At 43.9% G+C, this 125,832-nt stretch overlaps 1 protein-coding gene and 1 pseudogene across 2 annotated transcripts; one reads left to right on the forward strand and one right to left on the reverse strand.

The window, feature by feature from the left end:
- Window positions 1–395: 395 nt before the first annotated feature.
- Window positions 396–64,063, forward strand: DESI2 (desumoylating isopeptidase 2). Of its 2 annotated transcripts, none has more exons than XM_003893678.4 (5): window positions 396–990; window positions 41,041–41,113; window positions 43,688–43,781; window positions 46,318–46,459; window positions 60,611–64,063. In XM_003893678.4, exons 1-5 carry the CDS (start codon window positions 949–951, stop codon window positions 60,842–60,844), a joined length of 585 nt encoding a protein of 194 aa, XP_003893727.1. In that variant the 5' UTR covers window positions 396–948; the 3' UTR covers window positions 60,845–64,063. The 2 variants fall into 2 exon arrangements, with proteins under 2 accessions (XP_003893727.1, XP_009194382.1); XM_009196118.4 differs by lacking the exon at window positions 396–990 and adding an exon at window positions 1,260–1,673.
- On the reverse strand, window positions 48,759–49,849 carry LOC116271705 (annotated as a pseudogene).
- Window positions 64,064–125,832: the final 61,769 nt, after the last annotated feature.

The raw sequence follows: 125,832 nt of genomic DNA on the forward strand, positions 1-125,832 counted from the left end.
TGCATACTACGTCCCAGGATTGTGCTAAGCTATGGTTACTGGACCCTTCTCATCTCAGCAGGATAGTTTCACAAAACGTAAATTCCACACTGAGGATTAACTGGATGCACGTTACACCTCATCCCACACCAGTAACTCGTCTTCCTCTGTTTCCCCACCCCCTCCCCTTGCCAAAGAAAAAGTGAGGAGGGATTTGGAAAACTTAGGGTCATCACTCTGGTCTTTTGCCACATTTCGTTGGCCTCATCGAGCTCAACGCGACATGAACTACTAACAGCAGCAGCACCGGCGATGAGAGGGTGAATGAAGGTAGAAGACTTCACCGCCCGCGGACCGCAAGGCATCGGCCGCAGCTCCAAAGCACTGCATGCTGGGAGCAGTAGTCTCCCAGGGAGGCCTGGTCTGGTAGGACCGCGGCCCCCGCGGCATGCAGGGAGTTGTAGTCGAAGGACTGTTGAGACTCCGCCTCTGCGCTTATAGTAGCGAGGGGAATCCTCACTGCATGCTGGGAACTGTAGTGTTCCTGTGGCCCCGTGCCTCCAGAACGCGGAGGCGCCGAAGCTGCCGCCATTTTAGGTCCCGAGGTGCGGCGGCCAGGAAGCAGAGCGCAGGCGGGCTCAGTCCCGGCGCCGGGCCGGCCCCGCCCCCGGGGCGCCTGGCGCCCGCCCCTTGCTCAAGCCCCGCCTTTCCCCACGTGTCTGCCGCCTAGGGGAGGTGCCTCATCCGGAGCGGGCCGCCAACGGTCCGGCCCCGTCCGCACAGAGGCTCCTGTCGGCGGCGCCCGGGAGCGGCTCGGCTGCCCGATGCTTCCGCCCCGGCTGCCGCGGGCCGGGCTGTACGCTTAGTGCCCGGCTCGGGCCCCCTGAAGCGCCCGCGGGGGTGAGAGCGGCCTCCGGCCCCGCGGAGACGGAGCGGCTTGAGGACGAGGCGGCGGCCGCGGGGAGGAGGATGGGGGCTAACCAGTTAGTGGTGCTCAACGTGTACGACATGGTGAGTGCGGCCCCTGGCGGCCCCGAGCCCTGGCCCAGGCCGGCTTCCTCTCGCCGGTCGGGCTCGGACCCCGGCCCCAGGCGCTTCCTGCCTCGCGTCTCCGCCTCCAGCCTAGTTCTCGGGGAAAGCCGGGGGTAAAGGAGGGAGTGTTGTTCATTTTTAATCCTCGCAGTCGTCGACGCTCCGGTGAACCCAGTCAGCCCGAGGCTTTTGGCCGGTGCTCAGGTGGGCTGGAACCTCTCCCATCCGCCCAGCTTGGCCGCGACCCTGGCTCTGGGCCCGACCCCTTGGCCCACGAGCAGTGTCCTTTCGGCAAAGCTTCCGTTGCGTGTCCAACCCCACTTGCCGGCCCCCGGGGCTGCCCCGGGACCCCCGTCCCGACCACCTGCGCTCCCAGCTCCTCTGCTTCTGCCGAGCGGTGCATCTCTCTCCGTGGCTTAGTCTTCAAAAACTCCCAAGCCCCTCCAAGTCCAGAAAGTCACAGCTTTCGGGTGCCTGTGCACCCGATCTCTTCAAAGGTGAACAGGAGCCAACACACCCTTGCCTTGTGTGTTCAGGGCAACCTCGTTAAAATATGAATGAGGCTAACATTTCTCAAGAAAATAGCCCAGCTGAATGATTCAGAGATCCTGGTGGTGCTCCTTTCCTACACCCTGAAGACCACTTTCCCGGTGATGCAACAGGTGACGTGACCACAGGAGAGGGAAGGGAAGAAGTTGTTTGTTGTGTCATGTAACTTTGGAGTCTGGCAGGCACGAGCCAGACTGGTTTGCCTGATTTTTGCAGTTGAAATGCCCCCAGAAAAAGCACCCGGTGGAGAGTTGTTGCAGTTAGATGGATGCTTGGGTGTGTTTGCTTGCTTTGGGTTGATGGGTTTTTGTTCTGTCGAATGGATTACCTCTGACTGCAATGCTTAAAATTCCTTGTAAGTTGACTGACAAATGAAAAATTGCCCATCGTGATTTTTGTTGGCTTAAAGATGCGGGAGAGCAGAAGGACTACAGGCCAGGAGTCTTACACAGTTCTAAACTTTGTATTCCCTTGTATTATTTATAAGTTTCTACATTTACAGTGTTATATCTTGGGTAGAAAGGGATTCCTCAGGCCATATCTGGGAATTGTGTCAGAAGGGTGTAGGAACTGCCTGCCACTTGAGATGAGTCCTCTGTTGAATTCTGATGTGAGCTTGGAGATGAAAGGAGATGAGTTCACATGCCGAGAAAAGTGGAACAGCAGAGAAAAAGTTGAAGAGGAGAATAAGCCAAACAAAAGATCCTAGAAAACCATGGCACTTTGTAAATTCTTTGGCCTGTGTCGCTGTTGAGAAATAATTCTCTAGACTTAAACTTTTTGTGTTCAGCTGAACGCCTTTATTTTTCAAGGTTCTTACCGCCCTTGTACTTTTTCTGTGCACCACTCCCCCCCCCATCTGAGTATGGTTTGTTTTTTATTCATGAAGGCTATTACCGTCTTTCAGAATATATTCTGCTCTTGAGAGCACAGTGTGCCTTTTCTCCTAGATTATTAAACAAACCCGTTTATAAATTAGGATACAATGGCCAGAAGCCATGGTTTCAGAGCCTAGAAGAATTTGTGAGAATAGAGGAAGAGAGTTTTACCTTTTATATGAAAATGAAAATGCATTTTTTGGCATATAGTGGGCTTTACACTTTAGGCATTCTGTGATACAGGAAAATCTTTGCTAATTGTGGTCGATTGGGAAAAGCTAGAGGTGGTATTCAGTATTTTCAAAGGGAGGACTGTTCTGGACGATGTTAAAATATTGACTAATTAACAAGATCTTATTCTTCACATCAAGTTTGTAAAATAGGTAGTTACAGAATGAAGCAGACGGGGAAGAGAGTAAGTGATCTGCCCAAACAACTAAAAATATAATCTAGAATTTGTCAACCAAAATCTGATTCACTATCTTCTAATTCCTGCATTTATGTCTTTATATTGCTTATGAACAGGAGATGAAGCATATGAATGTTTATCGGAATGATAAATAGTTGAATTATTAGACTTTTAATAAACTTGATCTTGCATGTTTTTTTGAGGGCTTTGAGTGTTTTACGTCACTAATTCAGCAACCTACCGTTACTTACTATTTTTGACGTGGTAGAAGCCACAAGGATGAGTTAACTGTCCTTTCTTCTTTAAGGAATTTAGAGTATTGTAGAGGAGATACACAACAGTGGTAACAATTCAAGACAGAATAGCACGGTTTTGATAAGAGCAGACAAGGATGTAAAGGAGGAGACTATATGTGGTTGCAGCATCAGGGAATGCTGAAAAATCAAAGGTATGAAACTTGAAGAATGGGTAGCATCCACAAGGGCAGAGAACAGTTGGCATGAACCAAATGGCAGGACTAGGGAAAGCACAGGTGGGATTTGGGAAGTAGCAGCTGGTCCAGTATAGCTAGAGTAGAGCGTAAATGAAAGGAGACAAAACAGAAAGTGTGATTAGAACTTCATTAGTCCGATGAGTTGTGGGCTTGGGTGAAGGACTGAGGGGCTCCTTGAGCCAGCAGAATCATTTATGGTTTTCACGGAGGGAAACAGTGTGATCAGTTGTTTTAGAATGAAGACTAACGGATTGAGATGCGAATTTTGGTCTATTATACTAATTTTTCTCAAGTCAGTTTTGGTTTTTGAAACATTTTTGCTTGATACCAAGGGTAAATTCCTTTTATCCTTGGTAATTCTTCCTATTCCTCAGAGATGCCTTGGATGAGGATAGCTGTTACCTGTATAGGCCTAGTACATCAGCTGTCTGCTTCAAACTCTGTAAATAGGAAAATCAACCTTTGGGATGCCCTTATAATCACGGCTATAGGGACCTCTTGCCATGTGTCCTTGTGTGTCTTTGTTAGGTCGCCCGTTCCAGCTCTGATTGTGTTTGTCCTGTTCTCTAGACTGGGCTGCTGCGGATCATTTCTTTTCTTCTGTAACTCTGCCGTGTGCACGAAAATAATTCTATTGGGGTCACCAGTATTAACTTCCTTCTCGTGGAAGAATACCGTGATCCTCAGAAGTTTACTTAATCATGCACAGTGTTCCTAAATTATTGCTTGCTGCCTTCTCGGTGATTATGTTCCCCTGTGTACTTTAGAGTAATCTACCACCAATAAAAACGTGCTGGAGCTACTTTCCGAGTCGTGGGAATGAGCTTGTTCACATATTCCTAATTGACTGGCACACATAGCAAAGCAGGTGACTCAGATTAGTTTCAAATACTGAGACGAATCTCTGGTGTAGTCATTTTAGCAGTCTTTATTTTTCATAGATCCAGATTTTGTGCTTTTCAGGTTATCTTGACTACTAATGAATTTTTATAAAATAAAAATCTGCAGGTATTTGATAATGTTTGCAAATTCATTGTGTTAACAAGTTTCTACCAATTTATTATTTATTTTATTTATTTGTTTTCTCACTCTGTCACCCGGGCTGGAGTGCAGTGGCGTGATCTCAGCTCACTGCAACCTCTGCCTCCCGGGTTCAAGTGATTCTCCCGCCTCAGCCTGCCAAGTAGCTGGGATTACAGGCACCTGCCCTCATGCCCGGCTAATTTTTGTATTTTTGTAGAGATGGGTTTCACCATGTTGGCCAGGCTTTTCTCAAATTCCTGTCCTCAAGTGATCCGTCCGCCTCAGCCTCCCAAAGTTCTGGGATTATAGGCATGAGCCACTGTGCCCGGCCTGTACCAGTTTTATTATAAAGTAGTACCTATACATCTTCAAAGTCTTTAAAGAATAGAAAAGAACCACTTTGTAGGACTCTTCAAATAAGGACATTTTTGTCTAGACTCCGTTCTTTTGGTGCCTGTCTCCATTAGACTCCTCCAACAGAGTGTAAGGTCAGGCTGGTGTGATAGATCTGACTTCTCATACATCTGCAGATCTAATTCAGACTTTCTGAACAAGTTCCAGAATCACACATCCCACCTAAATGATTCCTTCATATCTCAAATCAACATGTCCAGGAACAAACTTCTTCGAACCTTTTCCCCTACCCACACCACACAGTCTTCCCTCTTGCCCCATGCCACTGCCCAAAAAGCCACCACTTTTGTTGTAGTTTCCCAAACCGGAAACCTGGGAGTAAACTTAAATTCCTCTTTATTATAAACCCTTCACGGTCAGTCAGCAGGCCCCGTCTCTTTGTTTTAGTTTGGTTGATTCTGTCTGAAAGCAACAGAGAGCTTGAGAGTCAGTGGCTTAAGCTGGAAGGATACTTAAGTCCAGAGATAAACAGGCCCTGGATTAGTTCACCAGCTCAGCTGTGCCATCAAGAACCAGGACTTTCCATCCTTTTACTCTGCCATCCTCAGCACGTTGGCTGTTGCCCTTGGTTCGTCCTCTCCTAGTTGTAAAGTAACTGCCATAGCACCAAATGTGGTATCCTCAGTCAGCAGTATATGAAGGAAGATGGAAGAAGATAGGGTCATTTTTTACATGCACCTCTGTTCTTTTAATAGAAAGGAAAAACTTAACCAGAGCCACACTCCTTCCCCCAAGAGATTATCTAGAACTGGCTCGTGTGCAACTGTGATGAAGCTGAGTAAGTGGGTATCTGGTGTTTCTTTTTTTTTTTTTTTTTTTTTTTTTTTTTGAGAAGGAGTCTTGCTCTGTCGCCCAGGCTGGAGTGTAGTGGCGCGATCTCGGCACACTGCAAGCTCCACCTGCCAGGCTCATGCCATTCTCGCGCCTCAGCCTCCTGAGTAGCTGGGACTACAGGCGCCCGCCACCGGGCCCAGCTAATTTTTTTGTATTTTTAGTAGAGACGAGGTTTCACTGTGTTAGTCAGGATGGTCTCGATCTCCTGACGTCATGATCCGCCCACCTCGGCCTCCCAAAGTGCTGGGATTACAGGTGTGAGCCACCGCGCCCAGTCCTGATACCTGGTGTTTCTGACCTTTATGCTGAGTTGTGGGTGAGGAAGGCAAAAAGTTGGAAATGGCAATTTGATGGGAACCTGTGATGCCTGACACATATTTTACTTTCTGGATATTGTTTAAATTGGTTACTTTATCCCCATTTCCACTAATGCTTCTCAAGTTCAGGCCCTCATCTCTATTCATATAATAGCCTCCTTACTAGTTTCAATCTCTAGTATTACTTCCTTTTAATCCTCCCTCCATTCTGTTACCAAAGTAAGCGTTCTGAAACATAACCAGGATAAAGTGTAATGCACTTTCTGATGTGGCCCCTGGCTGACAGTTCCAGGTCCACTTCCGTCTTCTACTTAACAGCCTTTATTCTCACACAGTGAAATTGTTTAGCTATCCAAACAGGCTATGTCACATCCCCGTATCTTTATGCATGCCCGTCCTTTTGTCTGGAGTGGCCTTGTCCAACATTGATCACCTGCAACCTGCTTGCTCCTTCTGGCTATAGCTTGGTCTTTATTCCTCAGACTTGAGTGAACTACTGTGCCCTAGTTGTACTTTGTGCATGTCTCCATTGCTGTGTATATTATCCTGTGCATCCCACCAGACTGTAGGTTCTCTGATAGCGTCATACTATTACCAGTGTCTAGAACAGGGCCTGTCACTAGACAGTGTTCTAGAAATATCTGCTGAATGAGTAGTGGGGCTTTAGCCAGTTTTTATTAGGAGAGGTGCTAGTACTTAAATGGCATGAAAAGATCATGTGATCCTCCTCTTCGTGCCAAATACCTATTTCTGGGTGATTTTCCTTTCCTTGTACCTCTACTTAAGTGCATTGCTAGATTTTAGCTTTGATTGTTGGACTAGGGTGCCCAAATGAAGGGGAGGGGAGGATTATAGGAATGGGACAGAAAAAAATCAAATATTTTTCTTTGATCAAACTTAAAACACTATGGGACTAGCCTGAGGAAATGTTTTTAATAAGTTTATTTCTTGAAGTTGGATCTTAATTACTCTTTGGAAGATAATATTTCCGAAAACATTGTCAGTTCCTGAATTTTAACATAAATTAACTAGTTAATAGGAATAATAGGAGCTGGTCGTCCTTTTTTTTTTTTTTTTTTTTAAACAGTAAGGAATTTACCTGAATTTACTTGTGTCAATATGCTTCTTGGGCAAATAGTGACCCGTGAGTCTAGCTAAGCAAAAAGGACAATTGTACATCTGCCCTCCTGCATTATTTATGGCCTTGTCCTCTTTTCTTTTTGGGGGTGAGGGGGGTGGGGGAAGCTAGTATGTATGAGAAAAGAATTCAGTTTCCATACATACGTACATTTGTTTTTTATTGCTGCAATAACAAGTTGCCAATAACATAGTGGTTTAAAACAACACAAATTTATCATCTCACACTTCTGTAAATCAGAAGACCAGGTGGGTTAGCCCAGTTCCTCTGCTGTAGGCTTCACAAGCCCAAAATCAAGGTGTTAGGCTCTGGGGGCAAATCTGCTTCCAAGCTCATTCAGATTGTTAACAGAATTCAGTTGCTTATATTTGTAGGTCTGAGGTCCCATTCCTTACTGCTGTCAGCTGGGATCCTCTCTCAGTTGCTTCAAGTGTCATCCAATCCTCCATCTTCAGACCAGCAATGGTGTGTGGAATCCTTATGCTTCAAATACCTCTAACTTCACTTTCCTCCACATCTGTCCTACCTCCAGCCACAGAAAGTTTTCTGTTTTTAAGAGCCCAGGTAATTGAGACCTACCCAGATATTCCAGGATAATTTCCTGATATTGAGGTCCATAATTTCAATGACATCTGCAAAGTCTCTTTGCTATGTAACATGTTCACAGGTTCTGGGAACATTTTGGGGAGTCATTCTGCTACAATGCCATCTATGAAAGGTGTTTTATAAACCCAAAAATGTTCAATTAAAAATTGTTTCATCATAGCAGCCACTCAACTTGGCATAGAATAAATATTGACCTAGTAACTTAAAATGGAAAAGTTGAAGTATTTGAAAAATACAACTCAGATGCCAGTAGGGTCCAAGCATATTAGTGACTAAAACCCCTTCAGACTTGCAGTGGCTTGCAGTGGCATGCTGTAGTGTATATTAGTTCCATGGCCACATTTATAACGGTGGATCAAATTAACATTTGAAACTTGTAAATCTGATGCTTTAAAAATACGAGAGAGCCAACTATTTAGATGAATTCTTTGTTTTATGGATTTTTCTTTTTTTTTTTCTTTCTTTTTTTTTTTTTTTTTTTTTGAGACGGGGTCTCGCTTTATCGCCCAGGTTGGAGTGCAGCAGTGCCATCTTTGCTCACTGCAACCTCTGCCTCCCGGGTTCAAGCAATTCTCCTGCCTCAGCCTCCAGAGTAGCTGGGACTACAGGTGTGCGCCACCATGCCCAGCTAAGTTTTTTTTGTATTTTTAGTAGAGACAGGGTTTCACTATGTTGGCCACACTGGTCTCAATCTCTTGACCTCGTGATCCGCCTGCCTCGGCCTCCCAAAGTGCTGGGATTATAGGCGTGAGTGACCACGCCCAGTCAGATTTTTCTTAAGATGGGATGTACTTACCCTTTCCATTTGTTGGCTATCAAATTCTCTACAAGATTATTTGAATTCCAAAGCAACATTGTGCAGATGTCAGCCAGTTGGTTAATAAAATGTAAAGTGAGAACTGCCAAAATAATCTTAAACTATAAGAAAGGCAAAAATAATAATAAAAGGACAATGGGATGCATGAAAATAATTTTGTTTTAGTTTATCTGGAATGTATTTTGGTATAGATGTGACAGTAACTTAAAAACAATAAATTAAAAATCAACTAATTGGCCCCACATTATTTGAAATAAAAGTCTTTCCTCTCTAAATTGTGATGTCATCCTTAATCATAATACTAAATTCTTAGCCATGCAGAATTGTTGATTCTAGCCTTATTACCACACTATTTTAATTATTATACTTTCACATCATATTTGGAATCTGATTAGGCAAGTTTCCCTTTATTATTATTCCAAAGTTTTATTGGCCTTCATTTCCTTTTCTAGGAGTACTTTGTAAGGCTCTCTGAAAAAATTCCATAGGTTTTCATTTTGTTTTAATTGTGTTAAAATACACATAACATAAAATTTACCTTTTTAACTATACAAGCTACTGTGTTAGGTGTATTCACATTGTTGTACAACCAGTCTTCAGAACTTTTTTATCTTGCAAAACTGAGACCCTATACCCATTAACAACTCCACATTTCTCCCTCCCCTCAGTCCCTGGTAATCATCATTATGCTTCTGTGTCTGTGCATTTGACAAGATACCTCAGTTAAGTGAAATAATACAGTATTTGTTTTGTGACTAGCTTATTTCACTTAGCATGGTCCTCAGGGTTTATGTTGCAGCATGTATCAGAATTTCCTCCCTTTTTAAGGCTGATATTCCACTGTGTATGTATATACCACAAAAAAGCTAATTTCAGTGTCATTAGACACAGGTTACTTCCACCCTTTGGCTGTTATGAATAATGGTGTGTGAACATGGGTTTATAAAAGTAAAAATGTCTATTGAAGTCCTGCTTTCAGTTTTTTTGGATATATACCCAGAAGTCCATAGATTTTTTTAATTAGGCTTGCACTAAACTTATAAATTAACTTGGGAAGAACTAACATCTTTTCTATCATATTCTTCCCCCCACCCCCATTGATGAAAACTGGATTTTTCTTTTTGTTTTTTGAAATTTTTATCCAGAAAATAGCTAAATAATGCCAAACCCATCTATCTGAACTGTCTATTAAACAGAATAAAGCTAATAAATAAGTAAAATATATGAGATAGTAAGTGGTGATAAGTGCTAAAGAGGAAGTGAAGAAAGGGAGGGACGGTGTAAGTCAGGATGATGTAGTTACTGGTTACTGCAGTTTCAAAGAGTGGTCAAGAAAGGCCTTACCAAGAAGGCGTTCCTGAAAGGTGAAGTATACCATGTAGAAAGGAGAAAGTGTTCCAGACAGAGGGTAAGCAAGTATAAAGGCTGTAAGTTAGGCCACATGCCACGTGTTAAGTAAATGTACAGCGAGAAATGAGAAGCTTTTAAGGAATTGCTGATTTAAGTTCTCAAGTAGATTCAGGAGGATCATTGAAAATAGAACAAGCAGTACTACCAGAAAGGAAAAAATCTGGGATTAGGATAGATTCCACAAAAATGAAAAACATCATTTCCTAATTTGTAACTAGAAAGGGAGTTCGATTGGGAACTAAAGAGAAAATAAGATTTAGAAAGAAATTCAAGTAGAAGCGTCAAAAGGATCAAGTGATAAGCAAAACTTTTTAAAAGTTAGGACCATTCAACCAAAGCCTGTTTTAACTTGCAATTTTTTTTTTTTTTAAATACAGAGTCTCGCTCTGTCGCCCACGCTGGCACCGTCTTGGCTCAGTGCAAGCTCCGCCTCCCAGGTTCACACCATTCTCCTGCCTCAGCCTCCTGAGTAGCCGTGACTACAGGCGCCCACCACTCCCAGCTAATTTTTTGTATTTTTAGTAGAGATGGGGGTTCACCATGTTAGCCAGGATGGTCTCGATCTCCTGACCTTGTGATCCGCCCGCCTCAGCCTCCCAAAGTGCTGGGATTACAGGTGTGAGCCGCTGCGCCTGGCTGCAAATTTTAAGAATAAAGTAAAAAATCCTACAGATACACAAAGGCAAAAAAGTTACACAGGAACAAAAATCAGGCTAGTTTCAGACTACTCTTTGATTATACCAAAGGCTGAATAATAAAGTGGAGCATTATCTACAGAGTATTAAAAGGGAAAAGATTTATGTCTGAATACTATAGCTTCTCCAATTGTCATTCATGTACAAAAGGACATAGACAATATGTAGATACCTTTCTGGGGGTTAAAAAATTATTCAAGAACTTAACAATGGGGTGGTTACAGTGTAAAAGGACAGGCCATGGCCATCAATACTCATTTAACATAGCTAAATCTTATAACTGTGGTTAAAAACAGGGCCAGTATCCAGAATTACTCTTTGAAGAGAACAAGCATGTTGATTTTTTAAAATTAAGTTTTCAGATTATATTGAACAAACCTTGGATGAGGGAGAAGAGGTAAAATCTTGTAGCAGCCCTATATCGGAGGAGGTGTGTTATAAATATAATTCTTGTTTTAGAAAATTATATTTGAGTGTATGTGTAAATATTTTTCATAATGACGTATTATTGGGAGAAAAATCAAACCTAGAGGGAAAAGAGCAAAGAAGACATAATCCATATGGTGTAATAAAAAAAAAAAGAAGTTAAATATGAAATGAAGACAAGGCTAGGCACTGTGGCTCAGGCCTGTAATCCCAGCGCTTTGGGAGGCTGAGGCGGGTGGTAGTGAGACCTTATCTCTACAAAAAATAAGTAAATAAATTAGCCAGGTCCACACCTGTGATTCCAGCTACTCAAGGGACTGAGGTGGGAGGATTGCCTCAGCCCAGAAGGTTGAGACTGCAGTAAGCCGTGATTGTGCCACTGCACTCCGGTCTGGGCGACAGAGCAAGACCCTGTCTCAAAAATAAATACAAGTAGGACCAAGCATATAAGTTATGAAATGACCATAAATAAATTAAAATCCCCTGTTAAGCTTGGTAAGTGTATTTATAAGTGTCCTTTGCCTTACAGAAATTTTGTTATATGAGGTCAAAACTGTGGGTCTTTTATAACCTTTCATCTTCCAGTCATTCCCTAGAAAGATTTTTCCTTGCAAAAAATGATAGAAATAATCTACATGTTTGTTCCCAAGGGGAATGCCAGTTATCCCAATGCTGTTTATTGAATAATCCATGCTTCCCTATGTTAATTTCTGGCACATACTGTGTTTATGCTGTACTGAATTATCATGGATACTGAGGTGTAGTTGAAGACTGTACTATTCATTTCTGCCTTTTCCTGTACCGTTGTTAGATGTTGAATTGTACTAGTCTCTTCCAGCAGGTTTTGATATCAGTAATGCAAGTTTCTCTTATTCTCTTTCAGAATTTATGTTACTCACACATTCATTTTTAAGTAAAATTTAGAAGCAATTTGTTAACCTCAGTGAAATTTTAAGTGTAGTGACCTTACATTTATGAACAATTTGGGGGGAAGAATTGATACATTTACAATATTGAATTTTCCCATAATAATACCTTTTTTTTTTTTAGTGTTTTCAGTATGCCACTATACTAAGCCATTTCCTTATATTAGTGTCCCTTTTTAAGTTGCTGAAACTGAGGCCTAGTTGAAAAGCATGCTCAGAGTCATGCCATAGTGGTAGAGCACAGTCTTGAACAAGAGCTCTTAACACTAAAATCTGTGCTCCTAACCGTTATGCTGTATTTCTTTTCCCATATCTCATCCCCTCCATAACCCAGAAATGTGCTGATTCTCTTTTTGTTTGTCCTCATCTTACACCCCTCCCTGAACTAACTTCTGCACTCTGTGGCACTCATGGATGTACAGTGATCTAAAAACTGCCCTACCTCCTAAATCTTTTCTGCGAATGTTTCTGTGATAGTTAATGTTGTGTGTCAGCTTGAGTAGACCATGGTACCCAGTTTTAGTCAGACACGCTCCTAAGGTGTTTTTTCAGATGTAACAATTAATTTTATAGATTTTGAGTAAAGAAATTACCCTCCAAAATATGGATGGGCTTCATCCAGTCAAAGGCCTTAAAAGAAAAACTAAGTTCCCCAAGGAAGAACGAATTTTGGCTCCAGACAAGCTGCAATATCAACTCTTCCCTGAATCTGCATCCTACAGGCCTGCTCTGAAGATTTCAGATCTACCAAGCCCCACAGTCTTGTGAGCCAGCTCCTTAAAATAATCACTTCTTTGCTCCCCTCTTCATCTAGGCTATTCTGCAGTCTACTGTTAGTGTGACTCCCTCTGTCATACTTGTCTCCCTAGTTAAAATCGGCTCACCGTCCACACCTCGGCAGCTGAATGAACAGGGCTAGAGAAAAACAACCATACTGACAGATCTCCCTTTAAAAATTGTGACCACAAACCCCAAGAGGGCTCTAAATACTGTCTAGCAGTGCTTCCTTATTTCTCTGGTCAGTTGACATTCCCACTCTCCAAGACAACTACAGTACGTCACACTTTCTCCCCATTCCCTGCTCTCAGCTTATTTTCAGAGATTACCTCACAGCCTATTTCACTGAAGAGAAAAAAAAAAAAAAGGCAATTTTCTCATCCTTCCACTACCACTGTTTTACCATATGTAGTCTGCCTTCTCTCTGATCATATGGAATGAATTGTCCATGTCTCTATCTGAGATGAAACCTTCCACTGTGTCCTAGACCCCATCCTCTCACCTATCTATACAAGGACTTCTCTTTCAGAATCGTCACCACTCTCTTCTGCCTCATCAATTTTTTTTACTTTCTACTCTATCACTCCAATCAGTGAATGAATATGCTATATTTTATAGTCCTCATTCAAACTGAGTAGAATTAGTGATATACTTTAATATTTATCTCTGTTAACCATCAACCATATTGTATCATGTTCTCAAGCTGAAGGTTTGTCTTTTTAAATGACCTTCTCTAGAAATATATTACTTTTAAGTCTAACAAGTGAACAAGAACTGTTTTATTCAATCTCATTCATTCTGACCTGTTGCTCTTTTATCTGTGAGTATCAAACAATAATACAGCAATCAAGATTTTTTAACTTTCCCACTCTGTGGTGACTATGAGGGCAGACACAGTGTCTATATTAGTTCCTTTTTATGCTACTGATAAAGACGTAACTGAAACTGGGAACAAAAAGAGGTTTAATTGGACTTACAGTTCCATATGGCTGGGGAGGCCTCAGAATCATGGCGGGAAGCAAAAGGCTCTTGTTACGTGGCAGCAGCAAGAAAAATGAGAAAGAAGCAAAAGTGGAAATGCCTGATAAATCCATCAGATCTTGTGAGACTTACTCACCATCACGAGAATAGCACAGGAAGGACTGGCCCCATGATTCAATTACCTCCCCCTGGGTCCCTCCGACAACGTGTAGGAATTCTGGGAGATACAATACAAGTTGAGATTTGGTTGGGGACACAGCCAAACCATATCATTCCACCCCTGGTCCTTCCAAATCTCATGTCCTCACATTTCAAAACCAATCATACCTTTCTAACAGTTCCCTGAAGTCTTAACTCATTTCAGCATTAACCCAAAAGTCCACAGTCCTCAGATGAGACAAGGCAGGTCCCTTCCTATGAACCTGTAAAATCAAAAGCAAGCTAGCTACTTCCTAGATATAATGGGGATACAGGTATTGAATAAATACAACCATTCCAAATGGGAGAAATTGGCCAAAACAGAGGGGTTAAAGGGCCCGTGCAAGTCGGAAATCCAGTAGGGCAGACAAATTTTAAAGCTCCAAAATTATATGCTTTGACTCCAGGTCTCACATCCAGGTCACGCTGATGAAAGAGGTGGTTTAAAATGACTCGATCCCTACAATGATGCTATGTGCCAGGCATTATTACTATTCCCATTTTAGAGAGGCACAGAGAAGTTAACTCACTTTCCCAAGGTCACACAGCTAAAAAGAGCGTACAATACAAATCCATGCATCCTGATTCCATGTTATACCACAAACTGCATTACACTGCCTCTTGCTATAACGGAAGCAGGCTTGACCAAGGAGGAAAAGGTCAAGTACAGCCTCTTGCTGCCCCCTCCTCAGTCCTAACCTTTCTTCAGTCCTGACTCTTACTCTGAACTAGTGCAGTGGTTTAGGGCTCTCACCTGTCACCTGACAGGCTAGGGAGATCCATTAGGATAGCATAGAGAAACAGGCCTCCAGAGGTGAACAGCCAGTGAGAGGGCTGAAAGACAAGCCATTGCTGGTGCTGAAGCATAGTCACTCATTATGTCATCTGGGGTAAATTACTTGGCTGAACATCCCTGACATAATTTACATATTTTACATGGCATGGACTATTTCATTATGAAAGAAAAAGCTGAAAGTACATTTTAGAGTGACATCTGCAAAATGAGTTATTGACTGTATGTATACATTTGTTGTTTTAACACTTATCAAATTGTGATTATTTACATATTTAATGAGTTCCTTATGGACAAGGACTGTGAATTAATCATCTTTGTATTCCCACTGTTTAGCAAAGTTCTGCACACAACGCAAGAAGTATACCTATGTTTCGTTCAATCAAAGTTGCTTTGTTTATAGATTTGCTGGTATGTTCTCTTTTTAAAATGAGATTTAAACTGACATACAATTTAGGGGGGTCTTTCCAGAAGAGTGTTGCTCAATTTCTATCTTGGATTCAGTGCATGAGTACCAACAAGACTTCATAAGGTAGTTTGACAGTGTAAACTTACATCAAAGACAGTTTCATATGAGATGGCTTTGTAGTAATTAGCCCGCCATCTCCACTAGTCACAGTTGATATGGGGCTTTTTAAAAACTCAAAAATTGAAATGTCTTCTTTTCACTGAGCACGCTTTTTTGAGAAATAAGTCAGACACTTGCTTCAATTCACTCAGCCTCTAACGTGAACACTGATTCTAGTTTTTGAGGAGAAGTGGTCATTCTTTATACTTATTCCGATTATTTAATACTATCTTTTATAGAAGTCAGGCCCAGGCCCTAAGTGGTTATATTAAGTGTTTTAAGTTACAGACAAAAGAGATGGCATTTGTCAATATTGCTTTCAAGCAAGAAGCATAAAATTTTATTAAACTGATGAGGCAAATCATTGACAAAAATGAAGTTTAATGGACGTTCTCTATCTGAAGAATAACATGACAGTAATATAGCACAATCCATTTCTGTAAACAATACTTTAAAATAATGAATGGAAATATTTAGGCCAATTTTTTGCATTGAGGCAAGATTGAGCTCAAAAGCAATTGTACTTATTTGTGTATTTATTGCCTTCCCCCATATTTTAAGAGGATAATTTTTCTACAATTTTTTTTATCTTCCCTTTTATCATATTAATACTTTAGAATGCTTTTTAAAAATATTTTAAAAGGAAAGGCCCTTTTTTGTGCGACAGGGTCTTACTTTGACACCCGGTCTAGAGTGCAGTGGCATAGTTATGGCTTACTGCAGGCTTTGACCTCCCAGGCTCCAACCAACCTCCCACCTCAGCCCCCTCAGTAGCTGGGACTATGCACCACCACACCTGGCTAATTGTTCAATTTTTTTGTAGAGATAGCGTCTCACTGTGTGGCCCACGCTGGTCTTGAACTCCTGGGCTTAAGTGATTCTTCCACCTGGGCCTCCTAAAGTGCTGGGATTACAGGCGTGAGCCACCGTGCCTGGCCAGAAAACTTGTTTTTATTAAACTTGTACATTTTACTTTCTTCTTTTCAGAATCTTAATAACAAAACCTTTTTATTCTTGCTTAAAAAAAGAAACTAGACTGGCCGGTTGCAGTGGCTCACACCTATAATCCCAGCACTTTGGGAGGCTGAGGTGGGTGGATCCCCTGAGGTCAGGAGTTCGAGACTAGCCTGACCAACATGGAGAAACTCCATCTGTACTAAAAATACAAAATTAGCTGGGCGTGGTGGCATATGCCTGTAATCCCAGCTACTTGGGAGGCTGAGGCAGGAGAACTGCTTGAACCCGGGAGGCAGAGATTGTGGTGAGCCGAGATCACGACATTACACTCCAGTCTGAGCAACAAGAGTGAAACGCCATCTCAAAAAAAAAAAAAAAGAAACTAGACTTCAGTGACACTGGATGGTGTCAGAGGAGGTAAGTGTGTATTAGTGGTCACTCCTTGGCCACCTTCTGTGTAATTACCATCTCCATGGACTTAAGGAAGTACAGGGCTGTAAGGTCCTAGCACCAAAGTGAGATGTGGTTCTCCAGCCCTCTGCTCATGTCCTTCACTAATATATAGGCGTCCTTTAAAACTACTGTCTTACTTAAAGAAGCTTTTTACTGAGACCTGTACTTCTCAAGAATATAAATAATTCTTTTTTTTTTGGATACGGAGTTTCGCTCTTGTTGCCTAGGCTGGAGTGCAATGGCACAGTCTCGGCTCACTACAGCCTCTGCCTCCTGGGTTCAAGTGATTCTCCTGTCCCAGCCTCACAAGTAGCTGGGATTACAGGCACATGCCACCACACCCAGCTAATTTTTGTATTTTTAGTAGAGATGGGATTTCAGCATATTGTTCAAGCTGGTCTCGAACTCCTGACCTCGAGTGATCTGCCTGCCTCAGCCTCCCAAAGTGCTGGGATTACAGGCATGTACCACCACGCGCGGCAGAATATAAATAATTCTTGTAGGAGTCTTTAAGTGGAATCAAATTAACTCCACCATTGTTTGCTATTCATTTTGGTGAGTCACTACTCTTGGTAATTTGACATCAACTCCCAAACATTCTTGAAAATTTTGAGACTGCACAGATAACCAGAACTCATCTGCCTATTTACACGTGCATACAATCTTCCCCAATATGTAGAATAAAAATTTGAGGGAAGGATCGTGTTGCCAATAAATACATGTTTTGGCTACGACTAACACTCATCATAATCTTTACTATGGGACAAGCAGTCTTCTCAGTACTTTATACATACTGATTTATTTATTCCTCACAACAGTCCTCTGAGGTAGATTGTATTTGTTATCCCTATTTTGTAAGTAAGGACATCAAGGGACAGAGAGGTAACTGTCTTTCCCAAAGCCATACAACTAGCAAATAGTGGACTTCAACCAAGACATTCTGGCTCCAGGATTCTGAATTAGAATCAAACACTTTTTGAGACAGATTGAGTACCTTAAAAAGTTATCAAATACATGTGAACAAACCAAAGCAAAGCACGTAAGTCTCCCAACTCAGTCTAATTGCCCTCTTCACTACAGTCCAAATGCTTCAATTTGTGTTAGTTATAATACTTGGATAATCTTTTTTAAATTCAAGTAGTAATCTCTGAGATTAATGAAAATATAATAGAAGAAATGCCCTTGGGATCTAAACTGGAACTAGAGGGACGTTGTGGGCTTTCTGATTTGACCCTAAGGGAAAGAGATCCTTGGATTAAACTGACCAAATGATATCTTCGGTATAAATGGTTTCCATAGGTGGGTGACATAGGGATTTTGTGGCAACTCTTCTATTGTTTCGTGGTTTAAGAGATACTATTTTGTGGTAGCATCTGGCTGCTTTACTGTTTTCCTTTGGTGTGTTAGGAAGGGTTTGAGAAGAATTAAACTGTAAACTAACTTTCAAATGAAAATGTGTGATTGTTCATGTAATTTCTGAGGGATGATCTAGTTGTCAGCCATGGGCACTGGGTAAGCTTGAATATATAACCTCCTTAAGTACATGTGCTTCTAATGTTCTGTGCCATTCCTCCCTTATACAGCACCACTTTTGTGTGCTAACCTTTCTCTGCAAGGCCGGCCCCCAGTGTCATTATATGTAACTCTTCATCCCACCTTCCGCAACTGCCTGAGAGCAATAGTTCTGTAACTATAATAGTCTGCTGAATGTTAATACTAACTGTACTCTTATACTTGAACCAAGCTCTGGAAATAAAAGTGGTCTTTCCCCAGTTCAAATAAAAAGCCAATTTCTAGGGCTTTATTTGGATTAAAATGCCCTAGATTATCCCTTTTTCCCAAGTATGTGTTTTTAAACTTTTGGCATCTGCTACTATTGAGACAACAAAATCAATGAAGGCTTATCCAGCAGAAATCTTGCTAACATCCAGTTATATCTAGTTCACCAGCTTGTTTTGTTTGTGTTTTATGGATACATGTTCTTGGCTATGATTTTGTTTTGCATATTTATAATATTTTCTGTTAGAAAAATAGCTTCTAGTTTGTAAAATGAGGTTAAACATATCAATATTATATGGTATTCTACAAAAGCATGAATTTCTTCATAGCAATTTTGAGAAGTTCTCTTGACCTGTGTAGGGAGGTTTTTACTGAAGAGATGCTATGTGACATAAGTTTTGACAGTAGTAAAATAATTTTTAAACGTAATGACAAAAGATAAAACCAAATTACGTAATTTGGATGTTTGTCCCCTCCAAATCTCATATTGAAATGTGACCTCCAGGCCAGGTGCAGTGGCTCATGCCTGTAATACCCAACACTTTGGGAGTCTGAGGTAGGAGGATCTCTTGAGGCCAGGAGTTTGAGATCAGCCTGGGCAACATAGCAAGACCCCATCTCTATTAAAAAAAAAAAGAAGAAGCAGCAGCAGAAATGTTGGAGGTGATCCTAGTGGGAGGTATTAGAATCATGGGGCAGATCCCTCATGAATGACTTAGAGCCATCCCTTTGGTGATGAGTGAGTTCTCACTCAGTTCATGGGAGATCTGGTTATTTAAAAGAGCCGGGACCTCCCCACTTGTCTATGTCTCTTGCTCCTTCTCTCCATGTGACGTGCCTGCTGTCCCTTTGTTTTCCACCATGATTGGAAGCTTCCCGAGACCCTCGCCGAAAACAGATGCTGGAGCCATGCTTCTGCAGCCTGCAGAACTGTGAGGCAATTAAACCTTTATAAATTATGCAGTCTCAGGTATTCCTTTATAGCAGCACAGAAACAGACTAACACACCAAGTTAGAGAATAGTTAAGAAACACTACTATTGGTTTCAAAAATTAATAGCAGTTGGCCAGGCGTGGTGGTGAGCACCTATAATCCTAGCACTTTGGGAGGCCAAGGCGGGCGGATCACGAGGTCAGGTGTCCGAGACCAGCCTGGACAACATGGTGAAATCCCATCTCTACTAAAAATACAAAATTAGCTGGGCATGGTGGCACATGCCTGTAATCACAGCTACTTGGGAGGCTGAGACAGGAGAATTGCTTCAACTTGGGAAGCGGAGGTTGCAGTGAGCTGAGATCGTGCCATTGCACTCCAGCCTGGGTGACAGAACGAGACTCCGTCTCAAAAAAAAATAGTAATAATAAAATAATAGCAGTTACTTCAGCATGAATAACTGCCAACAGTAAATCATTATTGTAGGAGAGTAGGATAGTGTCACAACTGAAATCATTCAGTAAAAGACTCAGTTCTCATATGCTTTTTTGTTTTGTTTTTTTTTACAGTTATCTCACTAAACATTCACTTAAAATAGACATCATCCATATTGTCTGCATAGCTTTGGCAGGACTTTGAGGCAGAAGGACTTGGTAAGGCATACTGACCTTGAATTAAATTTGCATCTTCCACAGGCAGGCTGCCCAGTTTGTAAAGATCGAGCCTTCCAGGCGTGTTCTCTAATAATAGATCTAGGAAGCCCTAACAGGAGAAGCAGCATTTGGAGGGCATCTCTTTCTCTAACCAACTCTCCCTGGAAGGGCCTAGCCCTCTTTTCCTCTGAATCTATTAAGAAAAAGAGTCACACCAAAGAAAAACATCTAATTTATTCTCTTCATAATGTATATTCTAAACATTTATTCAGAAATGTGCTACTGTTCATGTATGAAGTGGCTGACCAAAATACATATTTAGAATTGTTTTCTTCTGCTCTTGATATATTCCTTTTTTATATCTTGTTTTCCTTGTGACTAAAAGCAGATGTTTTTAGAAGGCAGCTGGCTAGAATTAGGAATGCAGCCTTAATTTAAGAAGTAACCTATTTAAAGGTTTTTGGGCATAGAGAGTTCAAGAAACTAATTGGACTGTCTTGTGTTATTAGAAAATGTTTTATGGTAGCTAGTATTTTTTTTCACTTTTTTTCCATTGAGAGTTCCATTCCCATAATTTATATATTTCACTCATAGTAAAGTTTATTGGACCATGTCTAATAATAAAAACAGGGAAATGGAAACTTTTTGTGAATTTCTTGGTTCACATTTTGCTAACAGAGGAAAAACTTTGTTATAATGCCGAATTGTTATTTTTTAAGGAGCAAAGTATGTTCTGTATCTAAAGGAATATTTATTCTTGGGGGCTCAAGGTGTGTATAGAAGAGTTTTTGTTTAGGTTTGCCAACTAGAGAATGGTGTACTCTTCTGCCATTTGGTACAAGTTAGTAGATTTACTTTTTTTTGAGACGGAGTCTTGCTCTGTCGCCCAGGCTGGAGTGCAGTGGTGTGATCTCGGCTCACTGCAACCTCCACCTCCCAGGTTCAGGCAATTCTTCTGCCTCAGCCTCCCGAGTAGCTGGGACTACAGGCGCCCACCACCACGCCAGACTAATTTTGTTTTGTAATTTTAATAGAGACAGGGTTTCACCATATTGGTCAGGCTGGTCTCAAACTCCTGACCTCAGGTGATCCATCTGCCTCTGCTCCCAAAGTAGCTACAGGCGTGAGTCACTGCGCCCGGCTGATTTACTTTACTTCTGTTCATAAGTCTTTTTTTTTTTTTAACAGCCTTATTGAGCTACCGTTCATATACTGGATGAATTATATAAAATGTATACCCATTTAAAGTGTACAATTCAATGAATTTTAGTATATTCACAGGTATGAAGCCATCATTACCACAATCAATTTTAGGATATTTTCATCACCCTAGGAAGAAGCCCATACCCATTAGCAGTCACTTCCCTTATCTTCCCAAACTCCCAGTCATGGAACCACTAATCTACTTTCCGTCTGTGTAGCTTATTTTCAGCATTTCATGTAAATTGAATAATGTAATATGTGGTCTTATGTGATTGACTTCTTTCACCTGGCATAATGTTTTCAAGGTTCATTCCTGTGGTGGCATGCATCAGATACTTCATTCCTTTTTATTGAGAAATAATACTGCATTTTATGGATAATACCACATTTTATTTATCCAGTAATCAATTGATAAACATGTAGTTGTTTCTACTTTTTGGCTATTATAAGTAATGCTGCCATGAACATTAATTGCAAGTTTTTATGTGGCTGTATATTTTCATTTCTCTTGGGCATATGCCTAGGAATAAAATTGCTAGGTCATATGGTAACGTTAGGTTTAACTTTTGGAGGAACTGCCAGACTGTTTTCCAGGGCAGCTGTCCCATGATACATTCCCACCAGTAATGTGTTAGAGTTCTAATTTCTCCACATCCTAACACTTGTTATTATCTGTCTTTTTGATTATAGTCATCTGAGTGGGTATGACATGATAGATAATGGTGGTTTTAATTTGCGTATCTTCTTAGAAGAAATACTTTTTTTAAGATCCTTTGCCCATTTTTTAGTTGGGTTATGTGTCTTGTTAAGTTCTTATATGTATTCTACATGTAAGTCCCTTGTCAGGTATATGACTTGCCAAAATTTTCTCCCAGGCTATGGTTTGCCTTTTTCACTTTCTTGATAGTGTTCTTCAAAGCACTAAAGTTTTAAATTCTGCTAACTTTCACTTTATCAATTTTTTTCTTTTGTTGCTTTTGCTTTTGGTGTCATATCTATGAAGCCATTGCCTAATCCAAGATCATGAAGATATGCTTATCTTTTCTTCCAAGAGTTTATAATTTAAGCTCTTGCATTTAGGTCTTTGATCCATTAAATTAATTTTTATATATGGCATGAGGTAGAAGACCAGCTTCATTCATTTGCATGTGGATATCCAGTTGTCTCAGTTCTATTTGTTGAAAAGACTATTTTCCCACTGAATTGTCTTGGCACCGTCGTTAAAGATCAATTGGCCATAAATGTAGGGACTTATTTCTGAACTCTGAATTCTGTTTCATTGATCTATATGTCTGTCTTTATGCCAGTAGTACACTGTCTTGATTACTGTGGCTCTGTGCTAAATGTTGAAATCAGGAAGTCTGAGTCCTATAACTTTTTCAAGATTGTTTTAGCTATTCTAGGTCCCTTGAATTTCCATATGAATGTTTAAATTTGTCAATTTCTGCAAAAAATGGCAGCTGGGATTTTGACAAGAATGGCAGTGAATCTTCAGGTCAACTTGGAGAATATTACCATCCTAACAATATTAAGTCTTCCAGTTCACGAGCATGGAATGTCTTTCCTTTTATTTAGGTCTTCTTTAATTTCTTTCAATAATGTTTTGTAGTTTTCAGATACAAGTTATGAACTTCTTAAATGTATCCATAAGTTTATTTTTTATGTAACTGTTGTAAATGGAATTGTTTTCTTAATTTCTTTTTCTGATTGCTTATTGCTAGTGTATAGAAATACAATCGATTTTTTTTTTTTTGAGAGGGAGTCTCTGTCACCCGGGCTGGAGTGCAGTGGCGCAATCTCAGCTGACTGCAAGCTCCGCCTCCCGGGTTCAGGCCATTCTCCTGCCTCAACCTGAGCAGCTGGGACTACAGGTGCCTGCCACCACGCCCGGCTAACTTTTTGTATTTTCAGTAGAGACAGGGTTTCACCGTCGATCTCCTGACCTCGTGATCTGCCCGCCTCGGCCTCCTAAAGTGCTGGGATTACAGGCGTGAGCCACCGTGCCTTTCCTACAATCAATTTTTATATGTTGATCTTGTACCCTGCAGTGTTTTTTAATTTATTTATTAGTTTTAATAATTTTTTGGTGGATTCCTTATGGTTTTCCTGTATACAATATCATATTATCTGCAGAATGAGGTAATTTTACTTCTTTTTTTCCAGTTTGAATACCTTTAATTTTTTCTTCTTCAGTAATTGCCCTGGCTGGAATATCCAGCACAGTGTGTAATAGAAGTGGCAAGAGCAGACACTCTTGTTTTTTATTTTAAAGGGAAAAGCATTCAATCTTTCACCATTAAGTATGATATTAGCTGTGAGGTTTTTCATACATATTCTTTATCAGGTTAGGGAAATTTCCATCTGATGAATAGATTTTTTTTTTTTTTTTTTTTGAGACGGAGTCTCGCTCAGTCGCCCAGGCTGGAGTGCAGTGACGCGATCTCAGCTCACTGCAAGCTCCGCCTCCTGGGTTCACGCCATTCTCCTACCTCAGCCTCCCAAGTAGCTGGGACTACAGGCACCGCCACCTCGCCCAGCTAATTTTTTTTTGCGTTTTTAGTAGAGACGGGGTTTCACCGTGTTAGCCAGGATGGTCTCGATCTCCTGACCTCGTGATCCGCCCGCCTCAGCCTCCCAAAGTGCTGGGATTACAGGCTTGAGCCACCATAGATTTAAAAAATGTATAATATACAATGTATATTTTATATATGTTGTATAAAACATATATATATCATGAAAGGGTATTGAATTTTGTCAAATGCTTTTGTCTAGTGGGATGATCATGAGGATTTGTCCTTTATATGGTATATTACATTCATTTTTTTTTTTTTTTTTTTTAAGATTAAGCCCACCTTCCATTCCAAGGATAAATCCCACTGGGTCATGTTATATAATCCTTGAGTCTGTTTTCATAATAGATATTAGTCTCTGTTTCTTGTGATGTCTTTTTTTTGGTGTCAGGTTTATCTGGCCTCACAGAATGAGTTGGGAAGTGTTCCCCTTTCTTCTATATTTTGGAAGAGGTTCTGAAGACTTGGTATTGATTCTTGTTTAATTTAGTAGAATTTGCCAGCGAAGTCACCTGATCCTGGGCTTTTCTTTGTGGGTAGTTTTTAAATTACTAGTTCATTCTTTTCTCATTAGAGGTTGTTTAGATTTTCTTTTTTTTTTTTTTTTTTTTTTTGAGACGGAGTCTCGCTCTGTCGCCCAGGCTGGAGTGCAGTGGCCGGATCTCAGCTCACTGCAAGCTCCGCCTCCCGGGTTTTTACGCCATTCTCCTGCGGTTGTTTAGATTTTCTGTATCTTCTTGAGTCAGTTTTGGTAGCTTGTGAATTTGTCCATTTCACCTGTTATATAATTTGTTGGCATGCAGTTCTTAGTCTTCCTTGTAATCCTTTTCATTTCCATTAGGTCGGTAGAGATGTCTCTTCATAGATTTCTAACCAGTAAATAGATCACTACTTGAACTTTGCAAAGAAATTAACTCTTCAACTTTTGTGGGGCCTTTCCAAGGATAGAAAATACAAGGAAACATGAAAAACAAAGAACTACTGAGTTCATCATTATTACTGCTAACAATGAATAAGCAACATCAACATTAATTTTTACTTTGCACAGAGTATTGAAACAGAGCCTTCAAAAATTAACGATAATGAGTCTGGGCACAGTACTGGGCATGGCTCACACCTGTAATCCCAGGACTTGTGGAGGCCAAGCTGGAAGGATTGCTTGAGGCCAGGAGTTCAAGACAAGCTTGGGCAACATAGCGAGACCCTGCATCCACAAAAATAAAAGCTAAAAAATTAGCCTGGCCTGGCAGTTTCTCAGGAGGCTGAGTTAGGAGGATTGCTTCAGCCCAGGGGTTTGAGGAGGCAGTGAGCTATGATACTACCACTGCATTCCAGCTTAGGCGCCAGAGCAAGACCCCTCTCTAAAAAACAATAGCAATAATGATGATGGTGTTATGAGTGAGGGGTGGACTTACACTGTTTAATACTGTCCAAAGGAATATATCTCTAGGTTTAAAAATCATTTTCCTAGCAACTTATGGGCTTTGTATAATCTTGAGCAGAAACACTTGACCTGATTATTCAACTTTCCATCTGAGAGTGGAGGTAGTACCACTTGCAAAGCAAGCAGATACTCATTTTCATTGTACTGTCTCAGCATTTCTTTAGAAACTTTATTTAGGCCACATCTCATTATAGTGAATTCCAAACTACTGACCAAATTTTTGAATGGAATATTTCCCTTGCTTTTAAGTTTCCTTTTACAGTTTTCCCCTTTACAAAATGTGTCAAAAAATACCTTTATTTTTTAGAATGTAAAATCTTGAATACAAGGAAATTTCAGAGTGAAGAAGTATAGTATTCAGGCAACATATAGGAGTTCTGAGCATGGAATTCCCAAGCATAGAAGAAATTATTTTCATTTGTGAAAAGGCAGAGAGTAAAAGATTTCTAAGTTTAGGATGCCCACTCTGATAAATTCATTCTCATCCTAATTCTTTACCAAAAGTCAACATGTGGGTATGATTTTTTTTTTTCATGAAAATCTTTCCCATTTTTTAATAAAACATTTGGGTTCTTATTATGGAAATTTACAATAAATCACTTTCAGAAGGCTATTTACTGCTGAACAGAAGAGATTGTTAAAATTAAATGATATTGAACGTAAAATGGAAATGTTCAATTTACTAAGCATTTAAAACCTTTTGATTATTGTAGCCAAGCCATTATGTATACATTTCTTTTTGGAAAATATTCTATATTTTGGAAAAGAAGCTATGCTGCAAAAAGAGAATCGGCCACTTTAAAATAGAGCTGCCTGCATCCGGAACAAAAACCTTTTGGCGCCGTCATTAAGGAAATCAGCAGTGTACAGACCAAATTATTGGTTTCAAACTGTATAAACAATGGGATTTCTCAATTGGAAAAGGCAATTTAAGTCCTAGAAGTTGGCTGCCAAGGAAACCACTACTTGGAAAAAGCCTAACAAAATTTTTATGTGAACTAGCATGATACCTTCCAGTATGTTCCACTCTTTCTCTCTCTCTCTCTCTCTTTTTTTTTTTTTCTTGAGACAGGGTTTCACTCACTTGCCCAGGCTGGAGCACAGTGGCACAATCACAGCTCACTGAAGCCTCGACCTCCTGGGCTCAGGTAATCAATCCTGCCATGTCAGCCTTCTGGGTAGGTGCAACTACAGGCACACACCACCACTCCCAGCTAATTTTTTGTTTTTTGTAGAAATGGGGTTTCACCATGTTGCCCAGGCTGGTGTTTTTCTGTGAAAAGGGGAAGAAAGGAGGAGGATAGCAAGAAACTTAGAAACACATCTCTGTTGTAAGGAGGCAAGAACTAGATTATTCTCTTTAGTTCCCCCCAATTTTTTATTGTGAAAATTTTTAAACTTTCCCAAAAAGTTTAAGGAAGAGTACAATCTGTATATACCCTTCATTCAGATGTACCCGTTTTTACCGTTTTGCTACATTTGCTTTCTCTCACACCCGTCCTACACTCTCTCACACATAGATCACATAGAAAGTAAGTCACAAACGTAGCAATTCATCCCTAACTACTTTAGTATGTATTTCCCAAGAAGACATTTTCTGGCTTGGCGCAGTGGCTCATGCCTGTAATCCCAGCACTTTGGGAGGCCAAGGAGGGCGGATCACTTGAGACCAGGGGTTTGAGACCAGCCTGGCCAACATGCCAAAACCCCATCTCTACTAAAAATACAAAAATTACCCAGGTATGTCAGCACAAGCCTGTAATCCCCCTTGCATGGCTGAGGCACAAGAATCACTCCAACCTGGGAGGCAGAGGTTGCAGTGAGCCCAGATCACGCCACTGCACTCCAGCCTGGGTGACAGAGTGAGACTCTCTATCTCAAAAAAAAAAAAGACATTTTCTACCTAATCATAGTACTGTTATCACACCCAAGAAGTTTTTAATTGATGTAATATTATTGAATATATAGTCTATATTCATGTTTTCCCCACTTGTTCCAATAATGGTTCTTTTTAGCCTGTTTTTGTTTTTGTTTTTTACAAGAAATCCAGGATCCAATCAAAATTCATTCACTTCATTTAATCGCCGTAAGAGTAGCCCACCCTTCCTCTGCCTTCTTTTGACTTTGCTGTCACTGATACTTTTTTAAAAACGAAGCGTTGGCTGGGCACAGTGGCTCATGTCTGTAATCCCAACACTTTGGGAGGCCAAGGCAGGTGGGTTGCTTGAGCCTAGGAGTTCGAGACCAGCCTGGACCACATGATGAAACCCTGTCTCTACAAAAAGTATCTGGGCATGGTGGCATGTGCGAGTCCTAGCTACTCGGGAAACTGAGGTGGGAGAATGGCTTGAGCCCTGCCTGCAGTGAACCGAGATCAGGCCACTGCACTCCAGCCTGGGCAACAGAGCCAAACGCTGTCTCAAAAGAATGAAAAAATAAAAAAATAAAAAACAGGCCAGTTTTCTTGTAGAATGTCTCATAGTCCAGACTTACCTGATTTTTCCTTATGGTTGTCTTCTGGTTTAACACATTTGACAGGAAAACCAACAAAGCAAATGTAGCTTTTGTATTTCATCACATCCAAAGGCACATAATATCAATTGGTTCAACTATTAATGATGCTCAGTTTAATCACTGAGTATTGATAAGGTGATATACAACGTATTTTTCCATTGCAAAGGTATCTTTTTTCTTTGTTATTTAGGAAAAATGGTGGGGGTTGGCAAGTGACATTAGTGCCAAAAGGGAGAAATGGTGGGGGAGGAGGAGGTGACACTTCAAGACAGTGTGTGTATCATTCTTAAACAGCCTTTCTTCTAATGGTGTTATCATCCATGACTCAACTGACTCAACTGGTGGCAACAAAATGGTGATTGCCTAATTTTGCCCTTTCGTCTACTTGTATTAGCTGGCTTTCTTCCATTAAAACAAGAGCTTTCCTCCTTTTACTTTTTTTTTTTTAAGCATTACCATGGACTCTGAGAGTGTCTTTTTATTCAATATTCTATAGTCCATTATGATGATCATTTTTGATGTTCACCTCTTCCCAAAGTTGACTAATGAAAACTGCTTTTAGGCCAGCTTCTCTATAATTTTGACATGTGTCCATCATTCTTTGAGCAATTCTCACCTTACACATTTTTGCCCTAACTTGGAATCAACCATTTCTCCAGAGTCCTGATTCCTTTTAGGAAGAGAAACCAAGATCTGGACAGTATGTTCATTGCTTCTACTTCAGTGTGCCTCCTGTTACAATCCAGTAACACGGGCTTCTTCCATTTCCTCTTCCGTGTTTTGTATCTCCCTCTACTACATTGACAACTCTGGTTCCCGCCATCAGCATATGTACTCATTTGTTCTGTACTAGAGTATAGCAGTCCCCAACCTTTTTGGCATCGGGGACTAGTTTCGTGGAAGACAATTTTGCCGTGGACCTGGGGCGGGGGAGGGAGAATGGTTTCAAGATGAACTGTTCCGCCTCAGATGATCAAGCATTTGTTAGATTCTCATAAGGAACGCACAACCTAGATCTCTTGCATCCGCAACTGCACACCTCTTGCTACATACACATCCTGTAGTACATACAAACAGTTTTGGAATTACACCAGTACCACTATAAACAACACATCTCAGTTTGAGATTTCTTTGCACTTCATTTTGTCCTTAGAATATATCTCAGTAAGGGTATGTAGACAGATTACTATATTCAGAAGTTAATTTCTTTTTTATTTTCTGTGTGGTTATCAATTTGATACACAACTAGGTTCATTTGTTTTTGTTTGACTTCAGTTTTGAGATGTACTTCTGTGTCCAGAATTGGTTCTGTCCAGTGGGTTCTTGGTCTCGCTGACTTCAAGAATGAAGCCACAGACCCTTGCAGTGAATGTTAAGTTCTTAAAGATGGTGTGTCCGGAGTTTGTTCCTTCAGATGTTCAGATATGTCTGGAGTTTCTTCCTTCTGGTGGGTTTGTGGTCTCACTGACTTCAGGAATGAAGCTGCAGACCCTTGTGGTGAGCATTACAGTTCATAAAGGTAGTGCGGACACAAAGAGTGAGCAGCAGCAAGATTTATTGTGAAGAGCGAAAGAACAAAGCTTCCATAGCGTGGAAGGGGACACGAACAGGTTGCCGCTGCTGGCTTGGGTGGCCAGCTTTTATTCCCTTATTTGGCCCCGCCCACATCCCACTGATTGGTCCATTTTACAGAGCACTGATTGATCCATTTTACTGAGTGCTGATTGGTGTGTTTACAGACCTTTAGCTAGACACAGAGCCCCGATTGGTGTGTTTTTTACAGAGTGCTGATTGGTGCATTTACAAACCTTTAGCTAGACACAGAGTGCTGATTGGTGTATTTACAAACCTTCAGCTAGACACAGAGCGCTGATTGGTGCATGTTTAGAGTGCACAGATTGGTGCGTTTACAAACCTTTAGCTAGACACAGCGCTGATTGGTGCGTTTTTACAGAGTGCAGATTGGTGCGTTTACAAACCTTTAGCTAGACACAGAGCGCTGATATGTGCGTTTTTACAAAGTGCTGATTGGTGCATTTACAGTCCTCTAGCTAGACAGAAAAGTTCTCCAAGTGCTCACTTGACCCAGGAAGTCCAGCTGGCCTCACCTCTCACTCCCCCCTCTAAACAGGACACCCCAACTACTGTTGGGAATTAGGCAATGACCGCTCTAGCTACTTCTTGCTTGATAGGGTCGAAGAAGGGGTCCTGCAGTTGTGTCCTCCAGAGGGGAACTCTTTAGGCCAGTGAAAGGGCCAGCAGGTTGGTCCAGGGGTCCTCAGTAGAAGTTGTTAGTTGAGCTCATTTGGGGTTCCATTTGTAAGACCATCTGTAGCTTGATGGCCTCGATCCTAGGGGAAACAAATTTAACAAGGAGGTTAAAAATACAGGGCCTGAAGGCGAGTAATAGCAAGATGGCTGTCCCAGGACCTAGAAAGGGGAAAAGCCATGTCGCCCAACTCCAGAGGTTGGTATAAGAGTTTGAAAGGCATTGTCTAATTTCAGAAGCCTTTTCCTGTAAACGCCAGGCAGCATCTCATACTATCCCTGACTGGTTAGTGCAGAAACAACAGTCTTCCCCTAAGAAGGTGCAGAGTCCTCCTTTCTCAGCAGTGTGAAGGTCTAGGCCTCGGCGGTTTTGGAGAGTCCCTGCTGCCAAAGGGTCTATTTGGGATTGTAGAGTAAGGATAGATTGTATTATTTCTTGCAAACTGTCTGAGAGGCAGATATAGATTGAAGTTCCACATAAGAAGAATATGCCTTGGCTGGGTAGACGGAAATTTACCCTGGCTTTTAAAGGAATAGGGTACACTTTTTTCTTTACTACTTCAATCTCTTTCTCTCTCTTTGACTCCTTCTTTGTCTCCTCCTCTCTCTCCTTCTCTCTTTGACTTTCTGTCTCTGTCTCCTCCTCTCTCTTTCTGCCTCTTTCTCTCTTTCCTTTCTGCTGGTCTTTCCCTGCCTCTGCCAGCCGCTTATGGTGCTGTTGTCCTCTCTCCTTCCCCTTTTGATGGCTTCGGCAATGTAAGACTGCCACCTCCTTGGGTTTTGCACTGCGTGCAATAACTCCATAATTTCCTTGTGGTATTTAATGGGGGTTCCCCCAGAGATGAGGAACTCTGTTTCTTTCCATATTGCAGCATGGGCATGTAGGATTAGATAAGCATACTTGCTATCTGTATACACATTTATTATTTTTCCCTTTCCCAGTTCTAAGTCTCGGGTAAGTGCCACTGGTTCTGCTAACTGGGCACTGGTCCCTGGAGGAGGAGGCTTACTTTCAAGTACGGTTACATCACTAACTATGGCAGAACCTGCCCTTCGTATCCCATTCTCCACAAATGAACTACTATCAGTATATAGGTTAAGGTCAGGATTAGCTAAGGGGACTTCTGAGAGATCATCTCGGGTGGCATGAGTCTGGACTATAATTTGTTGGCAGTCATGCTCGATTGGTTCTCCATCCTCTGGGAGAAGAGTGGCAGGGTTGAGGGCCACTCACGTACGTACTTGAAGCACCAGTCCCTCAAGGAGTAGTGCCTGGTATCTAGGCGGTTGTCCGATAGCCATAAACTTCCTGTGGCCCCTAGTATGCCATTTATATCATGAGTAGTCCAGACAGCGAGATCCTTTCCTCATAATATTTTGATGGCCTCCAACACTAAGACAGCCACCGCCACAACTACCCATAAACAGTGAGGCCAGCCTTTTGCTACTACATCAGTTTTCTTTCTTACATATGCCACTGGTTGTGGGGTTGTCTCAGGAGTCTCAGTAAGGACTCCAAGAGCTATCCCTGCTCTCTCTGTGACGTATAAAGAGAAGTTTTGTCCTGTGGGAAGGTTTAAAGCTGGAGCTTGTACTAGGGCCTGCTTTAAGGTTTTGAAGGCTGTTTCTGCCTCTGGTTCCCATTCTACTAGATGAGTATTTGCCCTCTGGGTCTCCTTGATTATAACATAGAGGGGCCTGGCTATCTTGCTGTATCCAGGGATCCAAAGTCGGCAAAAGCCAGTGATTCCAAGGAACCCCCGCAGCTTAATGTCTTAGAGTGATGATAAGCCAGTATAGGCTGTATTCATTCCTTGCTGAGGGACCTGGTCCCTATGGCTAAGATTAGGCCCAGATATTTGACCTGCTATAGGCAAAGCTGGGCCTTCAACCTAGATGCCTTGTACCCTTGATTAGCTAGAAAGTTCAAGAGATCTAGAGTAGCCTGCTGGCATGAGGTTTCCGAATTGGTAGCCTAAAGTAAATCATTCACATACTGAAGGACGAGGGTGTCTGGACTTGAGAAGTGGCCTAGATCTTGGGCCAGTGCCTGACCAAACAGATTAGGGCTATCCCTTAACCGTCGGGGCGAGACCGACCACGTAAGTTGGGATGTGTGGTCTGTGGGATCCTCAAAGGCAAAGAGAAACCGGGAGACAGAGTGCAGGGGAATACAGAAGAAGGCATCCTTGAGGTCCAGAACAGTGAACCATTCTGCTTCCTCTGGTATTTGAGAGAGCACGGTATCGGGGTTGGGTACAACTGAATATAGAGGAATTACTGCCTCGATGAGTCTAAGATCTTGCACGAGTCTCCACTGACCGTTCGGTTTTGGTACTCCTAGAATTGGGGTGTTGCAGGGACTGTTGCATTTCCTTACCAAGCCTTGAGCTTTTAAATGTTTAACAATATCCTGTAATCCTTTATGAGCTTCAGGCCTTAAGGGATATTGCCTTTGATAAGGAAAAGTGGTGGGGTCTTTTAGCCTGATTTGGACTGGGCGGGCATTTTTTGCCCTTCCAAATTGTCCTTCTAATGCCCAGACTTCAGGGTCGATTCCCTCCTCAAGTAGGGGACAACAAATGGGTAACTTGTTCCCCATATTCGTGTAGGTAATAGCTCCAGCCTTGGCTAATATATCCCTCCCTAATAAGGGTGTGGGACTTTCAGGCATCACAAGAAAGGCATGTGAAAAGAGCAAAGTCTCCCAGTTACAACTGAGGAGGGGGGAGAAATACCGGGTTACAGGCTGTCCCAGGATTCCTCGGATGGTAACGGACCTTGAGGACAGTCATCCAGGACAGGAGCTTAACACTGAGAAGGCAGCACCAGTGTCCAGGAGGAAGTCAATTTCCTGGCCCTCAATGCTTAAACGTACCCGGGGCTCAGTGAGGGTGGTGGCATGAGCTGGCGCTTGCCCCGGGCATCCTCCATCCTGTTGTTGGATCATCTGGTTGGGGGCTTCTGGCCCAGGGAACCATTGTACTCTGGGGCAGTGCACCTTCCAGTGATTGCCTTGGCATAGTGGACATGGGCAGGGGGGCAGCTTGTTTCTCGTTGGACAATCTCTTTTAAAGTGTCCTTGTAAACCACACTGATAACAAACCCTACCAGGTGATTGGCCTGCGCCATTTTCTGTCCTCTCTGAACCACCAAGGTTTGTTTGTCTGAGGGCCATGACTAAGGCTGTGGCCTTTCTCTGATCTCGCTTTTCCTTTTCACCTGTTCTTCTTGGTCCCTGTTATAGAACACCGAGGTTGCCAGGTTTAATAATGCCTCCAGATTTTGTTCAGGGCCCAGGGCCCAGGGCCCAGGGCTCGCTTTTGGAGCTTTCTCCTGAAATCTGCAGCTGACTGGGAAATAAACTTATCTTTTAGGATCAGTCGACCCTCTAGTGAGTTGGGTGACAGGGGAGTATATTTTCTTAAGGCCTTTCATAACTGCTTAAGAAAGGCAGAAGGAGTTTCTTCTTTTCCTGAGTTATGGTGGATATCATTGAATAATCCATGGGCTTTTTTCTAATTCTCCTTAGTCCTTCTAGAACACAGGTCAACAGATGTTTGCAACTCCAGTCTCCGTGATCTGAGTCGAGGTCCCAGTGGGGATCCATACTGGAGACGGCTAGCTGTCTGGTAGGGAATTTGTCCCTTTCTTCAGCTGTCATTCTATCATTTACTTGACTAAGATACAAGGTATCTCCAAACTCCCGGGCTGCCACTAAAGCCGCATTCTTTTCCTTAAAGGCCAGGGTTTGATCTAACAGTAGCATGACATCTCTCCAAATGAGATAGAAGGTTTGCCCTAGACCCTGTAGGACATCTGTGTACCTGTCAGGGTCATCTGAAAACTTCCCCAGGTCTGCCTTGATCTGCTTTAAATCAGAGAGGGAGAAGGGGACATGTACCTGAGTTGGGCCAAATTCCCCTCCCCTTACAGCTTGAAGGGGACATAACCGATAGCCTGGGGGTTTCTGTGGTCCTTTGGAGATTTCTTTGCTTGTTTCCTTCTGGGTAGGGGAGATTAGAGGAGGCTTATCGTTAATAGAAAGGGGAGCTATAGGGAAGCTAGGATATGGAGGTAAGCTGAGAAGTCCTCCTGTGGGATGTAAACTGCAAGCTTTGCATAGTTGTAGATTCTCCTTCAGTGAAAAGAAAGCTTGGACATAAGGTATTTCACTCCATTTACCTTCCGTCTTACAGAAAAGGTCAAGCTGCAGGATAGTGTTGTAACTTATACTTCCCTCAGGTGGCCATTTTTCCCCATCAGAGAGAGAATACTGGGGGCAGGCCATAGTGCAGAAAAAGATGAGCTGCCTCTTTTTCAGGGTTTGTGGGTCAAATTGGTCCCAGTGGCTTAGGATGCCTTTCAAGGGTGAGCCTGCTGATGCCTGAGTGTTTGCCATCTAAAACCACCTGCGGTTTTGGTTTGTTTCTCCCCCTGCCCAAGAACCTGCAACGGTCCCTGGACCCTGCTGATCAGAATAGTTGCACTCACTGACGCAGCAACAGAAACACTAGTTTTCCTCCTAGACCACAAGGAGGACCAAGGAATGTTGGATTTCGTAGCCCTTACCGACGCATTCTCGAAAACCTGCACCCTTGCCCGGCCTCCCAGACCACAAAGAGGACCGAGAAAAATCGGATTTAGTGACCCTTACCGATGCAGTCTCGAAAACCTGTCAGAGTCCTAAGCATTCTCCTGTTAGTATTGGGACATTACCTGTGTCCTATAAAGATGTTATGCCCCAAAAATGAAGTGGAGGGCCATACCCTGAGGGAGGGGGGATCTCCAGAGTTGGAAGAGTGATGCCTTTTGTCCTCACTTATATGAATAGGAAGGATATAATTTCTGAGGCTCCCCATATCCTAGCTTCAGGAATAGCTTTTGTTAGGCCTGCTTGTCTGAGGACGGATCCTGAAATTCCAGATAGTGCCCCACCCCAGTGGGGCTTTGGGCAAAAATTATGTCTGTCTTATTGGTGAGCCCGGGTGCTTAAAGAAGGTAACAGAGTCCTGAAGTTTATACTAGAAATCATTCTTATAGGAGAAACTAGAAAAGCACCAGAGACAGGGAGTGGTTTTTAGAAGCAGGACTAGCCTCGGAGAAGAGAGGTGAGAGAAAGTTTGTCTGACAAGCATTAGGACCCAGGAGGCAAGGGTCAGCATGGATAGGATAGATGGCCGAGTCTTGCGTGGGTGACATGACTTAGTTCTGCTCACGGCCGCAGGATCAACCAACTTGTCAGACCCCAAAGCTGAATGGCTTTCCTCTCTGTCGACCCTCAGCTCAGCCCAGAAGTACAGGAAAAGCGGAAGCTGGTTCCAGGTAAACCAGTGCTTCCAACTCCAAAGAGTCAGGGGTTGTTAGAGAGCCCTTTCCCAGAAAGCCTGACACCCATGTCTTTAGTCCGGCGGCCGTGCTAGTCGCTTTTAACTGGCCCGGTATTTAGCCCCCAAATTCTAAGGAAAAATAGAATAGCAAGCGAAAGGGGTCCAGTAGTACTCACTGCTTGGTGATTGTCCCTTCATGGTCACCAAAATGTGTCCAGAATTGGTTCCTTCTGGTGGGTTCTTGATCTCACTGACTTCAAGAACGAAGCCACGGACCCTCATGGTGTTACAGTTCTTAAAGATGGTGTGTCTGGAGTTTGTTCCTTCAGATGTTCAGATGTGTCCGGAGTTTATTCCTTCTGGTGGGTTCATAGTCTCGCTGACTTCAGGAATGAAGCCGCAGACCCTCATGGTGAGTGTTACAGCTCATAAAGGTAGTGCGGACCCAAAGAGTGAGCGGCAGCAAGATTTATTGTGAAGAGTGAAAGAACAAAGCTTCTACAGCGTGGAAGGGGACCTGAGCAGGTTGCCCCTCCTGGTTCGGGTGGCCAGCTTTTATTCCCTTATTTGGCCCCACCTACATCCCACTGATTGGTCCATTTTACAGAGTGCTGATTGGTGCATCTGCAAACCTTTAACTAGACACAGAGCGCTGATTGGTGCATTTACAATCCTCTAGCTAGACAGAAAAGTTCTCCAAGTGCCCACTCGACCCAAGAGGTCCAGCTGGCTTCACTTCTCACTTCTTTTTCTAAGTCTAACTTTGTGAAAAACATTTACGTGGTTCAAATGTCAAAATTATATATAAAAAGATATCTTAGGAAGTCTGTCTCCCTTTCATCCACCTTTGGTAGGTAACTATTTTCATGATTTTCTGGTTTTTTCTTCTTTTTCTTTTTTGAAAAAAAAAAAAGATATTTGCATATGACAGGGATCTTACACAAACTTTTTCTGTAAATAACCAGATAGTAAATATCTTGGTTATCTATCGCACTCAACTCCGCATAAAAGCCACATAGACAGTTTGCAAACAAGTGAGCGCGGCTGTGTTCCAATAAAATGTTATTTGCAAAGATAGGAGGTGGGCCAGATTTGGCCTGCAGGAGTTGTTTGCTGGCTGTAAGGTGTAGATACAGACATTCTCATACCAAAAAATTTTAAAAAGCATAGTAAGGCAAACTCTTTTTTTTTTTTTTTTCTTTTAAGACGGAGTCTTGCTCTGTTGCCCAGGCTGGAGTGCAGTGGCATGATCTCGGCTCACTGCAAGCTCCACCTTCTGGGTTCACGCCATTCTCCTGCCTCAGCCTCCCAAGTAGCTGGGACTACAGGCACCCGCCACCATGCCTGACTAATTTTTTTGTATTTTTAGTAGAGACGGGGTTTCACCGTGTTAGCCAGGATGGTCTCGATCTCTTGACCTCGTGATCTGCCCACCTCGGCCACCCAAAGTGCTGGGATTACAGGCGTGAGCCACCGCACCTGGCCAACAAACTCTTTTCAAGACTATTGTGATAGGTAGAGAGGCCATGGCAATGGGATTTTGCAGTGGAGTAGAGAGACTGTGTTCAACTCCAAACACAGTGTGGGCAAATGGGAATTTGCAGCCAGGGGGCAGAGTGGAGGGTCAGTGGATGGAAAATTTCTAAGAGGAAACATTAGGGGTTGGGGGGTTCTGGCTAAACCAACCTAACACAATTCTTTGTGAAGACATGCCAGGGTAATCTGACATCACCGGGGGATGGTGGAGGATGAGGAACCTGACCAGATATGGAGGTGATCAGATAGCAAGGGTTGGGGGTTCTTGCTGAACTGAATTAGCAAGATTCTTTGCTAAAACCTGATTTTACAAGTAAGTGTACAGATGGGCCTAGGAGAAGATTCAAGAGTCTAAGTCTTTGCCATATATTATTTTGCAACTTGCTTTTGTTTCCCTAACAAATATATCCTGGAAATTACTTCCTCTTCCTCTTAGTTCTTCAAGAGCATCACCCCTTCCCCTACACTTTTTGAATTTTTTTTAGAGACAGGGTCTCTGTTGCCCTGGCTGGAGTGCAGTGTGATCATAGCTCACTGCAACCTCGAACTCCTGGGCTCAGTTCTCCCACCTCAGCCTCCCGAGTAGCTAGGACCACAGGTACCTGGCTAATTTCTTTCTTTCTTTCTTTCTTTCTTTCTTTCTTTTTTTTTTAAGAGATTGGGTCTCCCTGTGTTGCCCAGGGGGGTCTTGAACTCCTGGCCTCAAGCTGTCCTCCTGCCTCAACCTCCTAAAGTACTGGGATTACAGGTGTAAGCCACCACACTGAGCCCTTCCCCCTCTTTTTATGGCTGAAGAATATTCCATTATATAGATATATCATAGTTTAGGTAACTAGGACCCTATAAATGAACATTTAGGTTGTTGTCAACATTTTACTAACATAAATAATACTGCAGTTAATAGTCTTATGCTTATGATTTTTTATATGTGCAACCTATTCTCTTACTGTAGTATAAAAATTCAAATAAAAACCTGTTAAACTAAGATAATAGCATTTTACTTTAAAGTAACATTTTTAATTATAAAATAATACTCTTTAACAAATGTAGAAAAACAATCCTGAATGTATGGAGTTAAAACTGAAAAGTATTGCATTATAGTCCTCCTCTCCCCCAAATTGTTAACTGTTTGATCTGTGTGCTTCAAACCTTTCTTTTGTTGCAATTGGTGGTAGTTTTATTTTGTCATCCCATACTTAATATGTAAGTATAGCCTCAGGCTTATTTTTCAAAAATGTGATCATGCTACACATATTATGACTTGATCCTTTTATGTGGTTTTTAAATATCTATCGAGTTACCTCATTCTTTTTTCTTTTTTAAAAATTAAACTCAGCTAATTTTCCCAAGTCAACCTTATTGTTTTTTTTGATTGATAGTTTATAATATACGAATGTATCATAATTAGCCATTTCTCTATTGATATTTAGACTTCAGTGTTTCAGTATTGTAGACAACTACAGTTAATGTCCTAGGACATGTCTTTGCGTATATGCTAGTGTTTCTATAGAATAGATTCCGGAAGGTGAAATGGTTAAGTCACTGTCGTTGATTTACACTTGTGCAATGTCTTCTTCACACCCTTCCCAACACCCAGTATTAGCAGTATTTTTAGTATTTGCCAATCTGATAGATAAAAGAAGGGTGGTACCTCATTGTTTTAATTAGTGTTTTTCTGTTTGCTACTGAGATTGTTAGTTCAGGTTTATTGGCCACTAATTTTTTTTTTTTTAATGGAGCTTTTATTTAGAAGTATACTCATATCTGAACTTTTGCTGCCCAGACTCTAGGATCACATAGATTTGGGTAAATGTTTTGAAGAATCCTTACTGTATGTAATCTTACTACTCTCCTTCCAAAATCAAATTGATTCACATAAAAAAAAGTATCCTTCATTTTCTAACTTGTCATCCAAATTCTGTCTCTCCAAATCAGGAACTCAAAAAATTCACATCGAGAGGGATACTTATATTCTCATATGAATCTTTGTTATATCCACACAGATTCTCTCTTCTTATGTATTATTTATCTTTTTATCTTGTTTTTATGTAGTTTTATAAAATAAAAAGTTGTACATTGTTTTTGTTTGTTTGTTTGAGACGGAGTCTGGCTCTCTGGCCCAGGCTGGAGTGCAGTGGCCAGATCTCAGCTCACTGCGAGCTCCGCCTCCCGGGTTCACGCCATTCTCCTGCCTCAGCCTCCCGAGTAGCTGGGACTACAGGTGCCCGCCATCTCGCCCAGCTAGTTTTTTGTATTTTTTTAGTAGAGACGAGGTTTCACCGTATTAGCCAGGATGGTCTCGATCTCCTGACCTCGTGATCCGCCCGTCTCGGCCTCCCAAAGTGCTGGGATTACAGGCTTGAGCCACCGCGCCCGGCCAAGTTGTACATTTTTATGTTGAATATCTGTTGATGTTTTCCTCTATAAATTCTAGGATTTTGCTTTACTTGGGTTGTCTTTTCCCACCTAAAATTTTTTAAACTCTATTTCCTTCTATCCCTATATAGTTATTTTTAGACACACTGGAATTTTTAGATACGTGAAATTTATTTTTGTGCATGATGCATTTTGGCAACATGTTTTTAATAATTCACGCTTTGTCATTAATTTTAAATATCTCCTTTATCATATATCAAATTATTATATATACAAGGGTCTGTACCAGGATCTGTTCCTGCAACAGTGCCATATTGTTTTAATGAATATTTCAGTTTCTAGATGGGAAAATTCCTTGTTCTTTTTCATATATTTATTTATTATTGCTTAATTCTTCTTCCAGGTACATTTTATTTTTATCCACCTCTGCCCCAGGTACATTTTAGAAAAAAAAAAAACTGACTTGTTCATTTATGCTTCTTCCAGCAATGCATGAGAATGTGTGTAGGTCTGGGAAAGACTGGCTAGGGGTCTGGAGCCAAGGTTAAGACTTGAATAAACCTAGAACAATTAAAGATAAATTATCTGTCCCCTAACCTGGGAGAAATCCAATAGGTTTGTAATACTTTTGAGCGTTACCTAAGTGTTCATTTAGTGAGCTCTTAACTCATTTACCTTTTTCTCAGTTTAACCCCCTCTACTTCACCTTTTTAACCCCTTTCACAGTCATTTCCTGTAATTTCTTTTTTTTTTTTTTTCGAGACAGAGTTTCACTCTTTTTGCCCGGGCTGGAGTGCAATGGCATGATCTTGGCTCACCGCAACCTCCACCTCCCGGGTTCAAGCGATTCTCCTGCCTCAGCCTCCCAAGTAGCTGGGATTACAGGCATGTGCCACCACGCCCGGCTAATTTTATATTTTTTAGTAGCGACAGGGTTTCTCCATGTTGGCCAGGCTGGTCTTGAACTCCTGACCTCAGGTGGTCCACCTGCCTCAGCCTCCCAAAGTGCTGGGATTACAGGTGTGAGCCACTGCACCCGGCCATTTCCTGTAATTTGTTATCATATTACCTATGTATATGCTCTTCCCTCTTCCTGGCATTTCTGTCCATCCCCATGGGCCCCATGGCCCAGTTTTCTTACTGGGAAATCTGATTTGTTCCTAAAGACTCAGTTCAGATACTACCTTTTCTAGGAGGTTTTTGTTCATGCTAATGGTAAGAAGTAAGAATGTTGTTTTAACCTTTGTGCATTATTTATTCCTGTATTATTACCATTATCAAACTTTGGGCTGAATCAGGACACATGATACATGCCGTAAATGTTTGTTGAAAAAGAATTAAATATTTCTGCTTTCAGGGAGCTCGCCAAAGAATAAGAAGAAAAGCTTAGGATAGGAGAAAAATAGATATGAAAGCACACTGTGTGTGTGTGTGTGTGTGTGTGTGTGTGTGTGTAAGTCACTAACAGGAGAGCTCTTATATAATATCCCCCCACCGCCGCCCTGCAAACTGATCAAACTTTTAATTGTATTGCTTGCCCTATAAGGCTTAGATAATGTGCTTATACTCAAATTGCAACAATCATTTTGACCCAGGAAGGCATTCCAGATGTGATACAGGCAAAGGCACAGAGATAGGACCAACTGGATCTTTATCATGGGAGTTTCAGAGTGTACGATTTGGGGAGTAGTCACTTCTGTAGTGTGGAGTTGAGTTGTAAATGAACAGGTATTCTGAAACTTTTCTTTCTTTTTTTCTTAGTATTGGATGAACGAATATACCTCATCCATTGGAATTGGAGTTTTTCATTCAGGAATTGAAGTCTATGGCAGAGGTACGTGTACACACAGTCTAAATATACTCTCTGAAGATTTTGTACTTTAAAGGAGTTGCAAAACCATAACTATAGGTCTTTCTCTTTTTTTAACCACTTCCATATGTTATTACAGAAAGTAGAAGAAAATCTCCCCATATTCGTTTATACTGCATTTTGGAAAAATGCCCAAAATAGAATGTATTTGGGGAGAAAGGACTCAAAATACAAGAGTATACATTCACTTCATTCACTTTATCTTTTATTCTAAATACTATGTTTTAAAAAATATTTTCCTTTTGTGATTGTCATAAAGTGAGTTTGTTTTGTTCTCATATATATTGGACCTCCTAAGAAACCTTGCACTTCGAAAATAGCATGATAAAAACAATAATTTTGGTTGGAAAGGTTGGTGATAGAAAGTGTCAGACTTGAAATACCAATTTCCTGAGGGAATTTCAGTAATAAATTTGGTTTGTAGACCTATAAGTCTATAAAATCTATAAGTTTTTGAAGTCTAAAAACATTGCTGAACAAATCCGGCCATGATTACATCTAATCATGCCCTTTGTCACTAACTCAGCCCTCTTCATTCTTGTTATTATCCTTTATTAGGATAAACATGTCAGGAGTCACTCAAACCAAGCAGCTATGTGTTCAACAGTTTTTTTTCTTCTGTTCTAATTCCTACTCTTGATGCAAGATAATCTACCCCTGATCAAGTTGTAACTAATAGTAATGGTCTGCGTAAGACAGATCACATTGCTGATTCATTTCATCTATCATTTTGAATTATAAACTAACCCTATAGCAGAAATGCCTTTGTTCGCTTCAGCTAGGCAGTCTTTGTGACCTCTTAGAATATATCATTGCACTTTACTCAGGGTTATCCCTGAACACTATACACCAGTTTTAACCAATATAAAGAAGAGACTCATTTACTTAAATGTGTCAGTGTGGTGGTTATACTCTTTTTTATATTCCATTTTACCTGTTTCCAGGTGCAGTTTAGCATATTAAATGTTTGCTATACAAATCTGCCATTTAAAGCTCTATTTTACTTGAAAGTCTACATCTACCAAATAATCCCAAGAAATACTGAGGGGCACTTGCTGAAAGTTTCATGCTTGGGAGTATTGCTGTGGGTGAGATCATAGTCTGTGGGGTTACTCTTTTGGTTGATTTGGCTTTTGCCACATTTGCACGTGTATTTCGTGAATTTGTATGATGTGTTACCATTTTTAAAATGCCACAAATTTGGGACCACATGATCATGGTGGGTTAGATAAGGGCAGGTGGCACCTTCTCCATTTTTCAGCTGAAGAAACTGAGGCCCAAACCTGCTGAAAGTCATAATGCTAATAATTAACTAAAACTTGAACCCAAATATTCCTGTATGCTAGTCCATGGCTCTGTTATCTGCCTAATGATTGCTCCCCTTCATAAAATAATTTAGTAATAATTAGAAACATGTTTCAAAACATGTTCATGTAAATTTAGTAAAGCTAGAATCAAATATTAATATATTTCTGAAAATTAGTGATTGCTTTTTATAAAAGAATGGATCTATGACTTTCCTTGTTATAATTGAGAAAGTTAAGAATCCAAATATAATCTTACCCTTTCCAACGTGATAATCTACAATATTTTGTAAAATTTTGTCACTAAAAATCTTTAAAAATTGTATTTCAAAATAGCCACTTTATTTCTCAAACTACATTGTTGCTTTTTTTGGACAGGTCTGAATTAAAAGTAAATTTAGTATCTGCCTGTTCTTTCCTGTGCTTTGTTCTAAGACCTTTTACGGTTATATTTTTAAAGTGATGAAGTTGATTTAAACATGGTTTGGAATTATTTAAATTTGTCTACTAAGACTTAGCCACTAAAATATCTAAGTGAGATAACAGAAAATTATAGGAATTTTTTTATCTAAAATTATTCTCCATTTTGTTCTCCAGAGTTTGTATCTGATGTACAGTTTGTATTGGATGTACAGTCAAAAAATAGTTTATCCTAGCTAAAAGACTTGCTGTGGAGATTGGATAGGAGGGTGGGTAGGTATATGTGTTAATTTGGCAGTTTATTTTTTTCTTAAATGAAGAGAATTGAGTAGTGTTTTAGGTTTAGTAATGTTCCACCCTACTCAAAGGTAAACCAAGAGTCTTTATCCCAGAAACCATGAAACTCACAGTTACTAGACAGTTTCTCCAGTAAGATATGTGTTTGAAATTAGATCACTTTAATTTAGAAAGTGGCAAAACACTGAACTGACCACTTACCTAGATTGGCATGATAGAGACACGCAGAGAGAACTGTATTTACCTTTGTGTGTTAGTCACACTCTTTTTGCCATTACAAGAAAGGGAAATATGGCAGTCAAGAATATCTTTGAGTGTCTTCTGTTATTTGAGTTTTGGGTCTTTTGTGACAACTGTTTATACGAGTAATAGCTAAGTGAGATATTTGTGAAAGCATTTTATAAACTGAAAAATATTTAGATGGTGTCACTGTTGTCCTCAGTTATTAAAGCTAATTCAGCATTCTGGTTAAATTTTATGTGATACATACTAAAAATCATGAGTTTTCTCTTTTCAGAATTTGCTTATGGTGGCCATCCTTACCCCTTTTCTGGAATATTTGAAATTTCCCCAGGAAATGCTTCTGAACTAGGAGAAACATTTAAATTTAAGTAAGTAGGGAGGATAATTTTTATTACACTGTCGTAGGTGCCATAGCTTGTTTTCAGGTAAACAGAATTCATTCTGTAAATCAAAACAAACCCAAGAAGTTAAAAATGTCTCTTTAACTTTGTTTAAATTGCTGACATTTTATATAACTCAGGTTTGCCACAGGAAATCCACTTCTTTTCCTTTTTTTTTTTTTTTTTTTTTGAGATGGAGTCTCACTCTGTCTCCCAGGCTGGAGAGAAGTGGTGTGATCTCGGCTCACTGCAGCCTCCGCCTTCTAGGTTCAAGCAGTTCTCCTGCCTCAGGCTCCCAAGTAGCTGGGATTACAGGCGTGCGCCACGACGCCCGGCTGATTTTTCTATTTTTAGTAGAGACGGAGTTTCACCATGTTGGCCAGGCTCGTCTTGAACCCCGTCCTCAGGTGATCCACCTGCCTCGGCCTCCCAAAGTGCTGGGATTACAGGCGTGAGCCACCGTGCCCAGCCCAGGAAACTCCTTTCTAATGATTTCTTCCCCTCAATCTCCTGTTTGAAAGGAGAAAACATTTTATTGTGACCTACCTAGCAAATTAAAAATGTCTTTATTGTCCCAATGCAAGGGACACTTTATACGTTTGAAATAACTAAACAGTTGATTAGCGTAGAATCCGTTGTTAAGGTACATGTATTACTTGTAATGATAAACCTAAAATATATGGATATAAGTGTTCACTGGAGTCTTATGAGTAATAAAAAGCAGTGAGAATATAATTTTTTTAATTTATACTTTAAGTTCTAGGGTACATGTGCACAACGTGCAGGTTTGTTACATAGGTATCCATGTGACATGTTGGTGTGCTAAACCCATCATCTCATCGTTTACATTAGGTATTTCTCCTAGTGCGATCCCTCCCCCAGGCCCCCACCCTACGACAGGCACCAGTGTGTGATGTTCCTCACCCTGTGTCCAAGTGTTCTCATTGTTTGGTTCCCACCTATGAGTGAGAACACGGTGTTTGGTTTTCTGTCCTTGTGATAGTTTGCTGAGAATGAGAATATAAATGTTAATAATCAAATTTTCATTCCTTAATTGAGGTTTGTATTTAAAGTGATATTTAGGGCCGGGCTCAGTGGCTCACGCTTGTAATCCCAGCACTTTGGGAGGCCAAGGCGGGCGGATCACCTGAGGTCAAGAGTTCGAGATCAGCCAGGGCAACATGGTGAAACCCTGTCTCTACTAAAAATTCAAAATTAGTCGGGCGTGATGGCATGCGCTTGTAATCCCAGGTACTTGGGAGGCTGAGGCAGGAGAATCGCTTGAACCTGGGAGGCGGAGGATGCGGTGAGCCAAGATTGCACCACTGCACTCCAGCCTGGGCAACAAGAGTAAATGTCCATCTCACCAAAAAAAAAAAAAAAGTGATATTTAGAATGTTAGTTTCAAGGAGCTTTAAACTTCTGGGCCTATAATAGATGGCTTGCCAAGTGAAAAACAGACAGTGAAATGGGGTTCCAACATTAAACTTCAGTAGAGAGCTACACATTAAGCCCTCTACTAACTTCATAGTTCTCTTAGCCTATCACTGAATTGAAAGATTTCCGCACAGAAGTGCTATGATACCATCCTGAATCCACTGCTTTGGGCTCTTTTGGCAAGACTACTTGATAAAAGGATTTTCTAAGTATTTTCAGGTTTCTTGGATGCTTAACTTATCTGACTAAAATTCCACTTTCTCTTGGATAATGTCTGTCGCCTTTCCAAGGTAGTAGTTTGGAGTCCTTTTTATTTTTGTTTGTTTAGAGATGGAGTCTTGCTCTGTCACCCTGGCTGGAGTGCAGTGGTACAATCTCGGTTCACTGCAACCTCTGCCTCCTGCATTCAAGCGATTCTCCCACCTCAGCCTCCCGAGTAGCTGGGATTACAGGCACCTGCCATTGTGCCTGACTAATTTTTGTATTTTTGTAGAGACGGGGTTTCACCATGTTGGCCAGGCTGGTCTCGAACTCCTGACCTCAGGTGATCTGCCCACCTTGGCCTCCTGAAGTGCTGATATTACAGGCGTGAGCCACCATACCCGGCCAGGGTCCTTGTTTTTAGAAAACATCTAGTCAGGTTTGACAGTTTGTCTCATTGCGGCACAGTAACAGATAAAAGTTTGTTTCTAGGCAAGATGATGTCCAGCCCTTCAATGGCAAGTGAGATTATGCAGGAATATTTGCAGCAGGGATCTGGTTCTCTAACAATATAACTACTGATAGTTGTGAAAATAACTGTAATATTACATTTTACGCAGGGACATATATTTCATAAAGAAAATGACTTGTGCTTTTGTAGTATTCATAGGTAATATACTTAAGAATTTATTGCAGAAAAGTAGAAACTAAAATAGCACTTTTAAAGTATCTTGTTTCACTTTTAGTCTTGTTATATTAACCCTGATTTGTTATGTCAATCATAATATTCCTGCAAATAAGCAAGTATTTAAACATGCTTTTTATAAATATTTGACACAACTACGTCCTTATTTTTCTTTCTCTTTTTTTCTTTTTGTTCTTTAAGAGAAGCTGTTGTTTTAGGGAGCACGGACTTCCTAGAAGATGATATAGAAAAAATTGTAGAAGAACTGGGAAAAGAATACAAAGGCAATGCTTATCATTTAATGCATAAAAACTGCAATCATTTTTCTTCAGCTTTATCAGAGGTAAACTAAATTTTATCCTAAAAGTTCTTCAAATAAATATTTGCTGTCCCACTATACTTGATATCCCACTATGTTCGAACTTGATTCGTTTCTTTTCTGATTTTTTGTGTTGTATGAAATACGGTATTGTATTTCAATCTTGTATGAATGACCTTTCCAGAGTTGGTAACTTGAGAGTCTTCACAGTTTTAAATGGTAATTCTATTCATTACTTTGCAGTGAGTAGAGAGTAAGTACAAATAATGGTCTCTTCTTATTTTATTACAGCCTGAAACTTACGCTTTAAAAAAGTAAATGCCTAGAGACTTCTGCTGCTTAGTCGCTAAGGTTTCTCTTTTGCTGAATTTTTTTTCTGGCTCTTATTAATAAGTAATTCATGTCTTCCATCTTGAAATTTTCTTCTGCTAACATAACACATAGGCACTTACTTCCCTTCTCAATTCTTGAATCCCAAGCAGAAGATCAAAACTAGGTCAAAATTAAAGAACCATAAAAAGAAAATGGAGGAAAGAAATTAAAAAGATTGTAAAATAAAGTCTAGAGAATTGGCACTTGAAACAGCTTCCCAGCTTTCTGATTCTTAGCAGATGGTTGCAGTGGCAGCATCTAGGTACCACAGAAATTGTGAAGGGTGTAAAGGAGAAAACGAGCTGCTATTTCAGTGACCTCCTCTGCAGAAATGCTTAGTTCCTTGGCCCTTTTTACTTCCCTCATGGCTTCTACAATACAGCTTTCAAACAACTCTAACAGTCTGTTACCATGCTACTCAAAGTGTGTTTTGTGGACCAGCAGCATCAGCATCTCCTAGAAATTTGTGAGATATGTGTTACCTCTGCCCCACCAGAGATACACTGAATGCAAATCTGCATTTTAACAAGATCCCAAAATTACTCATATGAACCTAAAAGCTCGAGAAACACCTCTAGTCTAGTGGATGCATCAGTACCATTGAAGTGACCTAGTCAGTTTTCAGACAAGTGGGGAGGTAGTTCTCAGCTTTCTTGACCCCAGACATTACATTTGTATGGAATGCATTCAAAGATCCACTGAGTGCTAAAATTGGTGAAGAAATAGACAGCATCCTAATCTACTCATTTTTCAGACAAGGAAACTGACCCCAATTGGGAAAATGACTTACTAAAGATTGTCATGGAGAATTCAGATTAGACCTGACTTCTTACTCCAGTGCTTATTATACTTTATCATTACTTCCTCTGGTTCTAATTTATTCTGTCCTTCAAAAACATTCAGAACTTTATTGAGCATCTATACCACCACATCAGCCCTGGTCTAACCCCAAAACCATTTTGCATTTGGGGCCCAAAGAGCAATTCTAGATGTCCCTGGAGCCGTCTTTTAGGCCACAGTTTTTATGCCTTTCCCCATATGAGTGCTGATTTTTTTTTTTTTTTTTTTGAGACGGAGTTTTATTCTTTATTGTCCAGGCTGGAGTGCAGTGGCACCATCTTGGCTCAGCACAACCTCTGCCTCCCAGGTTCAAGCGATTCTCCTGCCTCAGCCTCCCGAGTAGCTGGGACTACAGGCATGTGCCACCATGCCCGGCTAAGTTTGTATTTTTAGTAGAGATGGGGTTTCTCCATGTTGGTTAGGCTGGTCTCGAACTCCCAACCCCAAGTGATCTGCCCACCTCAGCCTCCCAAAGTGCTGGAATTACAGGCATGAACCACCATGCATGGCCTAGTGCTGAATTGTTAAACTGGGAGACCCAGAAGTTAAGTGACTTGACCAAGGTTACCTCACCTGTTAGTGGCAGTGCTGGAACTAGAATTCTGGACAGTGAGGGATAAGGAGCTATTTTAGTAAAATAAGGTATATATTCCATTAAATGGAAATATCAGCTCTTGCCTATTGTGAAATGTACAAGTTACCTTTGGAATTTGAAATGATGGATGCAACTCCCATATTATGAAGCCAAGTAAATGGATATTGGGCACTCTGACGAAGTTCAGCGAAACTGGTATGCTTTTCTCTTTGACAACATAGTGTGGGGATGTATGTTGTATAACCAGTTGCAAATAAGCACAATCATCACTGTATTAATGGTTGTTGATATATGTACTCTTAATATTGTTCGTAAAAATTCTAAGAATTATTTAACACCATAATGTTATCAGTTCCGATGCTTCCTCTACAGAAGGGATTAGCAAACTACTGTAGCCTGGCCTTCAAACCAACACCAGCATGTCATCTGTCCTTGTACAGCCTGCAGGCTAAGATGGTTTTTACATTCTTTTTAAGGATTGAAAAAAGCCAAAAGAGTACTATATGGTGACATGTATAAATTATGTAAAGTTCAAACTTCAGTATTCATAAAGTTCTTTTTTTTTTTTTTAAATCAGAATATGTATTGCATGACTAACCATTGAAATTCCTAAGATGAACTGGATGCGGCAGCAGCCGCCCTCTTGGGTTTAGGTGGTGTTCCTTCATGGAAACCATGCCTGTATCTGCTGTATACAGTTTTTAGGTGCCTCATTCGACCAGTCCTGGTGGTATTTCGTCTTAACCTTGGCACTGCAGTTATACTTTCTCTTGCACTTGGCGGGGTAGCCACATTTGCCACAGGCCAACTTCTGAGGGTGGTAGGCCTTAGAGCCACAGCGGTGGCACATGTGCATCTTATTGTGACACTTTCCAAATGATGATGTTGCCTTCGTCACCTTGCTTCTGCGGCTGAGACCAGAGAGATTCATTAAGTTTTATTAGAACACAGCCATGCTTATTTGTTTACCTGTTTTCTTGACTGCTTTCCGGCTGCAGTGGCAGCATTGAGTAGTTGCAGCAAAGATTTATGGCCTATAAAGCCCAAAATACTTACTGTTTGACCCTTCACGGAAAAAGTTTGCCAGCCTCTACTCTGCAAGATAGGTCTCTTCGAATTGGGTGCGAATTGGCTTAAACATTGAGGAAAGTTATCTTACAACACAAGTCCAGAATAAGGCAGGCTACATTCCAATGTGGTCAGTGTCTCAACTGTGAGTGTCATAGGGATGTAAGGTATTTATTCATTTCTCTAAACCGCCATCCTTGGGATGTTGGCCCTACCCCCGGGCCAGCTCCCTTTGTGGGTTTTAGATAGAGGTAACAATTTTAGCACAACATCCAGAGGGAGACTATGTCTCTCTCCCTTTGGAAACAGGGAAACTCTTTCTGGAATTCCCTTTTCCCTAACCTTCCAAAAGCATCCATGTTTTACAGCCAGAATTGTGTCAGATGCCTAATTATGAACCAGGCACTAGCAAAAGGACTGGCATTACCATTCCTAAATGCTACTCGTCTAATCTAAATGTCTTTTTAAAATTAATATTTTCGGCCAGGCGTGGTGGCTCAGACCTGTAATCCCAGCACTTTGGGAGGCCAAGGTGGGGGGATCACAAGGTCAAGAGATCAAGACCATCCTGGCCAACATGGTGAAACCTTGTCTCTAACTAAAACTACAAAAATTAGCTGGGCATGATGGCAGGTGCTTGTAATCCCAGCTACCCAGAAGGCTGAGGCAGGAGAATTGCTTGAGCCCAGGAGGCAGAGGTTGCAGTGAGCAGAGATGGTGCCGTTGCACTTCAGGCTGGGCAACAAGAGCAAAACTCCATCTCAAATAAATAAAATTAATATTTTCAGTAGAAAATTCAAAACATATAAAAGTAGAATAATATAGTGAGCCCCTATATAACTGTCACTTAGATACCACTCCGGCCCCAAATTGTTTTGAAACAAATCCCAGATTTCATTTAGAGACAGGGTCTTGCTATTGCCCAGGCTGGAGTGCAGTGGTGTGATCATAGTTCATTGCAGCTTGGAACTCAGGCTTAAGTGAGTCCTCCTGCCTCAGCCTCCCAACTAGCTGGAGCTACAGGCACATGCCACTATGTACAGCCAGTTTTTGTATTTTTTGTGAAGATGGGGTTGCATGATATTGCCTAGGCTGCTTTGGAACTCCTGGACTCAAGCAATCCTCCCACCTCAGCCTCCCGAAGTCCTGGGATTATCTGCATGAGCCACCGCACCTGGCCTAATTTCAAGTATCAATATTTCACTCTGCATCTCTAAAAGATAAAGATTCTTTATAACATAACCACATTATGTCATCACTCCTAAAATTAACTCCTAAAATTATGTTATCACTCCACAGATTAACATTATTTCTTAATATTATCCAAATAAACAATGTTCAGATTTCCCCAGTTGTCATAATTTTTTAATGGTTAGTTTGAATCCAGATCTAAACAAAAGTTCATATAGCTGGTCACCCTGAGATAATTCCCCATAGAAAAGGCAAGATAGCTGGGCACAGTGGCTCACACCTGTAATCCCAGCACTTTGGGAGGCTGAGGCGGGTAGCTTGCTTGAGCACACAGGTTCAAGACCAGCTTGGGCAACATGGCAAAACCCCATCTCTACAGAAAATACAAAAATTAGCCAGGCATGGTGGTGTGCGCCTTGTAGTCCCAGCTGCTTGGGAGGCTGAGGTGAGAGGATGGCTTAAGCCCAGGAGGCAGAGGTTGCAGTGAACCAAGATGGCACCACTGCACTTCAGCCTGGGTGACAAAGCAGGATAGATGCTTGATTTTTTTTCCCCCTTTACTTGTTTTCAAAAAACAAGTTGGTTCCTGTATAGAAGAGTTAACTAACATAGGCCTAAAACTGCTGTCCTTAGAAAGGCCTACCTGCAGGATTGGCCCTAAGTTGGCATCTGGGAGCTTGGACTTCTGTAAGGTTTTTATTCCTAGAACTGAGAAGAGTGACTCCCTTTGCCTAACCTGTTGGTACAACTAATTTGGTTTATGTTAAAAACCTGCTTTCCCTGTGGGACTCTGGGATTTTGGCAGAGGACGCCTACATGACCAGCACCCAATAAAAGTCTTGGGTACCAAGTCTGTAATGAACTTCCCTGGTAGCCATTTCACATATGTCACAAACCATTGCTGGGGGATTAAGCGTGCACATCCTACCTGACTCTACTAGGAGAAGATCCTTCAAGCTTGTGCCTGCATTCCTCTGGACTTTGCCCTATGTATATTTTCCCTTTGCTGATTTTGTTTTGTATATTTTTGTTGTAATAAGTCATAGTCATGAGTATGCTATGCTGATCCCTGAGTCCTAGCAAATCACCAAACCTGGGGGCGGTTGTGGAGACCTTTGACTCACAGAAATGTAACAAAAGGACTGGCCAGGCACGGTGGCTCACGCCTGTAATCCCAGCACTTTGGGAGGTTGAGACGGGCGGATCACTTGAGGTCAGGAGTTCGAGACCAGCCTGGCCAATATGGTGAAACCCCGTCTCTACCAAAAATATAAAAAATTAGCCTGGTGTGGTGAGTGCATGCCTGTAATCCTAGCTACTCAGGAGGCGGAGGTTGCATTGAGCCGAGATCGTGCCACTGCACTCCAGCCTGGGTGACAGAGCGAGATTCTGTCTCAAAAAAAAGGACTGAGGAAAGAAAGGCTGAAATGGGTGGAGGCTGGAAAACCTTTGATGTCTGGATGGCTGTGGAGTTCTCCATGATCTGAAACAGCAGCTGAGCTGTTGCCTGTGAGAGGTAAAAGTTACCTGTGGAGTTTGAAATGACAGATCCAACTCCAGGAGAACTGACTCACCAGATCACCTGGCTACTTTGGGCCATGCTGGTTACGGTGAGGAGAAAAAGGAAGTATAGCCCAGGTAACGTAATACCTTCAGTTTTTGTTCTCTCCTCCAGGAAGAAAGAAAAAAGGCCCAAAAATTCCCAAAGACAAGCTTTGGTTGGGCCAAAAATGTTAAACATTGATGGCATGCTTCCCTCACAAGTAGGAGGAAAAAAGGTTGAATCAGTTCTCAGGGCTGGAGCAAAGTAGCAAAGTAAAAAAGGGCAGGGGACATACTTCAGTAGTTAGCCTACCTGCACGCCCTCAACCCCATTCCAACTAGGGTCTCCTCCGCAACTGTAATATTAAAACTTTTGCTAAATTTACTGCAAGGGGTTGAATACATCTACAGTGAGGAAGGTGTCGGGCCAGGGTGGGACGGCGGAGGGCAGTTAATGGCCTTGTATTTTACAGTTATTACATCTGTGGATATATGATAGTAGTTTATATAAAATGTTTTATGCTTATAATGTCACAGATGGTAGAAGGATTAGCTCAATAAGGCAATGCTGCAAAGAAAAAGTTAATGGGACACAACTTCCTTGCTTTTTGCTGCTGTAGGATAGATGGAAATTTAAATCCTTTGTTGAAAGCAAAATATGTCTCACAGCTGATATTTACTATGATCGTTCCCCATTGGAGCCTCTGGAAAAAGACAAACACTTTTAAGAGTTTTTAAAGCAGTTTTTTTGTTTTGTTTTGTTTCTGACGGAGTCTCGCTCTGTCGCCCAGGCTGGAGTGCAGTGGCGCGATCTCCGCTCACTGCAAGCTCCACCTCCCGGGTTCACGCCATTCTCCTGCCTCAGCCTCCCGAGTAGCTGGGACTACAGGCGCCGCCACCTCGCCCAGCTAATTTTTTGTATTTTCAGTAGAGACGGGGTTTCACTGTGTTAGCCAGGATGGTCTCGATCTCCTGACCTCGTGATCCACCCGCCTCGGCCTCCCAAAGTGCTGGGATTACAGGCGTGAGCAGTTTTTTGTTTGTTTTTTTTTTTTTTTTTTTTGAGACGGAGTCTCGCTCTGTCGCCCAGGCTGGAGTGCAGTGGCCGGATCTCAGCTCACTGCAAGCTCCGCCTCCCGGGTTCCCGCCATTCTCCGGCCTCAGCCTCCCGAGTAGCTGGGACTACAGGCGCCCGCCACCTCACCCGGCTAGTTTTTGTATTTTTTAGTAGAGACGGGGTTTCACCGTGTTAGCCAGGATGGTCTCGATCTCCTGACCTCGTGATCCGCCCGTCTCGGCCTCCCAAAGTGCTGGGATTACAGGCTTGAGCCACCGCGCCCGGCCGCGTGAGCAGTTTTTAATTGCAAGTGAGCTCATAGAAAATCAGATGTCTGACCCTAGAGGCTGGTGATTTTCTAGCCTGATGTGCATAATTTTGAGTGGGTCTTAGAAAGCACTTAGGAAAGCTTTGCTTTTTGCTTGGCCTTGGAAACATGACTGGCCCTTCAGCATCTCAGCTTTACTGCTGCCAAAGAAGAGTCTCTGGCATATTTTGGAATCCTGAATTCATAGATCCTAATTGCTTGGACTTGACACTTGAGCTAAAACTTGACATTATCTCCTACACACTACTTCAGTCTTAGCACAAGCTGTGTTAAACTGAAAGAGATACAGGCTCAGGGAACAAGACTTCTACTTGGGGATCAAGGCAGATTTAGGATACCACTCTGTGGGGCTCTTCACTATAAAAGCATGGATGTTGACGGAACTGTGGGGATTATCACAGGTGTCCATGGGAACCGGCTTCTCTGGTGGTACCATACGAAGTCGAACTGCTCATCTGTTCTGTATTTCTGATACAGGGACTGATTGCATTCCCAACTTGTGATTATTGACAAAAGCTGCATGTTGAGGGGAAAGCATATCACTAGGACTGTGACCCCTGTGTCTACCCATCTTACTCTCCACCTCTCTCGGGAAAGTTTCACTGTGTTTACTTGGGACTTCCTGGACAGGCTGCAGTTTGCAACAGCGGACTTACAGTCTGCTGCTACTCTGCTACCTTTCTACTGGTGCACACACCTTAGTAAGGCAGTTTGATTCCTAAATGCAGCTGTCTCCAGAAATGGAATGATGCTATAGGCCACTTAATGAATGATCAGGATGAAAGCGGTGAGTGGCTCTCTCAAACCATTTTGAAATATTTTGAAAATTCAAGATTTAATTCTGTCCAGTTCTGAAACATATGTCTTTCTGGTTATGTTATATAAAAATATTTTCCAGCGAGGCGCAGTGGCTCATGCCTGTAATCCCAACACTTTGGGAGGCTCAGACAGGTGGATCACGAGGTCAAGAGATCAAGATCATCCTGGCCAACATGGTGAAACCCCATGTCTACTAAAAATACAAAAATTAGCTGGGCGTGGTGGTGCGGGTCTGTAGTCCCAGCTACTCGGGAGGCTGAGGCAGGAGAATTCCTTGAACACGGGAGGTGGAGGTTGCAGGGAGCCAAGATTGTGCCACTGCACTCCAGCCTAGCAACAGAGCGAGACCCTGTCTCGAAAAAGAAAAAAAATCCTGTGAAAACTTTTGTCCCCCTTTAATACATCCCTTCCAGACAAAAGGTCTGGATGAGAGTAGAGGACAGTTTTGTAAATGTGAAACTATGACTGCTAAATGGGACATACTGATTTTGTAATAATAACAAAAAACAAACACTGGCACCTAGGGAATCTCAAAGGAGGCAGACTGATGATCTTTGTTTTTCAATACTGCCTTTCCCCTCTTCCTAAAGAAAAACTTCCCATGCTACCTTTTTAAGATGCTGCAAGCACTTTGAATTCAAACAGCCTGCTGAGCCTGTGCTCAAACCTATGAGAGCAGGGAGTGGCCTCAGCGCCTGCATTTCCCACACAGAACACCTCCAGATGTCATCCACAGTCGTCAGGCTGATAACCTGAAGTCATGAACCAACATGGAACTGACTGTCTTCAGGTAGTCCCTCTGAAACAGAGACTCAAACTAATTTTTCAGGCTGGAGTGGAAACCTGTTTTCCTCTAAACTTTACCCCATGCACCTTTTCCCTGCGAATTTTGTTTCATATCCTTTCACTGTGATAAGTCATACCTGTGAATACAGCAATATGCTATGTCCTGTGAGTCCTCTAAAATCATCAAATCTGGAGGTGGAAAAACTGGGTCTTGGGGATCCCTGACACACTTCCCTAGTATTCTCTAACTGGTTTTAGCATCGTGAATATCTCCTCCCCAGATGTAAAAGTATTTTATGTTTCAGATCAGTGTAATGACTGCTTTTGTCCCATCTTTGATACATGGGAGCCTCTTCAAGTTGGCTCATAAGTCTTTTGATTTGTCCCTAATAATCTTCTACAGCCTTTTGTTTTCTGGTATGTCAAGATATTCCAGGCTCATCTACATATTTTCTACCTCAGAACTGTTTCCTTCTAATAGCAAATATTTAGAAACTTTAATCTGGGCATTAGGTTGCTCACTACTACTGAACTGATAATTGTTTCTAGCTCCCCATCCCCACCAGTAGATGAAACTAGGACTTTTTTTGCAGGTTCATAGTGACGTTTCTACTACACATTTGGGCTACAGCGTTTTTACTTAACCTCATCAATGATATAGCTACATTTTGTCTATCCCTTGTCAAAAATCTAAATTCTCAGCAACAAGAAACATAATTGCTGATTTGTTTTACTCCTCTATACCTAAAACAGCTGTAGAATAATAGTGTTACCATAACCGCCACCAATAGGAGTACTAGAAAGTTAAGGTTTTTTGTCGTTCTTTCATCTTTAGATTGTGGCTTGATACAGTAAAAGTCATGTGTTTTACAGTTAATTGGAATTTATTTCTATGGGGTTATGATATTTAGCTGAGGAGATTTCCAAGCAAAGTGTAGAAGATGCAGCCTGCCTTGTTGCTTATAGTAAAATGTGAAAAGAACAATAGAGGGAAGAACTATTAAAGCACAAAAAGGAATCAACATTTAATGATTTAGGAAATTTTTCAGCCTATCCAGATTGCAAAAGATGCTGAAATTAGGAGCTTCACTATTAGGAAAGGATGCTACAGAGAAAGCCAAGGGTATGACTAGACCCCTTTTTTTTTTTTTTTTCCTTTAACTGTTGAAGAAATTAAATATGTGACTCGTGGATCCTCTAAACCATCTCAACAGAAACCAAGAATGAAGATGGGATTATTCAGGAAAGATCCGTGGAGGAACATCTTTTCTAATGGAGTCAGTCCCATGACATACGCAAGAGACCCACAGTGTTTTGAGAATGCTCTATTGGCAGAAACACTGCCAGCTTGGACTGAAAGAGACGGGGCGGGGGGGGGGCGGTAAAATTAAAGAAGGTGCTTGGACTGTCAAAATTCTACAAGCAGGTAATTGGCTGGAGAAAAAGGATGACTCAAAGGATAGAATCTCCAGATGGCAGAACCAAGGGCCATAGAAGATTATTCCCAGGCCTTGAAACCTAATGGACGTTCCCTTGTTGGATTCTAAAATTGGGACTAGTGACTCCTTTCTTCCTTCCGTTTTCTCCCTTTTGGAATGGGAATGTCTATACATTTTATTCTCTGCCTGTTCCACTATTATATTTTGGGAGCATCCTATATACACTTTTCTCCATTTTGCCTTTTTCACTAATAGTGTATCCTGGAGTGCATTCTGTGGCAGTATATAGAAATATTCCTCACTTCTTTCTTTAGCTGAATAGTCTTCCTTGTGTGGATGTACCATAATTTATTCAACCTATTAATGGCACTTGGTTATTTTTAGTCTTTTGCTGTTATAAAAAGTATTGTAATGAATAACCCTGTACATCTTTTTATTTTTGCCACTGTATCTGTACACTTGATTTTCTAGAAGAGGGACTGCTGGATTGGAGCTTAAATGCAAAATTCATTTTGCTATATAAACCAAATACTATTTGATCACTAGTCACCTAAGAAATACATTTTGCATTGTGACCCAGTTTCCACACACACAGGCACATAACTAAGATGTGTCATGGTTACCTTGCTACCTACAATCTGTTTTGCTTTAAAAATTCAGGTAGCGATACTCAATGACCTACTAATGGGTCATGACTCAAGGTTTTAAAAACATTGGCTTGGCCCGGCATGGTGGCTCACGCCTGTAATCCTGGCACTTTGGGAGGCAGAAGCAGGCTGATCACCTGAGGTCAGGAGTTTGAGACCCGCCCAGCCAACATGGTGAAACCCTGTCTCTACTAAAAATAAAATTAGCCAAGTGTGGTGGTGCATGCCTATGATCCCAGCTACTCAGGAGGCTGAGGCTGGAGAATCGCTTGAACTGGGAAGCAGGGGTTGCAGCGAGTCCAGAGCGTACCACTGCACTCCAGCCTGAGTAACAGACTAAGACTACATCTCAAAAAAAAAAAAAAAATTGGCTTGACCAAGGATTGGTACACTTTTATTTGAAAGAGCCAGGTAATATTTTAGGCTTGTGGACTATTCATGGTCCCAACTCTGCCTCTGCCATTGTAGCCTAAGAGGCATAGGCAATACATAAACAAATAGACACAGCTATGTTTCAGTAAAACTTTATCTACAAAACCAGGTGGCTACAGATAGGACTCTGTTTTAGGCTAATCAAGCCACACCCTCAGGGGTTGGAATGAAGTCAGCTTCACCTGTAGCACTTGGATATATGGAGGAGGGTAGATTACTGAATGAAATTAGGACTCGGGAAGGAGAATGAGGGAAATGGCTGTTGAATAGGCAACAGTCACTATCACTTTAGATAGTCTTAGTCACGACTTACATGATTAACCTCTAAATATGCAGATAACCCTAAATATGTCCCAGTGCTTTTTTTTTTTTTTGGTGAGACAAAGTCTTGCTCTGTCACCCAGGCTGGAGTGCAGTGGCATGATCTTGGCTCACTGCAACCTCTGCCTCCTGGGTTCAAGCAATTCTCCTGCCTCATCCTCCTGAGTAGCTGTGATTACAGGTGTGGGCCACCACACCTGGCTGATTTTTGTATTTTTAGTAGAGACGAGGTTTCACTATGTTGGCCAGGCTGGTCTCGAACTGCTGACCTCAAGTGATCCACCTACCTCCGCCTTCCAAAGTGCTGGGGTTACAGGTGTAAGATACCACTTCACCTGCCCGGCCTGTTTGGCAGCATTTTTAAGAGCAGATGTAGTTGATATACACATTTTTGTTTTTGAGATGGAATCTCACTGTGTCATCCAGGCTGTAGTGCAGTGGCACAGTCTTGGCTCTCTGCAGCTTCAACCTCCTGGGCCCAAGTAATCCCCCTGCCCTAGCCTCCCAAGTAGCTGAGGCTACAGGCACACACCACCACACCCAGTGAGAATGTGTGTGTGTGTATAAACAAGGTCTTACTATGTTGCCCAGGCTGGTCTTGAACTCCTGGCCTCAAGTAATCCTCCTGCGGTGGACTTCCAAAGTACAGAGATTACAGGCATGAGCCACCGTGCCTGGCCTCATGTACACATTCTTCAATTTATTGATTTTATTTTTTTCTGTTGTTTTGAGATGGAGTCTTGCTCTGTCGCCCAGGCTGGAGTGCAGTGGCGTGATCTCGGCTCACTGCAAGCTCTGCCTCCCGGGTTCATGCCATTCTCCTGCCTCAGCCTCCTGAATAGCTGGGACCACAGGCGCCTGCCACCATGCGCGGCTAATTTTTTGTATTTTTAGTAGAGACGGGGTTTCACCGTGTTAGCCAGGATGGTCTCGATCTCCTGACCTGGTGATCCGCCCGTCTCGGCCTCCCAAAGTGCTGAGATTACAGGCTTGAGCCACCGCACCCGGCCTACTTTTTGTATTTTTAGTAGAGACGGGGTTTCACCATGTTAGCCAGGATGGTCTCGATCTCCTGACCTCGTGATCTGCCCTTCTCGGCCTCCCAAAGTGCTGGGATTACAGGCGTGAGCCACTGCACCTGGCCCAAATATTTTTAAGTGTCTCCCTGTCTGTACTCCCAGGCAGTGTGATAGGTGCTTGGTAATCAAAAGTGGTTAGCACATACTACCTTCCCTCAAGTGAGACCATCTCACTTTCCCTGTAGTTAAGACAGAGACATACTATTTAAAATAAATGTAATAACCATTAAGAGTTAGGACTAAACTTTTAGGAGAAAAGGTACACGTTGTATAATTATAGGTGCCAGCTTATTAAATTTTAGCTAATTTTTAGACATCAGGTTCTTTGAAACCTCTTTCCAAAGTTATTACCTACAATATGCAGATATCTAAGATGGTACTCTGAGATCACATGATCATAATCTTGGGTATAATTGGAGGCAAAAACAACAAAGTGGCAGTGGGGCATGAATGGAAGCCCAGTCCATTGTCTGCACAAGAGGAAGAGGATAATAAAGAATAAAGTTAGGGGCATAGAATAGACCCAGTTCTTACTATTTGAAATAGGAGTGGGGGAAGGGTTCAGGAGTCCTAAGGAAAGTGTAAGGGCGGGAAGTGGGAAATACAGACACAGATCAGTCAGCGGGGAGGGTTCCTCCTGGCACCGGTTTCTGCCCCTGCTAGTGTCTTCAGACTGAAGCGTGGCCAGGCTTCCATGCCTTGTCTGACTCCAGGCCTGCTTCCGCAGAGGAGTCACGGAGCCAGGTCTTCATTTGGGAAAACGTGTGTGTGTGTGTCTCTCTCGGAGTCTCACTCTGTTGCCTAGGCTGGAGTGCAGTGGTGTGATCTCAGCTCACTGCAACCTCTGCCTCCCAGGTTCAGGCGATTCTCCTGCCCCAGCCTCCCGAGTAGCTGGGAATACTGGTGTGCACCACCATGCCCTGCTCATTTTTTGTATTTTTAGTAGAGACGGGGTTTCATCATACTGGCCAGTCTGGTCTCGAACTCCTGATCTCGTAATCCGCCAGCCTCAGCCTCCCAAAGTCCTGGGATTACAGGCGTGAGCCACTGCACCTGGCCCATACTCTTTTTTTTTTTTCCTTTTGAGACACTATCACCCAGTCTGTTTTTTCTGGACCAGGATGAGCTCCTTGAAACAAGTGAGTCAGGGAGAGAAGTAAAGGGGTAAAATGTAGACCAGGAAAAATGGAGTGATAGACACTGGAGGAAAGGGGAAAGTCGAAAAGAATCTGTGAAAAAGGAGAATTCACAAATAGGAAAACATCCAAGATTGACTCTTCCAATTGCCTGGGGCTTCTGTTACTCTAATAATACACTGTATTAACAAGCGTCTTCTATGTGTTCAAAGTGCTTTTCAGTGTGTCTCACAGCAGTTGCAGAGATCAAAGAAAGGAGCCAAGTGAAATTAGTTCGATTTCAGATATGAAAAGTAAGCAACTCGACAAGGTTCTTTAGAAAGGAAGGAATGGAGCCAACAGTAGGGACCCTAGGTCCTGAGTCAAGCTGCTTGTTATCAAAAGCCTGGAGTAACACCACTGAAGGCTACTCTGCAGTGGCTTCTCTGTAAGCCACCTCCTTCCTCCCACCCTCCACTCCCTGGCAGTGGACCAGGTAATCTTAACCTCTCTTACCTAATACAGAACTCTTTCTCTTCTGTAGATTCTCTGTGGGAAAGAGATTCCTCGCTGGATCAATCGACTTGCCTACTTCAGCTCCTGTATACCCTTTCTACAGAGTTGCCTCCCGAAGGAGTGGCTCACGCCCGCAGCCCTGCAGTCTAGTGTCAGCCAAGAGCTCCAGGATGAACTGGAGGAAGCAGAGGATGCTGCCGCATCCGCTTCCGTGGCAAGCGCTGCAGCAGGCTCCAGACCCGGGCGCCACACTAAACTATAAATGTCTCCAAAGTCACACATTCAGAACTGTCTCTGGCAGTCGAATATCACTAGAGAAAAGTCAATAGAGAAGCATCCTTTGGATATTTTGTATGCAAAGATGGCTCTCCCCCAAATCCCAGTTTTTCAGCTCAGGATTATATTTGTAATAAAAAAAAAAAAAATCACTTGGCGCAGGAGGGAGAACTTTGTAAGAAGCTGCCCTCTGTTTTTTTTACCCACTCGTCAATCTGGATTTACTTCTTCTGTTTTATACAAGCTCTGTTAAGTTATGTTTACAGTATTTTGTATCGCTGTTTACAAATCTTGCATGGACTCCTGCCACGTGAAAGAGAAAATCTTCGTGTCTTCAAAAATTAGGCAGGTAATCTTTGTATACTTCTGACAATTGCCAGATCTATGGCATAAATAATAGGCACACAAAAAGGTACTTAAACAGTTATAGTCACCATCACCTGCTTAAGAATGGTCTTTTAGATTTGTGTTTGTTTTGTTCAAGTTGTTGGCACCAGGATGCAGAGAACCAGACTGGCCTGAGGTGAAGGAGCACACAGCCCTGAGGGCTTGGAACCCTGGGTCCAGTTCCTCTTCACACCCCCTTCCACTCTGAGTAGCACATCTCCCCAGGTGCCCATGGAACACCTGCTTTCATCCCAACTATCCGTCCACCTAGGCGGGGTGATGTGTTCTTACGTCTCTGACTTTGATGCCACTCATTCTATCGTTTAGATGTTTTTCATTCAAGATATTCTTGGTAGTAACTGACAAATGTGTTGCACATGCATTGGGGGAGGGGCTTCATTTTTATTTTAATACACACGTGTTTCCTCCTTGCACAGGATTTTGATGGCGTAGAAATATCCTAAGTGATAGCCTTCCAAGTTAGCAGTGAGTTGACATTCAACTGCTTTTAACTATTCAGGCTACCTTTTATACTAAACCTTGAAAACTAGAATCTAAAGTCCACCCCAAAAAGGTAGTTCTTTGATATTTTATACTCTTTATGTACTATATCAGAAAGAGTATGTTGGCGTTTGTCATGGGAGTCATTTCACGTCATAATAGAATGCCTAGTCTCATTGACCGATCGTTAAAAAAATCATATTTGTGTGTCTTAAGATTCATATTTATATGTTCTCTCAAATGTATGTCTCTTACGTAACATACTCTAAGAATGAAATTGTCACCACAGATAAATCCTTGTTAGCAAGGAATCTGTCTGCTCCAGTCTACTCCTAGTTTGACCCTTGGATGTAAGAACCAAGTCATTACATGTCAAATTCAATTTTTCTGCCTTAAGAATGAATGTCCTACGTAAAATATTGGATGCAGTGTAAAATTATCCAAGGCAGTGACTTCAGCTTTATATATATAAAATATAGTTTTAAAGTTATTGACATTTATTTAAACTTTTAGATTGGATTGTTTGCTATTGCTCTGTGTGAGGATACATAATCTTTCAGTAAACTATATTTTTAACTTTTCCATAAGCTGATTTTGATTCATTTTATTAATGTAAGCACACCCTGTTCATAGGGAAAATAAACCTTGGGTTATAAGCATTGGCCTGAGGACAATGAAGCCACTTAACCTGATTTATACTTTCGACTGCTCTGTTTCCAGAGAGGAAAGCCTTTACAAATCACTCTGAGTTCTTTAGGGGGCAGAACGCTTGTTTCAAGAGGTGTGACAGAAGAAAGGAATATATGAGCGTAATGAGATGTCGACTTGGTTCAGGTCTAAAATTGAGATACGGGCAAAACACTAAGGCGCTAGCAGTGACTTGTTCACTAAAAAGAGTCCTATCCCCAAAACCCAGCTTAGTGCAAAGCCTTGGATACAGTTTGCTTGTAATATTTTTAATAATGTGAGGAGTACAGTTTTTTTCTAATTCATTCAAGTACATATGATTGAAACCTGGGCTACTGACACACACAGTAGCCATTAGTCAGACACTTCTTGGTGAATATCAGCAACATCCCATCCGTGCTTAACCAGAATCCAGCGAGTCAGCACACAAGTGATTTTATTATTGTGTCGTATTTACTTTCATCTGCAGCATTTGGAGTTTAAAAATAATGCAAAGGGTTCTAGTAAAAATAGTGTCCTAAGGCCAATTACCATACTAACAATCAGCAGATAAAATTCTGGACATGAGACTCCTTATAATCTAATTATACCTGAGGTTGAGAAATGAATGTCTTCCTTTAGAAAATTTCATTCAAGTCAGGTTCTTCTCTACAGTTCAAAATTGAGAATGGATTTAATGAACTAGCATTTAGCCAGCTTTTTCTTGCCCTTGGAGAAAAAGAATCATTCTCAACCTGATCTCTGTTAAGAAAAATCCTAGATGAACAATCTGGTCATGAATATACATATGGTACGGAGTCTCTCTGTTGTAACCAGGTGGACATACTTCTCATGGTGGGGTGGACAGTAATACATGTTAGAGGGTCAGAAGCTTCTGGTTTCTGCTGTTTGTTTTAAATACCCTTGGGGTTTTTTTTCACCCTTACAAGGGGAGCATCAGCTTTGGAAAGTGTAACTGTTGGAGTATAGAAGGCAGTGGTGTATGATCTTAGCCTCTTCCTGATGCCTGAATCCAGCCAGCTGTTGCTCTGACCCACAGCAATAGAGCAAGTTACCCATCACCAGCATTTGTACAGAGCAGGGAATTCTGGTTTTAGTCCATTGGTAGCATTGTGTGTATGAGGAGATTCAGCACCACAGACAGCTAGCTGCAGGACTCGATATCCATGGCTTCTTTCCATCACAAAACGGGTAGAAACACATTCACTGCTTCAGGTTCTAATCTGTGTGTCTCCTTATGACTCCATTTCTGTAGGATACTCTGTAACTTTGATATATGCTGTATTTTCTTTAAAAGATTTAGATTTTTGTTCAGCAAGCTAGCCATACAACCATTGTATCTCTTCCTCATCAGTATGGTTTTAGAGCACAGCTCAGTTATTAGGCTTTCATTGTCTACTCTTTCAATACATGTACATCTTTACTGTTTGAAAGGTGTTACAGCTGTCGAAGAATCCTTATGGACCTGAAGATAATTTCTTGTGAAGTTGAATGCAAGTGTACTGTCATTCATAGTGTTTATATCACAATACCAGGAATCTTCACTTTTGCTACCTTGATATAGCATTGGGCTATCATGTTACAACATTGAAATACATTGATTTATTAAAAAAAATACTTTTATAAGAAATGTTTTATAGTGCTTTCTGACTTTCGGATTACAACTGTTGTGTATTTGTGTTGGGCGGGGTGGGGAGGTATATTTTTAAAACCCAAGGCTCCCATGTGCTCAGCAGGAGCATGACAGCCAGCCCCCTCCATCCTGTCTTCCTCTCACAGGCACATGCACCTGTATTCACCTGCATTCCTCTTGTGCGCAGATCTGTGGGCCAGTGCCTTAGCTGTCGGAGAGCATAGCCACACCTGCTCACAGGTAGGAGTGCCAGCCCTGGCTTCTGGGAAATGGAGGCAGAAGGGCAAGCTAGAATGGACTCCTTCCCCGAAGTGCAGGGGACAGACCTGCAGAGGAATAGCCCCGACACATGCACACACACTCCCTTGTCTTGAAGCAGCAAAGCAAGCAGGAGCCTGAGTGAATGAGCTCCTCATTTCCCACGGACCTGTCCTCCAATGCTTGGCACCTCCAACCTGCCCCTTCCCCTTTCTCCTCCACTGGCCTTTCTGCACACTGTGGAGTCATAGTTTCCTCTACTAATTCAAAAATTTCTCTTGAATCAACTATTGTTAAATAAATGAATACCAGCCTTTTGTGACCCGTCAATGCCTGTCCGCTCTGCTAAGCAAGAATGATCTATGTACAACTTACTTGTTCTGGCCTCCAGAGCAATAAGCAAAGGGGAGCTCTTCCCCCAGGCTAACACAGGTTCCTAATACTCTCACAAGGAGGTTACAAATTCAAATCTGGTAAAGCAACTTCAGGATCTTGCTTGGAGAAAGAATGCCAAGTATCTGGAGGACAGTGGTCTTTTGTTGTGTATTTTTCATTACCTGCTCCTGAAGTTCTCCTAATCACCCAGATATTGACCTTGTTCTATAATAACTTTGCAGAAGTCAGTGCTAATAAAGATTAACAGCTTCTGGCTATACTTTCAGGAATTAAATCAGTGGCAGAGAGCTACTTACTTACTTACTGAGTCAAAGCCCAGAGCATTGCTGAGGCCTCTCATACCTGCCCCTCGGTCATTCCTTCCTGTCAAAGCCAACAGGGGACGTAAAGAGCCTCCGCTCACCATACTCGGAAGCATTCATCCTGCTGGGAGTAGATGAGCCCCTCTGTATTCTGGAACCCTGTCGTGATCTGGGAAGGTGTCACAGTCCCATGCTGGTGAGGACTGGTGTAGAATCCCCATCTATGAGCGCCTCCCTGACACCTGACCCCCTCCCTTAGGAACAGTTGCCTAGTTCTAAGCAAGCCACTGGCTACCAGACTGTTTCCTTCACACCCCAGACTTCTAGGTGACCTGTGGGATTTATACCTGGGCAGCCTTCAGGTACATGTGAAGCCCCACCCATGAGGCTGTCTTCGCAGCCTTGTAAATATGTAGACTTGGGAGTGAAGTTCCCAAAGCCGCTACACCAGGCTCCTCAAAGTGGAGTGGAGTGAATGAGGCCTGCATTGCTCCACTGGAAGAAGAAGATGCATTTGATAGGGAAGTGAAGAACCAATCAGACTAAGAAAAGCAGTTGGGTCTACCTAGCGCTCTCAGTCTACGTGGCCAGTGCATATCCACTTCAGCGGGGCCGGGATTTTCAGATCAAAACACCAGAAGAAGATGTATGGGAGCCAGGCCACAAGACTCAGGCATAAACAAAGACTGAGCAAAACTCTCAAGCCTTCCTCTCCCTCTGCCAGGATCGGTGAGTAGGTGCCACAGAAATACCCTGGCATTACCCCCTGGCAAGCAGTTAATGATCCACAGAAGGTCACGTTGTGGGTTTTGATGACGAAACAAAAAAAATGAAAATCTTTACCTCTGCTTTGTGCTTGGACCCATGCTGAGTACTACACACATTATTTCATTTAATTCTCACAACAGCCTATGACATCATTCCTGCTTTACACAAAGACAGTTGCCCAAGACCACACAGATGGCATAGGGAAGGCCCATATTTGAACTCAGCCAATTCTAAAGCATCTCTTCTTTCCATGCAAGCACATACTTCTCTGAAATGACGAATCTGCCCACCCCGGGCCTGCTAAATGAGAATCGGCATTTTAGCAAAATCCCCAGGGGATTCACGAGTACGTTCATGTTTAAGAAGCACTGCTGCATTTCATAAGACTCGGTTCTGCGTGGTTCCTGGATGAGTTAATGTCAGGCAACCTGAACATGTGGGTATCTGAAGGACCTGCTAGGTGACTCCCCTCCAAAACTCAGTAGAGGTGCAGTAAGACTTCCTAGATTTTTACTGGGTTTGACTCAAGCTACATAAATTATTCAAGGACTACCCACCCCAATAAACATGAACCATGAATTTGAACCCTCTGGTGTTTCTACAGAGAGTAGTTACCTAGAAGCCCCTGATCCATGCACTAAGGATTCAGGACTATTGGCCAACTGAGATCCAACCTCCTGTGAGAGACCCCCAGGGCCAGGCGCTTCAGGCGGCCATCCTGTTCACTTGAGTCATCACGGAAAGCCCAGGCCCCCCAGGCCATCCATCCCCAGACTCATCCCCAACAACTCTCTACATGCCCTTATCTGGCCGGCACCCCTATTCATCCTTGCTGTCCCCCCTTTCCAGTGTGCCCTCTGGAACTCTCAATCTGTGACAGGCAAATGACCCAGTAGACTCCATGTTTTCAAATGTTTCTTGACCTTTCTGCTTTACCCGAAACCTGGCTGTCCCTTGAGAATCTGTCTCCCTAAGTGTACCCTCCATCTCCCAATTGCTGCTTCTAAATAATTTCTCCTCTTCAAGACCTCCAGCTCCAGTGAAACCTGTGCTAGCCAGTTCTATGAGCTACTCCCCTTCATTGTCCCTCTTCTTGCTCATACTGTCTTTCTCTCCAGCATTTCCCTGTCGTCACTTCTGCACGTTCACGTAGGTGATCTGTCCAATACCCTAGCCCAGTGCTTCTTAACTGTCATCTGGGGCAGGACAATTCTTTGTGCTAGGCAATCCTCCACAATATGAGCCTTATGGCATCTCTGCACCCTCCCTGCACGTTACCAGCCTTTACCCCCTCCACAGTCTGCAGCATCACGTGTCCTTGCGCACTCCCCATTTCATCCCCCAGGGGATCAGCAGTCCTGACCTCAGCTGAGAACCATTCAATGTGTTGATTTCATGTCAGCCATTCTTTGAAGCCTTCAACTTTTCATCACTAGTACATTCTTTTTTTTTTTTTTTTTAAACGGAGTCTTGCTCTGTTGCCCAGGCTGGAGTGCAATGGCACGATCTCGGCTCACTGCAACCTGCACCTCCCAGATTCAAGCGACTCCCCTGCCTCCGCCTCCCCAGTAGCTGGGATTACAGGCACCTGCCACTATGCCCAGCTAATTTTTGTATTTTTAGTAGAGACAAGGTTTTACCATGTTGGTCAGGCTGGTCTTGAACTCCTGACTTCAGGTGATCCGCCCACCTCGGCCTCCCAAAATGCTGGGATTACAGGCGTGAGCCACCGTGCCCAGCCCATCACTAGTAACATTCTAAACCACTTCTAAAAATCTTAATTTTAAGCATCACTAACCATGAACTTCCCAGCCCACACTAGTACCCTACATTCCAAGTCTTCGACTTATCAAGATCTCAAATCCATCAATCCTAACATCACCTCCCTCCCATCTTCGTTTCTCTTTTCACTCGGCCTAAATTCCATGGCCAATAATTCAATCATTTCCTTCTCAGTACCCTCCAGTCCCATGCCCCTTTCTGCATTTTAATAGCCTGGCAAACCTGTACTGTTCTGAGACCTCTCTGCATCTGAGACTGATGAGCTAAATGTTGAAGAAAAACCACACAACGAGGCTGACAGATTAGAGTTTACTGATCCTGTCCACAAACCTCACAAGGGCACATGACACCACGCCACAGTTTACTACAGTCCCTTGTCAGCCTACTGTCCTGCTCTCCTGGATGACACTCATAGCTTCTGTCTTCACCTCTCCCACACCCCCGGACATTTTGCTGAGAATCTCGCTTTACGCTTCAGTGAAAATACAGAGACAACTTAGGCAATCTCCCAGTCTACAAGCTCACCTGAATTTGTGCCCATCTCTATAAATAAATAAATAATGCCTTGTGAAATATGCATGCAAGAGAATGCATATGTTGGTTGGTGGGTTGATTTATTTATTTATTTAAGAGGGCATCTCACTCTGCCACCCAGTCTGGAGTGCAATGGTGCAATCTTGGCTCACTGCAACCTCCGCCCCCTGGGTTCAAGCAATTCTCCTGCCTCAGCCTCCCAGGTAGCTGGGATTACAGGCACGTGTTACCACACGCAGCTAATTTTGTATTTTTAGTAGAGCAGGGTTTCACCATATTGGCCAAGCTGGTCTCGAACTCCTGACCTCAGGTGATCCGCCTGCCTCAGCCTCCCAAAGCGCTGGGATTACAGGAATGGGCCACCGTGCCCAGCCAGTATATGTACAGTTTAAAAAGTGATAAAATGAACACCTCCCTGAACCTATTTTTTATTCAGCGTAAAAAATAGAACATCAGGAACACATGCAGGCTTCCCCAGCCGCTTCCTCTTCCCCCACTGGAAGGCGAACCACAATCCTAGTTTTTTGTAATTGTTCCTTTGTGCCTACATGTGCATCCCCGGACAATACTGTATGATTTGGTTTTGTCTATTTTGAACTTTATAGAAATGGAATAATAAATTTCAGTTTTTTTAACTTTTACATTATTTTTATAATCCATGTATATTATATGTATAGTTGTAGTTCATTCATTTTCACTACTGTATAGGGTTTTTGTTTGTTTGTTTTGAGACAGAGTTTCGCTCTCGTTGCCCAGGCTGGAGTGTAGTGGCGTGACCTCAGCTCACTGCAACCTCCACCTCCCAGGTTCAAGTGATTCTCCCGTCTCAGCCTCCTGCGTAGCTGGGATTATAGGTGCACGCTACCATGCCTGGCTAATTTCTTTTAGTAGAGATGGGGTTTCACCTTGTTGGTCAGGCTGGTCCTGAACTCCTGAACTCAGGTCATCCACCTGCCTCAGCCTCCCAAAGTGCTGGGATTACAGGTGTGAGCCACCGTGCCCGGTCTGTATAGTATTCTGTTGGATAAATATACCACAGTTTTATGTCTACATTCTACCGCTAACAGATATTTGGACTATTGCCAGTTTGTATTGCTATTATGACCAGTGCTCCTATGAACATTATCATGCATAGCTCCTGCTGCAGATGTAATGATTTTTCTAGACATAGGATTGGTAGATTGTAAGGAAAGTGCATGTTTAATTTTATTAAAGCAGGAAAAAAGATATTACACTTTTATTAAATGAAGTCTTACTCAGCCCTCTCTCCATCTTCTAATCAAACAGCTCCACAAGCTAGTTATTCTTTTCTAACGTCATATAATGAAATTCTAGAACCTGGCCTTAAAAATGTTTTTTATAATTAACTAAAAGAGTCAAAGAGATCAAAACTGGTGCCCAACTCCCACGCAGCCACTGGGAAAGATAACACTCAGCATCACAAAAGCAGTTCAAAGAATCTGATTAATTTGGTTAAGAACTTTCAAAAAACACTGTCTTGTTCCATGAAGAGTGGATATGTATGTGAATATTCATCACTATTTTCAACTCTGTTTGAGCAATAGGGTCTTGTTAGACTCCTACAACTCTAGGAAATAAATTAAATAGATAAATAAAAATATTTGTGCAAATAACCACCATGCAAAAATAACCTCCAAAAGGAACCTCTGCCTGCTTGTCTTGATAATTTGCTGTCTCGGTTATAATGTTGTGCATGACATCTTCATATTCCTAAAAGTTATATGTACTTGAAAGACAGATCAGGCCAGGCGAGGTGGCTCACGCCTGTAATCCCAGCACTTTGGAGGCTGAGGAGGATGGATCACGAGGTCAGGAGTTTGAGACCAGCCTGGCCAACATGGTGAAATCCCGTCTCTACCAAAAAATACAAAAAAAAGTTAGCTGGGCATGGTAGCGCACACCTGTAGTCCCAGCTACTCAAGAGGCTGAGGCTGGAGAATCACCTGAACCCACAAGGCGGAGGTTGCAGTGAGCCGAGATCACGGGCAATAGAGTGAGACTCCATCGAAAAAGAATGAGAGAAAAGAAGAAAAGAAGAAAAAGAAGAAAGAAAAGAAAAACAATGAAAAGAATAAAAGACAGAAAATGAAAAAGAAAGAGGAGCCCGGTATGACAAGCTCCATATAATCCAGCCAACACCACCCCCAGGAGAGCCAGCCCAGGCGGAATCCCTAAGGAGTCAGGAGAATCGGACTCTGGTGAAACCAAATCTCTACTACTCATCTAAAAGGAAATGCCAAGCCCATGGTTAATGAAGCATATAGTCTAATAGCTACTCTCTAGAGGCTGAGCAGAATAAGCGTGAACCAGGGCCACGGAGCTGCAATCATGTCTTGACAGTCAGCGCCCTGCCGCCTCTACCCAACTAACCTAAATGACAAACAAGAACTATCTAAGATTTTTGAAGAAGAGGAAGGAAGAGAAAAGGAAGAGGAAGAGAAGAAGAAGAAAAACGGAGGAAGGAAGGAAAAAGAAAAATCAAGAAAAGAGGACTGGGCACTTCTGCAGCATGATGGCATCTCAATTTCAAGCTACCATTCCTACTTTAAAAATCTCTTTATTATTATGCCATAGCATCAATCAAAACTATTTTCCGAAGTGGCTGTAACACTTGACGGTCCACCAGCCGAAAAATCTAGTCCCCATTACTCCATATCCTTGCCACTTGATGCTGACCAAGTCTTTAATGTTTGCCAATCTGGTAGGTATTAAATTGGCATCTAGCTGTGCTTCTGATTTACATTTTCCTGATTATTAATAAGGTTTAAACTCTTTATACATTTCTGGGCATTTAAGTTTTCTTTTTCTGTGAAATGTTTGTCTTATCTTTTGCCCATTTACTTATTTATTTTTGAGACAGGATTACAGGCATGAGCCACCGCACCTGTAATATTTAATTAAGAAAAAGTCTCGCCAAGACTGGAGTGCAGTGGTGCGATCTCGGCTCACTGCAGTCTCTGCCTCCCGGATTCAAGCGATTCTCCTGCCTCAGCCTCTGAAGTAACTGGAACTACAGGCGCCCGACACCACGCCCGGCTAATTTTTTTATTTTTAGTAGAGACAGGGTTTCGCCATGTTGGCCAGGCTGGTCTCCAACTCCTGACCTCAAGTGATCCACCTTGCTTGAACCCAAGAGGCGGAGATCGCACCACTTCACTCCAGCCTGGGTGACAGAGTGAGACTCCGTCTCAAAAAAAAAAAAAAAACCTCATGTGCAGATTTTTGTGTGAACTCAAGTTTTCATCTCATTTGGGTAAATACCAAGGAGTATGATTGACGGAGCGTATAGTAAAATTTAAACATAAATTTACCATATTAAACTAAACATGTTTTATAAGAAACTGCCAGAATGTCTTCCAAAGTAGCTATACCATTTTACATTCCCAAAATGCAAAATCAATGAATGACAGTTCCTATTGCTCTGCAGGCTTGCCGGCATTTGGTGTTCTCAATGTTTTGGATTTTATTCATTCTAATAAGTGAGTAGTGGGTTTATTTGGCAATTCCTAAGGACATATGATACTGAGCATCTTTTTATATGCTTATTTGCCATCTGTTTATCTTCTTTAACAAGGTGTCTATTCAGATCTTTTGCCTACTTTTTAATTGGGCTGTTTGTTTTCCTGTTGAGTTTCAAGAGTTATTTGTATATTTTGGCACAAGTCCTTTATCAGATATGTTTTGCAAATATTTTCTCCAAGTCTGTAGTTGCAATTGACTTTTATAGACAGAGTTTTATCTAACAATCTTGCTAAGCTGTCTCGTTAGTTCTAGTAGCATATCTGATATTCTTTGGAGTTTTCTACTTAGTTGTATCATCTTCAAATAATGACAATTCTGTTTCTCCCTCCCAAATCCATGTAACTTTAAAAAAATTTTGTGCATGCCTTTGACCAAGACCTCCCCAAACAATGTTGATTTTTTTTTTTTTTTTTTTGTTTTTTTTTTTTTTTTTTTTGCAGAGGGCAGGGACAGAGTCTCCCTCTGTCATCCAGGATGGAATACAGTGGCACAATCTTGGTGGTTCACTGCAACCTCCCCCTCCCAGGTTCAAGCGATTCTCCTGCCTCAGCCTCCTCACTGGGATTACAAGCACGTACCACCATGCCTGGCTAATTCTTGTATTTTTAGTAGAGACGGAGTTTCACCATGTTGGCCAGTCTATTCTCGAACTCCTGATCTCAGGTGATCCGCCCTCCTTGGCCTCCCAAAGTGCTGGGATTACAGGCATGAGCCACTGTGCCCAGCCTACCTTGACCTTAAAAGGAGTATTTTCAGCATTTCAAGTTTTTGTCAAATTTTGCTTCCTGTATTTTGAATCTCTGTTATTGGGTGCCTACACATTTATAATTATGTCTTCTTGATAAATTCACCATTTACTTATTATGAAAATCTTCTTTATCCTTGATTATATTTCCTGTTGTTTTTTGAGAGGGAGTCTTGCTCTGTCACCCAGACTAGAGTACAGTGGCGTGATCTTGGCTCACTGTAATCTCTGAGGCCTGGGTTCAAGCGATTCTTCTGCCTCAGCCTCCTAAGTAGCTGGGATTACAGGCACGCGCCACCACGCCTGGCTAATTTTTGTATTTTAGTAGAGACAGGGTTTCTTTTTTTTTTTTTTTTTTTTTTTTTTGAGACGGAGTCTTGCTCTGTCACCCAGGCTGGAGTGCTGTGGCCGGATCTCAGCTCACTGCAAGCTCTGCCTCCCAGGTTCACGCCATTCTCCTGCCTCAGCCTCCCGAGTAGCTGGGACTACAGGCGCCCGCCACCTCGCCCGGCTAGTTTTTTGTATTTTTTAGTAGAGACGGGGTTTCACCGTGTTAGCCAGGATGGTCTCGATCTCCTGACCTCGTGATCCGCCCGTCTCGGCCTCCCAAAGTGCTGGGATTACAGGCTTGAGCCACCGCGCCCGGCCGAGACAGGGTTTCACCATGTTGTCTAGCCTGGTCTCAAACTCCTGACCTCAAGTATTCTGCCCACCCTGGCCTCCCAAAGTGCTGGGATTACAGGAGTGAGCCACCGTGCCTGGCTTATATTTCTTGTTCTGAACTGAACTTTGATATTTCTATACCGACACCAACTTATGATTAGTGTTTTTTCAGTTTTTTTCATTCTTTTATTTTTAATCTGTGTACATCATTATATATAAAGCGGGTTTTTTTAATACAGCATATTGTGATCTTACATTTTTATTTCAATCTGACAACCTCTGCTTTTTGGGTTTCTTTTGTGTTGTTTTTGTTTTGTTTTGTTTTGTTTTGAGATACAGTTTTACTCTGTCATCCAGGCTGACGTACAGTGGTGTAATCTCGGCTCACTGCAACCTCCGCCTCCCAGGTTCAAGCAATTCTCATGCCTCAGCCTCCCAAGTAGCTGGGACTACAGGCGCAGTCCACCAGGCCCAGCTAATTTTTCGTATTTTTAGTAGAGACGTGGTTTCACCATGTTAGCCAGGCTGGTCTCAAACTCTTGACCTCAAGTGATCCGCCCACCTCGGCCTCCCAAAGTGCTGGGATTACAGGCATGAGCCACTGTGCCTGGCCCAATCTCTGCCTTTTAGTTAGAGTTCTTAGACATTTACATTGAATGCAATTATCAATACGATTGAATCTAACTCTACCAACTATTTTTTTCCAATTTTTCCTATATGTTTTTTGTTCCTCTTTTCTTGCTTTCTTTTAGATTTAGTATGTTGTAGTATTCTATTATGTCTATTTTATTGGTTATATATCTTTGTTGGGTTTTATTAATGGTTGCTTACAGTTTACAATATGCATGTCTAGTTTACTGCTATTCAAATATTTTACTATTAATATTTCATGCGTATTGTTAAAGCCTTAAAACAGTACACTTCAATTTCCTCTCTCCCATGCACAGTGTAATTGTCGTCATATATTTTGCTTCTACTTACGTTATAAACCACACAATAATTGTCATTGTTTTGGGGATGGCTTGCTTGGCGGCGTGCTTAGAAGCTGCCACTGTATCAGAGTTGCCTTTCCCTTCCCCACTTTGCTGCTTCAGAAAAGGGCATTTTGGGAGCAAGGAACAGCCTGAAGTTTATCATCATCTTAGATTACTGGTGTGCAGGAATGGTCTGCAGTTCACACAATGTGAAAGTCAATACGTGTCTAAGAATGAGAAAAGAAATTGAAAGAAATTTCTGGAGTCTCATTCAGGTTCTCTTGTTTTGTTTGGAGACAGGGTCAGGGTCTCACGCCCTCACCCATGCTGGAGTGCAGGGACACAGTCACAGCTCACTGCAGCCTCGACTTCCCAGGCTCAGAGGTTATTCTCCACCTCAGCCTCCCAAGTAGCTGGGACTACACGTGTGCGCCACCACACCCAGCTAACTTTTTTTTTTTTTTTTTTGGAGAGGTGAAGTTTCACCATGTTGCCCAGGCTGGTCTTGAATTCCTGGGCTCAAGCAATCCACCCACCTCAGCCTCCCAAAGTGCTGGGACTATAGGCACGAGCCAACATGCCCAGCCCTTTGTTTTTAGGACCTCTTTAAGCAGTTTACCAGAAATGTGCACATGGAAAGGCTTCCTGATGGCCACCTGGCTTCTCTTCCCCACCTGGAACTCTAGGGCCCTGGCCGGTGAGGGCCCTGGAGCTCACACTTCATTAGCTTCATGGAGAGCCCCATTTACTGGTGTTATAGAAGACAGGAAATTTCTGATCTAGTCCCAGTGCTGACAGGTGAACAAGTACACTTCTCCTCTGTGAATCTGAGTTTCCTGCTACGTTGCTGGTCCCCACAGTGGCTTTCTACTGGTTCTGCCTAGAGGTGCCCAGGCAGCTTACAGACTTTTGGCACAGCCTTGGGAAAAGGCCTGCTTGGCCCAGGAGGTGGGCCTGGGAGACGGAAGAGAATTAGCCAGTGGTCCACTGAGGCTATTCCCCTACAATTCTTACCCCTTCCAAAATGCTCCCCAAACTGTATCCCTAAGAATCATCTGGGGCTGGGCGCAGTGGCTCATGCCTGTAATCCCAGCACTTTGGGAGGCCGAGGCAGGCGGATCACAGGGTCAGGAGATCGAGACCATCCTGGCGAACACGGTGAAACCCCATCTCTACTAAAAATGCAAAAAAATTAGCTGGGCGTGATGGTGGCGCCTGTAGTCCCAGCTACTTGGGAGGCTGAGGCAGGAGAATGGTGTGAACCCAGGAAGGTGGAGGTTGCAGTGAGCCGATATCACGCCACTGCACTCCAGCCTGGGTGACAGAGCCAGACTTTGTCTTGGAAAAAAAAAAAAAAAAAAGAATCATCTGGGAAGCTTCTTAAAACACAGGTTCCAATAGGCATTATCTCCCCAAGAGTCTGAGTCAATAGGCCTGGAGGGAGCCCAGGAATATGCTTTTCTTGGAAACGGGGGCTTGCTCCATCTCCCAGGCTGCTGGAGTGCAATGGAATGATCATAGCTCACTATAACCTCAACCTGCTTGACTCAAGCAATCTTCCTAACTCAGCCTCCTAAATAGCTGAGACCACAAGTGTGCACCACCATTCCCAGCTAATTATTATTATTTTTTGAGGCATGGTCTCACTGTTGCTCAGGCTGATCTCAAACTTGGCCTCAAGTAATCCTCCCATCTCGGCCTCCCAAAGTGCTGCGATTACGAGCCACCAGGCCAGGCTAAGCAACTCCCTGGGTGCTTCTGACTCAGATACCTGCCACCCATGCTTAAAGGAACATAAGGAAGGCTGGAGAGGGAGGGGAGTTGTGTTAGCAGACATGGGAAGCTTCTTCCCAGACCATCTACATCTCCCTGTTTGGTTCTTTCATTTCAAATTATCTGGTAAAGCTGTGAGCCTCAAAGGAAGGAAAACAAGATTTGCTGAGAACCTTTCCCACCTTTACATCACTCACACAAACCTCACTCAGAAGTGAAAATAACTGGCCTTGGGTAAGGCAAAGAGCCTGGAGATGAGCTCAAGTCTTACTCTGAAGCCTGTGGTCTTTTCCACGTCTCGGGTACCTTGTAAGAAACGGAAAACATGTTTACTGAGCATTTCTATGAGCCAGGTCCTGTCATGTACATTTTTTCATGTAGTCCTCATACTAGTCTATATAGATATCATCATCCATATTTTAGAGACGTAGAATTGAGGCTCAGAGTGACTGCATCACTCCTCCACAGTCAAACCGCTCACAAGCTGCAAGAACTGGAATTCTCTCAAACCCCAATCTTACTCCGCTGTTCCTCTGACTGGGAAGTTGACCTTCTCTCCAGGCCAGGGGAAGAGGTCGGTGTTGCTAGCCCGTTAATGCTAATCCCATTCCCCCTGCTGTGTCCGGTTGAGAGGTGAGTGTGTTCTGGCCACTGAGACACGAGTGGAGTCCACTAGAGGGACTCTCAGAGAGGTTTCCCGAGAAGACTGGGGCCAGGCGCAGCGGCTCATGCCTGTAATCCCAGCACTTTGGGAGGCCGAGGCAGGTGGATTGCTTGAGGCCAGGAGTTCAAGACCAGCCTGGCCAACATAGTGAAACCTCATCTCTACCAAAAATACAGAAGAAAAAAAAGTGCTAAAAACAGTAAGTGCTGGCATGGATGTGAAGGTAGTGGAACCCTTATTCACTGTTGGTGGGAATGTAAAATGGTCCAGCTGCTGTGGAAAACAGTATGACGATTTCTCAAAAAATTAAACCGAGCATTACCTATGATCCAGCAGTTCCTCAAAGCCGGGCCTCCAAGAGATATTTGTCTACCCACGTTCATAGCAGCATTATCCACAATAGCCACAAGGTAGAAGCACCCACCCAAATGTCCACTGAAGAAGGAATGGACCGGCCGGGAGTGGTGGCTCACGCCTGTCATCCCAGCACTCTGGGAGGCCGAGGCAGGTGGATCACCTGAGGTCAGGAGTTTGAGACCAGCCTGGCCAACATGGTGAAACCCTGTCTCTACTAAAAATATAAAAATTAGCCGGGCATGGTGGTGTGCGCCTGTAATCCCAGCTACTCGGGAGGCTGAGGTGGGAGAATTGCTTGAGCCCAGGAGGCAGAGGTTGCAGTGAGCTGAGATCACACCACTGCACTCCAGCCTGAGTGACAGAGCAAGACCCTATCTCAAAAAAGAAAAAAAAAGAAAGAAAAGAAGAATTCAAGTCACAGTAATGATCAGGAATCCAGTGCTGTGTAAACTAAGGTCTACCTGTACCTGTATAAATAAAAATGTTGGGCTGCCTTAAATCTTACCTCTCTCCCCAGGGGCAGAAGCCTGCCTCAGCACCAGGACCTAGCCCTATGTATGTATGTACCTTGGAGCAGCGTGGCAGAGCAAGCACTTTGACCAGTTACGGGCAGAGATGAGGCTTCTCCTCTTGGGCTCATCAGTGATAACCCAGAGTACCACCTCCCTCCCCTTTTCCTTCAGAGGCTACAGTTCAAAGTGTCTCCTGAATTATTTTCTCCAAGGAACCCCAGCATCATAGATTGGCCCCTATCACTCCCACATGGGCGACCCCCTCTACCGGCCGCTACCACCAGATACTTAGGATACTAGTCTGCTAGAGGCTGACATCCCTCTTCACGAAGACATTGGGGGTGAGGTGAGATGGGGCTCCCCGTCCCCCACGAGCCCTTTCCTTCAGGTCCCCAAGACCACTGCGCAAGACTGCTCAGGTGCACCAGGCCCTGGGTCCCACAGTCAGCAGGGAGCCGCAGTCCTGCTAGTCAGAGGCCCTTCTTTCATCCCCAGCCACAAGCTGGCTAGATCCATTTAATTCAGCACAGATAGCACTTTTTCTTTTCCTTCAAGATCAGAAGTCTAAATAAACCGTATTGAGAAAAGAAAGAAATTCTCATGTACCAGGCTGTCTCAGTTAATGGGTTCCCAAAATTGTGTGGCATAGCCTTTGGTGTGTCCTGCTCCATGTGGAATAGAGAAAGGGCTGCCTTCAAGCTCTGAGGTTGATGACATTCTCCCTTCAGGAAAAAAAGAGTTTTCAAAGGAAGGAAGGTTTCCCATTTCCCTGAGGTACTTTCATTGGCTCATGCACTCAATAAGCACACCAACCATGTACCAGAAACTTATAAACATGATTTCCTATTTACAAAGGCCTTCTGGCTTCACAGCTTTTCTGATCCACAAATTGCACTGGACTATTTCAAGAAGTATTTCCAAATCACAGTTTTGTCAGTAGAAGTTAGTACAACCTCTCTGAGCCTTGTATTCTTATTTCAAAATATAGTAAGAGCCGGTGCAGTAGCTCATACCTGTAAGCCCAGCACTTTGGGAGGCCAAGAAGGGCAGATCACCTGAGGTCAGGAGTTCAAGATCAGCCTGGCCAACATGGCAAAACCCCTCTACTAAAAGTACAAAAATCAGCCAGGCATGATGGCGCACGCCTGTAATCCCAGCTACCCAGGAGGCTGAGGCAGGAGAATCACTTGAACCCTGGAGGCGGAGGTTGCAGTGAGCCAAGATGGAGCTATTGCACTCCAGCCTGGACAACAGAGCGACACTCTGTCTCAAAAATATATATATACCTAGTAAGACTCCTTGTCCTGTCAAACTCACAAAACTATATGCAGATCACCTAGAACTGCCGATGAACACAGGAGTCATGTTGTCATTGTTATAGTTAAAGAAAAAGATTGGTTGATTATTTTAAAACGGGATGGGGTCTTGCCATGTTGCCCAGGCTGGTCTTAAACTCCTGGCCTCAAGCAATCCTCCCACCTTGGCCTCCCAAAATGCTGAGATTGCAGGTGTGAGCCACCACATCTGGCCAAAATTTATTGTTAAATAGAAAGAGGGGAAGCAAGATGGAAGGGCCAAGCCACCTGTTAGAGCAGAAGCAGTTCTAGAAACCACATCTCATAGAGCTCAGGGTGCAGAATTGCTGAAGCCGTCCTCCTTCTTTCTGGCTGGGCACCTCTCAGGACTTCAACACAATGATAGCCATGAGTTTTACTAACTCGGACTGAACATGTCAATCATGGTGCCTGTCTTACCCGACAGTTTATTCTAATGAAAACTCTGCAGCACCCAGCACACCCTCACTGCCTTTTCAGGAAAGCAGTGCTAGGCTTCTCTTAACTAGGGGTCTGGACCAAGGGTAGGGCCCCTGATCCAAAGGCAGCTAGACCCCAGGAAGATACCCACGAAAGTAGCCTGGCTTCACCAATAGCAATGTGGTAATTACCAAAGTCAATCAGACCACATGTGGTAATTACCAAAGTCAATCAGACCACATCCCTCAACAGAACTGTCTGGGAGGATACAGAGTGATTATCAATGGGAAGAGAGAAAGAGGGCAGGCCTGCATAGGGAACAGGGAGGGAAGGCTCGGCCCACAGGGAGGACCCAGCTCCAGCACGCCTCAGGGCTGTGATCTAGCCCCATTTTCAGTACAGTGTTTCCTTATAACAAACAAACACATTTCCCCTAGATTCCTCTTTTTTTTTTTTTTTTTTTTTTTTGAGATGGAGTCACACTGTCTCCCAGACTGGAGTGCAATGGTATGGTCTAGGTTCACTGCAACCTCCGCCTCCTGGGTTCAAGCGATTCTCCTGCCTCAGCCTCCTGAGTAGCTGAAACTACAGGCCACCATGCCTGGCTAATTTTTGTATTTTTACTAGAGATGGGGTTTCACTATGTTGGCCAGGCTGGTCTCGAACTCCTGACCTTGTGATCTGCCTGCCTCGGCCTCCCAAAGTGCTGGGATTACGGGTGTGAGCCACCGCGCTTGGCCTCCCTTTAAGGTAACTTTACCTTAAAGGAATCTGAGGCTAGATAGAAAAGTCTCTAAAAGAGGAAACGAAAAGAGCTTCACTAACACAAAAACTCAACCTGACTTACCTTAGAGCTTCACTAACACAAAAACTCAACCTGACTTACCTTCTGTGGCCGAGACACGTTTCTGGAATATCTACACCAGAAAACACTCAACCACAGATGGCTGAATAATGAGGCACTACGTTTTTGTTGGTTTTTTAAACTGGTTAAAAAATTTAAAAAATTTTGTTTAAAACTGGTTTTCAGCTAGAAAGAAGATGGATATGGGAGGAAGAAAAGGTCCCAGGCTGGTCCTAATGCAGCTCTGCAAGATCAGAGATAAAAGCTGTCACCATGAAATACTGCAAATTCCTAAGCTTGGGGGTGGAGGTGGGGCAGGGAGGGGGCAGTGGCAGAAGGGACCACCTGCAGGTACTCAAGCCCAGCAATCTAATGCAGCCTGGGTGCTCTCCCTGCATCCAAGGGCCATGTTTCTGCTGAATTGGGGCTTTAGTGCGAGACATCTGTTGGTCCAGCAAATCTGGTAGAAGCTACTGCTCTGCTGTTGCCCTGGGAGAGAGCCATTCTAATCAACAGCCAGGAGGAACCAATTGAAGGCTGATGGCACAGTGCCAAAAAGGTAAGGCTTTGTGTGGGTACCTAAGAGTGAAACTAGGAAGACAGAGGACACATATGACACCACCCTAATAAATTATCTCAATAAGTTGAGCATTTACATTATGCTACGTGCTTATACACCAAGCCTGTGTGTGTGTGTAGAGAGGGGTCCGCACAGACTGAGACACAATCTCCGCCAATTTCCTTAGCCTAGTGAAGAGGAAGTACTGTGGAAGGTCACAAGACAGTTGAAACAAAAAGGCATGGCTACATTCAAATTAAGGGTCAGTGAATCAACTGTAGTTTGTCTATTTCCTTTCGGAAAGAAACAAACCCAGAAAACATTAAATAGGTGGAATTTCTTACACATTATTCAACAGCACCTCTATTCTAGGATTTGAGAATTCAGCAATTGGGTATTCTTCTAGCGGTCTCTTCTTTACCAGCCTCTTAGCTTCAACCCCTCCAAGCAGAGAGGGTTCCACTGGGCTGCTACCTATAGAACAGCTTTTGATTCAGACATCACGGGACACCCCCACCCCCACCCCCAATCAGCTATAGGCAGGATAACAGGATGGCTTTCCTTCTAAGGATGGGGCTGGCTATGAGGTTTAGTGGCTTTTCTGGTAAAAACGCCTCCCTCTATCACAGACCTATGAAGCAATTTCATCTATCTGGGCAATGGCAAGAATAAAGAAGCTAGGAAAAATACAAAATGCACCTAACCAACCCCAAGTTACAGAATTACAGAGAATTCTTCCCTATGGGGCACCAGCTCCCGGCCCCGGCTCTCTGGCGTATACCTTGTTTTTCCATTTTTCATCTTCCTAGGTTCACTGTTCAAGTATGAGGCATTATGATCCTCCACCTCCCACCCTTCCCCCAGTGATTTTTTTTAAAGACAGGGTCTGGCTCTGTTGCCCAGGCTGGACTGCAGTGGTACAATTGTAGCTCACTGCGGCTGAACGCTGGGGCTCAAGCCATCCTCCCACCTCAGCTTCCCAGGTAGCTGGGACTACAGGTGGGCACCACCACACCCAGGTCAATTTTTAAATTTCTTTGTGGAGAGGAGGGCTCCCCATGTTGTCAGGCTGGTCTTGAACGCCTGGCCTCCAACGATCTTCTCACCTTTACCTCCCTAAACGCTGGCCCCTTCCCCAGCATTGACCCTCTAGGTCAAGGTGGAGGGGAAATCCTTGCCTGGAAGGCACCAGGGACTCCAAGGCCACCTCAGCAGAGCACCGTCAAGTAGAGAGCTTCCAGGCTCACAGTTTGGCGTTTTTAGCTTGCTAGTGAAAACGGTAAGCTGGGCCGGGTGCGGTGGCTCACGCCTATAATCCCAGCACTTTGGGAGGGCGAGGTAGGTGGATCACCTGAGGTCCGGAGTTCGAGACTAGCCTAACCAACCTGAAGAAACTCCGTCTCTACCAAAAATACAAAATTAGCCCGGCATGGTGGCACATGCCTGTAATTCCAGCTACTTGGGAGGCTGAGGCAGGAGCATCGCTTGAACCCGGGAGGCGGAGGTTGCGGTGAGCCGAGATGGCACCATTGCACTCCAGCCTGGGCAACAAGAGCGCAACTCCGTCTCAAGAAAGAAAGAAAGGAAAGAAAAGGAAGAAAAGGGTAAGCCAGTGAAAAGCTTGCCAGCTTTGGCCCAGGAGGCGGTGAGGGGAGAGGGAGGGTGGATGCTAGTCTGGGGCCAGCCTGTGGAGAGACCATTATCACGGTTGAGTAACCACCTGTAAGGTGTGTCGGGCTTTCAGAGTCCTCACAGCACTTTCACTTCTACTGTTTTACTTTCATCCTCACAAGTCTGTACAGCCAGAGTATCATTAGCAGGTTTTTATTGATGAGGAAAAGGAAGACGTTAAAGACCCATTCGGGAGCCTCCTGGAGTCCCTTCCCTTTGTTCTTTCAAGTCTAGCACTAGTTTCCAAACTCCCCTGTCCCAACCCCAGCCCAAGCCACCGTTCCTAAATGCCTGTCAACAAAACATAAAAGTAGAGTTCGCTCACTTCAAAGCGGGATGTGAAGCGCAGCATCCTGCTTTAAACGGTTTTTTGGTTTTTGGTTTTTTTTTTTGTTTTTTTTTTTGGACGGGGCGTGGTAGCTCACGCCTGCAATCCCTGCACTTGGGAGGCTTAGGATCGCTTGACCCCAGGAGTTTGAGTCCAGCCTGGGCAACACAGTTTTGTTTTTTTGTTTTTTCTGCCTCAAAAAAAATTAAAGGCATTGCAGAGATTGAAAAAGCTTTCCCACCTTCTCCCCTGCAGTGTTTAGAAAGAGACAGTCCGCCCCCGATTCAGCGGGGGGAACCCAGGGCTCCGCGGCACCCGCAGGCTTCAGTTACTGCACCGAGGTCCTCGGGCCAGAGAGAGGCTGCGAGGACGACGCGGCCGGTTCAGCGCGCTACGAACCTCAAGATCCATGCACATCCCCCCAACATTCCATGTGCTTTCATTCCTACGGCGCTGGGTTTACTTTCATTTATTGCTTTTGTTGACCAGAAAAAAAAAACAATGCTGAGCGTGCACAGGGGGCGCAAAGGGGGGTCGGCTCCTCGTGGCTGCCCGGCGGCGGGGCTGGCGGGCGGGAGCGGCCTGCTCCGGCCGCCCGGGGGCGCTGCTCTGGGGTCGGGCCGCGGCCTCGTGGGCGCCCTGCGCGCGGTCCAGCACCAGCAGCGGGATCTCCTCCAGCCGGTCGGGCCGCTCCTTGCACCGCAGGTAGCGCCGCCTCCACGTCGCCAGCCTCTGGAGCAGCCTCTGCAGGCTCGAGGGGCCCCACAGGCCGCGCTCCGGGGCCGCCTTGCCAGAGCGCGCGTGAGCTTGCCTGAGCTTCTTCCTGCGCGGGCTGCGGAACAGCCGCCGCCAGCACCAGCAGCCCGAGCAGGAGCCGCCGTCGCCGGCCACCACGCGCCGCCCGACCGCCTCCGGCTCCCCGCGCGGAGCGGGGCCCCGCTTCAGGCGCGCCGCCTCCTCCAGCAGCTCATGCTGCGCGCCGCCGCGCCGGGGGCCACCAAGCCGGGGGGCCGCCATGGCCCGCGCAGGCCTCTTCTCCGAGCGCGGGGCCCACGTCTCGGGAACCGTCGGGCTGGACAACCCCGCTGCTGCCTCCAGGACTCCAAAGGGCCCCTCGCGTCCTCTCCCGGGAAGGTGCCCACAGGCCCCCTCCACGCGCTTGGGTTGCCCAGGAAACCCCAACGGTGACCCCACAATGCCCGGCAGAGCCCTTGCCCTCTGCCGCTGGCGGGGTCACCAGAATCCAACGACCCAAGGAATCCCCCAAATAAGTCGGCCAAATTTCGCTGCGAACTGATTTTTCAAATATGGCCTCACCTGGACAAGAAGGAATCTTAGAAGTTCCTGGGGTCCAACTCCGGGTTCACGAAGACACACGGCGTCCAGGAGCGGGGGCTGCGCAGCCTTCCCTGGGTCAAGGCGTGGCTTTCAGCCTCAGGTGTGCGTGGCGCTGGAGATCTGTATTTTGTGAACTGGTTTCAGGTGGTCTGCCCTTTTCTGTTAACAGGGAACCAGAATTTCAGGAAAGATCTCAAAACCTAATTTTCTTCATCTGGTCTCACTCAAAGGCCTCGTGTAGGATTGATTGATTTTTTTTTAATAATTTTTTTTTCTGATTGCAAACGTAATATTTTTGAAGAAATTTTTGTAAAACTAATACAAAAAATACTCCTTTTTTCTGCTTTTTTGTATATATTTTCATACTTGTTAATTTTCTCCAATTCCAGGCAAAGTTAAATAATAATAGCTGCTCTGGGGGCTGGTCGCGGCGGCTCATGCCTGTAATCTCCGCGGTTTAGGAGGCCGAGGTGGGCGGATCACTTGAGCCTAGGAGTTGGAGACCACCCTTGGCAACATGGAGAAACCCTGTCTCTACAAAAAATGCAAAAAATTTTCAGGGCATGGGAAAAAAAAAAAAAAAAGCTACTCTGGGCACAGCCCTGGAGGGAGGGGAGGGCGGTACCCAGAGCTGCTCTGGCAGCTGACTCCGTGGGGCCCCTCCCCGTGGAGACTGAGTGGGATGAAGGGTCAGGCTATGCACTAAAATACAATGCAAATATTGAAAATAAATTTTTTTAAAAAATGAAATTGTTGCCCTCCTACCAAATGGGAAATTAATTTTATCACTGAATAGACATGAAGAAACTGGACTTCAAGGTTGTCCATCTCAGTATTCTGGCAAAAAAAGCATGAAATTGAGCCATTCCTTGCAAAGACCAGGAAATCCAGCATTTCCTACAAGAATAGGGAGTGCTTGGAAAAGAAGAGCTGGCAGAGTATCTCCAGATGCTGACAAGCTTGTAGGACGTACGCAGGGCTGCTCATGAGGCCAACCAGAGAGCCCCAATTGTGAGTCCTGTCCCTGTCCTTCGGGAGAGGCCTTGCAGCAGACCCTGGGCCAGCCCTGGGAGGAACACATGTACTCAGGTGTGTCCTTCCTGCATTCCCTTTCACGGTCCTTAAGTGACTACATCACCTAGTCCAGACCAACGCACTGTGCCCTAAGCAAGGTAGAAGATTTGGGGACAAGCCTGTGCCCATGTTTTCTTGTTTCATTCTTCACAAGGATGAAAACGACTTCACACTCCTTAAGTTTGCCCCCACCTCTCTTATTTTCTCCTTAACAACTCATGCACGGAGCAGTGGTGCTGAGGGGCTCTGCTGCTGGCCCTGTTCCGGATGGGCAGGGCCCCTGTGGAGGGTAAGTCGAGAGGCAGAGGCCCAGAGGGAAGGTCTGGATGACCTAACCCAGCCTTGAAGTTGCCCGTTTTCATCAGCTCTTCCCTGTGTACTCAGCACCCTTCCAAGACCATCTGGGCCTGGCCCTTCCACCTTGCTTTGAGGGTCTGCTCTGGGACCCCCACAAGTGAACTCTGTTGAGGATGCCCACGACCTGAAATGGGTTCTGGAATCTTGGGTCCTCCATGGTCATCCCCACATGTGTCTCCTGCCTTTCTTCTGACAGACTCCACTCCCAGTAGCAGGGATCAACCTCTGCTCCTTAGAACAGGAAGCTAGGCAGACATGAGCAGGGCAGGAGACCTCCCCTGCCAGGAATGTCAGACAACCACCAGGTGATGGTCAGGTGGTTGTTACTCTTTCTAACATAATAATTGGTCACAGCAGGCATCAGGAAAAGGTAGGCTCCCAATAGGTAGAAAACACTTAACGCTGGTGATGAGCAGCTTCCCAATAAGTTCTCAGGAGTTGGGTGAGTAGGTTCAAGTATGTGCACTAAGAGGCAAAGTGGCGGAGTTTAACTGGTATATGACCTTCTAGGAACACTCAGCTGACTCAAATGAGTATGCGCACAACTTCAGTAAACACACTGTGCACGCGGCCCCTGCTCTCCAATGCGAGATGCAGCCTAGCACACGCGCAGACAGCCCACCTCAAGAGAGGAATGGAGAGAAGGAACACAAACCCCCAGAAGCATGCCAACACATAAAATCCCAAGTCAAAGGCTGAACAGTGCACTTGGATCGCTCAGGTTGCCCATTTGGCCCTCTTCAACTGTGCTTTACTTCCTTTAGTTCCTGCTCCAATACTATCTTTTATTCCCCACTCTATCACCCAGGCTGGAGCGCAATGGTGCGAGTTCAGCTCACTGCAACCTCCACCTCTGGGTTCAAGTGTTTCTCCTGCCTCAGTCTTCTGAGTAGCTGAGATTACAGGCACATGCCACCACGCCCAGCTAATTTTTGTTTTTTTAGTAGAGACGGGGTTTCACCATGTTGGCCAGGATGGTCTCAAACTCCTAATCTCAAGGGATCCACCCGCCTCGGCCTCCCAAAGTGCTGGGATTACAGTTGTGAGTCACCGCATCCAGCCCTACCATCTTCAGCTGAAACAAAGATAGAAGGGTATAGCTGAGGCCAGGAAAGAGAAAGTGACTAGGATAAAAAGGGTAAAAGAGGGTAAGATTTGTTATGCAGATTAAATCAGTGCCTTCTCCAATAATCAGAGTCTCCAGTGATTCAGAGTCATCTTTCTCTTTCTAGTACCAGGAGGGAGACACTCTTACAAATGGAGAGTATTTATTTATTTATTTATTTATGAGACGTGGATTCGCTCCGTTGCCCAGGCTGGAGTGCAGTGTCGCGATCTCGGCTCACTGCAACCTCTGCCTCCTGGGTTCAAGCCATTCTCCTGCCTCAGCCTCCCGAGTAACTGGAATTACAAGCACATGCCACCACACCCAGCTAATTTTTGTATTTTCAGTAGAGACAGGGTTTCACTATATTGGCTAGGCTGGTCTGGAACTCCAGACCTCAGGTGATCCACCCGCCTCAGCCTCCCAAAGTGCTGAGATTACAGGCGTGAGGCACCAGGCCCGGCTGTATTTTTTTTTTTTTACAAATGTAAATTTCTCTTACAAAAGGGTAACCACTCTTGTTTTCAGAGCTTCTCCTGTCTCTGCTGTTTCTCAAAACAACCAGCTCAAAATAATCCTTATACCTGAGAAAACAAAAATAGCTCAGAGATGTCTGAGCTATGTGAAGTGTGCAGGCCCAGATTCACAAGGCTACAGGACTCCAGTTGTGGACCCTTTGCATCCCAGGCTCCTACACATGCCTGGGGGCAATTATTTAATTTTGTTCCTGACTAGCCTCACCCTTTATCTTCATGTTCTTGGAATTTGTGATACAAAGAACAATGTATGGCCAACCAATAGCTTAATGTTACTGTATTTATTTATTTTTTCTTGAGGCGGAGGAGTTTTGTTCTTGTCGCCCAGGCTGGAGTGCAGTGGTGTGATCTCGGCTCACTGCAACCTCCGCCTCCCGGGTTCAAGGGATTCTCCTGCCTCAGCCTCCCGAGTAGCTGGGACTACAGGCGCCCACCACTATGCCTGGCTAATTTTTTTTTTTTTGTATTTTTAGTAGAAATGGGTTTTCGGCCGGGCGCGGTGGCTCAAGCCTGTAATCCCAGCACTTTGGGAGGCCGAGACGGGCGGATCACGAGGTCAGGAGATCGAGACCATCCTGGCTAACACAGTGAAACCCTGTCTCTACTAAAAAATACAAAAAAAATAGCCGGGCGAGGTGGCGGGCGCCTGTAGTCCCAGCTATAGGGAGGCTGAGGCAGGAGAATGGCATAAACCTGGGAGGCGGAGCTTGCAGTGAGCTGAGATCCGGCCACTGCACTCCAGCCTGGGCGACAGTGCGAGACTCCCTCTCAAAAAAAAAAAAAAAAAAAAAGAAATGGGTTTTCACCGTGTTGGTCAGGCTGGTCTTGAACTCATGACCTCATGATCTGCCTGCCTTGGCCTCCCAAAGTGCTGGGATTACAAACATGAGTCATGACACCCAGTCAATTGTAGTGCAAATTCTTGGTAACAATTTAGGAACGGCCTCTTCTTTCTCTTTATTTTTTATTCTTTCTGTTGAGACAAAGTCTTGCTTTGTCGCCCAGGCTGGAGTACAGTGGTGCAGCCTTGGCTCACTGCAACCTCTGTCTCCCAGGTTCACGCCATTCTCCTGCCTCAGCCTCCCGAGTAACTGGGAATACAGGTGCCTGCCACCACACTTGGCTAATTTTTGTATTTTTAGTAGAGGCGGGTTTCACCATGTTGGCCAAACTGGTCTCAAACTCCTGACCTCAAATGATCCACCCAACTCGGCCTTCCAAAGTGTTAAGATTACAGGTGTGAGCCACTGCGTCTGGCCTTCTTTCCATTAAAAAACCCACTTGTAACTGCTGCTAATTAGAGTGTATATTCAGGGCAACTTGAATCTATGCTCCCAGATTGCAGTTCTCAAGCTTGGCCCAAATAAACTCTCTACCTATATATGTTTTGCCTCTGCTTTTTCCTTTTAAGTTGACATATCCAGTGTAGCTGGCAGGATTCAGAGTGACTATCCCCCCACCTCCTCCCCACTGAGAAAGGAGAAAGGAAAAATCCGGCCAGGCAGGCAGTTACGGTGGTTCCTCAGTTGAATCCTTCCACAGAACAGCCTGCAGGCACAGATAAGGGAACTTGCCAAGGGGGCCTTGCCTAAGACGTGCCCACAGCTGCACAGATAAGAAAGGGTACACAGGTGACTTGCCCAGACATGCCCGCAATGGAAATTTCCATCGCCTGACACATGTGCCATAAGGGGAACAAAGCAATATGGAGTAACTCAAGCTAAGGGCCCACATTCACATTAGGAGGATGGGGCGAAGCTACCAGAAATTGGCACCGTATGCAAATGAGATGCCCAGCCCTCATCGGTTTCCTATAAAAGCCTTTGCATTCAACTGTAAAAACAGCAACCTTCCTCTGGTTCCCGTCTCTGCAGCGGAGAGCTTTCTTCTTCCACTTACTAAACGTCTGCTCCAGCCTCACCCTTTGTATCCACACTCCTTAATTCCTTGGTCCTGAGACAAAGGACTCCAAGTGATACCTCACAACAAGAGGCTGCTACATTGTGGTGCAGTGGCGAGACTAACGCCACCACTGTTTCTGAAAATGGCCCTTGATACTAGCGTGAACTCTCTGTCCTCAGGAGTCCTATTGTAAATGCCCAATGGGTTCACCCTGCCTGCTGCCTAGACAGAGCCGATTTATCAAATCCAGGGGAATTACAATAGAGAAAGAGTTATTCAAGCAAAGCCAGCTTTGCTGGAGACTGGAGTTTTATTATTACTCAAATCAGTCTCCCCCGAGCGTTTGGGGGTCCGAGTTTTTAAGGCTAATTTGGTGGGTTGAGGGGAGCCAGTGGGTCAGGAGTGCTGATTGATTGGGTTGGACATGAAACCATCAGGAGTCGAAGCTCTACACTTGTGCTGAGTCAGTTCCTAGGTGGGGGGTGAGGCCGCAAGATCAGATGAGCCAATTTATTGATCTGGGTGGTACCAGCTGGGTGGTGTCTGCAACATAGCTCAAGCCCTGTTCTTAGATTCTACAGCAGTGATGTTACCTCCAGGAGCAATCTGGGGAGGGTCAAAATCCCACAGCCTTCAGCTGCATGACTCCTAGACCATCATTTCCAATCTTCTGATTAGTTTGTTGGTCCCACAAAGGCAGTCTAGTCCCCAGGGAAGAAGGAGCTTTGTTTCCAGAAAGGGCTATCTTCGTTTTAAACTGTAAGTTCCACTCGGCTGGGCACGGTGGCTTACACCTGTAATCCCAGCTACTTGGGAGGCTGAGGCAGGAGAATCACTTGAACCCAGGAGGCAGAGGTTACAGTGAGCCAAGATCGCGCCACTGCACTCCAGCCTGGGTGACAAGAGTGCCACAATGTCTCAAAAAAAAAAAAAAAAGTTCCACTCCAAGTTAGTTCAGCCTACACCCAGGAATGAACAAGGACAGCCTGGAGGTTAGAAATAAGATGGAAATAAGATGGAGTTGGTTAGGTGAGATCTCTCTCACCACCTCAGTTACAATTTTGCAATGGCGGGTTTCACTATTGGGTGTTTCTGGTGAGTTCTCCTGAATTCAAACTTCTCACTCTTTGGTTGAAGGTCTAGACTTTACCAGAGCTGTCTTGCAAATGCTTTCTTGTCTTTGAGCCTGAGGGCCTCAGTCTCTGTCCTCGCACAGGAAATTTGGGTAAAGAGCTATGCAGAGAACTGTCTTTATTCTACCTCTGCCTCACAGCAGAGGTTCAAATCAAAGGATTGGCAGTTAGCCACCAGTGGTTTTGTTTTACACAATATGCTTTTTTCTCTTTCTTTCTTTTTGAGACAGAGTCTCACTCTGTCATCCAGGCCGGAGTGCAGCGGTGCAATCTTGGCTCACTGCAACCTCCACCTCCTGGGTTCAAGCAATTATCATGCCTCAGCCTCCCAAGTAGCTGGAATTACAGGCGCATATTACCATGCCCAACTAATTTTTGTATTTTTAGTAGAGATGGTGTTTTGCCATGCTGGTTAGGCTGGTCTTAAGTTCCTGACCTCAAGTGATCTGCCTGCCTTGGCCTCCCAAAGTGCTGGGATTACAGGCGTGAGCCACCACGTCCGGCCTACACAGCATGCTTTTAAGATTACAGCTGTTTTCTATCACTTGAAAATTCTGACTTAGCCTTTCATTTCTGACCACTTATTCCTAACTGGAAGTATACCCACTTTTTGCTCTCCCAGACAGGTGTGAGGGTCCAATCCCCCATAACTTGAGCACTCTGCTGCCACCTGGCAGGTATAGTCACATTTTGACCCTAACCACATCCCTGAACTTGGTCATTTTTGAAAAGTTCATTGGCCGGGCGCGGTGGCTCATGCCTGTAATCCCAGCACTGGGAGGGCCCGAGGCGGATCGAAGTCAGGAGTCAGAGACCATCCTGGCTAACCGGTGAAACCCATCTCTACTAAAATACCAAAAATTAACTGGAAGTCTGTAGTCACAGCCTACTCCAGGAGTCTGAGGCAGGAGAATGCGTGAACCGAGGAGGTGGAACTGCAGTGAGCCAAGGTCAGCGACACTGCACTCTCTAGCCTGGGCGACAAGTGGGGCCTCTTCTCAAAAAAACAGGGCAGCCTTGATTGGCTCAAGCCTGTAATCCCCGCCTGCCAGGGGAGGCCCGAGAGGCAGACGGATCACGGGTCAGGAGATCAAGACCATCCTGGCTAACACGGTGAAACCCCGTCTCTACTAAAAAAATACAACTTGAGGCTGAGGTAAAGCGCCTATGATCCCAGCTACTTTCGGAGGCTGAGGCGAGGGAGAATGCGTGAACCCGGGAGGTGGAGCTTGCAGTGAGCGGTCAGCCACTGCACTCAGCCTGAGGCTGACAGGCGAGACTCGTCTCAAAAAAAAAAAAAGCTAGGTAAAAGAGAGTAGAGGCAGGAGTGGTCCCACAGCTTGGGAGAGCCACAAGCAGCAGGAGCCAAAAGAGAGATTCTCTGAATGTCTAAAATAATTCATCTGCACACACAATTGGGAAAAAAAAAAAAAAAAAAAAAAACACTGGTTTTAGACCCAAACCAGTCGAATAGGAGACGTCCTTTATGTTTGTCCTTGCCGAGATCTGATAATAAGATATTTGAAAATGTTATTTTTGGTTTTTTTTTCCTTCTTTGAGACAGGGTCTTGCTCTGTTGCCCAGGCTGGAGTGCAGTGGGCCATTCTCAGCTCACTGCAGCCTGAACTCTTCAGCTCAAGCAATCCTCCCACCTCAGCCTCCTGAGTGTCAGGCCTCTGAGCCCAAGCTAAGCCATCATATCCCCAGTGACCTGCACGTATACATCCAGATGGCCTGAAGTAACTGAAGATCCACAGAAGTGAAAATAGCCTTAACTGATGACATTCCACCTCACCCTAACTCATCAATGTACTTTGTAATCTCCCCCACCCTTAAGAAGGTTCTCCCCACCTGTGAGAATATACTTTGTGAGATCCACCCCCTGCCCTCAAAACATTGCTCTTAACTCCACCGCCTATCCTAAAACCTGTAAGAGCTAATGATAATCCGCCACCCTTTGCTGACTCCTTTTTCAGACTCAGCTGGCCTGCATGCAGGTGAAGTAAACAGCCATGTTGCTCACACAAAACCTGTTTAGTGGTCTCTTCACACGGACGCGTGAGACACTGAGTATCTGGGACTACAGGTGTGCACCCCCACACTCAGCTAATTTTTTTATTTTTTGGAGAGACTGTGTCTCACTATGTTGCTCAGGCTGGTCTTGAACTCCTGGCCTCAAGTGATCCTCCCACCTCAGCCTCCCAAAGTCCTGGGATTGTAGGCATGAGCCACCACACCTGGCTCTTAGAGCTTTAGGGTCGGAAGTCAGCATAATTAAAAGTTGATATTTGGGCTATCATTTTTTAGACAAAGACCAAACGTCCCTCCTGCTTTTTTCCTCCTTTGGATCTTTGGGAATTTTCTTAGTCGACTGAAACCGCTTTTTAAATCTGTTTGATTCCTCGGTTTGCTTCCTACCTTGTTGGCATAATTTTACTGTGTAAAATTTGATGGCCTTTCAGAAAGCTTAGAATCTCCCCAAATTGCCTCTTTTCACTTGTTCTTCTATTTTCTTCCACTTGAAACCAGCACTGCAAAATTGTAAGTGAGACAGCGAAGGCAATCTAACCTTGCCAACTCCATCTTGCTTTTAACCTCCAAACTGTGCTTGTTCATGCCTAGGGGTAGAGGGAACTAACTTTGGAGGAACCTAGTTTATAGTTTCACTTTGAAACAAAGACAATAACAGCCCTTTCCCAAAACAAACTCCCTTCTTGCCTGGGGACTAAACTGCCTTTGTAGAAAAAACAAATTAGCCAAAAGATTAGAAATTAGGAGTCACGCAGCTGGAGGCCGCAAGATTCTGAACCTCCCCCAATTGTTCCCGGAGACAACATCACTATTGTAAAATCTAAGATCAGTGCTTGAGGTATTTGGCAGCCCCTGCATCTGATGGATCAGCTGGCACCACCCAGACTAATAAACTGGCTCATGCGAACTTGTGTCTCCCAACCAGAAACTGACTCAGTGCGAGATTCAACTCCATATGATTTCATCTCTGGCCCAACCAAGCAGCACTCCCGACTCACTGCCCGCCCCTGCCCACCAAATTATCCTTAAAAACTCTCATCCCCGAATTCTCGGTGAGACTGATTTGAGTAATAATAAATCTCCAGGCTGGGCGCAATGGCTTTCGCCTGTAATCCCAGCACTGTCGGAGGCCAAGGCAGGCGGATCACCTGAGGTCGGGAGTTCAAGACCAGCCTGACCAACATGGAGAAACCCCGTCTCCACTAAAAATACAAAATTAGCCGGTCATGGTGGCGCATACCTGTAATCCCAGCTACTCGGGAGGCTGAGGCAGGAGAATCGGTTGAACCCGGGAGGCAGAGGTTGCAGTGAGCCGAGATCGCGCCATTGCACTCCAGCCTGGGCAACAAGAGTGAAACTCTGTCTGAAAAACAAAAACAAAAATAGACAAAATGTACTTTCCTTTCCCCTTTATTATTATTATTTTTATTTTTGAGACGGAGTTTCATTCTTGTTGCCCAGGCTGGAGTGCAATGGCACAATCTTGGCTCGCTGCAACTTCCGCCTCCTGGGTTCAAGCAATTCTCCTGCTTCAGCGTCCCAAGTAGAGTAGCTGGGATTACAGGTGCCCACCACCACAGCTGGCTAGTGTTTTTTCTTTTTCTTTCTTTCTTTCTTTTTTTTTTTTTTTTTGTATTTTTAGTAGAGATGGGGGTTTCACCATGTTGGCCAGGCTGGTCTGGAACTCCTGGCCTCAGGTGACGAGCCCGCCTCGGCATCCCAAAGTGCTAGGATTACAGGCATAAGCCACTGTGCCTGGTCGTAAATTCTTATCTTAAGGTGGAATGCCAATATAAGAAAGGAAGTATAGGACAAAGCCAAAAGTTTCCAAGCTGTTGAAGGTTTATGAAAGATAAATCTCATGAAAATAATTTTGTTTGGCTGGGCATGGTGGCTCACGCCTGTAATCCCATCACTTTGGGAGGCCAAGGAGGGTGACCTGAGGTCAGGAGTTCGAGACCAGGCTGACCAACATGGTGAAACCCCGTCTCTACTAAAAATACAAAAATTAGCCAGGCATGGTGGCACACGCCTCTAGTCCCAGCTACTCAGGAGGCTGAGGCAGGAGAATTGCTTGAATCTGGGAGGCAGAAGTTGCAGTGAGCCAAGATCGTACCACTGTACTCAGCCTGGTTAACAGAGCAAGACCCGGTCTCCAAAAAAAAAAAAAAAGTTTCATGGAAATCTTATACTGTGTGGTCAATGCTGACTGAGATTAGATGAATTAATTTGTTTATTAGGTTTTATTAACATTAGCTTTAGGGCTGAACTCAGTAACTCACACCTGTAATGCCAGCACTTTGGGAGGCCAATATGGGAGGCTCCCTTAAGGCTAGGAGTTCGAGACCAGCCTGGGCAACATAGTGAGCCCCTGTCTCTACTAAAAATATATATATATAAAAATTAGCCAGGCTTGGTGATGCACAACTATGGTCCCAGCTGCTCCAAAGGCTGACGATATTGGAGGATCACCTGAGCCTGGGAGGTCAAGGCTGCAGTGAGCCAAATTCACACCCCTGCACTCCAGCCTGGGCAACAGAGTGAGACCCTTTCTCAGAAACATAATTAGCTTTAGCATGAATAATATACTGACACAAAGATAGAATTTGGTTTTCTCTTTGAATATGATTTTCATATGATATTAATAAGAGGTTGATGCGGTGGCTCACGCCTAGAATCCCAGCACTTTGGGAGGCCAAGGCCGGTGGATCACTGGAGGTCAGGAGTTCGAGACCAGCCTGGCCAACTTGGTGAGACCCCATCTCTATTAAAAATACAAAAATTAGCCAGGAATGGTGGCGGGTGCCTGTCGTTCCAGCTACTTGGGAGGCTGAGGCAGGAGGATCACTTGAACCTGGGAGGTGAAGGTTGCAGTGAGCCAAGATCATGCCACTGTACTCCAGCCTGGGTGATAGAGGGAGACTCCATCTCAAAAAAAAAAGAGAGAGAGAGATAATAGGCCGGGCGTGGGGCTGACACCTGTAATCTCAGCACTTTGGGAGGCCAAGGCAGGTGGATCACCTGAGGTCAGGAGTTCGAGACCTGCCTGGCTAACATGGCAAAACCCCATCTCTACTAAAAATACAAAATGTAGCCAGGAGTGGTGGCGTGTGCCTGTAATCGCAGCTACTCAGGAGACTGAAGCAGGAGAATCTTTTGAACCTGGGAGGTGGAGGTTGCAGTGGGCCAAGATCACGCCACTGAACTCCAGCCTGGGTGACAGAGTGAGACTCTGTCTCAAAAACAAGGCGGGGGGGTGGGTAATAAAAGATTTTTGTTCATCTTTTGCATAAATTGCAAAAAAAAAAAAAAAAGAGGGAAAGACAGATTCTAGTAGTCTCATGCTATCTTTATTAGGTTTTTTGTTATTGTTGTTTAAATCAACAATTTTTATTGTTGTTTTAAATAAACATTGTTGATTAATTGGTTTTTTAAAATGTTTTTATTTCCATAGGTTATTGGGGAACAGATGGTGTTTGGTTACATGAGTAAGTTCTTTAATAGTGATATGTGAGATTTTGGTGCACCCGTCACCCAAGTAGCACACACTGAACCCAATTTGTAGTCCTTTATCCCTCACACCCTTCCCAGCCTGTCCCCCGGGTCCCCAAGGTCTTTTGATTGTTTGGAAAGCTGAGTCTCCTCTCTATCATACAGAAAAATCATACAGAAAACATTGTCAAATAAAAAATGGTGTTTAACTTTCTTTGAGTTATATTTGTATGAATACGTTACTAATATGTGTCCCAAAATTATATGAGATTCCTAAAATTCTGATATGTCTTGATATATATTGGCTGACATAATTATGGTTAAATTTTTTTTTTTTTTTTTTTTGAGTTGGAGTTTCGCTCTTATTGCCCAGGCAGGAGTGTAGTGGTACGGTCTCGGCTCACTGCAACTTTTGCCTCCTGGGTTCAAGCGATTCTCCTGGCTCAGCCTCCCGAGTAGCTAGGATTACAGCTGCCCACCACCACGCCCAGCTAATTTTTGTATTTTTAGTAGAGACGGGGTTTCACCATGTTGGCCAGGCTGGTCTTGAACTCCTGACCTCAGGTATCTGCCCCCCTCGGCCTCCCAAAGTGCTGGCATTATAGGCTTGAGCCTGTAAAATAATAATAGGTCATTTAGCCCAAGTGATAATTCAGTTTAGGCACCCGGCCTAAATTGTTGTACGTCATAGAAATAACCAAATTCCTTGTCAGTTGCATCTTTAACCATGACTTCTCTTTTGTCAGCCACAGACAATTATTATTTTACTTTGATTCTTCTCAAAAAGCAGTTTAAATTCATTAAAAGGACACTGACAAGTACTCTTGGATATGGGTTTCTTTTTTCTTTCTTTTTTTTAGATGGAGTCTCGCTCTGTCGCCAGGCTAGAGTGCAGGGACACGATCTTGGCTCACTGCAGCCACTGCCTCCCGGATTCAAGCGATTCTCCTGCCTCAGCCTCCCGAGTAGCTGGGAGTACAGGTGCGCACCACCACACCCAGCTAATTTTTGTATTTTTAGTGGAGACAGGGTTTCACCATGTTGTCTAGGATGGTCTTGATCTCTTCACCTCGTGATCTGCCCGTCTTGGCCTCCCAAAGTGCTGGTTTACAGGTGTGAGCCACCACGCCCTGCCGGATATGGGTTTCTGATAACTTTGGAGATCATATCACTGGACTAAGTAAAAACTTTCAGAACTCTAATAAACTGATGCGTTCACGAAGATTGCTAACCCAACATCAAGCAGAACAAGAATTCATTGCGTGGGACTGACCTGATAGAGGACTGGAATGATTTTTATGACTTTGTGTTAAAAACATTGCTGATTTTTTTATATTTGCTTTCCAGAGTCAATAAAACTTTTTTCTTTTGAGCTATTTATAGCTTATAGCAATTAGGTAAAACATAACTTTGGGAACAGAATTGAAACAATTGTCTTTCTCTCCACCTCGTTTCTCTAAAATCTGGAAACTACGAGTATTGTATTTTATGGCAATCTAGTTATTTGTAGAAGTTCAATAAGAATCTGTTTTATGTAACAGGACCCAGTCGAGACACTAGTTATTTTACCAAGGCTTTCACTCTCATAGCATATTTTCAGCTATGATGAGACTGCTTTGAGGAATTGAGATTTTGACTTTACAAAGCCAATTAAAATCCCCTTTGAAAAACTGGCCTGGTACCTTGTGTACACGGTCCCCTTTCAAGGTTTCTGATCTTGCAGCAAGTAAAGAATGTTACTTTCTGGCCTGGTGCAGTAACGCATGTCTGTAATCCTAGCACTTTGGGAGACTGAAGCGGGCAGATCACTTGAGGTCAGGAGTTCAAGACCAGCCTGGCCAACATGGCAAAGCCCTGTCTCTACTAAAAATACAAAAATTAGCTGGGTGTGGTGGTGCATGCCTGTAATCCCAGCTACTCAGAAGGCTGAGGCACGAGAATTGCTGGAACCTAGGAGGTGGAGGTTGCAGTGAGCTAAGATCACACCACTGCACTCCAGCCTGGATAACAGACTGAGATTCTGTCTCAAAAAATAAATAAATAAATAAATAAAATAAAAGTCACTTTCTGATTGGCCCAAGAACATCAAGATGTTTTGGAGACCTTGAGAAGAGAGGAGCTCGCCCGGCTGGTACAGGTATTACAGGTACAGTCTAATGGTGGATCCTTGGCTTGGTTTCTTAGCCTTGAGGCTTTTAAGAGTCTAATTTGAAATTCCTTATGAAAGGTTCAGCAAAGCCAACCTGAAGCAGCCTATACGGCTGATCACTGTTCTTGCACTTTATGCAAATAATCAGCCCAAATATAATACTAAAACTTATTTTGCAAGTGAATTAGTCCTAGTAAGATTTATTTTGGTAAAAATGGGGACTGCAGAGAGGGAAGAGTTATATTTCAGAAGAAAACCATAGCGCACCTGTTATTCGATTCTAACCCTGCCCATTGTTTTGAGTTTTTATTATTTTCCTTTTGGACTGAATCTCCAATTGAATAGGTTTTTTACTATGTATCTCTCGTTGTTTTACTTCTTCTGAGAAAACCAAAAGTATGAAATTCTGAGGACTGGAGATGAGTCAACAAGCGACATCAGTTATATAAATTAGAGGCTGGACTGAGGACTGTTCCGGAATAAACCTTCCCAGGGCTGCATTATGAAGGATGTCGATCACTCTCGCCTAAGCAGAGATCGGTCATCAGTGCTTTCGTGGGAAGGTTGTTGATCAACAGTGGGGAGATGAGGAAAGAAAAGTAGCTCGGAGCAGTCTGAGCGATGTCAGGTATGCAGGCCACAAAAGACGGGAGTACAGACCTCAGTCCTGTTGCCCACACATCCATGCCTAGGGGTAGTTGTTTAAAGCCATTTTGTTCCTAACTAGCTGCTTTACCCTTTATCTTCATGTTCCTGGAATTTGTGATACAAAGAACAACGTATAATCAATCAATAGTTTATGTTGTTTTAATATAAATTCTTGATAAACAACTCAGAAACCGCCTCTTCTTTGTCTTTAAAACTTCACTTGTAACTGCTGCTTATCAGACTGTATGTTCAGGGCAACTTGAATCTACACTGCCCGGCTGCCACCCCCAAGCTTGGCCCAAACATTCTCTCTACTTATATTAATTATGCCTCAGCTTCTTCCTTTTAGGTCACCATGTCAAAGAGGCATATTTTGGGGTGGCATATTCTGATCTACACAATCGTCCGGGCAGGAGTGTGTTCAGTTCCCATCACCTCTGAGCGCACCCAAACTGTCTTTTGCTTGTCCCCTCACCTTGGCGTGACGGCATAGGAGCTGGCCCTTCCCCCACTCCATTCATTGCCCTTTAAGAATTACTGTAGGCCGGGCGCCGTGGCTCACGCCTGTAATACCAGCACTCTAGGAGGCCGAGATGGGCGGATCACAAGGTCAGGAGATCAAGACCATCTTGGCTAAAACGGTGAAACCCCGTCTCTACTAAAAATACAAAAAATTAGCCAGGAGTGGTGGAGGGCCCCTGTAGTCCCAGCTACTCAGGAGGCTGAGGCAGGAGAATGGCGTGAACCCGGGAGGCAGAGCCTGCAGTGAGCCAAAGCCGAGATCGCGCCACTGCACTCCAGCCTGGGCCACAGAGTGACACTCCCTCTCAAAAAAAAAAAAGAATTATTGTATGTGGCAGGGCATGGTGGCTCATGCCTGTAATCCCAGCACTTTGAGAGGCTGAAGTAGGTGGATCACCTGAGATGAGGCATTCAAAACCAGCCTGGCCAACATGGCGAAACTACATCTCTACTAAAAATACAAAAATTAGCCAGGCGTGGTGGGTGCCTGTAATCCCAGCTATTCAGGAGGCTGAGGCAGGAGAATTGCTAGAACCCAGGAAGCAGAGATTGCAGTGAGCCAAGATCGCACCACTGCACTCCCGCCTGGGCGACAGAGCAAGACTCCGTCAAAAGAAAGAAAGAGAGAAAGAGAAAAAGAGAAGAAAGAAAAGAAAAGAAAAGAAAGAAAGAATTGCTGTATGTTTTATTTGCTCCTTCTCTCTTCTTCACTGGGTGCTTCCTCCTTGTATGTATGTAGGCTGTCGACACTTCCAGCCTCCTGGTATAAGGCACAAGGTCAGGCCTACAGACAGATTGGGAGGGTAGAAACTACAAGCCCTAACTCAGGTTATCACTTATATAGATGGTCAAAGGAAAAGCAGGCGAAGATGCTAGCTCCCTATGGCCCTCGCACCAGGGAATGCTGAAGCAAAAGGGGTCAGGTGACTGCAGTGCCAGTGGTGGCACACGCTGTTGCTGGAGGGCTGCTGCCATGCGGCCACTAGTTTACCACCTGCAACTGTGCCCTGCGTGAGGGAGGGAAAGGGAGGAAGGCCCATACATCACCAGAACCTATTGAACTAAAAGGAAAGGGCTGAGGCATAAAATAGAACGTAAAGTGGTTACGTGAGCCGAAGTGAGGAGAGCTGCCCAGGACACACTTCCAGGCTGCCTTGGGGAGTGCACCATCCGGCCTTTGTTACAAGCAGGCTTTTATTTATTTATTTATTTATATATATTGTTGTTGTTGTCATTGTTGTTGTTTTGAGACAGAGTCTCACTCTGTTGCCCTGTCTGGAATGCAGCAGCACGATCTTCGCTCACGGCAACCTCCATCTCCCGGGTTCAGTTCAAGCGAGTATCGTGCCTCAGCCTCCCAAGTAGCTGGGATTACAGGAGTGCGCCACCAGGCCCGGCCAGTTTTTGTATTTTTAGTAGACATGGGGCTTCACCACATTGACCAGGTTGGTCTTGAACTCCTGACCTCAAGAGATCTGCCCGCCACGGCCTCCCAGAGTGCTGGGATGACAGGGGTGAGCCACCGAGCGCGGCCTACATTTTTTGGTGGTTGTTTTTATCTTTTTAATTTAGTTTTTTATTTTTCTTTCTTCTTTCTTTGTTTTTCTCCTTTTTTAGTTTTATTTCTTTGTGTTTGTATTTTTTTCACAAGTAGATTTTTAAAGGCAAAAGGCACAAGGAGTGGGCTGATACAAGGTTGTCTGCCAGGACTCCTCACTGGAGGGCGGGGTGGCACTGGATGCTGATTGGCTCCACGTTGCTGAGCCATGGCATTTGAGGGAGGGTGCCAGTGTAGGGCATTTTATGGCTACTTGGCATCACTGAATCTGGAGCCCACATAGCAAGTGGCTTCAAGAGGAAATTATTTAGCTCAAGGAGGAGTGAGAGGCAACTTCTGCCACATTTTAAATGTTTCTCTGGACCTGATCTTTTAAAGGTGCTCACATTCCTCAGATTAAACGTTTTCTTTTTCTTTCTCAAACCCGAGAAGTGATGGGAAATGATCTCGTGCCATCCTCTCAGGAAGGCAGGAGTCAGGTAGAAAACGGTCTTGCAGCTTCTCACAAGCCTCCCATGACCCCGTGCTCCCAGAGTATCACAGGCTGATCAGATTAAATCCAGACTCACCTTCCACTGCAGATCAAGCCTGGCTTCTGTGGCCTCTGTGGGTATGAACCAGGTCCCCAGGGCACTATTCCCCTGCACAAACCACTCCACACGTTTCCTGAACCTTTCTCTAGCTGTAATGGGCTGAACTGTGCACCTCCTTCCCCAATTCATATGTTGAAATAGGAATCCCTAAAGCCTCAGAATGGGGCTATATTTTGAGATAGGGCCTTGAAAGAGATAATTAAGTTAAAATGAGGTCGTAAGGGTGTTCCCCAATCCAATACTGCTGCTGTCCTTATAGGAAGAGGGGATTGGGGCCAGGCACAGGGGCCCACGCCTGTAATCCCAGCACCTCGGGAGGCTGAGGCTGGTGGATCACTTGAGGTCAGGAATTGGAGACCAGCCTGGCCAACATGGTGAAACCCCATCTGTACTAAAAATACAAAATTAGCCCGGCGTGGTGGTGTATGCCTGTAGTCCCAGCTACTCCAGAGGCTGAGGCAGGAGGATGGCTTGAACCTGGGAGGCAGAGGTTGCAGTGAGCCGAGATCACACCACTGCACTCCAGCGTGGGTGACAGAGAGCACGCACAGAGGGACGACCAGGTGAGGATGGAGCAAGAAGACAGCCACCTACAAGCCAAGGAGAGAAGCTTCGGAAAAAAACAACCGTGCTGACATCTTGACACTGGACTTCCAGCCTCCAGAATTATGAGAAAATAAATGTCAGTTGTTTAAGGCACCTATTTGTGGTACTTTGTTATGGGGGCTTCCGCAAATTAATACACTGACGGACTGGCATTTAACTGCATTTCATTTTGTCTCTCTTATTACTAGGTCATTCCATCCTCACGGCACCAAGAGGCACCTCCTCAGCAGCCCAGCGCCCAGCCTCCTCCATGCAAACATGCCCTTAGATGATTGTCTCTGTGTAGCTCCTGCCAGGCCTGTGCATCTGCAGATGCTCTCAGGCCACCCAGGGTCCCCTAGTGAAGGTTGGGGCAGCCGCAGACAGATCCTCAGGTCTGGCCTAGAGATGTGAATTTTCAGACACCTGTTGCCATCCACAGCTGCTCAGGCTAGTCCCAGAGCACCCCAGGTCTGGGCTTGCAGATAAAATACAGGATGCCCTGCTGAAGTTCAATGTTAGATAAACAAGAAATACTGTTCTAATATAAGTAAGTCCTAAATGATGTTGCACAGACATATATATGTGTGTGTGTGTCTGTGTCTGTGTGTGTATAATTTTTTTTGAGACAAAGGCTCACTCTGTTGCCCAGGCTGGAGTACAGTGGCACCATCTTGACTCACTGCAACCTCTGCCTCCTGGATTCAAGTGATTCTTGTGCCTCAGCCTCCGAATAGCTGAGACTACAGGCGTGCGCCACCACAACTGGCTACTTCTTGTATTTTTGGTAGAGACGGGGTTTTACCATGTTGGCCAGGCTGGTCTTGAACTCCTGGCCTCAAGTGATCCGCCTCCCTTGGCCTCCCAAGTGCTGGGATTACAGGCGTGAGCCATTGCTCCCGGCCAGCCTACTTAAAAAGTATTTGTTTACCTGAAATTCCAGTTTAACTGAGCATCCTGTATTTTTAGTTGTTACCCTACCAGGGCCGTGAGGAGAGTAGGAGAGCCCCTCCTCAATAAGGCACTGTGCAGGGCGGGGGGTTTCCTGCACATCCCTCAGAAGATCTCCTGGACCAAGAGCTGCCCGGAAGCCGGAGAGCTCTCCACATTCCCTAACCCTGAGCAGCGGCGGCCTCTTCTCAGGCCACCCTGTCCTAGCGCAGGAACTCAGCACAGCACGGAGACCCGGAGTCTCCAAAACGGAGAAGAGTTCACCTTATAAAATAACGTGCTGTGAGAACTTTCATTCCTCTTCCCCAGGATTCTAAAGAAGTGGCAGCAGATTTGGCCACAGCTCATGGTACCCCAAATCCAGGAAAAAAAAAAAAAAAAGTACAACTAAGAACTAAGCTGTGGGTCATTCAGACCCGATTCTGAATTAGCAGTATGGCCTTGTGTGAGTGAGGGACCCACCCTAAACCCCAGTTGTCCCATCAGAATACGAGATTCCTATTCCTGCCGTTCTTATGGTGTCATTGTGAGGAGTGAATGAGACGGGACACGTAAGGGCTGAAGACTGCGCCTGGCACCAAGCCCGTGCTCGATCGTTGGTGGCTGCCACAGCCGTGGAATCCCCTCCGTTTTTGCCCTGCTCACATCTGCTCCAAACACTCCCCAGCCTGTGTGGGTTCTCATACATGAGCCCCAGCAGTGCTTTTGCTTCTGAAAGCCTTGAGGTAATGACTTACTGGGCGAGCTCAAACTCCTGGAAGCTCTCCCAGGAAAACTCGGGACGCGAAGATGTGCCCTAGAAGGGAACAGATGGCTTCTGTTTTTGTGTGTGGTATGGACGGCAAAAGGTCAGTGAGCTCTGCAGGAGACAGCACGGTGCCAAGGGGACCCATGTCACCTTCTTCACCTCTGCCTTGCTCACCTCTGCCCCTGTCTCAGACACCTGCTGACATATGACCAGGTGCGGATGGAGCAGTGCCAGCCACGCCCTGGGATGAGGAGATCAAGCTGGTGCTCAGCCCCAGCAAGGTGGGGTCAGTGACATCCCTATATGTGAATGGGGACACATTTGTAAGCAGAGACATGAAGTGAGAGAATGAGATCACCCACAGTGACATCTGCCACCACCCGGGTGACTGGGCCAAAAGTAGGCTGTGGAATTGGAACAAAATATTTGTGTTTGGATTGTGTTTAGATATTGACTGCATTCTAATATATAGACTTTGCAAGGTAAACATTTCAAAATCATTCTTTATTACGAGAACCAAATGTTTTCTCCATATATTTTGAAATAAACTTTTGATGAAATAAATGCATCCTAGGAAAGGCCTTGCTCCCATGATAGGAAAGTAAATTCTATATCCAAGGACATTGGGTAACTACAGCCTTGAATGTTCATATGCTATGATAATGACGATTGTGAGGGAGCCAGATTCTGTCTCCTTTACTGTGTACAGGTAGATCCTTTCATCAGTATGTCAAGGCTACTGAAATGTTATAAATGTCAGTGTAGATCGAAGTCAGACAGGAGACAAGGTCTTTGCTTGGAAGCCTCCCAAATCCAGGGCCTGTGGAACACCAAAGCATTCCCTCTGAGACTGCGACGAATCTTTTGTCTCCTAATTCCCCTTTCTTTTTCCTTTTTCTTTTTTTTTTTCTTTTTTTTTGAGGTGGAGTTTCACTCTTGTTGCCCAGGCTGGAGTGCAGTGGCGCAAACTCGGCTCACCGCAACCTCCGCCTCCCAGATTCAAACGATTCTCCTGCCTCAGCCTCCCAGGTAGCTGGGATTACAGGCACCCGCCCCCACGCCCGGTTAATTTTGTATTTTTAGTAGAGACGGGGTTTCACAGTGTTGGTCAGGCTAGACTCGAACTCCTGACCTCAAGTGATCCACCTGCCTCCACCTCCCAAATGCTGGGATTACAGGCATGAGCCACCATGCCCAGCCTCTTTTTCCTTTTTTTTTGTTTTGAGATGGAGTCTCACTCTGTCACCCAGGCTGGAATGCAGTGGGCAATCTTGGCTCACTGCAACCTCTACCTCCCAAGTTCAAGCGATCCTCCTGTCTCAGCCTCCCAAGTAACTGAGATTACAGGCACACCACCATGACTGGCTAATTTTTTTGTATATTTACTAGAGATGAGGTTTCACCATGTTGGCTAGGCTGGTCTCGAACACCTGACCTCAAATGATCCCCCTGCCTCAGCCTCCCAAAGTACTGGGTTTACAGGCATGAGCCACTGTGCCTGGCCCTCGTTCCCTTTCTGTGTGATCTCTCCACCTCCTCTCTGACTTTCACAGGACCCTCTCCCACAGGAAGCATGAAATATTTTGAAATTCATACACTGTCATCAAGATTTTGGAGGGAGTAGCCAGGCAGTGGCTGGCTCATGCCTGTAATCCCAACATTTTGAGAGGCCAAGGCAAGAGGATCACTTGAGCCTAGGAGTTTGAGGCCAGCCTGGGCAACATAGCAAGACCCTGTCTCTATTTAAAAAAAGGATTTTGGAAGTGGCAATGGATAAGGGGCTCACACCACAAAAATGTAAACCATTTCCCAAAGAACAACAAACATGGTTCCCAAGGTATTCTCTACCTCTGTGGAGCCCTGGAGGCCAAACCCCAGCCTCTCTCACTCTTCCTATCTCCTTTTTTTTTTTTTTTTGAGACGGAGTCTTGCTCTGTCGCCCAGGCTGTAGTGCAGTGGCGCAATCTCAGCTCACTGCAAGCTCCGCCTCCCGGGTTCACGCCATTCTCCTTCCTCAGCCTACAGAGTAGCTGGGATTACAGGGGCCCACCACCACGCCCGGCTAATTTTTGTATTTTTAATAGAGATGGGGTTTCACCATGTTGGCCATGCTGGTCTCAAACTGCTGACCTCATGATCCACCCGCCTCAGCCTCCCAAAGTGCTAGGATTACGGGCGTGAGCCACTGCACCCGGTCTCCTATCTCCATTTTTTAAAGAGATGAGGTCATGCTCTGTCACCCAGGCTGGAGTGCAGTGGTGCAATCCTAGCTCACTGCAGCCTTAAACTCCTGGGCTCAAGTGATCCTCCTGCCTCAGCCTCCCAAGTAGCTAGGACTACAGGTGCATACCACCACACCTGGCTAACTTGGTTTTTTTCTTTTTTTTTTTGAGACAGGGTCTCGCTCTGTCATCCAGGCTGGAGTGCAATGGCGTGATCTTGGTTCACTACAACTGCCTCCCAGGTTCAAGCGATTCTCCTGCCTCAGCCTCCCAAGTAGCTGGGACTACAGGCACACACCACAATGCCTGGCTAATTTTTGTATTTTTAGTAGACATGGGGTTTTACCATGTTGGCCAGGCTAGTCTCAAACTCCTGACCTCGTGATCTGCCTGCCTTGGCCTCCCAAAATGCTGGGATTACAGGCATGAACTACCGTGCACGGCCAATGTTTTATTTTTTATTTTTTGTAGAGAAGGGGTCTCACTATGTTGCCCAGACTGGTTTATTTTTTATTTTTTGTAGTGACAGGGCTCACTATGTTGTCCAGGCTGGTCTCAAACTCCTGGGCTCAAGTGATCCTCCTTCAGCCTCCCAAAGCATTGGGATTGAAGGTGTGAGCCACTGCACCTGGCCACCAACTTCTTTTAATCCTGCTACTTCTCTTTTCTCCTCTTTCAGGATTAAAATAAAATTAGTCCTTTTCCCTTGTTCATAGCAAAGGAGTTTTCCCTTTCTATGGATTTTTTTGACACTTGTAGGCTGACTTCAGGATTTTATCTCCCTGAAGCAAGCTTGATATTTTCGTAGAGATACATATTTCTACCTAAGAAGGATTCTTTTGCACCTCCTTACATTAAGTATGTTTGTATTGTTATAATGTAGACCCTTGCAGCATTACCTCCCTGTAAGATCACAGGTGGTGGGTGAATGAATGAGGAAGGGGGGAGACATATTCTTGAGTCAGCATCGTTAGAATTACCACCACCACAACCACCATCATCACTTCCATTCATTAACTCTGGCTGGTGGTTTTTTTGTTTTATTTTTTGAGATGAAATCTCGCTCCTGTCCCCCAGGCTGGAGTGCAGAGGCACAATCTCGGCTCACTGCAACCTCTGCTTCCCAGGTTCAAGCGATTCCCCTCCTCAGCCTCTGGAGTAGCGGGGACTACAGGTGCCCGCCACCATGCCTTGCTAACTTTTTGTATTTTAGTAGAGGTGGGGTTTCACCATGTTGGCCAGGATGGTCTTAATCTCCTGACCTCATGATCCACCTGTCTTGGCCTCCCAAAGTGTTGGCATTACAGGCGTGAGCCACCACGCCTGGCCAACTCTTGCGGTTTTAAGTAATGTAAGGGCATTGCGTACATGATCTCATTTCAGCCTCACAACAGGCCTATGAGATAGGTAGAAAGAAACTCCCATTTCACAAGTGAGGACACTAAACAACCAATTGCCACTTAATTCTCTACAGCCGAGCAGAGATGACAGGCTAGCCTGGAGAGGCTTGTGGATAGAACCCTGCCTTGTGGATCAACTGGGAATTTGACTTGCCCTCCTGGATGGACAACTAGAAACCACCAGGCAGGGGTAGGTAGAAGGAGGTCTGGAAGATTTCAATCAGGCACAGATATGGGATTTTTGTTTGTTTATTTTTGGGTTTTCTTTTTTTTTTTTTTTTTGAGGTGGCATCTCACTGTGTTGCGCAGGCTGGAGTGCAGTGGCGCCATCTCACTGCAACCTCCACTTCCTGTGTTCAAGCGATTCTCCTGCCTCAGCCTTCTGAGTAGCTGGGACTACAGGTGCCCGCCACTACCCCCAGCTAATTTTTTGTATTTTTAGTAGAGACGGGCTTTCACCATGTTGGCCACGCTGGTCTCAAACTCTTGACCTCATGATTCGCCCGCCTCGGCCTCCCAAAGTGCTGGGATTACAGGCGTGAGCCACGGCGCCCAGCCAGATGTGGGATTTTTATGAGAGAAAAGGCTTTGATACTGTTCTTATGGAAGGATTAGATGCACAATTAGATGCTGTCGTGTGTTGGGAAATAGGAAGGCCCTGGGCATGTGGAGATAGGGAGCTGGAAGGGAAGGGACCCAGATGAAGCTGCATCAGGTTCCTGGGAACAGAAAATAGTTCCCTTAAACCAGGGAGTGCAAAGGAACAGGCTCTGTTGCTTGCTAATCACACTAGCTGTTGTAGATCATGAACCTCCAGTTTGTAAACATAGTGTTGTATACTCTGAGTTCTTTCTGTGGCTTATTCAATTTTTTTTTCTGCCTTTGTAATTCTCTTAGAAATTAGATGGCAGTCTACTACCTTTGTAATTAACAAGATATACAAAGGGATTTTTTTTATAGTCACTGGGACAGTTCTTTCTCTTCCTTTCTTCCTTTTTTTTTTTTTTGACAGAGTCTTGCTCTGTCACCCAGGCTGGAGTGCAGTGGTTTGATCTCGGCTCACTGCAATCTCCACCTCCCAGTTTCAAGCAATTCTCCTACCTCAGCCTCCCGAGGAGCTGGGATTACAAGTGTCTACCACCACACCTGGCTAACTTTGTATTCTTAGTAGAGACGGGGTTTCACCATGTTGATGAGGCTGGCCTGGAACTCCTGACCTATGGTGGTCTGCCCACCTTGGCCTCCCAAAGTGCTGGGATTACAGGCATGAGCCACCATGCCGGGTCATCTTTTTAACAGTATTATTTTGAAAATTTCAATAGTTTGGGGGGTACAGGTGGGTTTTGGGTTACATGGATGAGTTCTACAGTGTGAATTCTGAGATGCTGGTGCCTCTGCACCTGAGCAGTGTACCCTGAACCCAATGTGTAGTCTCTTATCCCTCAACCCCCTCCTCACCTCGCCCTTCCCCAAGTCCCCGAAGTTCGTTATAGGGACAAAGTTTTAAATGCAAACTGTACAGCTCGTATCCAGATAAGGTAATGGGAGAGCAAATCTAGAGAGAGTTTCTGAAAGAAAGAGAAAATTCAGAGGGGAGGAGGCTGGGAAGACACAGCCACCCTCCACTGCCTCTGCCCTTTGCCCTGAGTTCTCCTCCCAGAACTTTGAGGTCATAACAACCAATACAACAAGTGGGCCCCGTCAGTTTACTGATTTAGATAAATTGGCTGTGAAATGGGAAGTCTGAATACGGACTTGGTATTAGATGCCACTGTATTAGGGTTCTCAAGAGGGACAGAACTAATAGGATATATATATACACACACACACCATATATATATATGTAAATATATATAAATACATATATAAAAATATATCTATATAAAGAGGAGTTTATTAAGTATTAACTCACATGATCACAAGGTCCCACGATAGGCTGTCTGCAGGCTGAGGAGCAAGGAAGCCAGTCCGAGTCCCAAAACTGAAGAACTTGGAGTCTGATGTTCAAAGGCAGGGAGCATCCAGCCTGGGAGAAAGATGTGGGCTCCAGGCTAGGCCAGTCTAGTCCAAGGACAGCCGTGAGGCTCTTGGTATAGCTGTGACTACGAAGCAGCAAAGCAGGTGGTGACACAGCCCACACAACGCCAAGGCCCTTGGTGCCTTTTGTGGATAACTAGGCCAGAGCCTTTTCTGTCAAAGTCAAGTGGAGAATTCGGGCAATGCGCCGTGTGAGTCTGTCGGCAAAATCTCAAAGTTCTTGAGGTGTGCGCTGAAGGGGTCCCACCCTGAGGTTGCTGGGCAGAAAATCCAGGTGATTCAAATAAACTGGGGTTGAGCCCTCAATGGCTAGGATAAGTGGTTCACTCCAGACTCTGCTTTGTTCAAAAGGGACCTGGGCCAAAGGCTGCATTTATTTTGGCAAATGTTTTATTTAAGAAAGCCCAACACATTCCTTACTGAACACTCAACAGTCAACACAGCCTCAGAAAAACACATGTGGGCAAGTAATGTTGTATCTGAAAAGAAAGAAAAGCTTCAATCTCTGTGGTTTAGATAACAGCAGCTAAAATGTTAGAATCAGGTTTTCAGAACTTTCCCACCAATGGAGATGGGGCTAGATGGTGGATTTTGGAAGAGGCAGCCTAGTCATGGCTTTCTTTTGCAGCTCGGTGCCTGTTCATCCCCCTAGAACTGCCCCAGGCCTTCATCCTCCCTATTAAATGACCCCCCCCTCCTCTCAGGCCAGAGGGTAGAACCCAAACTGTGTCAGAGAAATTCTGTCCCCCAGGGCCAGGCTTGGTAGCTTCTGCCTGTAATCCCAGCACTTTGGGAGGTCAAGATGGGAGGATTGCTTGAGGCCAGGAGTTTGAGACCAGCCTGGGCAACATAGTGAGACCCTGTCTCTATTTTTTCTTTAAAAAGATATTTAAAAAAGAAACAATTTTGTCACCCAGGAGCTTGGAATAGGGACAGAGATTCTGGCTAGGTAGCTGTGGGTGCAGGAGCTGGAAAGTTGTGCTGATTCAGGGGTGAAGGCACCGTCATGCCCACCATTGTGCCTGCCACTGTACCCAAGCTGTATAGATGTGGAGGGTTCTATGTAAAATGCAGAGGTATCTATCCCTTCAATACACTCACACTGTTTCAAGCAAGAAATATGAAATATTCATTTTATTGAACAGAACAGACTTTTTTTTTTTTTTCCAGACAAGATCTCATTCTCTCTCCTAGGCTGGAGCGTAGTGGCATAATCATAGCTCACTGAAATCTCAAACTCCTGGGCTCATGCAATCCTCCCGCCTCAGCTGCTCAAGTAGCTGGGACTACAGGTGCATACTACTATGCCCTGCTAATTTTTTAAAAAAAAAAATTTTTTTTTTTTTTTTTTTTTTAAAGAGATGAGGTCTCACTATGTTGCCCAGGCTGGTCTGGAACTCCTGGACTCAAGTGGTCCTCCCACCTCAGCCTTTCAAAGTGCTTGGGGTTACAGGTGTGAGCCACCACGCCCAGCTGAGACTAAGATTTTTCAGCTCACATGTGAACCAGTTTCTCAAGGTCATTTAGGAAGTCACTAGAAAATCCAACTGGAACTTGGATTTCTCCAATCCAGGGTTGCTTACACCCTATGAATGAGAACCGCTTCCTCCCTGAGGAGTACCACATATAACATCGCCTCAATCACCAGATAATGTGAATTTAAATGTCCGACAGTGCTAAGTGCCGAGCAGTATTGTCACCTGAACGATCTAGAGGCTTATCAGAACAGCCAGCATTCAGCAGAGAATTGCCAGCCCTGAAATCACTGTACTCAGCGGACCTTTAGAATTATGTATATTTTAGGTGATGAATGTTATCTTCAGCTCTATTTTTAGCTTTCCCAGCCTACAAAAGCATTTACAAGAACAGAGAAAATCTCTGTGACAAAATCTATTAAGTGTGAATTGCTCACCTGGTATCTCAGAGACAGAAACAGCACAAGTTCTCAGGTTGCACTTTGAAAAACATTTCTGGAAAGTAGCACAAATAGATTTTAAATTTTTTACCTCTTCATAGTAGAATACTTAACACCCTTTGTAACTGGAACATTCCTCAAGGTCTGCAAATTAAATCATTAGCACTGCGTCTTTTCAGGCAGGAAGCTGCTGAGAAGCTGATAAAATAAGACTTGGTTTTCTTTGACATCCAGATTTTAAAACTACCACAGGAATTGTTTCCACAAAAAAGTATGGGGTTGGTACCTGGAATTTCTATAAGGAATGCAAAGTGTTCATATTTCCATGCAACGTGACAGCATCCATCTCACAGCCGGACACTTCACGTGGGAGTCTCCTTAAACGCAACATTACCTTCCACTCCAGCAACATTGACAGAGATAATCCATCTGCAGAAGTCAACCACTGAGAGGTCAGAATTCAGGGAAATAAACTGCAATTAGAAGGTTCCCTGAGGGTCAGGCATGGTGGCTCACACCTGTAATCCCAGCACTTTGGGAGGCCAAGGCGGGTGGATTACCTGAGGTCAGGAATTTGAGACCAGCCTGGCCAACATGGTGAAACCCCATCTCTACTAAAAATACAAAAAATTAACTGGGACTGAGGGTGGGGGCCTGTAATCCCAGCTACTAGGAGGCTGAGGCAGGAGAATCACTTGAACCCAGGAGGCAGAGATTGCAGTGAGCCAAGAACATGCCACTGCACTCCAGCCTGGGCAACAAGAAGGAGAAACTCCTAAGATGCAGGCTGGACACGGTGGCTCACACCTGAAATCCCAGCACTTTGGGAGGTAAGGTGGGCCAATCACTTCAGTCAGGAGTTTGAGACCAGCCTGGCCAACAAGGTGAAACCTCATCTCTACTAAAAATACAAAATTAGCCGGGCGTGGTGGCGCCTGTAATCCCAGCTACTCAGGAGGATGAGGCAGGAGAATCGCTTAAACCCGGGAGGCGGAGGTTGCAGTGAGCTGAGATCACACCACTGCACTCCAGCCTCGGTAACAAGAGTGAAACTCAGTCTCAAAAAAAAAAAAAGAAAAAAAAAGAAGAAGAAGATAACCTGAGAAGCAAAAGGAACTGGGGGGTCCTATAGGATGTTTGCCCCTGACTGCTGTAGGGCCTGAGAAATGTGGCCCGTCCCCCATGGTGCACCCTTCCAGAGGCCCGGGCTGCCGCCCCAGACCCTCAGGTGCCACGTGCCCTGCTGTGGGATAGGGGCTTCCCAGTGCGTCTTGAGGATTTCTTTCCACGTAGCTTGTGAAGAGAGCCAGTCTCCGGAGCATCGGTGAGGACACGCTCCACGAGCTGTTCCAAGCTGCCAGATGTCGATTGTGACCGTCACGTCTGACCCTGGTCTCATGGGGCTAACTAGGGAAGCGAGGGCCCTGGTGAGGCCACAAGCCACACCCATCCAACCAGCCTCCACGGCAGGGCATGCCACGGGTCACAGCGGGCATCCAGCAGAGAAACTGGTTCCAGCGGTGGGTCGGGGGGCGTCCCCACACCCACAGAAGCAGCCGCGGAGGACTCGTTTTCACGCCCAGGCTCTGACACTTGCTAGGGGAATGTTTCTTCCCTTACTGAATCTCAGTGTCTTCATTTGTAAAACACAGATTATGATATCAACTTCAAGGGGTGAGAATTAAATGGGAGGTATGAAAGTACTTTGGGAAGTGCAGTGAGAAGTGAGGTATTATTATGAGTTCATGAGGAAACTGAGGCTCATCGTAATATACTAGCACCCAGCACATAGCCCTATATAAAGGGAGGACTTAATAAATATTGGGGGAAAGGGAGAATTATTATGATTATTTCTTCTTCTTCTTTTTTTTTTTTTTTTTGAGATGGAGTTTAGCTCTTGATGCCCAGGCTGGAGTGCAGTGATGCCATCTCGGCTCACTGCAACCTCCCCCCCACTGAGTTCGAGTGATACTCCTGCCTCAGCCTCCCGAGTAGCTGGGACTACAGGCGCCCGCCACCATGCCCGGCTAATTTTTGGTAAGGCGGGGTTTTGCCCGTTGGACTGAAGCTGTCTGATCCACCTGCCTCAGCCTCCCAGGTGCCAGGACCCAGGGGTGCCTGGCCTGTGGAGACCCATTTCTAAGTGCTGATCCCGTCCTGCCACCCCCAGCCGTCCCGCCACCCCAGCTGACGTTGCAAATGTGCAGGACTCCCTGCTGGGAGGCTGGGGAGGGTGGTCTTTTTTGAGGGTCATCTGCAAGACCAGGAACCGTGGTCGGCCTTCTACGAACATCAGATGCTTTCTTTCCTTAAAAAAAAAAAAAAAGTAACAACCTGATCGGGCTTTAGTTTCCAGGCAACCGTGTTCCATTGAGTCCCATGTTTTGGCAGGTCTTTGATGCATGAGTCATATTTATGGTGAACGGCAGCAACTTCATGCCGAGGAACACAGCTTAGACCCACACTGATGAGACCTTAGCAGGTTTCTTAACCTGCTCTGTGCCACAGACCCCTTCGCCAGTCTGGTGAAGTTTATGAACCTCTTCTAAGAATAATGTTTCTAGATACATTAAAAGTAAAATGTATAGAATTATAAAGGAAACAAATCATATCAAATATTTTATTTTTATTATTTTGTTTTTATTTTTTGAGACAAGGTCTTGCTCTGTCACCCAGGCTGGCACAAGCCTAGCTTACCATAACCTCAAATTCTTGAGCTCAAAGAATCCTCCTGCATAGGCCAGGCGCGGTGGCTCACGCCTGTAATCCCAGCAGTTTGGGAGGCCAAGGCGGGCAGATCACGAGGTCAGGAGATCGAGACCATCTGGCTAACACTGTGAAACCCCGTCTCTACTAAAAATACAAAAAATTAACTGGGCGTGGTGGTGGGCGCCTGTAGTCCTAGCTACTCGGGAGACTGAGGCAGGAGAATGGCATCAACCCAGGAGGCGGAGTTTGCAGTGAACCGAGATCGCACCACTGCACTCCAGCCTGAGCAACAGAGCAAGACTCTGTCTCAAAAAAAAAAAAAAAAAATCCTCCTGGCTCAGCCTCTTGAGTAGGTAACACTGCAAGTGTCCAACACATGGCTAATTTTTTATTTTCATTTTTAATTAAAAATATTTTTTGTGTGGGCACATAGTATGTATATATATTTATGGAATGCATGAGATATTTTGGGACAGGCATGCAATGCATAATAATCACATCGGGGTAAATGGGGTATCCCTTTGTGTTAAAAACAATCTAATTATACCCTCCCTCCCTTCCTTTCTTCCTCTCCCTCTTTTCTTTCTTTCTTTTTTTGAGACAGAGTCTCACTCTGTCACCTAGGCTGGAGTGCAGTGGCATGATCTCAGCTCACTGCAACCTCCACCTCCCGGGTTCAAGTAATTCTCATGCCTCAGCCTCCCAAATAGCTGGGATTACAGGCACGTGCCACCACAACTGGCTAATTTTTATATTTTTAGTAGAGATGGGGTTTCACCATGTTGGCCAGGCTGATCTCAAACTCTTGGCCTCAAGTGATCCAACTGCCTCAGCCTCCCAAAGTGCTGGGATTAGACACCCTTTTAGTTATTTTAAAATGCAAAATACCGTCTTAGTATTTTTAAATTATTGTTGACTACAGTCACCCTGTTGTGCTATCATATACTAGATCTTATTCATTCTTTCTATTATTTTTGTACCCATTAACCATCCCCACCTTTCCACCAGCCCCCCAGTACCTTTCCCAGCCTCTGGTAACCATCCTTCTACTCTATCTCCATGAATTCAATTGTTTTAATTTTTCTCTCTCACAAATGACTGAGAATATGTGAACTTTGTCTTTCGGTCCCTGTCTTATTTCACTGAACATAATTACCTCCAACTCCATCCATGTTGTTGAAATGACAGGATCTCATTCTTTTTCATGGCTGAATAATACCCCACGGAGTATATGTACCACATTTTCTTTATCCATTCATCTGTTGATGGATGGTTGCTTCTGAATCTTGGTTTGCTTCTGAATCTTGGCAATTGTGAATAACTGCTGCAATAAACATGGGAGTGGATATTTCTTTGATATACTGAATTCCTTTCTTTTGTGTGTATACCTAGCACTGAGTTTGCTGAATTGTGTGGCAGCTCTATTTTGTTTTTTTGAGGAACCTCCACACAGTTCTCCATAGTGGTTGTACTACTTTACATTTCCACCAACAGTGTTTGAGGGTTCCCTTTCCTCCACATCCTTGCCAGCATGTGTTATTGTCTATCTTTTGGATAAAAGCTTCTTTAACTGGGATGAGATATCTCGTTGTAGCGCTAATTTGGATATCTCTGATGAACAATGATGTTGAGCACCTTTTCATATGCCTGTTTGCCATTTGTATGTCTTCTTTTGAGAAATGTCTATTCAGATCTTTTACCCATTTTCAAAATTGGATTACTGGATATTTTCCTATGAGGTTTTTTGTTTGTTTGTTTGTTTGTTTTGCGGGGGGTGTTTTATTTTGTTTGGTTTGGTTTCAAGGCAAGGTCTCTATCTGTCACCCAGACTGGAGTGCAGTGGTGCGATCTCTGCTCACTGCAACCTCTGCCTCCCAGGCTCAAGCAATCCTCCCACATCAGCCTCCTGAGTAGCTGGGACTACAGGCACATGCCACCATGCCTTGCTAATTTTTGTATTTTTTGTCGAGATGGGATTTTGTCATGTTGCCCAGACTGGTCTCAACCTCCTGGACTCAAGCCATCCACCCACCTCAGCCTCCCAAAGTGCTGAGATTACAGGTATGGGCCACCACACCCGGCCTTTCCTACAGGGTTGTTTGAGCTCCTTATATATTCTGGTTATTATTATTATTATTATTATTTAGATGGAGTCTTGCTCTGTTGCCCAGGCTGGAGTGCAGTGGCGTGATCTCGGCTCACTGCAACCTCTGCCTCCCAGGTTCAAACGATTCTCCTGCCTCAGCCTCCCGAGTAGTTGGGACTACAGACGCCCACTACCACACCCAGCTAATTTTTGTGGTTATTAATCCCTTGTTAGATGGATAATCTGCAAACGTTTTCTCCCATTTGGTGGATTGTCTCTTCACTTTCTTGATTGTTTTCTTTGCCCAGTTCAATGTCCTAGAGAGTTTCCCCATTGTTTTCTTGTAGCAGTTTCACAGTTTGAGGTCTAAAATATAAATATTTAATCCATTTTGTTTCTTTTTCTTTTAGAAACAGAGTATCAATCTGTCACCCAGGCTGGAGTGCAGTGGCACAATCTTGGCTCACTGCAACCTCCACCTCCTGGGCCCAAGTGATCCTCCTGCCTCAGCCTCCTAAGTAGCTGGGGCTACAGGTGTCTGCCACCACACCTGGCTAATTTGTAAAATTTTGTTATTGAATTCAGTTTGCTAGTCTTTTTTTTTTTTTTTTTTTTTGGGGGGGGGTGGGGGGAGCAGTACAGAGTCTTGCTCTGTCACCCAGGCTGGAGTGCAGTGGTGCAGTCTCGGATCTCGGCGCACTGCAGCCTCTGCCTCCCTGGTTCAAGTGATTCTCCTGCCTCAGCCTCCTGAATAGCTGGGATTACAGTCATGCGCTACCACACCCGGCTAATTTTTGTATTTTTAGTAGAGACAGGGTTTCACCATTTTGAGCAGGTTAGTCTTGAACTCCTGACCTCGGGTGATCTGCCCACCTCAGCCTTTCAAAGTGCTGGGATTACAGGCATGAGTCACTGCACCCAGTCTAGCTAGTACTTTGATGAGGATTTTTGCATCAGTTTTCATTAGGGATAGTGGCCTGTAGTTTCCTTGTTTCTTTTTCTTTTCTTTTTTTTTTTTAATGTGTCTTTGTTTTTGGCAGCAAGATAATACTAGCCTCATAGAATGAGTTTGGAAGTATTCTCTACTTTTCAGAATAGTGTGAGTAGGATTGGTAATATTTTTCCTTAAATGTTTGGTAGAATTCAGCAGTGAAGCATTCAGGCCCCAGGCTTTTCTTTGCTGGGAGACATTTTATTGCAGCTTTAGTCTCATCACTGGTTTTTGTTCTGTTCAGGTTTTGAATTTCTTCATGGTTCAATCTTGGTGTGTCTGGAATGTATCCATTTCTTCTAGATTTTCCAATTTATTGACATACAGTTGTTCATAGTAGGCTCTAATGATCCTGTGAATTTCTGTGGTATCAGTAATGTCTCCTTTTTAATTTCTAATTTCATTTATTTGTATCTTCTCTCTTTTTTCTTAGTCTGGCTAAAGGTTGGTTATTTTTGTTTATCTTGTCAAAAAAAAAAAGCTTTTCATTTCATGGATCTTTTGTGTTGTTTTCTTCATTTCAATTTTATTTCTGTTTTTTGTTTTGTTTTTGTTTTGTTTTGTTTTTTGATACAGTCTCACTTTGTTGCCCAGGATGGAGTGTATTGACACACTCATGGCTCACTGCAGCCTCAACCTCCCAGGCTCAAGCAATACTCCCACCTCAGCCCCTCAATTATCTGGGACTACAGACATGTGCCATCATGCTCGGCTTAGTGTTTTTGACTTTTGTGTGTGTGTGTGTGTGTAAACAGGGTCTCAGTACGTTGCCCTGGCTGGTCTTGAGTTCCTGGGCTCAAGCCATCCTTCTGCCTCTGCCTCCCAAAGTGCAGGGATTATAGGCATGAGCCCCTGTACCTTGCCTACTGTGATCTTTATTACATTTTTTCTTCTAATTTTGAGTTTGGTTTGCTTTTGCTTTTTTAATTTTTTAAGATGCATCGTTAGGTTGTTCAAGTTTTTCCTCTTTTTTATATAGGCACTTATAGCTATAAACTTCCCTGTTAGTACCGTTTTTGCTGTATCCATGGGTTTTGGTATGTTGTGTTTCCATTATCACTTGTTTCAATAAATTTTTTGATTCTTTTCTTAATTTCTTCCTTGGCCCACTGGTCATTCAGGATAATACTGTTTAATTTCCATATATTTGTATAGTTTCTAAAATTTATCTTGTCATTGACTTCTAGTTTTACTTCATTGTGGACAGAGAAAATACGTGATATTCTTTCAATTCTTTCATTTTTTTTTTTCTTTTTTTTGGCATGGATTCTCACTCTGTCACCAGGCTGGAGTGCAGTGGTGCGATCTCAGCTCACTGCCACCTCTGCCCCCCTGGTTCAAGTGATTCTCCTGCCTCAGCCTCCCGAGTAGCTGGGACTACGCGCACCATCATGCCTGGCTAATTTTTGTATTTTTTAGTAGAGACAGGGTTTCACCATGTTTTCCAGGATGGTCTCCATCTCTTGACCTCGTGATCTGCCCACCTCGGCTTCCCAAAGTACTGGGGATTACAGGTGTGAGCCACTGTACCTGGCCTATTATTTCAATTCTTTTTTTTTTTTTTTTTTTTGAGACGGAGTCTCGCTCTGTCACCCAGGCTGGAGTGCAGTGGCGTGATCTCGGCTCACTGCAAGCTCCGCCTCCCGGGTTCACGCCATTCTCCTGCCTCAGCCTCCCAAGTAGCTGGGACTACAGGCGCCCGCCACCGTGCCCGGCTAATTTTTTTTGTATTTTTAGTAGAGACGGGGTTTCACCATGTTAGCCAGGATAGTCTCGATCTCCTGACCTCGTGATCCGCCCGTCTCGGCCTCCCAAAGTGCTAGGATTACAGGCTTGAGCCACCGCACCCGGCCATTATTTCAATTCTTAAAAAATGTTTTTAAGACTTGTTTTGTGAGCTAACACATGGTCTACCCTTGAGAATAATCCATGTGCAGAGGAGAAGAATGTGTAGTCTTCAGCTGTTGGATAAAATGTTCTTTAAATAACAATTAGGTCTGTTCAGTCTACAGTGCAGATAAGGCCAATGTTTCTTTGTTGATTTTATGTCTGGATGATTGGTCCAAGGCTGAATGTGTGGTCTTGAAGTCTCCATCTATTATTAGGACGTATCTCTCTCCTTAGCTGTAATAATATTTGGTTTATATATATCTGGGTGCTCTAGTGTTAGATGCATATATATTTATAATTGTTATATTTTCTTGCTAAATTGATCCCTTTATCATTATATAATGATTCTTTGCCTCTTTCTATAGTTTTGTCTTGAAATCTACTTTGTGTCATATAAGTATAGTTACTCTTATTCTTTTTTAGTTTACGTTTGCATGGAATATCTTTTCTATACTTTTATTTTCAGTCTCTGATTATCTTTATTGGTGAAGTATGTTTCTTGCAGGCAACAGAGCACTGGGTCTTATTTTTAATCCATTTAGACACTCTGTCTTTTCACTGGAGAATTGAGTCATTTACAATCAATGTATTGATAAGTAAGATTTTCTCCTGCCATTTTGTTATTTGTTTTCTGGTTGTTTTGTGCTTTTTATCTTCCTTCTTTCCTTCCTTTTAATGAAAGTGATTTTCTCTGGTAGTATGATTTAATTTTTGCTTTTGTTTTTTGTGTATCTATTTTTTTTTGTTTTGAGTTTTTTGTTGTTGTTTGTTTTGCTTTGTTTTTGAGACTGGGTCTCATTCTGTCACTCCGGCTGGAGTACAGTGGTGCAACCAGAGCTCACAGCAACCTCATCCTCCTAGGCTCAAGTGGTCCACTCACCTCATTTTCCCAAGGAGCTGGGACTGCAGGTGCAGGCCACCATTCCCAGCTAATTTTTGTATTTTTTGTAGAGATGGGGTTTTGCCATGTTGCCCAAGCTGGCGTCAAACTCCTGGGCTCAAGCAATCTGCCCACATTGGTCTCTCAAAGTACTGAGATTACAGGCTTGAACCACCATGCCCAGCTGGCTTTTTGATTTGAGATTACCATGAGGCTTGCATATACTATCTTATAACCCATTATTTTAAACTGATAACAACATTGGTTGCATAAACAAACAAGCAAAAAGAAAACTAATAGAGGGCGGAGCAAGACGGCCGAATAGGAACAGCTCCAGTCTCCAACTCCCAGCGCCAGCGACACAGAAGACCGGTGATTTCTGCATTTTCAACTGAGGTACTGGGTTCATCTCACTGGGGAGTACCGGACGATCGGTGCTGGTCAGCTGCTGCAGCCCGACCAGCGAGAGCTGAAGCAGGGCGAGGCATCGCCTCACCTGGGAAGCGCAAGGGGGAAGGGAATCCCTTTTCCTAGCCAGGGGAACTGAGACACACAACACCTGGAAAATCGGGTAACTCCCACCCCAATATTGCGCTTTAAGCAAACAGGCACACCAGGAGATCATATCCCACACCTGGCCGGGAGGGTCCCACGCCCACGGAGCCTCCCTCATTGCTATCACAGCAGTCTGTGATCTACCGGCAAGGCAGCAGCGAGGCTGGGGGAGGGGCGCCCGCCATTGCTGAGGCTTAAGTAGGTAAACAAAGCTGCTGGGAAGCTCCAACTGGGTGGAGCTCACAGCAGCTCAAGGAAACCTGCCTGTCTCTGTAGACTCCACCTCTGGGGACAGGGCACAGCTACACAACAACAGCAACAACAACAACAAAGCAGCAGAAAACTCTGCAGACGCAAACGACTCTGTCTGACAGCTTTGAAGAGAGCAGTGGATCTCCCAACACGGAGGCTGAGATCTGAGAACGGACAGACTGCCTGCTCAAGTGGGTCCCTGACCCCCGAGTAGCCTAACTGGGAGACATCCCCCACTAGGGGCAGTCTGACACCCCACACCTCACAGGGTGGAGTATACCCCTGAGAGGAAGCTTCCAAAGCAAGAATCAGACAGGTACACTCGCTGTTCAGAAATATTCTATCTTCTGCAGCCTCTGCTGCTGATACCCAGGCAAACAGGGTCTGGAGTGGACCTCAAGCAATCTCCAACAGACCTACAGCTGAGGGTCCTGACTGTTAGAAGGAAAACTATCAAACAGGAAGGACACCTACACCAAAACCCCATCAGTACATCACCATCATCAAAGACCAGAGGCAGATAAAACCACAAAGATGGGGAAAAAGCAGGGCAGAAAAGCTGGAAATTCAAAAAATAAGAGCACATCTCCCCCGGCAAAGGAGCGCAGCTCATCGCCAGCAACGGATCAAAGCTGGACGGAGAATGACTTTGACGAGATGAGAGAAGAAGGCTTCAGTCCATCAAATTTCTCAGAGCTAAAGGAGGAATTACGTACCCAGCGCAAAGAAACTAAAAATCTTGAAAAAAAAGTGGAAGAATTGACGGCTAGACTAATTAATGCAGAGAAGGTCATAAACGAAATGAAAGAGATGAAAACCATGACACGAGAAATACGTGACAAATGCACAAGCTTCAGTAACCGACTCGATCAACTGGAAGAAAGAGTATCAGCGATTGAGGATCAAATGAATGAAATGAAGCGAGAAGAGAAACCAAAAGAAAAAAGAAGAAAAAGAAATGAACAAAGCCTGCAAGAAGTATGGGATTATGTAAAAAGACCAAATCTACGTCTGATTGGGGTGCCTGAAAGTGAGGGGGAAAATGGAACCAAGTTGGAAAACACTCTTCAGGATATCATCCAGGAGAACTTCCCCAACCTAGTAGGGCAGGCCAACATTCAAATCCAGGAAATACAGAGAACGCCACAAAGATACTCCTCGAGAAGAGCAACTCCAAGACACATAATTGCCAGATTCACCAAAGTTGAAATGAAGGAAAAAATCTTAAGGGCAGCCAGAGAGAAAGGTCGGGTTACCCACAAAGGGAAGCCCATCAGACTCACAGCAGATCTCTCGGCAGAAACTCTCCAAGCCAGAAGAGAGTGGGGGCCAATATTCAACATTCTTAAAGAAAAGAATTTTCAAGCCAGAATTTCATATCCAGCCAAACTAAGTTTCATAAGTGAAGGAGAAATAAAATCCTTTACAGATAAGCAAATGCTTAGAGATTTTGTCACCACTAGGCCTGCCTTACAAGAGACCCTGAAGGAAGCACTCAACATGGAAAGGAACAACCGGTACCAGCCATTGCAAAAACATGCCAAAATGTAAAGACCATCGAGGCTAGGAAGAAACTGCATCAACTAACGAGCAAAATAACCAGTTAATATCATAATGGCAGGATCAAGTTCACACATAACAATCTTAACCTTAAATGTAAATGGACTAAATGCTCCAATGAAAAGACACAGACTGGCAAACTGGATAAAGAGTCAAGACCCATCAGTCTGCTGTATTCAGGAGACCCATCTCACACGCAGAGACATACATAGGCTCAAAATAAAGGGATGGAGGAAGATTTACCAAGCAAATGGAGAACAAAAAAAAGCAGGGGTTGCAATCCTAGTCTCTGATAAAACAGACTTTAAACCATCAAAGATCAAAAGAGACAAAGAAGGCCATTACATAATGGTCAAGGGATCAATTCAACAGGAAGAGCTAACTATCCTAAATATATATGCACCCAATACAGGAGCACCCAGATTCATAAAGCAAGTCCTTAGAGACTTACAAAGAGACTTAGACTCCCATACAATAATAATGGGAGACTTCAACACTCCACTGTCAACATTAGACAGATCAACGAGACAGAAAGTTAACAAGGATGTCCAGGAATTGAACTCATCTCTGCAGCAAGCAGACCTAATAGACATCTATAGAACTCTCCACCCCAAATCAACAGAATATACATTCTTCTCAGCACCACATCGTACTTACTCCAAAATTGACCATATAATTGGAAGTAAAGCACTCCTCAGCAAATGTACAAGAACAGAAATTATAACAAACTGTCTCTCAGACCACAGTGCAATCAAACTAGAACTCAGGACTAAGAAACTCAATCAAAACCGCTCAACTACATGGAAACTGAACAACCTGCTCCTGAATGACTACTGGGTACATAACGAAATGAAGGCAGAAATAAAGATGTTCTTTGAAACCAATGAGAACAAAGATACAACATACCAGAATCTCTGGGACACATTTAAAGCAGTGTGCAGAGGGAAATTTATAGCACTAAATGCCCACAAGAGAAAGCAGGAAAGATCAAAAATTGACACTCTAACATCGCAATTAAAAGAGCTAGAGAAGCAAGAGCAAACACATTCCAAAGCTAGCAGAAGGCAAGAAATAACTAAGATCAGAGCAGAACTGAAGGAGATAGAGACACAAAAAACCCTCCAAAAAATCAATGAATCCAGGAGTTGGTTTTTTGAAAAGATCAACAAAATTGACAGACCACTAGCAAGACTAATAAAGAAGAAAAGAGAGAAGAATCAAATCGACGCAATTAAAAATGATAAAGGGGATATCACCACCGACCCCACAGAAATACAAACTACCATCAGAGAATACTATAAACACCTCTACGCAAATAAACTGGAAAACCTAGAAGAAATGGATAATTTCCTGGACACTTACACTCTTCCAAGACTAAACCAGGAAGAAGTTGAATCCCTGAATAGACCAATAGTAGGCTCTGAAATTGAGGCAATAATTAATAGCCTACCAACCAAAAAAAGTCCAGGACCAGATGGATTCACAGCTGAATTCTACCAGAGGTATAAGGAGGAGTTGGTACCATTCCTTCTGAAACTATTCCAATCAATAGAAAAAGAGGGAATCCTCCGTAACTCATTTTATGAGGCCAACATCATCCTGATACCAAAGCCTGGCAGAGACACAACAAAAAAAAGAGAATTTTAGACCAATATCCCTGATGAACATCGATGCAAAAATCCTCAATAAAATACTGGCAAACCGGATTCAACAACACATCAAAAAGCTTATCCACCATGATCAAGTGGGCTTCATCCCTGGGATGCAAGGCTGGTTCAACATTCGCAAATCAATAAACATAATCCAGCATATAAACAGAACCAAAGACAAGAACCACATGATTATCTCAATAGATGCAGAAAAGGCTTTTGACAAAATTCAACAGCCCTTCATGCTAAAAACGCTCAATAAATTCGGTATTGATGGAACGTACCTCAAAATAATAAGAGCTATTTATGACAAACCCACAGCCGATATCATACTGAATGGGCAAAAACTGGAAAAATTCCCTTTGAAAACTGGCACAAGACAGGGATGCCCTCTCTCACCACTCCTATTCAACATAGTGTTGGAAGTTCTGGCTAGGGCAATTAGGCAAGAGAAAGAAATCGGGGGTATTCAGTTAGGAAAAGAAGAAGTCAAATTGTCCCTGTTTGCAGATGACATGATTGTATATTTAGAAAACCCCATTGTCTCAGCCCAAAATCTCCTTAAGCTGATAAGCAACTTCAGCAAAGTCTCAGGATACAAAATTAATGTGCAAAAATCACAAGCATTCTTATACACCAATAACAGACAAACACAGAGCCAAATCATGAATGAACTTCCATTCACAATTGCTTCAAAGAGAATCAAATACCTAGGAATCCAACTTACAAGGGATGTAAAGGACCTCTTCAAGGAGAACTACAAACCACTGCTCAGTGAAATAAAAGAGGACACAAACAAATGGAAGAACATACCATGCTCATGGATAGGAAGAATCAATATCGTGAAAATGGCCATACTGCCCAAGGTAATTTATAGATTCAATGCCATCCCCATCAAGCTACCAATGAGTTTCTTCACAGAATTGGAAAAAACTGCTTTAAAGTTCATATGGAACCAAAAAAGAGCCCGCATCTCCAAGACAATCCTAAGTCAAAAGAACAAAGCTGGAGGCATCACGCTACCTGACTTCAAACTATACTACAAGGCTACAGTAACCAAAACAGCATGGTACTGGTACCAAAACAGAGATATAGACCAATGGAACAGAACAGAGTCCTCAGAAATAATTCCACACATCTACAGCCATCTGATCTTTGACAAACCTGAGAAAAACAAGAAATGGGGAAAGGATTCCCTATTTAATAAATGGTGCTGGGAAAATTGGCTAGCCATCAGTAGAAAGCTGAAACTGGATCCTTTCCTTACTCCTTATACGAAAATTAATTCAAGATGGATTAGAGACTTAAATGTTAGACCTAATACCATAAAAATCCTAGAGGAAAACCTAGGTAGTACCATTCAGGACATAGGCATGGGCAAAGACTTCATGTCTAAAACACCAAAAGCAACGGCAGCAAAAGCTAAAATTGACAAATGGGATCTCATTAAACTAAAGAGCTTCTGCACAGCAAAAGAAACTACCATCAGAGTGAACAGGCAACCTACAGAATGGGAGAAAATTTTTGCAATCTACTCATCTGACAAAGGGCTAATATCCAGAACCTACAAAGAACTCCAACAAATTTACAAGAAAAAAACAAACAACCCCATCAAAAAGTGGGCAAAGGATATGAACAGACATTTCTCAAAAGAGGACATTCATACAGCCAACAGACATATGAAAAAATGCTCATCATCACTGGCCATCAGAGAAATGCAAATCAAAACCACAATGAGATACCATCTCACACCAGTTAGAATGGCGATCATTAAAAAGTCAGGAAACAACAGGTGCTGGAGAGGATGTGGAGAAATAGGAACACTTTTACACTGTTGGTGGGATTGTAAACTAGTTCAACCATTATGGAAAACAGTATGGTGATTCCTCAAGGATCTAGAACTAGATGTACCATATGACCCAGCCATCCCATTACTGGGGATATACCCAAAGGATTATAAATTATGCTGCTATAAAGACACATGCACACGTATGTTTATTGCAGCACTATTCACAATAGCAAAGACTTGGAATCAACCCAAATGTCCATCAGTGACAGATTGGATTAAGAAAATGTGGCACATATACACCATGGAATACTATGCAGCCATAAAAAAGGATGAGTTTGCGTCCTTTGTAGGGACATGGATGCAGCTGGAAACCATCATTCTTAGCAAACTATCACAAGAACAGAAAACCAAACACCGCATGTTCTCACTCATAGGTGGGAACTGAACAACGAAATCACTTGGACTCAGGAAGGGGAACATCACACACCGGGGCCTATCATGGGGAGGGGGGAGGGGGGAGGGATTGCATTGGGAGTTATACCTGATGTAAATGACGAGTTGATGGGTGCAGCAGACTAACATGGCACAAGTATACATATGTAACAAACCTGCATGTTATGCACATGTACCCTACAACTTAAAGTATAATAATAATAAATAAATTAAAAAAAAAAAAAAAGAA

Source organism: Papio anubis, chromosome 1 (assembly GCF_008728515.1).
Source record: "Papio anubis isolate 15944 chromosome 1, Panubis1.0, whole genome shotgun sequence".
Lineage (NCBI taxonomy): Eukaryota > Metazoa > Chordata > Mammalia > Primates > Cercopithecidae > Papio > Papio anubis.

What these genes read in the sequence shown, in the direction of transcription:
- DESI2 (XM_009196118.4), top strand. Translation starts at nt 1,569, where the DNA reads ATGAGGCTAACATTTCTCAAGAAAATAGCCCAGCTGAATGATTCAGAG. An exon ending in AATTGAAGTCTATGGCAGAG is followed by an intron (nt 41,114 to 43,687) that starts GTACGTGTACAC and finishes TTCTCTTTTCAG; the next exon opens with AATTTGCTTATGGTGGCCAT. An exon ending in GGAGAAACATTTAAATTTAA is followed by an intron (nt 43,782 to 46,317) that starts GTAAGTAGGGAG and finishes TTGTTCTTTAAG; the next exon opens with AGAAGCTGTTGTTTTAGGGA.